Raw genomic sequence first — 134,043 nt, forward strand, 5'->3', positions numbered from 1 at the left:
AAGAAGAAAACTGATGCAAAAGGGTACCTTAAAACATCCCTCATTATACCTGACAATGAGTTTTAAAGAACTAATACAAGCTCAGGCATATCCACCTGTTCGAAGAGGAGGCAACAGAAGGGTTCCTTAAAACATACCTAATCATGAGTTATCAGGGGAAAACAGGACTCACAGGGGTGGGATCGTGACAAAGTTGTACCGTAAAAGCAAACCTAACTGCCTCTTTAAGAAGAAGGAAACTGAATTTAAATCAGAGGCTAACAGGATTCTTAAAGTAGATCTGACCACCTGTTTTAAAGGAAGAAAACAGACGCTTTAGGGTCATTTCAGCATAGTTAGTGCTGAACTAGGTTGATTTGTTTTGTTAGGCGGGAGGTTCAAGTTTGGGTTCCTGCATGTGACAATGTTGCACCTTGCTTTGAAGAAGTGTTTTTAGAAGTTTGGATGATTCGCTGGTGAGTAAACCGCTGAGCTGTTCAGAGGAAATCTTTTTGTAGTAACTTTATTTTGAATCTTTGGTAGCTGGAATGTTGTTAAACGCTACTCTGCTTACCAGAGGTGTTAAAGTAACCAAAACCTGTACTTGAGTCAAGGTATCAAGTAAACACATAGTCTAATAAACAGATTCATATGCAAAACATAATAAGAGAATCAATAGTGACAACACATCTGTATTACATTTAATTTGAAACATTTATTTACATTTATTATTATTATAAGGGAGGGGGTCTAATCAGAAACTACAGAAAACTACTGCATGCACTTCTGCCCCTCTATGTAGCAACACACACATAATATTTCATACATGAGTTAAAAGTGTCAACAATATTAACACAATATGAAAGTTTTTTTGCAGATTCATATGCCAATTATGCAACAAAGAGGTCTGCATGATAATCCCAGTTACCTGGTTCCAAATTCAAAGAGTCATGACATATAATATTTCTGCTCCATACAGTACGTATCTCTCCCACACACCACTTTCTCGAGTCCATCATACAAACAAATGTGGACAAGCACATATAACAACAACAACTTAAACAACAACCAGAGTTCACATAAAGTTCACCTTTCAGCGGTGCACACAGCTCGCTGAAGACAACCAAATGAGTGTCAGTGGGTGGGGCTTCCACTGGCACGTGAGTGCTGCAGAGGGAGGCACTGCAGGTGAAGAGTGATTGACACATTCCTCATCAGTTCATTGTGCCCTCAGAACCGTCCACTTAGCAGACCTGCATTTACTGCCTTTGATTACTCCACCAATCGTGCTCATTAACAGTTTGCCCTCATTTAGCTGCACGTGCCAGTGCAGTGGTGAACCCAACTTAAGCTTCAAAAGTTTCTTCAGAGAGCTATGGGTGATGTCACACAGGCAATGTTTTTCCACGGTCTGAGTGGCCCAACAGTTCATGCCCACTGAAAGTGAACTGACGTGGTTGAAAATTCTGGCTGCGTTACTTTATAACAGCTTTTCTCCTTCATTATGTCATAATTATGCATTTAAAGAAAACTGTTAAGTAATCAACCTTGTGGGGAGATGTGACCAGAGAGGCGCACTTGTTGGTGAGAGTTAAGGCAAATTGATCCCGTCAGTAGGTACACACCGTAACTTAATATTCTGAGCATGAGTTTGACCAAGCGCACTCGAGGCAATAATCTATCAGGGACCCCCATGTGTTTACAGTCCCTGCAGAATGTTGTCATTGACCAATGGGTCAATCTCCCAAAACATAGGTATGTGTCATTAACAGGCCAGACCACACCCAGAGAGAGCAGGAGGGAGAACATCTCATGGTGAAACATTCTGCTTAGAAAACTTTAGGCTTTGTAGTTTTCTATGCAGTGTACACACACACACACACACACACACACATACAAACACACACGTGTGATCAACACCCACAAGGATAAGCATCCGTTATGATCCTCAACATGCTGGTCAGGTGTGTAGGCCACCCAAGTCTCCTCTCCCCCTTGCTCTCTCTCTCTCTCTCTCTGTCTCTCTCTCTCTCTCTCTCTCTCTGTCTCTCTCTCTCTCTCTCTCTCTCTCTCTCCCTCTCTCTCTCTCTCTCTCTCTCCCTCTCTCTCTCTCTCTCTCTCTCTCTCTCTCTCAGGTTCAGGAACAGGTGTAATTTTATAACCAGTGAAGTGAAATCAGTAGGACTGGTCTTAAGTCTGCTGTAAGTCAAAGTGACTGACAGAAGTGATCAACCTGTGATTTCACATCAGAATGACACCCTGCACTCTTCCCTCTTTCCCTTATTCAGCCAGATGTGTATCATCACTCCCCTCCCCCTCTCTCTCTTTCTCTCCCTCATTACACACATATTTTCCATGTCTTTCCTTGGCTCATTGAGACTTCAACTACTCACCATGGCATTCTTCCTCTGTGGGCCAGGGGCCCTGCGTTCTTCCCTCTGCTCCCGAACTTGCATAATGCAGACTAAACACAAAAAGGATTTGAGTCGGTCTCACAGTCCATCACTTCTAGTTACAGTGACAAAAGGAAGATCTTTTGCAGTTCAGAGTCTGTGAGGCTTTTTTCAATAAAGATATTCATTTATTGCCCCGTGATATATGTGAGACTACAGACTGACTGCTTTTCACTGCATATTACATATTTCAATTTTATTAATTGAAATTTCAATATAACAAGTAGTGTGTTTGCCTGTTTGCAATTTTCTGCTACAGTCTATAATAGCATAACGCTCAGAAAAGGGTGGGTTATTTTATTTTGCATGTCAAAGTCTGTTTACAGCTCGTGAGGAGAAGGCTAAAACTGCGTCAGTGATAAAAGTAGCATAAAGCCTTGAGTGGCTCCTGAGGCAGCTGTAAGAGGCAAGTGGTGTTATTTGAGTCAGTAGGGGTTAATAAAATAAGGGGCTGAAGAATAAAAGTCTGTCGGTTGTGGCTCAGTGGTAGAGTCGGAAGGTTGGGGTCCCTGACTGCTACAGCCACATATTGAAGTGTCCTTGGGCAAGACACTGAACCCCAAATTGCTCCCGGTGGCCATCGGGTATGAATGGACATAGATCTGATTGGAGATTGGCACTTAGGTCTTAGCCATCAGTGTGTAAATGTGAGTGTGAATGGGTGAATGTGACATGTAGTGAAAAAGTGCTTTAAATGGTCGGAAGACTAGAAAAGCACTATACATGTACAGTCCATTTACCATTTACAAGTAATCAAGTGGTGAGTGCACAAAACCTGTGCAGCCCGCTCCTTGCTACTTTAGCCGAAGTTAGCAGAGCAAACCTAAATCTCTGAATGAAATCTCTGTTGTTGACTTAGCATCGCTGCTAAATGTAAAAACCGGGTTTTAACAAAGAAATAATAATGTGTCAAATGAATTCTGCTAAAGGAAAGTCCAAACCTAAATCGCTAGATTGTGATTTCAAGTGCAAAAATGTTACATGTACGGTGTAGGTGTACCAGAGTATTTTTGTAGGCTACTGTGTGCAGTTGGGCCTAGCCTACATCTTCTAATATTCTAATTACTCTATATGATCTACAAAAGCAAACCAGAGCATTACCAAAAAGATTGATGATTTCTATATGGTTATTTTTAATGCATGGAACTCCTGGTGGGGGGTAGGTGTCAGACAAAGCGATCAACTGCACGCTGCCTTTGTTAACATTTTTCAGGGCAAAATCTTAAAGTGAGTGATACATATGACTGTTAAAGAAAGCAAGAAAGGATTGGTCATTAAAACACACCACTTTAGCATGTACAGGACAAAATCAGCAAAGAGAGAAGAGGTACGGCTTTGTCCACAGGGGGCGCCAAAGTTGACACAAAGCGAAAGTTCCTCACAGGAGCTTTAAACGAATAGCATTTTGTATGTTAAGCATCATAACCCAAATAAACCAACAAATTAAAAAACATTTTTAAATGAGCTTTTATTTTTTTTCACCATGATGGGGATCACATTTATGTCACACCATTGCATCTAATAGGCACACCTACATCCCTGTTGTTTAGACTTGTAGAATAAAGACGCTGCAGATGTTGAGCCTCGCATGGCTCAGAATGGAGACGCCTGAGAAACTCTTGTAGAGAGCAGTGGAACTAATTCTCTCACTGTCCGCTCACAGACGCATTGACTGCCTGCTGCTGAATAGACCACTGACTTCACTCAGTTGAGCCTTTAGTTAGATGGCTTGGTCTGGTCCCACCCAAATGTGAACAGCTTTTGTCAGAAGTGAAAAAAAAACCTTTTCAGAACTTTTTTTTTCCATCCCCCCTTCTCTCTCTCTCTCTCTCTCTCTCTCTCCCTCCCCCTCTCTCTCTCTCTGTCTCTCCCTCCCTCCTCAGCATCAAGTGCAGCCTGCGCGTCCCGGCTGCGTCTCTCTCTCTCAGCCTCTTTGAAGAAGCGATGAGGAGAAGGAGCCGTCTCCCTGCTGATACCAGGACGTCTGGGATGCACTAACCCCCATTTGTTTTCCAGTGGGATCATATTTGTATATTTCTCCGGAAAACAAACAATACACTGCGGATTTGGCAAATCCATCAATCGGATGCGAGCAGGTAGGACGCCTTTGTCTTTTTCGAAGTTTTTATTAGGCTATCTCTTGATGCATCGATGGGAGAAACATTTATTTTTTTGTTTTGTTTTTTTACTAGTTTATTTAAAAATGTTTTGTTTCTTCTTTTTATTCAACTTATTTCGGTCGATAGTTGCTTCTTTTCGTTGTGGACGCACTATTTTGATTTTATTTTGGTGGGATTCAATCGAGTTTTCTTGCCAAAGATAAGCACAACATTTATTATTGATTATGGGCAGCCTTATTTAATCAATGCATCAGAAATAGCCTTTATTTGTTACAAACTGTTAGCACTGAATTAATGTACACATTGGTCCTTGTCTTTCCACATACAGTCGCTCTGCTGTAACACATGTGCACTTAAATATTACATTTTCATATTTCATGGATACATAATTACGTTTTCTGAATATTTGCATCGCAATGCATGGAAATATTTGGTCGTATGCAATTGTCTGGAGTTGTATTTAGATATTTTGTATTTTGTCTTTATTAGACAGATTCTCTTATTGTAAGATTATGACACTATGGAGCACTGGATGCTCCGTGCCTGAGATGCAGAAGTTATAAAATAAGGTTAAAAAAGAGTGAAATCACCCTTTTACCTTGGTTTTGAACTATACAGCCCTTAGTGACCCAGGCTCCCTGAGTTGTCCATTGACGGTTGCTCCATAGCGCCATCTTTTGGCCACTCTGTCTCCTGGGGGGGCTCTAACAGTCCCTGTGATCCCTCCACTGAGGGGTAGCGAGGGCACAGCTTCTGGTTCAGCTGACTGCAGTGGAAAAAGGTTCAGCTGAGCGCCTGCTATGACCAAAAGCCGTCATGGCAGCATATCAGTTTCCACTCTGCTCTCAATAATTACAGGCTTTCTTCTGGATGTGTGTTATGTCTCAGTCTTGCTGTGGTAGTGTGAATTTGAACAGAAACTTAAGGGTCATTTTTGTATTCTCATTTATTGAGCCTGTTTTACAGCTCTTGTGGGCTTGTACTTTATTACCGTCTGTTGGGAGCTGGTTAGATGTTGGCCACTGGGTATGTTTTATTGGACACAGTATGGTCTCCTTCTTATTTGGACACAGTTTGAGGACAATGCATTTGCTGGAACTTTTAGTTTCAACTTAAAAATGGATTTAAGCTCGACAGTGGATGATGAAGCATTTACATGGTCCACAGGTGATGTGTACATTCTCTCAGCTGAGTCTCCTGGGAGCTTTGCCCAACCAGGCACTGTCTCATTTTTATGCTGCACTAGCATTTAATTGAAAGAGAGTGAGGACCCCTAGGCCAATCTAGGCTGCCCCCTGTAATGTTTTGATCTGCAGATATGAGCCTGTCAGTCACACACCGTTTAAACCCCTCAAACAGCCAGAATAAAGCAGTCATTGTCTGTTCCCCTCTGCACTTCTGTCTGAAATGAACGGTTGGATTTGCACTTCTCCTGCAAAGCTCCCCAGTGAACAGCAAACCAAATGATTTTCTCTCCTTGTGTTTGGAACGGCCTCTGTGACTTCACCACCACAGACGTGCAGACAAAATGAAGCCCTGCTGCTCTGTAGTTGGTAATGGTCTGCTGAATCTATTAAAGTGCAACCCAATAGTAACTTTTTTTAAAGGGTTATCAGGATTATTGGCAGTGTCGAGCTCATACGGTGGAAGCATGAAGCAGCAGGCTGTGTGCAGCCCGCACAGTCTCTCTGCTTGATGACATTTGTATGCATGGACAAGGAGCGGAGTGGAGCTTAGGAAACCAGATATGGTCATTACTGGAAGAGAAGGTTAACCATTGTGGCAAACCTCCAAGCCACTGTCTCAGCCCATTCAGAGGACCAGGGTTCGTCCTCTCCTCCTCGCTGCCCGCAGCCTCCAGCAGCACTCACAGGACGTAGATCTCCTCTCAGCCACAGCTCATGTCTCCACTCTAGAGAAAAGCTTTAAGATCTCAGGAATATCTTATTCAAACTATGAAACTTATCTTTCTCTGCAAACTTGAGCATTTAGAAATTGACTTTTCTGAGTGTTGTGCTGCCACAGACTGCTGAGTTTACCCAGTGATAGTCTTGAGCAGTGGAGCTGTCACCAGTGTGGATGACTAATATCTTGGGTGCACTGCCTCCCTGTGGCTGTAAATGGAACTGTTTTTATTGAGACCTGCAGGCATCAATATTAGATAGAAGACCTTCTCAGTTCAGGGAAGTCTAAGTTGTTCCACATGTTGGTTGTGACTTAAGCTAATTTAGTTATAAATTAGTTATACTAGTTATACTAGTTATACTAAGGTGTAATGAAAAGTGGGGCAGTCTCACACTGATTTATTTAAATGTGGATGTGATGCTGTGTCCTAATATGCAGAGGGTACACATCCATAGTGGCTCTGTGACTCTGTTAGCAAGCTATGCTCACTGATGATGCTAGCATGCTGTTGTTTAGCAGGTGCAGGTGGTTTTACCAAGCTACATCTTAGTTGAGTGTGCTAGCATGTTGGTATTTGCTAATTAGCACTGTACACAAAGTAGCCTATATTTTAGGCTGAATGGAATGTCCCAAGTGTTGCAGGTATTTTGTCATAAATAACACAGAGTGAAGATGTTGCTAAGCTAATAGGTCAGATGTGTGTGACATCTAATAGTTGCTGAATTATTTCAACCTCAAATGTCAATGACATGGTGGTGGTTGAGGAAATGTCTTAGGATTGCCAAAGTAAACGTGTTATCTTCTGGTACCCATGCATGCTTGCAATCCATCCAGTGTGCACAGAGGTATTTGGCTGAGTAATTCAAATCTTTGACCTGCTGGTGGCCCCATTTGAGAAGTCAAGACTTCACTTATGTAATTTAGATTAAATTAGAATTCGTCTGGGCAAATTGGATATTTGTACCAAATGTTATATCAGGCCATTCAAATGGCCTCATTTAAAACATAAACCTCTGAAGTCAGGGGATAACGACACTTGGTAGGATTCGTCTACTGGGGAATATGAATATTGGTTAAATCTAAATTATACTTGTATATTAAAAATTCAAATATTCCAGGGCCTTCTGTTCAATGCTTGGTGAGATAGCTCATCCAAAACCATGCATCGCTGTATTACATTTTTTTCCTGAGTCTTCTCTCTCCTCTTTACGTTTCAGAGCCAGGCCCAACTTAACAATGGGCCCCATACCCCTGTGTGTCCTGCTCCCGCTGACCCTGCTGGCTGTGGTGGTGGCTGTCGCCGCTGAGGGGAATGCATTGGACGATGAGTACACCTGGCCACAGTGGAAGGTGCCGCTGGTTAGGAAAAGACGCACTGTGCCTCTCAGCAGCCCAAACTTCTCGGCTCGTCCTCAGCCTGAGCTGAGTGGGACCTGTGGGATTGAGTGTCAGCGTCGCCTCCCTGCCTCTTCTCTGGACGACCTGGAGCAGTTCCTGTCCTACGAGACGGTTTATGAGAATGGCACACGCACGTTTACCTCCGTTTCCGTGCAGGGCCTCAATGAGGTGACGGCCTGGACCGGAAATGTCTCAACCAGCTCCCGCCACAAACGAGAGGTGTACGGCACAGATACACGCTTCACCATCTCTGACAAGCTGTTCTCAACCAAATATCCCTTCTCCACCTCAGTGAAGATCTCCACAGGATGCTCTGGAGTTCTTGTGTCACCTAAGCATGTGCTGACCGCTGCCCACTGCATCCATGATGGAAAGGACTATCTAGATGGGGTGCAGAAGCTGCGCGTTGGTATTCTGAAGGAGAAGTCCAGACGAGGGAAAGGAGGCAAAGGGAGAGGAGGACGAGGAAAGGGCAAGAGGAGAAAGGGAGAGAAAGATAAAGAGGAAGTGCAGGAGAAGGAAGACAATGGCGAGAAAGAGGAACGTAGAGGAAAACAGAAAGGTGGAAAGAGACGGAGTCGCCGAAGTGCAGAATCTGAGAAACCTTCGTTTAGGTGGACCAGGGTCAAGAAGACCCAGGTGCCTAAGGGCTGGTTCAAAGGTGTGTCTGACGGCCTGGCTGCCGATTATGACTACGCTGTCCTGGAGTTGAAGAAAGCCCCAAAAGTCAAGCATATGGATCTGGGTGTTATCCCCTCGCTGAAGAAGCTCCCTGCAGGAAGGATCCACTTCTCCGGCTTTGATGACGACCGACCCGGGAACCTGGTGTACCGGTTCTGCTCCGTCTCTGAGGAGTCCAATGATTTGTTGTATCAGTACTGCGATGCCAAACCCGGCTCCAGCGGCTCTGGGGTCTACATCCGCCTCAAAGAGCCTGGCAAGAAGAAGTGGAAGAGGAAGATCATTGGGGTTTTCTCAGGTCACCAGTGGGTGGATGTAAACGGGGACGGGACGCAGCAGGATTACAATGTGGCGGTGAGGATAACGCCTCTCAAATATGCTCAGATCTGCTACTGGGTCCACGGGGACTCGAGCGAGTGCCAGGTAGCTTAACACAACACAGGATCCCCCTTTTACCGCCCCCCTCTTCCATCCCTCAGACCCTCCTTTATACAAGGGACACCCTGCCCACTCCCACCCTCCACCTGTCATCACCAGCCCGGGGCCCGACGACTGCCTCTCCTCTTCCTGCCTCCCTGTTACCTCCTGTGCCTCCCAGTGACTCCTGCTACACTGACCCACACACACACACACACACATGCACACATACAAGCAATCCACAAACAGCCATACAGACTCAAGAGAACTGTGGCTCTTCAGCTTTTCTAATTTATTTGCTAAGAAAACAATTGAGAAAAAAAAAAGTGTATTGTTTGTATTTTCAGATCATTCAGATCTGCAGCTTTGCTTCTATTTTGACTCTTTTTCTAAGATTTGAACTTTTTTGGATTCATAGTTGGAAAGCGTGTAAATTCAAATGTTTGAGAGCAAAGTCATGGTAGTTTATCTTATATTTCAACGAGGCTTTGTATTGAGAGACTTGCATTTTCAAGTGTTTATAGGCAGAGCACACCGGTTGGCTTTGACAAAAGACCCAGGATAAAGAAATGAAAGTTTTGTTCTGCAAATGAACTACATAGAGATACTAAGAAAACTGTTTTTTCCAGACCTTTTCATTGAACAAGCTGGTGTTTTGCATTGTGTATATCTAGAAATGTAATTTTGTTTTTTACAAATACCCTTGAAAAAAGTCTATTTTTCTGTCTAAATAGAAAAAGGGTCCTTTTGGATTCTAATTAGAAGATCTTTCTGATTTGTGAGTCTCACTTTATCTTTCCTCTGTTCTTGCAACGCAGTGAAATGTGGTTTCATTGTTGCGCACATAATTATATCGGTGCTTATCCAGAAGACGTGGTGCTAATTTATGGAATTGTAAACTTTTTGTTGGGGGGGCTTTTCAGAATATATTTTGATAGCCTAGTACTGTAACTATGTATTTAATGTAAGGCTACATCTGTGGGTTACATGGCCCATTCAACCATTTACTTGAGCTGTTGAGAATTTTAAGGGTTAAACGAGATAATTATTAAAAGCAATATTATTATATAATAAATTTAAATCTGGGATGTGATGTTTTTTTCACTTTTCATGTTGTTTAGGTTCCAACATTTCATACGAGTCCTTCTGAAGACCAAATACCTGAATTGAATGAGGCAGATTGAAGACTACAAACCATTAAACCAAGATTACAATTCATTCGTGTGTGTGTTTGTCTACTACTTGTTTGTGGATAACACTGTTATGACACCCCTGCAAATAACAGCTACTGTCATCTTTATTCAGCTTATTGACTGCTAATTTGCAACTCTACTGTTGGGCCTGTTTTAAAGCCTCCCTACACCCCGGACTGATCACCAGTCAGTCACAGGGATGACACACTGAGACAGACGGACAACCTTTCACGCTCACTCTCACACCTACGGGCAACTTAGAATCACCAATTAACCTGTCTTGAGCATAACTTAAGCATGTCTTTGGGCTGCAGGAAGAAGCTGGAGTACCCTGAGGGAAGAACATGCAAACTCCACACAGAAAGGCCTTCATCCGAACCGGGGATCGAACTAGGAACCTTCTAGCTGTGAGGCGACAGCACTAACCACTGCACCACTGTGCAGCCCCCTCAGTTTAATTTGTAATGTGAAAGAGGTCTGTCATAGTGATGTCACAGAAAACGATCACCAAACTTTCTAGTTCCCCTCAGCTTTCATAAAAGTGAATATCTGAAACAGATATGCCAGATAGAAATACAAAGTGTTGCATGGTGTCTTTTGCGTAAGTAAACTTTATAAGGTGATAGATAATATGTCAGTGACATGTTCACAGTTTGTTTCATCACCTCAGACAGGCATAAAAATGAATGGTACAGACCAACAACCGCAGAGTGTCCGAATACAGCCAGTGCCCCTGTGCTGGAATGAGACACTGCCTGGCTGCAGGTTTTCTGAGCATCACTGTGTTTATAGTCATTTAAGTGTATTAGGGGGCTTGTTTCAATGAATACAAGGTGAAAATTCCCTTACACATTTGCTTAAATAAAATGAAGAAATGACACACTATAAACTCAGGACCTTATGGATCCCTGAGAATCTGAGGCCTAGAGTTTGGTATGGTTTGGTAATCTGTCCTTGGTCAAAGGTCACACACATTCTGAAGATGTGGTGACACATTAGTAAATTAAATTGTCCTTCAGTGACATTTCTATCATCTTCATGTTACAGAAGAAAAGAGAAGCCTTCATGGGCAGTTCAATCCGTCATTGAATTTATTGCACCTCAAAGGGCTTACATGCACTGGGGAGGGTCATCAAAAAATAAAATGAATTTACAACTAAACAAAAATACAATTTTAATAATTCAGCCATGAAAAATGTTAATAATCTCCTGTTTTTTTCTCTGAATCACAACATATTCTCACAACCAATTGCTTATTCAGTCCATTGAAATGACAACACAGAGTAAACTTTACATTAGTCTGATTTACAGCACAGGACTGGGGACTCCATGTTATACAGCTGTCCAAATGCATATCAACATGTTGAAGTCATGGCAAGTGTGCAGGAACAGAGGAGCTTTCTGTTAGGATGCCTTTGGGATGACAAGATCATGGCTGGATGGACAGTGGGGGGTTTCCTGTTGATTTACACAATGTACACATCACTCCCATGTGGCCACTTACAAAATGTATACTGTTCAATTCACAACTGGCCAAAGGTCGGCGATAATCGAATGAACAACTTAAACAAAAAATATGTTCAGACAATCAAACATGAGTTGTTTACTCAAAACAAGCATCAGTGCAGATGCAAACACTGTCACTTGGCTCATTTTGTCCCACTGTGCTGGGTACAACAGGTGGGTAACATGGAATTTAAAGGTACCCTGAGGAGTTTTTGACAACAAGCAACGCTTTAAAGCAATGTTTTGATGAGCAGGCTCCTGTTTGTAAACAATTACATTAAAACGTTTTCAGAGTGAATTTGCTTTTAATGTTTATGAAATTCATTCAACACATTTGTTAGGCCTCAGTAATACACACAAATCTTACTTGGTGAAGAATAGTGTAAACAATTTTGTTTAGAAAAAAAACTTCGCAGGGTACCTTTAATGTGTATGTAGTTTTTGGGATTTTCTTGTTGAAAGGTTTGAAATCTGGATCATCATTTCAAACCACTTAAATACACGACTTAATTAGAGTTTTTGCTTGATCTGTGTGAACATAGAGTTTGTTACAGCAATAGAATATCTTACTCTAAATACAGAAACAACCATACTGACCTGGTCATAGTTACAATGAAAGCACAGGCAACAGACATATCCACATGGGTAGTGTCAAAACTGCAGGTAGGTATACACTTGTACAGTTATACTGAGGAGACAGTCTGAGTTTCCCTTTTGTGATGAATAACTAAAGCATTGGAAGCTGTGGAAGGTAAGTTGTAAGATATGTCCTTTAATAGCATTGCCAGCAAATATCAACAGTAGTCTGAGGGATTAGTTCAAGGGAAACAATACATATAAATAACATTAAAGACAAAAAGACACAAACGAAACATAGAAAATGGTTGTAAAAAACAAAAAGGATCACTTCCTGGTCTGGTACGATTCAGAAGTTAATATACAGAAAACTAATCATATAGCCGTATTCATTTTAGTTTCCAAACACTTTCAAAAGATGACGAGAAATAGAAGGATACTCACACAACTTCTTACAACTTCATGTCAGATTCACATTTATATTTCTCTTCAACAGACATACAGAATAGAGACGTAATCCTCGCCAGAGAAATTTATGTACATCAAAGAGGACCTCTCTGTAAACAACACGTGACATGTTTTGTCGAAAATCTACCAGGGCTTTGTTCACCACTCCCATCCGATCAGAGATGGACAGAGAAGAGCTCCTCCCCCTTTATAAGGAGGCGGAACCAATATAGGGCGTTGGGCGGAGCTTAGGACACCAAAGCACATCCATTCAACTCAACACTAAAAAAGAAATCTAAACACATACGCCTTCACTTTCGCTCACTTACTTTTGTGTATTTTTTCTGAGGATTTTGAGTGATTTTGTTTAGACAAAAGATTAGTACACCTACATAAGCACACGCTTGTATTTTTTTCCTCATATATATATTATCCGCTATGGTTCACTTTCACGGTTTGTGCTACAACATCATCACACAGGAGACGGGTGGGGTGTTGATGGGTGGGGTGGATAAAAGAGGCTCTTATAAGGTTGAGTAGCTGAACATTGCTGGTGTCCGGAGATGTTGACAGACACCAGGTAAAAAGTGAGAGGGCCCTGCTCCAGAGAAGCAAGCAGCTGGAAGAGAGGGAATAGAGAACATTTCAATATAAGAGTCCCGTGGATCTTTGATCATAATTTCTTAAGTACTATAGTTCAAAAGCTGCATCTGCTGGTATTCAACTTCAAAGCAGATCCAGCATTAACAGAGCTTATCAGCTTAACTTCTGCCAACACCTAAAAAAGCTAAATGTTCAAGCCAAAGTCATGAAGTCTGCAAACAAACAACTTTGAACTTGAAAAGAAGTCTGCATGTCTGTAATTTAATACATTGCTGTGAAATTGCCTGATTCTTGAAATGTTAAATCTCGATTATGAAAAATGTAGCAGGATTGTGCTGTTCACCAGATTTAATAGAAACTGTGCTCAGCCTGTTTAGGGGCATTATGATTGACAATCAAATTACAGCAACAACAAGAACCTGTATGTAGCCTGAGCTCCCACCTGGGGCGTTATAAGAAGTCCTTGAGGTCGAGTTCTGCCAAAGGGTCCTTGGGTTTCTTTGGACTCTGGTTTGCAGGTCCTGGAGAGAGCTGAGAGGAAAACAGGAAATGAAGATTTAAGTTAAAGATCTCGAAGATTTTTATTTTAATAAATGTCTGTTAAGTCACTAACTATCGCCGAATGAGGTAACACAATGGTGATTGAGCCTAAACAGTAATCTTCTATGGCTGAACCATCAAAGAAAAGATCGATGACTACAGATACAACTTCAAAAATAAGTGAAACTCCAAAGAAAAAGAAACAAATTCGACGCTCAGATGAAGGCAAACAGTCTGAAAAGGAAAGCGACCGTCAGCAAGGAAAATCAAGAGTTACAACGGGAGCCAACCGTGAATGTCTAGATGTCTGGGAAATGTGCACCTGCAATTATTGTTTATCACCATCAGGTGCTGCAAGAAGAGAATGAAACTGAAATCTTGGAGATTATTCCTTTAATGTGAATTACATATTTATGTTAGATTAAGTGGTTTAATGGCCTTGCTGGTAACTAAAGCTACAGTGGTGGTTACCGGTGCTCCTGGTGCAGCGGCTCCGGTGAAGGGAGGTCTCATCATGGGCTGTCCCATCAAAGGCTGCCCCATCATCGGCTGCATCATGGGAGCTCCAGGCACTCCTGCAGGAGGCTGTTGAGACAGGGATAGCTAAGCAGATTGGGATTTCTAAAAGCACTGCAGATGAATCTACATCTAAAACAATCTGCTAAAATGATATGATTGTAATGACAATAAAGTTGATAAAGGCTCACAGCAAAAATATGGGTACTTTTCAATGAATTAATCAAACCTCACCATGCCAAAGCCAGGTGCCGCTGCTACTGGGGCCCCAGGAGCTCCAGGAGCACCACCAGCCTGGAGACACAACAAGAGGAGGGTGCATCAGCAAAACTTGCATGTTCTTTAAACGTTTGCCCCAGAACCACAGCTCATGGCAGCACTAACTGTGGATGTTTATGGTCCCAATAATGAGCTATAGTAAATATAAGCCTTTGTCATGTTTAAGATATATGTTGATATCTACATTGTCTGTTTGTGGCTGTAGGCAGAGCTCTAACTCAGTGTGCAGCATTTTCCTATTTGATGACCTACGTTCTCAAGGTGGGGGTTGTTGTATCCATGCTGGTCTTACCATGGGGGCTCCTGGTGTTCCCCAGCTTGAAGGAGCTACCTGTGGCATCCAGTTTGCACCTCCTGTCAGCTTCTTCTCACTCATCGGGTCCCTAAAGAAGATCAAAGACACATCAGGCTCTACTGTGCATTGTGTCACATTATTAACAGATGGGACAAGGGGTCACCCCCAATTATCATATAATTTACATTCAACACAAATTCTTGGACTTTTACAGACATTTGTTGAAATTAGATTTACATTTTCTCCCAAAGAACCCTGATGAATTCAAACTGCTGTAACATCATTACTATCTATAAACGCTCACACTTACTTCTTCTTTACTCCAAGATCTAAAAAAGAAGAAGAAAGGAGTTAAGTTTCTATTTAAGTATTTATGATAGACAGACGAGACTGCACTCAAGACAAAAAAGGCTGCTGTCTACCTCCAATCAGGTTGGCCAGTGACGAGTCCAGGTCTCCTCCGATGGTTTTGGTAAGAGGTGGAGTCGCAGGGGGAGCGGCTGAAATGCCTCCGGCTGCGACAGGAGTTCCCATGCTTCCTGCTGTGCTTCCAGCAGTGCTTCCCCCTGTGCTCTGGGGGGTTACGGCGGGCATCAGCAGATCGCCTAATCCACCAAACACTTGAGGAGAGGGTGGAAATAGCGGGACATCAGAGAAACAACATGGATTAAAATTCTGCATATCCAAAATGTAGCTATAACACAGAGAGGAGACGTATAACAGGACTTTACAGTGAAGGAGAGACAGCATCAGTGGACAGCTGTGCATTGCATGCACAATGTAGGGCTGTAATGTGAGAGTATTTGAGCATTCAAAGGGACATAATTATAGCAACGGCAATCACTTGGACCGTTGCTTAGCCAGATTATATTATCACATGTCAGGAACTTTAACTGGCTGATTTTGGTCTAAGGCACTGGTTTCAGGCCAGCTGTCATCAGGGCCAAAGTGTTTAAAGGTTTTCATTCCAACCTGCCACTACAGAAGCAGTGTGTTGTTGAGAGTTGGGGAGAGCTGGTGATTTTCAGTTAAATAAATGTCACTATCTATTGCCGAATGACGAAACACAATGGCGATTGAGCGCCGGAAAAAATCACAAGCGCCGCCCAGTGAGTGACGCGTTATCCATCAGCCAGATGTGGTTTGTCTGCCAGAGAGAGTAGGCGGAGCTAAGCAGCTGCTTTTCCGGTCTCTGCAAGTGTTGCGAGTAAACAGTAATCTACTATGGCTGAACAAACAAAGAAAAGATCGATGACTACAGATACAGCTTCAACAATAAGAAACAAATTCAACGCTCAGATGAAGGCAAACAGTCTAAAAAGGAAAGCGACCAACAGCGAGGAAAATCAAGAGTTACACCCGGAGCCAAGCGTGCACGTCACACATGCAACACTGTCTGGATATCTGGGGTGTGTGTTTCCGCAATTACCGATTAACGCTATGGCTTTTAGCTAATTATTTGAAACAGTTATCAAAGACTTTAAGTAGCTATTTGGACATTCTTTTTATTAAATTCGTCACAACTATTACAACCTTCCAATCCAATAATGTCGACTTTTAATTTTACTCTACGATATTTCCACATGCCATTTGACGTCTGCAGCCTGGGGTACAAGCAGGGGCAGTTCAGAAAGAATGTTTGGCACAAGTTTCCGCTCGGTTGGGAATCACTGCACAAAGGAATAATGTACTAATTATAAATCTAACTGTTACTTGAGTGAGTTTAGCAAAACTTTAAGCCTCTAAGCTCTGTTAACACATTTAATTTAAATCTTCTATGTTACTGAGCTCTGCTAGGAGAAAAGAAAAGAATAGAGAGATGTAATTGAAAGGTGTTGTTATAGCACTCTAGGGTCGGAATGAAAACCAGCTAATTGTGATGCAGACGTGGGCTTTGACGACATGTGGTGACTATATGAGCCACTGCTCTACAAGAGCAAGGGCAAATAAAGATGCATTGTACATAAATAAAAAACAATAACGTTATTTCGTCTCGTGCAGGAGGCAATCAGGGGTCCTATAGCAACATGCAAAGACGCTGAAAGGGAGACTTGTCCAAACTGCTCATGCTGCAATTCACTGAGTGGTTGAACTCACCAATTACAGATTAGAAGAAGCAAGCAATGACCCAGCAGAGTGGAAGGGGTGTGGAGAGGACAATAAAAATGGAGCAGAAGAGAAAAAGTGTGTAGCATATAAAAGCAAAAAGAGAGATTCAAGAGAGAGGGGTGCAGTGAGGAGGTGGTGGAGAAGGCACAGCATTTTTGAAAGTGTGAGACGTTCAAGAGAAGAGAAAAAATCATTGCGAGAGGCAGCAGTGCTAAAGAGTTAAGCAGTCAGCAGAAATAAGGGGGACAGTGACAGCAGCATGTGTCAGTGTGTCATTCATGCAGCTGTATGCTCCTGACAGGGGGAGATAACTAAGGCATGGTTACAGTAGCTCAGTATGAACAAACCAGAGCAGATTAATATGCATCAAGCAGAAGACCTGTGCAAATATGAGCAAAATCCTTTTAGAAATTCTCCAATATTTTACATTCATGTGGCATGACTATGAGTCAGAGAACTAAAATGAAACAGAACATATTTTACAACAAATAATGGTCCACTTACTTGAAGCATCAAAGCCACCAGAGGGCGCCGCTGTGGTGGTTGCAGGTTGCAGTGCTGCTGCTGTAGCTGGTACAGGGGGAGTTGGAGAGGGAAGGGAGCCCAGAGCGTCAAAGCCCGACTCAAGCAGGTCGTTCTGCACCGGAGCAGAGGCGGGGGCTGGAGCCAAGGCTGGAGCCAGAGCTGGTGCAGCAGTGGGAGCCAGGGTGAGGGACATCAGGCCTGAGGGGGTCAACAGACAGATCTGTTACTGTGACCTCATATGTGGGACTGTTTTTAGAATAAGCCTAATTCTATTAGAAACACATTCAAATATGATTATCGATGAAACAGATGGAATGAGTCATCTTGTAAGAAAATTAAATTGTGGTCATTTATGTGGAGATAGTCGATCACAGAAAATGTAATACAGCGAGTTACTCAACCAATTACAATATAATCTGAATCAAAATAACATGTAAAATATATGAAACTTAAACAGCTTCTGAGCAGGAGATGAAACAGTAAAGTATGAACAGTGTTCTGCACATCAGGTTGAAATATAGAAAAGATATCTATATGATATGCCAAAGAGAAAAGAATAAAATATTATAGCATATCAAGCATACATTTTTAATATTTCTGTTCCTTTACTTGAGTATTTCCATTTTATGCTATTGAATAATTGAACTCTACTAAATATCAGAGGGGAATATTGTAGTTTTTATCCCAATACATTTATCTGACAGCGGCCAGTATGAGTTATTAGAATGAGATTTTATATAGACTCATCATTTCAGTATATTACATACATTACAGACTTTTAAAAAACTTGTAAAAGTAGTGTCTACTTGCTGCCTTTACTTAAGTAAAGCATGTGAATACTTCTTTCACAAGCAATAAGAAGTACAGAGAAAAGACATCAGGCCTACAAAGTGTCTGTGTGTTCTGATGTACACGATCAATGCAATAGCTAAGTCTATGTACAGCTGGATTCAGTTTAATGTCCAACTGCAAGTTTATACTGAAGACTGAACATAACCAACAGGTTATGTGCACATGTCCTACATTTACATTTTCTCTACTGACATTATACTCATACATGCTCCCATGTAAGCAGGATGCCTGCATGCATGTGTATGTTGGGTGTGTTCAAAATGTTCTTGAATGTAACCAAAAGGTAAGAGCTGCTTGACTCTAACCGCTAAATTAATATTATCAGTCTTCTCTATGTTATCATTATTAAGGTTCCTACTGGTAATTATAGACACATTGGCTTAAACTGTTATTATCAGTCTATTATCATTACTATGCCGTTCTTGCTAATATTAAGATTTTTACCATTTATATTGGCGTAACTGTAAGACTGTATTATCTGTTGTTGTTGTTGTTGTTGTTGTTGTTTTTGTTGCTCTCTTTGCCTGTCTCTATCCTGCATCTCCCTCTATCCCACTTTTCGGCCCATCCAGCCGAGGCAGACGGTGCTATAGAAATAAAAATGTGATTGATTGATTGATTAAAGAGCAAAGACACTTGAAACTTTGCGATAGTCTTACACATAACTATTGGCCAAACAACAGTGACAGGAATGATATCACTATGATGTCACTGGGGCAATAAATTTAACAGACATTTCCTAATGAGTCCAAAGACACTTTGGGAATGCAGTTCAATACATTTTAGCACTCATGCCAAGTCTGTGTCATTATTAATTTGACAGATGCATATCCATAATGACTTCTTAATCAGTATAAAACATTTCTGTCAGCCTATAGCCAGCATAAAAACTTTTTTACAAGACTGCAGCTATCTTGGCTAAGATTGGCAGTCATTTCAGTCTTTCTACTTAAACCTTCATTTCAGTAAAAATACAGCAGTGTAACCCGCAAATGGGGCCATTCAGAGGAGTCTCACCTCCCAGCAAGTCGTCTCCGGGTCCTCCTGGAGCAGAGCTCTGCGTTTCCTCTGTTGGACTGCCGAAGGAGTCTGTACAACCATGAAGTTATCCACAATGCAGCATGGAGGGCAGAAAGGGGTTAGAGGTCAGCCCTGGACCACACACTGGGACATAGTGGGGGGTTGGAGACAAGATTATCTTCATAAAGCAAAACCATAACTCAAACAATATAAAGTGAATCAAATATCAAATGAAAAAAAAGTTTGGAGTCGACAGAGATTCCTGGTCATGATGGAAAATGTTGAAGTCTTTCAGGGAGGAGTATTTACCTTAAACCATAGTGTTTAGTTACATTTCACATTTCCACAATAGTATGATTATTGCAAAAACCTGAAAACATTTCAAATCTACATGTTGCTTTATTAGTCCTAGAGTGGGACTTATGTATGTTTAAAATGTATTTTCATTGATTTTTCTGAGTAATAAATGCAATGCAAAAAAAGGGCCCGACCAGTGATGTCAGAAGCCCGTCCAACATGTTTCCTCTGTCTACATAACTCAATTTCTGTTGCTTCACTAAATTACTTATAATTTGGGGGCTGTGGCTCAGTGGTAGAGTCGGTCAACTCTCAATCAGAAGGTTGGGGGTTCGATCACATGTTGAAGTGTCCTTGAACAAGACACTGGAACCCAAATTGCTCCAAGTGGCATAGCCATCGGGTATGAATGTGCATAGATACTGATTGGAGATTGTGAATGTGAGTGTGAAAGTGTGAATGTGACATGTAGAGTTAAAGTGCTATGAGTGATCAGAAGACTAGAAAAACGCTATATACGTACAATCCATTTACCATAACTGAAACCAGTTATGTCAACCTCATAATGGATTCAAGGATTCATCCCCTGGGACGCAGAATTTTTGTTCCAATCCTGCCGGTGCATGTTGAGATAGATCGGTCTGAACCAAAGTTGCGGACTGATTTACAGACAGACAGTCAGATATTGCTGTTCTGAGAGCCATGCCATGCTTTAATCCTCAAGACAAGATTACTATCTGTCTTTACAACAGACTTGACTTGTAAAATGTAAACTACATTTTGTTGAAAAAAAACTTCAGGCCAACTACTGTCAGTTCTATGATCTATCCGCAGTCTAATCCAGACACTGCTGATACTAGTTTGCACCTACAGTCTCTCACTACATCTACACAATATCAAAACCATTGTTTCAATTATATAATACATGAGCTTACCGTGTGAGGAGGATTAAAAAAATATCCAGTAGAGAAATATAAAATTATAAACTGCACAGATTGTAGCTGAAATTCAACAAACTGAGAGGAGATGTGTATGTGTTTTCTGAGGAACAGTACCCAGCAGGTCAATGACAGGTGTCGGCTCTGCTTTGGGTGGAGAGGAGGCCTCTGGGACAGGAGCTGCAGCAGGAGCATCAACTGGGGCAGGAGCTGCAGGAGCTGCAGGAGCCGGAGATGTAAATGAGTCTGAGCAGAGAGGTGGGCAGAAACAGAAGCAGAAAGAGATTAGATTACACTCAAATCCCAATGACTACATTTATCAGTAACAGCTTTATATCCAAAGAGAGAATGCTTTTCTCATGCACTGTTATTACGCCTGCTCTAAAGGGCTAGCAGACATGCAGAAGGGAAGGAAGAGAAGAAAGCAGGCATCCTTGCATCTTAACTGTGAATCCACATCCTTGAAGCGTGCACCATTTGGAAGTACAGGACTGGTGTGCATGCACCAGCACCAATCAAATATCTTCATAGGTCGAGGATTGGTGCACTCTTCATAAATAAAGGAAGGGAAAACAGTGATGCAGTCGAGATAAGCAGCTTAACTCACCGGTCACGATGTCTCCAGCCAGAACCGGCTCGGGCAAAGGAGAGGGCCCGCGTGAAACAGCAGGAAGGTCTAATTTACCAACGCAAGCAAGAGGCAGAATACAAGAAAGAAGAAAACCGTGGAGGTCGGGGAGCAAAGAAAAGTATTAGCGTGGCAAGTAGAGAAACACAGCATAGATAGAAAGCAGCCACAAGGAAACTCCAAGACTCTACAGGTGGGTTACATGCACAATTCTCATAGCACTATGGGGCACAAACCAAGACATGTGGAGAGAAAAAAACAGTTGACAGAGGAGTGGACGTATGGAAACCAGAAGAGATGAGGAGGTTCCACACAAAGAGAAATGGATATCAGCTCCTGTACCTGCACCAAAAAGGTCTACGCTAGGAGTGGTAGCAGCTTTGGATTCTGTGGTAGGGCTTTGCTCAGGCTTAGTATCAAGCATATCTAAGAACAAGGACACACAATCATATGTACATTCAGATTCCAAGTCCAGTGCAAACAGAATGATGAGTTAAGAAGAGAGATGAGAGAAAGCAGAGAGAGCAGATATTTTGATATTTAACAGGTAAGCTATGTATCTGTTCAGTGCAATGCAAAATGAAACAAGGGTGCAAGAGTTAAAAGGGTTTATTGCCACATGTCTGATGACTTCCCTGTTTCTTTCTGTGAATTTAGATTATCTGACCAGAAATTATGAAACGGTTTGTTCTCTTCCAAATCAGTGAAGTGATCAGATTTAAGCCTGGGTCCTGTGCTTTCCGGTCTCCTTTTCGTGTTTCTGCAAGTGTTGTGAGTAAACAGTAATCTACTATGGCTGAACAAACAAAGAAAAGATCGATGACTACAGATACAATTTCAGAAAAAGAAACAAATTCGACGCTCAGATGAAGGCAAACAGTCTAAAAAGGAAAGTGACCGTCAGCGAGGAAAATGAAGAGTTACAACGGGAGCCAACTGCAGACGTCACACATGCAAAACTGTCTGGATATCTGAGAAGTGTGCGATTACCGTTTTTCGCCATAGGCGCGGCCAAAGAGAACGAAACAGAGATCTTCGAGATTACAACTTTAACTTGACCAAATGGTGGGCCTGACATTGGTTACCCTGGAGCTACCGCATTTGATTAAAAAAAAGATAATCCGGTTGTTTTCAGGTCAAACCAATAGCATATGTCTATCCATCCATCCATTCATCTATCCAATATCTATGCAAACATTCTGTGCAGGCTCAAGGGAGTCTGGATCCTGGATCTCAAACTGAGCAGCTTCACATGGAAAATTTGGAGATACCAATTTTCTGGATGGTTAGAGCTAACCAGGGCACTCAGTGGAAACCCATAGCATATGAATTCTGACATTAAGCAATATTTCCTTTTAACTCAAGTGCATAAGCTACTATAAAGCATTCACAGCAGTCATCTAAAACATTGTTCACAAGCAGGAGAAGAAAATACATTTCTTCCCTCTAAGTTTAGCTCATCTGTTAGTATAAGGTTAATAATGAAAGCAACTTGAGCCACCTTTGTTAATTAAAACAGATTAATCTCAATTGATGTCCCTTGAGATCTAATTAAGATGGGTAGGTTATCGCTTTAAATAGCGTAAACAATTGGCTTTATTGAGAAATTCAATTTGGTCAGGAGGTCAAGATGCTTGATTAAAGTGACTAAATGATCTCTGTCTGAAAGAAAGGCATCATGGAATATAGAAAAGCAAATCTGAAATGAAGGGACTGGGAACGTTATCATCACTGTCACTACTGTTATCATCATCATCACTAGCAAAAGCATGACATTCATCATCATTAACAAAAGCTACTTCATCGTCATCATCGTCATAATGCAGGGCAATGCAGTGAGAAGCATGATGAGAGCGAGAGGACTTTACCACCAAAGAGATCTAGAGTCGGGGCGGCTGCAGACTCTGTGGTGGTGGTGTCGGTGGTGGTTGTGGTGGTAGAGACGGTGGCGGAAGAAGGGGTGGGGGCAGCGGGGGGAGCGATGGGGGCGATGATGGTCGGCGCCTCACTAGTGGTGGGAGAAGTGACGGCTGCGGCCCCCGTGTCAGTGGGCTTCATAGCGAACAGGTCCAGCTCTGGAGCAATGTCCGAGTTCCCCTCCGTCGTAGCAAAAGGGTCTTCAGGAGGAGCAGCAGGGGGGTGGTGTTGAGGCGTTAGAAGGGGTATATGATTAGAGAAGAAGGGAAGGGGTTAGGGTGGAGGGGGAAGGGGGGATTGAGGGTTTGTTAAAGCAACAAACACTGTAAAAAGCATTTTTGTTAGGCAAGACACCCGTAAAGAAACCAAGCACACGGTCACTCATTAACTTCAGTACTGCATCCACAAGCTACAACAGACAGTGGGGAACAATTCTTCTATAGCTAATAACTGCCTACAGCTACTAGTGTGAAATATTTCTTACATTTTCTTAAATTGATTTAATTTATTTTTTTGTTCGTTGGCCAATAAGTCTTTTAACCTATGAGGTCACTGAAATCATATGAACTTGGTGCATTGTTGGCTAGGCGATGATATCACCACGCTAGCATACAAGAGATTTATATGAGGCTGCTAGCAAATGTGATTAGAGAAACTGCTCTCTTCCGCTCTATTCACTGACTGAAACCTACAGTGGCTCATCTTTCTTTGTAAGAGCCAGTCCCAAGGCTGAAGATTGAAAAACCTTATTCATGTAACCAAAAATAGCTAAATACAATGTTAGCAAGATATTATACTCAACAAAGCAACACTTGAAATTGTTTTGACTAAGAAATGTAGTTATTGTAGCCCTTTCTACTCTCTGTTACTACTTTAATTTTGTACCGAAATATGTGAATGTGTATAGCGCAGCACTGCAAGGATATATTTGGGCATAGCAGTGACATAATTGCTAAAGTCTGCTTGCTAACATGATCACAATTACAAAGCTAACAGGACAGCCTGTTAGCTAGCTTAACATGGCTAATTATCACAAAACATAAATGGCTGAGACTGGAGGGGCACATTTCTTCAGTTAAATGGCACACTGACAAAAACTTTTCTTCTCTTTTAGACTACTTAATATAGGAATTTAAGTGTGGGGGCAGAATAAAGTTAACGTCATAGCATATTAAATAAATTGTGTGTGACTGCTGTGGTTAGTATGCTAAACTAGATGTACTGTAAAGAATAACTTTTCAATCATCGGTATGTAAAAAAGCAAATCTGAAGAAAAACATGCATGGGCATTACAGGGATTATCAGAATTGTCCTGCTTAATGTACTTGGGAAAGAGAGAGACCCAACTGAGATAAAAACAAAAAGGCCTGTCAAATAGTATAACCATCATCATCACCAGGTAGTATAAGGGTTAGGGTATTTAAACCAATGGTCCTCAATGTGCTTTTTACTGTAGTATTGATTGAGTGAGTATTAGCAGGAAAAGAGTAGTCGAGATGAGGGAGAGGAGGGTCCATGACTGAGGCGTTAGAGCAGGATTTGGGGTGAGACAGTAGGCCCTTGGGGCACAGGTTTGTTCTACTGTCTCCTATGGAAGCAGAAGCAGCTTAAATAAAATAAGCAACAACAGCTTTCGCATTCACACATCCATACATTCACACACACACACACACACACTTTCACAAAAAAAAGCTGTGTTGTCACCCACCAGATCCACCAAATGCATCAGCGGCAGGACCCGCGGCCACGGCAGCAGGACCGTCTCCTGGGGAAGGTGCAAACGCATCTAGGGTATTGCAGACGAAAACAGCCGGAACGCAAACGCAAAACATAACACCCGGGGCCGACACACCGACAGACACATGGATGTAAAGAACAAAAGATGAGTAAACAGATGAAATGGACAGGAAACAAAAATGAAAGGTCAGAATCAGGAAAAAGCAGAGAATACAAGAAATATGCAGCCCGCTCACAGCAGTGAAGGTCTGATGTACCATCTTTCACATGATACGTTTGGAAGGGCTGCATAATGCTGCATTCAGTGAGTGCACTTCCTGTGCAGGATTGTCAAATGAGGCAAGTTGTCACAAGTAACTTGTACTCTGTGACAAGAGGGAAAATGTCAAGTTTAAGGGATGGACAAGGCAAAATCTCTCTTTGACTCAATATGGCTGTTTTCACCAGATACTTGGTGCTTTACCTCACTTAGAACTAGGTTAAATATTTAAAAAGCCAAAATAGCATTTAAAAAAATCAAGTTATTCATCATCTTGACACATTTATGAAACTGTTAGTAAGCCATTAGGGAAAACCATTAAGGAGTGAAAAACAAAAGAAGCAAAAAGCAGCAAATCCCCAAAATGCAAGTCACAATATTAGATTGATTTCACTTCAGTGGGTTTATTGAGGAACACAAGATTATGATGAAACACTCGGATGAATGTTTGAAACACGTTAATGATTGAACTCATCAGTTTATTTTTGCAATTATGCAGTTGAGTAAACCCAGAGAAAAGCAAAAGTAATCCACTACACTGGCTCACATTTTTGGGATTTGCCACAAATGATAAATGTTTTGCTCTGTGCTCAGTGCAAAACAAAGTGTGTGTGAACACTTGACTTCATGTCAGCATTCAGCACACTAAGGTACATGGTTTCAACGTACAAGGTGTAAAAAAAAACATTAGTAAAAGCAGATTATAGAAAACCAGCACATTTGAGTCACAGCACTATGCATCCAATTTTTTGGAGATGTATACACAGGACTGTCTTTTAAGGGCATTTAACAACACTTACTACTGTCCTGACGTTTCTTCTAAAATACTTTTCTCACCATCTAGATGCAAAAGTATTCTGCTGCATGAAAACATACTTATCACCTTTTTCCTAATTCAAAATAAGATGTTGTTCAGAAACTGTTCACCTTGCTAAATTTTTTATAACATGAACCGAAATAGCAAACTTTATTATAAATTAGATATGTATGGAATCAGGTTTTATTCTAATATTGTATATGTCTATATGGCCACAGGGAAATACTAGAAGAAAAAGAAAAGTTTGTATTAATGTGCAGTAGTAGAAATGTGTCCTCATCCTGATGTTAAGAAGAGTTTTTAAGGTTCCTATAAATATTATAAATACCTTCAGAATTAAAGAAAGTGCTGTTTAACAGCCCTCTGAGTTTTCTAACACTGCAGGGTCATTATTGGTTTGAAAGTCAGATGTGTAGCTCTGTGACTCAGATGTAATGGTAGTAAATGAGAGGTACAAACTAATGCTATAGTGCCATTTACCACGTCATAATGTACATTTATAAACTTGTTTCTGGATGTTGTTCTCTAGTTTTCTCTGAGGTTTTCTTGTTACAGTAACCTCAATGTCAGATTCTCCTCAGTGCCCACATAAATGTTGCATACATCACTTAAACGTTTAATCGGCTGGGATGAAAGCCTGTAGAGTTTTATAGATTTATATCGACTAGATGCTGAAAAGCAAAGTTCAGGGGTTGATTATAAAAACGTAATCCTCTTTATACCAACTTTATAACCTATCAGTAATTTTCTAAGGGGGCTTGTTGCTGACAAACACGCAGGCTGCAATGCTGTGTAGCCTGGTCTACATCCTATCATCGGACCAGACTGACCTCCGAAAAGGTCCATTTCTGCAGCCGAGGTGGTGGTGGGGGCTGAGATGGGCAGCGAGGTGGGCACTGGCACGGCTGTAGCGGCAGTGGAAGCGGCAGCGGCTGTAGGCGCGGGCACTGCAGGGGCAGCAGCGGGTGCAGCTGCAGCTGCAGCATCATCGGTAGCAGTCTCTCCCTCTGCCAGGAGAGCTTCAGAGGCCTCATCAGTGGCAGTCGGAGTTGCTATGCGCATAAACCCCATAATCCAAATACCAGGACCCAGTCACAACCCCCAAGAGAGAGATATATGGAAAAAGGTGAAGGTGAAAACAGCTTGACAAAGACGCAGTAAGAAGTTTAGGTAGAAAGCCAAGTTGGGCAGTGAAAAAAACAAGAGCCTTTGGGCCTCTCTCATGTTTAGTCTGTAGAAAAGTGCAACAGAATACTCACCCTCAGCCAAGAGATCTGTACAACAGGCAGACAGGGAGAGACACAGGTGAGAGAGAGTGAATGACAGCACAGAAGAGGATTCTTTGGCATGCTGAGGTCTGATTAAATCTGCCAACATTTAACACAACAAGCCAGGAAAACAAAGACCAACATTAAAGCCCAAAAGGGCCAGAAGTTATTTAATTTGGGCTTTGAATGACTACAGTTGAACTCTGGCCATCTTCAGGGAGTTTCAGTGGGGATGATCAGAGGGCATGCCAAAGAGCAATAGTAGCATGAAAATACTGAGTCATCTAAAGGCATAGCCCATATTAATTTGATGGAATTTAAGTGTTTTAAAACGCTTTATCATGTATTCAAAGTATTTTCTTCAGTAAATTTGGCTATTTGCTAAATCATCATCAATACTCAACATGCTGCTTGAATATAATGTGTTACAGTTGAATAACACAAAGTGAAACCACTAGCTTGTCCAGCTAACTAGCTCAGTACCTTCGGTAGTAATCAAGAGTTAGCCTACTTTTGAAACAAAACAACTTATCATTAATATGCAAGTGGAGAGATGATGTTGTGAAAAATGTCCCTGTTCACAGCTAGAAGATCCACTGTTAACTATGTTCTCACTATATGGGTCTGGGTGCCAACAGGATTTTCTCTTGTAGCATTACAAGTTTGTCAAAGAAACGTTACAAGGTAAGGTGGAGACCTTACCCTTTTCAGCCAGCTCATGGAGCTATTGCTGTTATAATCTGCAAGCATCCATAACTTTGTATATAACTTGTTATAAACTGCTTTTATCCACCCATTTCTGAAATTAAGGACCCATTTCAAGGGCTTAATCTTCCACTGTTCTCATTACAAACTGCATAATGTGTCCTCCCACAACAGAGAGATGGATAAACTAGGGGGGATGGCTTGGTAAAAAAACAAAGCTACTGACTGAGAAGAAAATTCCTACCTCCCCATCCAGAAGTTGCTGCAGCGCCCCCTGCTGATGAGGAGGACATTGGGTCTAGATCCAACAAGAATCCATCATCAAGAGCACTAAACAGACAGAGAGGGGGGGTGTTCAAAAAGGGAATCCATTTCTAATGTAATACTGCTGTTTGAATATGATGCAGCTCAGTTCAAACACTTCCTAATATTGTTGAGCGACTCTTACTTGCTTGCAGCGATGGTGGTGGTAGGGGCTGGTGCGGTGGGAGTAACAGAGGGTGGAGGAGGTTTGGCAGGCGGCCCAGGGCGTGCAGGGGGCCCGCCGGGGGCAGTACGAGGCGCTGGTCTTGCGGGTGGTACAGCAGCAGCAGGAGCAGCAGCAGCAGCAGCTGGCTGGCTGTTGTTGGCTGTCCCATCCTGCAGCAGAAAAAGGCACCAGATAACATTGTGACCAACACAGTTATGTAAGCTGATGTGATTCAACAGTTTAAATCATAAATCCACAATAAATCAACACTTCGTGCAGCGGTAACTGATAAGGGTGAAGTTTAAAGTAGAATTAAGCTTTCACAGTTTTTACTTGATCATATGCTGCAATGTTATGCTCTCAATAACTGTGCTTGTTCATTGAACAGTGTTTTATATAAAGCCTTCTATTATTACTGCCACACTATGATTATCATTAAACATAGCTCACCTTAGTGGGAGACCTGCAAGAACAATAAAAGCACACAAGTTAGAGAGTTAAATGATTTTTAATGGCTGTTAAATCAAAGTAACAGCTTAAGTATCACTTTTGTTTTCAGGCATGCAGCATTTTAAAGCAGTTTCATTTAGTAAACATTAACACATTAATGGCTTCATGCTGCACTGCTGAGAAATAACATCTTGGCCCCAGCTCCTGTTTAACAAAGCTTTGCTGTTCAACATCACAGACTGAACGAAAGAGCTGAAGTTTCTGAATGGCATGCGTCGAAAGCTTTGTTAAAGTCGGGGTCTGATTGAACAGTTATAGGGTAACACAAATGTGTTAGTAATGACATCAGCTAAATGGTAGGACGTGTCATTGTACAATCTGTCAATGACAACAATGGTGTAAATTCTGTTATAAACATGAACATAATGGTTACAGGAATGATAAACAGTATGTTTTCTATAGAGCTGCATCTTGAACAACATTATAGTACACATGTCAGCCACTTGTTCAGATGTCAGTTCTATTGAATTGCTGAAAACCTTAAAAGAACAAAACAGTTATCATGGGTTGACATGTACTTATACAAATGATGGTAACATAATATTGTCACTGACTACTTACTTATCCTCTCTGAGTGGAGTAAAGACAGAGGAAATGACTTGTTAGAGAAGTAACACATAGTAAAACTGGACACATAGAAAGAGCCAAACAAACCCATGTGCAAGTTGGACTGCCAGAAACCATTTAACTGAGTAACTACAGCTGTCCTGAAGCGTTGGCTCTGTGTTACTGCCGGTAAATTATTTAAAAAACAACTTGATACATTGAACTACTTACGGCTTCTTCCCTTCCAGCGTGTTAAGATGGGTCTCCAGGGACTCCAGAAGGCTCTCTGGGGCCTGTAGAACGATAAAGTCAAAACACATTTAAAGGTCGTACTTGTAGGTTTAACCCCACAATAGAACACAGACAACCACACAGTTAAATAAAGACACCGCAGTACTGTTGTACCTGTCGCATCTGAGTTGATCAACTGCTTCTAAGACTATGCCTGCTCTTGGAATGACAATTTTATGAGGTTTTTGTTTCTCTATTTTAACAACTTGACCAATCTTTAACAGACATCTCACGTGTAGGTTGGCGTCAAATTAATACATGTAAAATAAAAAAGAATGTCTTTTAACTTTAAAGATGATAGATGTTACTAAACGGAGATAGGTTCCATTATTTTGGCTGGGCTCGCACTGTGAGTACAGTGACAAATGCCAATTGAAGCATGCCAGGCTAGCGTGCTTTAATGCTACAGGGTGTGTCACTCTGCTCATAATCATCTCCCTTGTGCTGTTTTTCAGAATAATCCAATCATCATCGATTTATAAGCACTGACTCTGAGAGCAATACAGTCTGTTCTCAGATTACTTCTCCGAGCATCAGTCACTCACTGGGTTCATTGCAATTTTCAGTGTACATTTAACTCGTGATGAAAACAACTTGAACTACTGTATGATTTTAACTTCTGACCCAGTTCAGACAACATGTGGTGCACAGCCAGTACAAGCGTGAACACACCCAGGACAGATTGAGAATGGATTTTGGCTGCATTCATACTGCAGACAACTGAGGATGGTTGAGGATGGCTCTCAGGTGTTGGGACTTTGGATGTGCATAAACTTTAGTGCAAGTAAGCGACATTTCCATCAGAGACGGGCAAAACGAAAATATTTTCAAACACACTTCAGTTGCCTTATGAGCCTTCTAGTTTTGATTGGATAGAGGCATCTCCTCAAATAGCAATTAAATGCTGCGTGTCGGCTTCTATGATCAAGCGGAAAAAGGAAGTCTTCTTCTTCTTCCTCTTTAGAATCACTCCTGGAAATGTGCATATTACCAAGGCAATGCAGACCAATCCCGATTGGTTTTGGATTCTGATTTAGTACCACATATTCAAGTAGCCCGGTATCGAATTTAAACAATGCGACATCATGCGACTTTTTGCTGTTCATACTGATTTGAAAAAATCAGATCTGTGTCACATAAGGGGGGAAAAAAATCAGAATTGGGACACTTTTTGCTGCAATAAGAATGCAGCCTTTGATCGGATCTTTCAGGCCACATTGGGAGGTGGTCCGAGACGCATTTATCCACATTTGTCTGGCAGTGTGTGCGTACATGTGTCCTGGGCCACAGTAAGTACCGGCCACTCTCCCTGTATCCACGGCAACAATCAGGTGCATCTATCTGCTATCTATCTGTTGTGTGTTTATCTATCAATCCAGATGGTGCATAAAACTGCTTACAATTCCAAAATGTGTTGCATGACTCTTTAATAATAATAAAAAAATATATATATATTTCTGTGCCACTTTGATTTGGGTCTAAAATCCAAATGTAAAAGTCCTTTTATGTCCTTACCATCACAATATTGTACAATCATATCTGTCACTACATGTTCACTCCTGCATATGTTTCATTGAGCTGTTTTAAATCACTTGACAACATGTTTGGTCTTCAGTATCAGATGGGAACTTACTTTGAGTAGCAACCTAATGTGTCCATAGTTAAGTGTTCCCAAAATGATCAAGTGCTGAATGTTAGCACTGAAGGCTTTCTTATGCTTTCATTACTATACATACAATATTCTTTGATCCCATAATTCCCTTTCAAAGTCATTATTAAGGCAATTTGAAACCATTCTATTAACCATACAACAGTAAATAAGTAAAACATTTGTCAACTACTTTACTTTTATTGCACAGGAAATGGAACGCAAAGAGGGCGTTAAACAGAATACAAAATAATATCAATAAAACAGAAAAGAAAAGAGGAAAAAGTTTAATGTTAATAGTGAGAACAATTTGCCAGCCAGTCACAATGCAAAGCTGCATGCTCAACCAGGCTCCCAACATGCAGGAACAAGGATCATTAAATATCCAGTTGTCTTATTAAGCTTGTTCAAAACGTATTCAGCCAGTGAAATAGGTCAATTATTCAGTTTCCATAATTCACCGCTTTATTTCCTGAATCTATCTGTCTAAAGCTGTCCGGTCTGTTATCCCTAAAAGTTTGGGAGACCAAAAAAGCGGAGAGGTGAATCATTCTCTGTCTCGGCACTGAGAGGGATAGGTAGACGATTTATCATCCAGACACTTTAAAGTCCACCGAGACAAAGGCAGGTTTTCAGCCGACAAAGGTCAGTCAAAAAAGCTCTATTAATAAAATCCTTCAACAAATGAAGTAGTTGTTCTCATCTGAGGAGACCAATACTAAACCATCTCCCAGAAGGTGTGACAGCAACAGGCCTCATGCAAGTGTACATGAGTTCTCCCATTTACATAGAGATACAGACAGAATTGCTATTCTGTCTTGTTTGTGCTGATGTAATTCATCCTGGAAGGGATAGGACTGGGAATTGGCAGCTAAAACTGAGATTAATCCACTAAAGTTGGAGGGATCTGGGAGATTGATATAGTCTGCTCCGCTGGACACATTAATCAGATTTTATCACCCATGCAGTGTCTCATTTTTAAAGACAGCGACTAAGATATGCAGGTTGGGCTGCATTATCCTCATAATTTATGGCAGAGTAATACTTGAAACGCTGATGAATATCTGCTCATAACATTTTTTTTCCATCTTTCAAATAGGGTAACTGACCTGGGATGTATTCATTGGTTATGTTTCATTTTATTTGAAAATAGAAATGTTGTACCCTAACCCTTTAAACAGCTGTAAACCCTAAAAGCCACAAACAGAGTTTAGCTTCATGCTAATGTAAGAAGAAAAGGAAGAATTCCAACACTGCAGAGGCGGGGATTAAACATTTTTCCATAGGCAGTACATCAGAATGTAATTTACATGCAAGATTTATTCAAAATTGAGAAGCTTTTACGGGGGAAACCTCAATGAAGGTTGTAGCATTAGTTGTACGTATGCTTTAAAGTCTTTGAAGGCACACTGATGTAGAAGAACAAATGCTAGCTTAAAAAACTGTGGATTACGCTTAGACTACAGTTCAATGAAATTTAAAACCGAAGTTACTCTTTCAAACAATACTTATACTATATTTTGGAAAACTCGGGCTGCTAGCAGATGATTAGATTAGCTTTTAAGGGACTGGTGGACAAACTTTTTGCCTTCAGCCTTTGCCAAACCAGATATCTCCGCCAGTTTCCAGTTTCCATGGTAAGCTAAGCTAGCTGCCCGCTTGCTGTAGCTTTATATGTAGCTTAAAGACAAAACTGGGGTATAAATCTTCTCAGATAATTCTCAGCAAGAAAATAAATATCTTGAATCATGACAAAATCTTGTAACATGACACAGGTGGTAAGCTTTGACTAAAGCTAATTGTGCAGCTCTCCTAGCATGCCAGGAATCCATGAACTCCATTTCAACTACACTACAACGGAAGTGCCATACATCACAAATTATTTGATTCTGCATATTTTACCATTAGCTTTCTGTGGCCCAAGTTTAATCAGACAGCATTACAACATGCTACTTCATGCAAGTCATCCACACTGCCATGTCTGATAGTATAACCGGAGCTACAGAGTTTCCACAACAGAATGCATTTTACAAACCTGAGTCTAAATCAGGACACACCAGGAGAAATCAGATTTCTCATCCTGGGACTCACTTATTGGTCAGTGACCCAGAAAAAGGAAAGGCCACTCTATAACTGATACGGAAACTCTGCAGCACAATTCAAGGTTAAAGTTGTTCTGTGCCTTTAAACAGCTATTGAACTAAAACTATGTTTAGCTCAAAGTTTTAGCAGCAGAAAACAGCCGCCTAGTCAGCAGCATCGCTAAGCATATCACAGCCTAACCAATCGCCTCTTCAAGTCACATCATCCCACTTCATCACAGCCCTGATGTCTGTCTGCTGGGTGTGCACTCGCTGCTGTGCAGTGTGCTTCAGGACAGTGCACTCAAAGAGAGTTCAAATGTTGACCTTTCCTAAGCTCTTTGCACCCCAAAGCTAGCTCTGTGCACTACTCACTACTCACACTCTCAGCCTGAATGATCAATCTGCATCTCTGGAAGTGAAAAGACAAAGGGGGCCACAGGGGCCGTCAATCACCACAGAACCACAGCTCATTGGCTGCATGGAGAATGGATGTGCACAAGGGGTACAGTGGGATTCGGCTCCTTTTTACAGTATAGTTTGCTCATCTGTGAATGTCTGATTATAATCAAAGAGAAGGTGATCACAGCAAGAGAGAAGAAGACGTGGTAGCTTTAGACATTCACACTACATGCAGTACAGTTGACTGAAACACAATATACACATGCTCTGTTAGTATGAAGCCTAAAGAAACTTCAAAGATAAATTATAACAAATATTTAAAACATATTAAGAAAATAAACAGAGAAGAAAAAGCCTAAATCAGTCTTACCTGAGTGAGTTCAGGTATGTCATTTTTGTCTATTCCCACTTGCTGTAAAAGAAGACAGAGACATTTAGATGCAGCAGTAACCAAACGGAGCAACAATAAGATGCTCATCATGATGTAAAACACTACCTCAGCTATTTTGAAGAATTCTGAAACCCGAGTCATTCGTGTCAGGAATCTCTTGTAGATCTCCAGCCCGTCTTTACACTGGCTTCTCTTCATCTGGAAAAACTTCTCTGAAAAACAGAAACCATGAAGAGTGTATCTTAATCCCAGGCGCTTGAAATGTTCAGTTTATGTATTTTTCTAACCGAATCCGACGAAAGGAAACGGAAAGCAACACAGAATTTATTATATTGTCAATGTAGCCAAAGCCTGATATATTTTTTTCCTCTGGGCCTGGAGCTTAAAAACACATCAGCGAGCCAAACAATTGAACTGGCTGACATGTTTTTTCATAACCATGAAAACACACTCTGTTGTTTATTTTGAGTTGATCCGACATGCACTGTTTTGTTTCTGTAAATACTCGCTAAAGCGCCGAGTCTGCAGCTAGAAAATTGTCCCTGATAAAGCAAGCATTATTTTAAAATAGAACTATGGATTTGTGACCTAATTAAAAAGGTTTCTTTCATCAGTGCTGTAGTAACTAATGGCTCGGGGCTCAGAGGAATTCCAGAGCAGGTTGATGGTTCAGACTTATTTTATGGCATTTGGTAAAATTAAAATATGCTGTTTAGAAAATAAGCTCAGCTTTACCATTGAAATATATTTAGCTTTTGTTTAATGAACGTTTAATCAATCCAGTAATATCAGTTTCTTTACCTAGGAGGTTAATGATGCCGTCATTGTAGCAGGCGTATAGCTTGATCAGATCTTTGAAGAGCAGGAGAAAACAGGCATTTATCACTCCGTTGTTCAGCTCCGGTGGATGCACCTACGGACAGAAATGAATGCCAAGAGGAACAGTGTGGTTAATATTTCAGAGATTAACAGATGGGACTCAAAGTGACAAACTTTCAAGCATAATACATTAAAAAGAGAAGTATATTTCACCAAAGGTTTATTATATTGCAGGGTTACTTTGATGCAATGTAAAACAACAGTTAGAGAGCAACTTGCAGGATAATTTTTTTACTACATTAATTCTCAATCCTGTCTGAATAGTGGAAATTTTAATCCTTGATTTCATATTTTTTACAAGACATAAGGGCACAAATCTAGAGGAAAAAGTGGCCATTGGCAGAAAAGCTAATCATATTACATAACAAGAAGGACTCGCAGTGTCTGCTTTAGGTCAACATGCAGAAGTAGGTGGTAGTGAGTCTGAGCGGTTGTATTGTATTGTGTAGATATTATTTCGGTAGTCTAACATTGCATTTCACCAGTTTTTGTGATGGTTAAATATTTGCGTTTGTGCCGGTTGCACAAATTCCAACTTGATGGGACATCGAGCCCACCGTTTTCCTGACAGGAAGAGGAACGGAGCTAGCTTTCGTGCCTGGGTGTGTTTTGTGCAGGTGAAGAGACGGGACTTCAGTACGGGACACACAAGCACCTATCAAACAAAGTATCAGGAAACTGTCGTCGCTCTCTCTCCCTCTCTGTCTCTCTCTTTCACACAACGCTGTGGCACCGTGAAATGTAGTATGGATTAACCATTATAGACAGCAATACGAAATACAACTGATGCATGCTGACACTCGCCCATTAGTAACTGTAATGGGTTAGTAGTCATGCTCCCACTAGCTACTACTCATGCTGTTACAGCCGTTGGTATGTGATAAACTTTATGGTGTTGTGATGTGAGCGGTACATATCGCTAGCTTACACGAGTCACTCATCACGACACCTGCCCAGTTCTCCACTGGTCCTCGTCGCTCTACAACTCAATGTCTCTCCTTTGGCCGTTATTTCTCTGAATCCTGGCCTGTTCCTGGTCTCTCTGATGCCTAACAGGCTCATAGTTATAAGCCTGTGCCATCGTATTCTTCATCTTCAATGACAAGACTGGGATTTAGATCCATATTTATTCATGTTAAACCCTCATTACTCGGCGGGACTCCCTTATATTACATCACATCCGGTTGTCTGTTTTCATGCAGAAATATAAGAAAACGTACAAAAAATGACTCCAGACGCCACTGTAGTGTATTATTTCATATATTTCGTTAAAAATATCATTTTTAAATCATTTTCCTACACATTGATTCACTGGGGTTTCCAACCTGCAAGTTTCTCTTTAATCTTTAAGGTATCTCTGCTATTGAAATTGAACCCAAACAGAGAATTAAAGATGGAGGTTAAAATCTCCACCGTTGATATACTTGTCGTGTTTCTTCTATAGTAGACATCATTAAATAAACCCCCCTGAGAATGGTCGCACATGAGAAAGTGGCTGCAAGTGACATGTCTACAGAGACGCTATACAGTTCTAAGATTTGTTAAACCCTGTCAGAAGCTTTTTCACATCTCCGTTGTTCCCTTCAGTTCAGTTAACCTTGCAAAATCATTTTGCTCCTTATTATCGAGTGTCACTCACATCAAAATCCAGCAGCGCGTCAATCTGGCTCTGCAGGGTGGGCATTCCTTTCAACAGCTTCTCTACTGACATGGTCCTCATCGCTCCCTCAGCTCTGAGACAGAGGAAGAAACAGACAGTGAGAGTCCAACAGCAGCTCTGAGACAGAAAAAGTTAGAGCCACATGCTGTCTGTCAGCACAGAGAATACCTGTCTGTACCTGTCACATACATACTATACAGCAATGCGTCTGATGTCTATTCTGCACTCTGCATTTTTATATTTCTGTGCCAGCTTATGCAGTCAGAGGGACCTTGTGTCTGCCAGACAAACAGAGCTGTCCACTCTGTGAGCATGAGCAATAACCCCCTCTGAATACATCTCTGAACTTTGTACACCCAGTAAACCCCTGCACTTGGCCCAGCGCCAGGCTGGAGGTAGCTGAGTCCACAGGGACCCCTGTGGGCTGTGTGGTATTCTAAGGAAAATTGAATAACAAAACCTTTTCAACAGACTCAAAGTCAATAATGATGCTGAAATAGTCAAACAGTAGGGATATGAGAGAGAAATGAAGAGGCTGTACCCTTTCTTGACTCTGCCGAAGTCGAAAGACATCTGTCTGTAGGCGAAGGCCTTCTCGTTCAGATAGCGGCTGTAGCGTCTGATGAACGTGGACATGTCGTAGCCTGAGGAGCACACACATGGGTAAGCACATGTACAGTCCTTAAATGTCAGAAGAGTGCATAAAGACATAAAGGCAAAATATTACAATTCAAAATGTCTTCAATGCAACTGTAGGAAGTCTTGGCATCTCATATACGGGATGAATATATTGGCGGTAAAATACAACTGGTGGATATCATTCTTTCAATAATGGGGTACAACATTTGTGGAAATATGCTCATTGTTTTTTAATGTTTAGTTAGTTAGATGAGAAGATTTACACAACTCTCTTGTCTGTACAGAGCGGAAAACAGAGCTAGGAAACAATTAGCTTAGCATAGCATAGCAAGTCTAGAAGCACAAGGAAACAGCGTAACTGGCTGTAATAGGTCCAAAAATGTAACTTGTAGCATATCTTGGGCTCACTAATTTCTGAACGTTACGCTTGTTTACGCTGTACAAAACCCATGTGTAAAGATATGTTTTGGTGTTGAGAGCCAGGCTACCCGTTTTTTTCCATGCCTCCAGTCTCCATACAAGGCTTAGCTAATCCCTGTAGCTTTAGCTTTATGTTAATGTGCTTTCACTTTTCATGTCACTTGATTGTCAATACACTACACATAATAACTATAGAGCAAGAGGACCTGGAAGCGAGTGGTATTGATTTTGTCATCTAACTCTTTGCAAAAGGAATCAGCTGATAATCTGAAAGAAATATTACAAACAATGAGGAGGGTTTTTTATCATTGTGTAAAGACGACCTATCGAGAGCTGACGTTTAGATTACAAGTGTTAAATGTAATCCCGTTTTATTTAGTATTTAAAATGCCTTAAATAAGTAGATTTTGGTTTTCTAAACTCTACAGACAGTCCGGTCACCATGGCAGATAAAATGTCCATGACAACAGACAGTGAACCCAGTCTTTATCGCCATGGAAGACTGCTTTAATCTCCATGGAGATGGGTTTAATTGAGGGAAGCAGGGATTAGCGAAGCTCAAACTGAAGGATGGATAGAAGGAAGGTCAGGTTAGTCGTACCATTCAAGCTTAATGTGCTGTTGTGCTTAAAAACATCTGTTAAATGTGTTCCCAACAATAAAGGTGTGAAAAAACAGGCAATGGAAAGATCAGAGTATAGGGCTGAATCTGGGTTGAAACAAAGAAACAAAACCCACCATGGGAGCCAGTTTTGTCCAGGAAGTTGCTGAGGTTGAACAAAGTGTTTCTAGATGCCAGGAACTGCAGGAATCTCTGCAGGAGGAAGAAAATACAGAGTTTAGTTCTCTTCCAGGACCAAAATGTCAAAATATGATGAACAGCCTCTAATTTTCACTACTGCAAAAATAGCTTAGTAAGAGTTTTTGAAAAAAAAAAAAAAAAAAGTTTTGACTTTATTTGAAGTATTTTGGACATCTTGTTTTCTTAAGAAACATCCTAAGTGCAATTAAATTGATTATATCATACATATCCAGAAAACAAAATTAAGTGGCAAAAATAATAGATAAAAACATTATATTCCAGCAGCCATGCCTTATGATCATACTCAAACGGCTCCATTTTAACTATAAGAAAAGAAAGCTTGTTTGAAGTTGCAGCTTCTCTAAAGAGACTGTTCACCAAACCCGTGAAACTGCCTGAAGGTGTGATTCTATCCTTGTCTTTTTCCTTACTGTTATTTTAATAGAAATCCAGAATTAAAGGAGCGATGCTGTAGCAGTCGTGAGAGGAAGAGTGTGAATATTAATTAGACACAGGAAGAGGACCAGGAAGCAATGTGTAATACAGACATCAGGCTCCCTCTGCACTGAACGAGCTTACTCCAGTGACACACATGGACATAAAAACATCCCCCACACACAAACACACGCTGCTGATGCTTATTCAGTGGCTCCATTTACACAAAGTGGAGCACAATAACATGAGGGGAGGTTCAGAATGAAAACACCTCCCTGGAGAAATGGCAAGCTGCACATAACCTCCTCTCCTCCTTTCATCCTCTCTCTCTACAATCAGTGCTCTCTCTATCATCATCTGGGACTCTACATCAGCAAAGAGGTGGCTAAAAATAAACCAGTCCAAAGGTTCATACTGTAAACATACTGTATTTTGCCCTGTCATACATGACTTCAATTGCTAAAAAACATTTACAACATCCTCCCTTTAAATGCTGTGTCCTCACACAGATGACAGTACAAACATGAGAGCGATCTTGCTCCATCCTTTATATTTCAGACCACTTTCTCCTCCTTCTAGCATTGATGTTTGAATATCTCTACCTTTGTGTCATCTGCGGTTCAGTGGCAGCTTGGGCTCTTTGATAGGCTGTAAAACAGCATCTATTTATCTCTCAGAGTTTTCCCTTGTTGCCCATTCAGAGCCTTTGTCCTTCTTCAGCTGTCAGGACATAAATGGGGTCAGGGGGTCAGGGCAAGGCAGCAGAGGGTCAGTCCCTTTGCTTACTCCATGAGTGTTGCTGAGGCCAACTATGGAGTAAAAATTGAAAGGCTATCGTGCGGAGAAGACCATGGGGTACAGTAATACCACTTACTCATAAATTACCTACACATGGACATTCCTACGCTATTATTTTTTTCTATCAGCAGACATTCACTGACAAAAGCATTAAAATATAACATTCCCATTTTGTTCACTTTACAAAGCCTTACACCTGCAGTTAATGATGGCAACTTCAAGGCTACTCAAAAAGCTGTAAACACAACATTCATCTGCATCCTTAGCAGCTAATTTCTCCACAGCTAGCAGCAAACTGTCATCTGCTGTTTGGTGGTAGGCCAGTAGAGGGTGTATCAAAAATATAGCTACAAATAGCTGCCCGCTTTGTCTGGAGCAAAGTTGTGGCCTGTAAAACCAATATGTCACCCAATAGAGGCTACAATGCTCTTTAAAGCTCAAGGGATTTCAAAGTAATAATCTCAAAGATTCTCAGTTAAACATACAGTATGTCTATTAAGTCACACAATGGTGATTGAGCCTATGGCCCACTGATGAAAGCCTTTGCATTTGCAGTTTTATGGACTGGGTGTAGGTGGTGAAAATCACAAGCGGTGCTCAGTTAGTGACGCGTTTTCCATCACCCAGCAGTAGTTGGTGCTAATGCAATAAACACGCGTGTGTAAAGTGGCTGTTTATCCGGTCTCTGCAAGAGTTGCGAGTAAACAGTAATCTACTATAGCTGAACAAACAAAGAAAAGATGACTACAGATACAACTTCAACAAGAAGTGAAAATCCAAAGAAAAAGAAACAAATTCGACGCTCAGATGAAGCAAACAGTCTAAAAAGGAAAGCGACCGTCAGCCAGGAAAATCAAGAGTTACAACCGGAGCCAATCGTGGACGTCACACATGCAACACTGTCTGGATATCTGGGAAGTGTGCTCCCACAATTACCGTTTATCGCTATAGGTGCTGCCAAAGAGAACGAAACTGAGATCTATTACTAAGCTATTACTTTTACGGGCGGTAACACCTAATCACATGGAAACGTTCCTGGGAAAATTAGGCCCTACACCAAGTGAGCCAGCAGGTAGCTATCTTATGATGGTGGACAGCATCAAGTGTTGAACATCACATTATGTATAATTAGGGTAAAGAACACTGACCTGCTGTTTTCCTTAATTGCACTCATGTTTTAATCAGCAGCCACTAGTGACCCCTACAACCTTAACATCTTTGTTTCCCACTGTGCCCATTCAACTAACATCTTCAAAACATCTCCGGATGCCAATGGGGGGTAAAAGTAGGCCCGGGATCCACCAGGCTGGCAATAAACTGGTAGAAATCCTGCATTTTATTAACCTTTACCCAAAATCCAGCCTGACATATTTGGTCTACTTTAAAACTCTGTAAACTGTATGTTATATCTTTACCTCATTGCCATTCACCATGAGATGGTGTGTGGTGATCAGGGCTTTGAAAACCACCACCCAGCTGGCGTTGCCGGCCCTCTCCATCAGCGTGTCGGCCATTTGGGGGACGTTCACAGTGGTCTCCTGGGTGGCCTGGATCAGGTCTGAGAAACACAAGGGACAGGAGGAACAGGAGGAGAGATGATAGATATTAGCAGGGGAGAGACTCAGCACAGGTACAGCATGTACTTAATGCCTTTCATACAGGTAACAACAACTTGTACAAGTGCAGCGAATTTAAAAGACGAAGACAGATGGGCGAGAAATGACAAACAGGGGTGTGCTTTGCTGCATTACACAGCTGCACTCTCTCGCATCCTAATTTTCACTTGAATTCAATCCCCTGAACAGTGTGTGCTTAGATATGCAAATACAATGAGACAGTTTTATTGTAGTGTTAATGATCCTGTTTTTAAACTTTTGCAAAAGCAGTCATTGATGTTCAGTGTCATTAAAGGACGTGTGCAAATAGACTTCTCTTAGTAATAAACCATGTTGTCATTTTTGAATGCCACTTTATAGGATGCTGGTGTGAGTCAAAAGCACAGAGGTTATTTGTCAGTGTTAGACTAGAGTATTTGTGAGATGTGACCACATAAGGTTTTGCAGGGTCCAACCAATCAGATGCCTATTTAGTAAGTAGCAGATATATCTGTCCAAGCAAGAGGAGCTAGTTTTTATCAACAGAACTGCCTCTGGAGACTGCCATGTTCTATCTTAATGAAATGCATTTAGATGAGCGCTTCTCATTATGCAACCATTGCCCGATCTGAGTCATACTGGCTTTGTTCATTTCTGCAGTCATTAACACAAGCAAAGGCAGAGGGAAAGAGGAATACTCCTCAGCAGAGGGACAGAGAGAAACCAGAAAGAAGGACTTGCAATGTGAATGAGCCCTTCAGCCCTGCACAATCAGACAGAGAGAGCTGCAAGAACACAACAAGGTTTTAACAGACCGCCGATAGGTCATTGCAGTGGTACAGGGATAAGACCTTCTGTAATACAGCAAATGTATCATCTGTAGGTTATTAACTCAATCAATTGATTTTAAAAACAGAGATGAAAAAGGATCATTCTCCTTGGGAAATAAAGCTCATATTACTTATGAAACTGTCTGCATGGCTAAAGTCACCTTTTCCTGGTTGTCTTAATACGAGTGAACTGTAAAGTCATTTAAAAAACTTAATTAGGCAATATAACTATAATATACTTATAGGGAAAATACCAGCCAGCATGTGCTACCAGGGCCACGGTGTGAGCATTTCAAGTCATGACATTTATTTTAAAGCTCCATTATGTATGATATTCAATTATTGCCAATAAATCAAATAGAGTATTTATAATTTGGGTAAGTTTTAGCAACAATGCGACAACGATTAAACACCTAACTGTGCTGTTTACCTCAGCTCTATGAGGCTTGTTAGCATCTGTTAGCTCTTTGTTTTAATTTGACAGCTGAAACTTTACTTTTTTACTCTTTGTTTGACTGCTCTCTTCAGTGTCAATTCCAACAGCAGAAGGCAGCTGTTTTCAGTCAAATAACTCCGTAACCCACTGAGCGCTTCCTGTCAAGCACCAAACAACAGATAAAAGAGGTAGCTAGGCTAGCTGGTGAACATAGTGGAGCATTTACTAGCAAAAAACACACATATTTCCCTTTGGAGTTGCTAAAAACAAAAAAATAGGTAAAATAATGAATAAATATTGGGCTAGCATTTGTTGAAATACATAAAGAACAACTCTAAATCAATTTGTGCTCCAAATGATGTTGTTGCTAGCTAACTACGATATTGTACTGTTTATGCTAAAGTGTAAGCAAGAAGCACTCATGAAAATTCCTATGCAATACACTGACAGGTTTGGCGTCACTATGATAAATGTGTTTATAAAGCACTTAAAAATTCAACAGGTGAATTGACCAAGAGGACAATCTAGCAATAGCCTAGCATACCTTGCCAATACCCAAATAATGAGACCAGTCTGCTTCCTTCCTGCTGTTTATCAGTGTCCATCAACAGTTAAGCCTCGGTGTAAGATATCTATTCAGTGTCAGATAGGAGAGCTGTCGTTGGTAACAAACCTCAGGGCATCTCTTCAGAGACCGTGTGAGGAGTGAGATAAGTAAGCATGCACACAGATTGATGGACAGGAAGGGAGAGAAAACATGACCGGCATCATTTTAAAAGCATTGATTCAGCCGAGCAGGGCGGACGCAGAGCAGCGACTATTGAGTTCTTGTGATTCATTAATGTTGTCATATCCATTTCTGCACTTTTACTGCCTGCAGATTGGAAGGCAGATGAGAGGAGTCTATTGAATTTTTCTTCAGAGCTCAATACAGACTAAATGTTAGGACACCTTACACCTTGCACACTTCACACGTAGAGCATTCTGTCATTAGTTATAATGGCATGGGATAATGAGCAATTGGACTGAATAGCAAAATTTCAAAATATAAGCTGTCGAACAAATTGAATGTTTCTGTCTAAAGAGGGAGCAACTTAAAAGAATAAAAACTACGTTGATCTACCTTTGTAGCAGTTTTGCAATCATTTCAGTTATCAGCCTCAGTGTGTGTGTAAATGGATGAATTGGACATGTAGTGTAAAGTTCTTTGAGGTGTTGGAAGACTAGCGCTATATTAGTGCAATCCATTTACTTTATCCGTTTATATTTCGATTTTATAACCTCTGTTGGGGGCTGCACAGTGCAGTGGTTAGCGCTATTGCCTCACAGTCAGAAGGTCCCTGGTTCGGACATAGTGGGCCTTTCTGTGTGGAGTTTGCATGTTCTCCCCGTGCACAGTCCAAAGACATGCTCGTCAGGTTCATTGGTGACTCTAAAATGCCTGTTGGTGTGAATGTGAGCGTGAAAGGTTATCTGTCTCTATGTGTCAGCCCTGTAATTGACTGGCGACTAGTCCAGGGTGTACCCTGCCTCTCGCCAAATGACAGCTCTTCTCCAGCCCCCCTGCGACCCTGAACAGGATAAGCGATACAGATAATGGATGGATGGATGGAACCTCTGTTGGTTTTTACCAACCAACCATGTGTCTGTACCAACATCTTATAAGACTGGATTAGTTTAGATTCAGACCGCATGGAGATTCTAGAGAGTCAGTGAGCAGATGATTTTCATTTTAAATGAATGAATTCCAAACCTGACTGCATCTCTCTGCTATGCCTTGACATTCCAACGAGCAGCATAAGTGTTGCAGATAACTTCGTGATTCTGGTGGCGTATTCTGTGCCTAAGTGATACATCATTATTTCTGGTTCATACGTTTTCTATTTCCATGAATGAGTCAAATAGGGCCTACAGTAGGAGTAGTTGAAAGGTGAATGCATGAATAATCATGTGAAAATGTGTTCAAGGTCACTTTGCTTTGACAGTCATGCTAAAAGGCTGCTCACGCTCCTGCTTCCTCCATCATGCTTTCGTCATGCCGGAATGAACACTCTGCATGTCCTCTTCAGTAGTAATACAGCAGATACACACACATATAAACACACATAAACATGCACACACACAGTTAGAGGGAAGGATAATCCCTACAGGGCTGATGAGTCAGCAGCCTGCATCATCCTACGCTTTTCATCTCTTTCTCCGTCTGTCTCTATCCTCGTCTGTCGGTCTGTCTCGCTCTCTGCTTGTCTCCCACAGTGTCAGACAAACCAACTGCCATGTGTTAAGAGTACAGCAAGGAAATGTATGCACTGTGCTTGTCACTAAAACAGAGGATTCAGACAAAGATGTCTCTTTTCTTTGTCTATTCAGCTCTGGTTGCTATTGCTGCTCACTGTAAACATCATCAAGCAGGATGTTTTAAGTTTTATGAACTGTATTAACAAATTTTGCAAACTCACTATTCATCACTAATTTTCCTTCACTGAGCAGACAGCGTATTTGAAGGTGTGCTGCATGAAATCTGCATTGCAACATGCAGCAGAGTAGAATCCTAATCATTAGAAAGAGAGACAGAGGAATTGGCAGAGAGTCTCTGTTCTGATTGAAATGCTGAACAACAATTCAGCAGGAACTCCTGACTCACTGCCCCCCCCCACCTTCCTTCTCAATAATTCATTGGTGTGAGTGTGAGTAAGAAGGAGACACTGAGAGTGAAAGGCAGCTCGATATGTGGCCCTTGTCAGGCACTAGCACACACGCACACACACACAGTCACATGGACAATTCCTTTCATATTCCACATCCTGCATGTTACAACATCCAGCAAATCAAATCATATTTTTTTTCTAATTGCGAGTCTAATGCAAGTGTACACACTTTCCAAACTATGCAATTTTAAAGACCAAATAACAACATTTTTAGCCACTCAAGAAAGAGCATTTCAGCGATTTTGTATTGAATTTTCATAAAACTACATATCAGAGCCACGAAAGTGAGTTTAGATTGATTCTGTTTTGTTAATTATCATTGATTACTGTAAATTTATTATTGGCGTTGGGCGTGTTCACTGGAACTTGCGGTAATGTTACTTAACACACACTGCTGGGTTTTGGCATTGACGGAGAGGGGGTGAGCGCGGGAGTGGATATTTTCTGTTGACCGCACAAACTTTGATTTTACGAGCAGGTAACTGATACCTTTTGTGTCTTTTCGTGTTTTGTGTGGAAGAATAAAGCGTGGAATACATAGCGTTTTTTATGGATTGTTCTTACAGTGTGTCACAGGGTTAGTAAAATCTTTAGTCCCTCATGGTGCTTTTTTCTGTTTGTAGTGTCCGGCTCATACTGCGACATCAATGACTCACCATGGCTGTCATCTATTAGGACATTTATCAATCATATCCACAGACTGAGTAGTACTGTGTGTGAATAATAAAGTGATGATGTGTTACAGAGTTTTTATCGATCTAGCATGATGTATTAGTAGTGATAGTAGTGAACCCACAGAGACTAAACATTCCCCGAAGCTGTACAGATGTTTGTTTGTGTTTTTTTAGCTTTTCATCACCTGCAACTTATTTTGGTTCACTCTAAACTCTCTCATCATCATCATCATCATGTCCAGCTGGCAGATGTTTTAGCAAAATGGCTCTAAAATGCACTGTGCACTTCTTCAGTGGAAGACCTTAGCAAAGATGGTGCACATAGTGGAGCACTTAGCAGCTGCTATTTAACTCCGGAGTTTCCTCCAGCAGCTGGTGAAACACAGAGCTAAAAGACTGAATGTTTGCTCTCATTGGAAGGCCAGAGACACTACTGTAAATGAATACTAATGTTGAGCTCTGTCTGAAGGATGTGTAAATGCACTACTGCTTGCAAAAAGTTGGCATATCAACTTTAAAAGGTTAAAAATTCTTTGTTAACAACTTGTTGCAGTGATCCCAAGTCACCAAAAAACGTAGCTGTCTTTATGTGAGCAATCAATTAATCACCCAGTAACAGAAATCTGCTGTATGGTCTATGTTTCTTATTTACAATTTTGACCATCATCTCATCTCCCTTATCGAAGAGGGTCTTGTTCCTTTTTACCATGCATTTGAGTCAGACTGTGAAGAATCAAATAACAAATATCAGAAATGTTCAAATCGTTGCATTTAGAACTGTTGAAAATGGTGCAGAAAAACTTCTGGGCAAGCGATGGAAGAACAGCATGAGGCCTAGCTATGATGAAAGCCGGATGGGAAACAAGCTGGGCTGCTATGGAGAAGTGCTGGTTCCTGACCACTGAAAGTAATTGCACAGGGAGTCTGTCCTGCTGTAAGAGCTTTTAGCTATGCGCTGGTGGTTACTGCAAAAGTCACTTAAACACTTAAATATACAGAATTCCAGGTGTAGTACAAGAGCACTAATGTAAAGCCCCGGCTGCAACGCTGCTTGCAGTGCACACAGGCAGGCATTCAGAGCAGTATAGCCAAACCACCAACTTTTATTAAGATACCAAATTTTGTATCTTATGAACACATTTGCATGCATACTGTTAGTCTATCAAATTCAAAAGTTAAGACACAGATATAGAAAAAGGTTTGACAAAGGATTAAAAGCTTTTGAGTTTAGGGTTAGATATGAAGATATCATAATTAGAGCATGTAAGACTACTTACAAGACACTATATGTGATGTTACAAAATCTATTCAGACATGTTGCAGCAGTTGAACATGCTGCCAACAGTCCCCTGTTGTGTTCCTAGTGTAAAATTTCAGTCCCTCAGTGACATCATGCAGAACATGTCCTTCATTTAAAGCCTGGGGAGTTTCAGCTGTTCAACAAGGTTATTCCTAATATGAGGATTACAGGACCCTCTTCACACTATTCTACACATTTATTATATTATAGTACAGATACACACACTGTAGCATACATAGATTTGTGCATGAACACACATCCTGCCCTGCTCTTATTTTACATCCACAGCACCTGAGCTGTCACTGTGCAGCGTAGCGAGCGAAGAGAGGAAAGCGATTCCTCTGACATGTTCACATCCTCTGCAGAGTGCATGTGTGGCTGTGAAGTAAAAAAGGAGGATAGAAAAAACAAGACACCTGTCTGGATGTAAGGCAAGTAGAAAGATGTACACGACAAACGCCTAGCATACATGACTCAGCATTCTGTCTGAGAGAAACAAACATTTATGCATAATATGCAGCCTCATCTTTTATGCATGACATGCCTGGTTACATTTTCAAAAAGTGAAATTGTACCATGCTACAAGCTGACACTGGGGAGAAACACAGGAATGAAATTAATCCTGTTTTCTGTAGCCAGAAGTTTGTTTAGGTTTATTCTTTCACATGAAAGTGTTAGTCGAAAAGCACATTAAAAATACATAAAAGCGTTGCATTCAAGTGACACATTCATTCATAACAATAAACACATGGCCAGAGGGGTTTGTTCTGGAACAACTCAGCTGCTGTGATTTTGGTCCCTGGTGACCCATGTCGGCAGTTTTCACTGAGCATGCTCAGAACAATGGTGCTTTTTACAGTGCTTTCCTCTTCCTGAGCTGTGAGGAAAAACATACACTGATCATGCTTATTGTAATGAAGACATATGCTAATATGACTCTTTAATGTGTGTTTTAATTCATTTAAGTTTAGGTCTGGTGGAGAGGTGAAGCATGAGCAGTGTAACACTGCTGCCGCACAGACAGCACTTCTTAGTGAGACGGATTCTTCATTGGTTGTGCTGTTTGTGATTGATTTACACAACCAAGGAAAATAAAATAATATTGGCCTTATCATTTAACAAAACCTCAGACTTTCAGCTTGTGTGAGGAGTTTTTAGCTGGTTATGAAACGGACTGAAATTAATACTGATGCCTCTTTATGAGCTACAAAAGCAAACAGGACCATCAGTGATAAGATTGATTTTTATAATTATTTTTAATGCCTGTAACCACTGCCGGGGGGTAGGTGTCAGAAGAGGCATAACTTCGGGCTTCCAAGTCAGCCTTTATTCTATATTTTCCATGGCAAAGATCCACAGCGATTGATACATTTGAATGCTAAAAGAAACCAGGATGAGATTTTTGTTAAAAAAAACACTTCCAACATGTACCGGACGAGATCAGCAAAGAGATAAGAGGTACCACTTTGTCCACTAACTGAAATTTCCTCATAGGAGTTTTAAACAATGTGACCATGTCAGTCGTTGGACATCAATGCACGAATAAAGACTATAATATCCAGAAATGACAAATGTTTGGTAAGCCTTTGGAGTGGGTGCACTGTCCATGTAGCCAAATCCTGAAATAGCTTCTTCCATTGTTGTCAAAAACTATTAAGATTTTGCAGCCATGCTAACAGCTCTGCAGAGATGTATCTGGGTGGTTTCAGGATGTACAGTGGTGGTTTAAGCTAAACATTATCATGCTAACTTTCTACCAATATCATAACAAAAATGCTAATATAAAGATGCATGGTCGTAGAAGTTCACAATCTCAGTCCACTGTTATTATGCTAATACTACCTTATTAGCACTAACACAACCTAAAGCTAATGCTAACAGGAGAGTCTGTAGTTTAACGGGTATATAACAGAGTAGATGAAAGGTCAGTGAAGTCGTATAGAGGGGGAAATGAATGTCAGTGAAAAGGGCTCTCTCTATAGTCACGCTGCTAGCATGGCTAAAAACACATACTGGTGAATTGGCCATGATGTTGAACATGAGTAACAGTTGATGAATGTGGGAAATGTAGTTTATTTTAGGTCAATACGTACACCATCCTCACCAGCTATATTCTGTACCAGCTGAAAATTGTCCACAAAAAATGAACTTTTAATAGGAAGCAGTGAGCCTGGAGCTGAGTGCCAGGGTCAGGGCGCTGATCAACTAATGCATTTTTTTTGTTTTTGGCCCTTCTACAGGATCTTCTGACAACAAGAAAAATTTGAGAACAATGCCAGACTGATCCTGTAAAGGACCCGCTTTAGGAGGTGACCCAGGGGGCTTATTGATCCAGATCTTCTACTATCACTTTTTGGACCTGTGTGTTCTATTGACCCACATTGTGTCAGATAGCTGTCACTTAATATCACATCAGGATGCCCTGCAGCGTCTGCCACACCCAGCACACAACTCACAGGACTCCAATTTTTAAATGTATCGCCCTTTAGCATATAGATAACTATAAGTGATATCAAAGCTGCTGTGTGTGAGTGCAACTGAAGGTAAACTGTCAGGCATGCAGGCACGACCAACACAAAAGGTGTGCACAAGCCTACACGACACAACATCCTCCTCATTTTTTCCGGAGATAGATTTTTACAAATGTAGCAATAAGCACCACGAGGGACATGCCAAGGTGGTTTCCTAGGCAACAGGCTCTCATATTTGCAGGGGCATCAAGGATGCACTGAAATTCTTTTGAAATGTGACAGTTTCAAAGTCTCTGATGGGTTCATCTCCAAAGCCAGATATATGTGAGTCATACAGGCCTTAACACTGCAGAGAGATTCAACCAGCATTCATATGAAGACTTGGTAATACCTTTCAGATATCCTCTGAGCATTTCCATACTGCAAAATGTGCATCCATTATAATAATTCATACAGACCAGTACTGTTGAATAGATGACTCATAAACAAGAGGAGTCTGCAGCGTGCACTACAAGCCATGCTGCATGAGTGATGCCCCATTGAGCTACACATGAACGGACCATGAAAGCACAGTGTATTTATAGCTTCTCTAGGCCCCAAGCAACATACACGGGGAGAAAAAAATACCCAGAATGCACTCCGTCCTGCGTAGCATAGTACCAATGAAGTGTGGCAGCCACACAAAGAGGAAGACATTGGGATTCCAACACCGTGGAGGCTGGAAGTGACATCTGAGGGGAAAGCTGGCATGCCACACAATGCTGCTGCTGCTGGTGAGCACAGATAGCAGAGCTGTTGTCCTATAGGAGCTTTGGTTTTCAGTGACACTTCACTCAGCTATTGGTGGAATCTGCTGGTTTGTTTGCTGTGATGAAGCTCAAGAAAATCTCATTTTGTTGGTCATTCAGTTTGTATAAGATGTGGAAAATATGCTGTGTCCAGTGTGTAATAAATATAAAGGCTAAATAACATTTAAAGGAGATATCATGGTCTTTGTTTTTGTTTAATATTGCCAGAGTAACACATGAATAAATGTAACTGATATCAAAGCCACTGTGTGTGATTGCAACACCAGGCAAGTGCCAGGAATGTATGCACTGCAGATTTAAGTGTATACTCAAGCCTGCACGACATGCAATGTCTTCCTCTTTTTTAAGGTAGATTTGCAATAAGAACACCAATGGGGTCATGCCAAGATGTATTTTATTGGATTTTTTTCACCCTCTTAAAGTAAATTCTCACTAGTGTGTTTGCAAGTCGATTACTAGTTTGTTACCTATATAAATAATATAGGCTACTTCACATATGTGGTCACCATTTTTAATACTGGCGTTACATAATTATATATTATACATTTGTGAATGTAGCCTATTGTTCCTCTATGGCAGCCGTTTGTTCAATTAATTTCTGTAAGGTATGATAATACAGCAAATTCATTCAACTGGAAGAAGCAAGCAAAAACAAATGGAAGCCAACTGTGCACTACTTGAGTACATTATAATTTCTAAAACATAGTGTAAGAGATTAGTATTAGATTTGTATGCCAGTAAATGAGCTTGCTATCTCTCTTTAAGTAAGCTAAGTGTAGCTAGCTAACGTAAGGACAGGAACATTTTGCAAAGCCTTTTTTTGGGGCCTGACAGTAAGCTATTAACTAATGACCTATAAAAACTATTAAGGGGCTTTCACATGGACTACCTTTTAGTAGCTAACAACTACTATTAGCTTAGTCAGCTAACTGCTGTGTGTTAACTCTCTGGTACATGTATGGTTATGTGTGATGGACAAACATGTTCCATGCTAGCATTCAGTAGCCAAAATGTTAGCTTGTTGAGTAAGGCTGTGACATCTTTTTGTCTACAACTCTACGTGTTGGTGAAAGATGGGTTTCTGTATACAAATTGCCTTGTTTCATTATCATCATCATTAACATAAAACAAACAGAAATAACAACATTCATGCACACTGAGAAGCAAATTGGCTTTTGCTGATGTGCAGGTGAATCTCCTGCATATTTGCCCATCATTCAACAGAGCACCCAGACTGACATTGGATAAATATTTCCTTCCGGTGAACAGATGTCCGTTTCCCAGCTGTGTTGACTGATCAGTCTTTCTCGATATGCTCTAATTGCACTTGTTCTTGCCACAGCTCGGGTCCTCCAACAGCTAGTCCTCTCATTAAAAATACATATTTTTCCTGAGCATCACCAGCCTAACATCTCCCCCTGTGTGCATTTATTTTGTCCTCCCTAGCTCCCTTTGTCCCTTATTAGCTGTTCATCCCCCATGAGGCTCTGTGTCCTCTCAGTCTGAATAGAAAATTTCTAACTGGTAGCTTGTGTATTTCTGCAGCAATGGAGGAGGCAGAGACAGTTAAAGCGCACCCTGTATGCAGTCACAAATAATGCAGCCAAGAATATTTTTTTATGGATTGTTTGGGCTACTTTTTGTGACAAAGACAAATCTGTGTGTGGGTGTTACAACAGGTCTGTCCAGGGCCTAAGACGCACAGGGAGAAGAGGTGGGAAGTGCGAAAATGAGAATTGAATTAAGTTGTAAAATGGTCATATTGTACATTTCGGGTCAGCATGTAGGATCAGACAGTGTCAATGTAAAAAACTCCTGAGAGCTGTAAAATAAGGGTGTACAGATGGAGGATGAGCTGAGATATCCTCAGGGGTGTCTGGTGTTTGCATGAGTGAGTAATACGATAATCTAGAATAGAAAAATCACTTCACTGTGCTGCAGAGCAGCATGCAGGGGTCTGCAGCTATCTGCCTCCTTTACAACAGGCATTGTTAATAACTATCTTTGTCACTTTAAAACTGTGAGAAAGGGATCCCATAAACACATCAATAAGTAAATATCTGAAGGTTGTCAGGATGCACCTGTATTCTTCTTGAAATGTTCACATGCAGGACAATAAAGTTACATGAAACCCAGAAACGTTTGCTAAAACCCAAATTAATGTCTAACCAAACACTGATGGTCCAATCACAGCTTAGCAGCACAGCAAGCCTGTCTTTGGATTTTTCCATGTGTGCGTAAGGCTGTATTAAGATCAATACTCAAGGTAGGAGTTTTTTTGGCCTAGAATATCCAACTCAAATAACACAAGAACAAACGTGTATGAATAAAACATTATATTTATCTTCTTTAAAATAAGCTACTACACTCAGAATAGCTGGCTCAGTTGGAGCTGAGCGTTGCTTCCGATGTCCATGCACACATCAATAACTAACTACTTTATTTGTTTTGGTAAGAGGCTGTGTTAAGCAACAGCGTAGTTTTCATTGTAATATTTGCTGGGACGACAACTGCACTCTCCCTGACTTATGAATTCACAAACCATTCACTACTATCAGGTGATCATTGTTTCATCACTGCTTAAACCTGAAAAGAAGAAATTACTTCAGTATTGAACTCTGATCTCTGTTTCTTTCTCTGTTCCCTTAAAGCGACACGTCTCGCGGCAGGTTGTAACTTTTGATACCGCACGCTTTCATGATGAGGTGTTTCCATTTCAAATGTCACACTGTGACCAAAGACATAGGGCAGAGATATAAATTAATATTATTATTTATAATATTTAAACAAACTGCACTCACACAGGGAGAGCGAGGGAGAGAGAGAGAGGGGGGGGGGCGAGAGGGTGCATGCATGTCAACAGCACTGATGCGCCGCAAAAACTGGTCATTTGATTATGAGACATGTAGTTCATGTATCATTTTCAGTTCAGTGAAGTGTATGAACTGAACTGTAGACTGGAGTCCTTGTTAACAGTGACAGACAGAGTGACAGCTGTCTTATATAAACGACTCCTCTGCTGGTTGTAAGTGCAACAAGTGTTCTTGGACAGAATTATTGGTAGGGACATGTCAACAACTTCTGGATATTGGCAGGGACATGTCCCTACCCGATTCTACCCCTGTGGTGTTAGGACCTATTTGTGACACATTCAAGCCAAACCAACGATAACCAAGATAGAGTAAAGGTTGTCAGGATAGTCCTCATCCTAAAGGTTTGATATTGTATTGGTAATAGTAAAATGACACAGTTAAAAAATATAAACAAGTATACAGGTGCCACACAGAGTGAAATCACATTTAGATTTCACTATCACACTAATACCAAAGCTAACTTTTTGCATGGGAAATGCAGCTGAGGCTCTGTCTTTTAGCTAAATATACAATGTACAGTATGAAGTGCATGTTATAGGCACCTTTTAAAAGAGTATTGTGTTTCAGTGAGGCCGTCGCAAAGCTGTAGAAACAAATCTAAACTTTGTAAAACTATTTAGATGTCCCCACAGGGTCCCTTGTATTTAGCCATTCAGTCATGGAGGGGGGTGGGGGGACCTCCCCTGTGTCATGTTTTTATTCAACGTCGCACCCTGAAGTACAACTCAGTGGTCAGGAGGGTAATAAAACAGCATGAAACCCAAGCCTCCCTGCATTATTGATATACAGCCTGGGTACAGACACGGCCCTTTGCTGCTTTGAAGGCTGCTGCTGCTTACATGCATACAACAGACAGTTTATCTATACAGTATTCTGACTACACATGCTCCTGTGTGTACATTATATTTGTTGAAGTGCAATAAATCCCCCATGGATATAACTGTACTGTAATATTTATGTTTTTGTCCTTGACCAGCAGGCTCAAGGGCACTGCATCCTCTAAGGAACATGAAGGGAAGGGCTGGGAGGCTGAGCAGAAACAAATCAACTTGAATGGGCAGCTCAGATTGAGAGTAGATAATGGTCTGCTAGCAGCTATATGGGGGATCCTGGTCCCCGCTCATTAATCTGGACACACACTGTTGGCAGGACAGTCCACCTCCCACACAGTGCTTGACATTATTGAGCCAATCTGAGGCTTTCAAGGATACCCGCTGTGAGGGCAGCAATGCAGTAGACGCTGGGCCCTCACAATCCTCTGTGGACTGCAACTGGCCATTAGGCAGGCGCTGCACAGAATCATTACAGAGTGGTGAGAAAGATGAGAAACAGAGTGGGAGTGAAATAACTGAGTGGGAGACGATAGAGAGGGAAATATATGAGGAGCAATTGAAGGAACAGAAAGAAAAGAAGATGCTTTGAACACAGAAGCGTGTACAAACAACCTTTATAATGACTCATGCTTCAACTGTTGTTTTGCTCTTTTTCTCCAGAGCAGTTGCTGGTCCATCGCTGGTATGATCTTCTGATGTTTTTAAGAATACACAGCAGACACGTGGCTCTCATTCATGTTGTCATTCAGACTTTAAGCGCTAAATTTACTGGAATTATAACCAAAAAGCTGGAGTCACTTTATTTAATTTTACTGCCTCCTCTTAGGCGTACCATCCCTCTGCTGTTATTAAGAAAAGCATATTTTAACTTCAATATTTTGTTCATGCCAGGAGTGGAGACAGAATGTCTAAATCCTGTTGGAGCTTTTCTGCGACAGTATTTCCAGCCTGACAGCCCGTGGATACGCCTGCTTCAGTTGCCAGGAAACATGGCAGATTTGCACAAATCTGACTGTTAATGCCTGAAGCAAAAATATAATCTAAATGCAAATTAAAGAGAAAAGAGCTGCTTCACATCAAGCATATTTTTAATAAAACAGTGGTTTATATTTCCGACGGCAACAGTCACTGCAACTTGTGAGGTAATGATAATTGATAGGTTTTTCTTGAAAACAAGATGTGAAGTGTTATAACTGTGATTTAGAGACTGTGCTGGTAGGCAGATTCTCACCATGGACAGTGCCAGACTAGCTGTTTCCCTGTTTTCATTCTTTATGCAATGCTAAGCTAGGCTAATCTTCTGCTTTCTTCAACCTTTTATCTATCACACAAATGTGAGCCGTATCAATCCTCTCAGTCAGGTAAGTAAGTTTCTTACAGCAAAGCTACACAATCGTTTAGTATATTTTAATTTAACTCGCTTTACTTAATTTAAAGTTACAGTCTCAAAGTTCTCAGTTTTGTCCTATTTGGTGGCACCTTATACGTCCCAGATAACCAGGCGTCTACGGCTGGCTCCCTTTGTTGCGGTTGTAACTCTTGATTTTCCTCGCTGACGGTCGCTTTCCTTTTTAGACTGTTTGCTTCATCTGAGCGTCGAGTTTGTTTCTTTTTCTTTGGATTTTCACTTATTTTTGAACACGCCACATTTTTTAAATGACATTTATTTAAATGAAAATCTTTGAGATTATATCTTTAAATGTACTTGAAGTGCAAACTGCAGATATTTATATATCAATATTAATATTTATAAATATACACATACACAATAGATCGTAGTACAAAATTACTTACACAATTAACATACAGCCACACTGTCACACATGAAACTTCACAAACTGTCATGGCAGCCGCCCCCCCACCCCTTATCCTCACCTCCCCTCCCCCTGTATCAGAGACACAGTCTGCCTCTCAGATGTGGCAACACATTGATGGTGACTCATGTTGTGGTAACAGCACCTTAGCAGCCAAAGGGGACTCAGCACGCTGTTTATGTTTCTCACGGCTTACCATCCTGCCTTCTCCACCCCCACCTCAACAAAAACACGCACACTCTCTGACACTCACACTCCCAGCAGGTCATGTATCCTGCATTTGCTCTGAGCGGAGCTTAATCGCATCACTGTGTTAAAAATCCTGTTAATTGGAGTGACTATAGCAGTGCTGCAAGTGCTGGCGACAAGTGCTGCAGCATAATCTGACAAAATCTCAGCTGTGACGTCTAATAACAGACAAGGCCATTTCGATAAACATTTATTGAGTTTAAGTAAAGAGAGGGGAAATTATGGCATACACTTTGAAAAACATAACCCTCAGCCCACAGAGCTGCCTTGACTCTCCACACTGCAGGATCATTAAGAGGTCAGGGCAACATGAGTAGCAGCAGATAAAGATGGAGGCTATTATGAGCAGCAGGAGTGGAGGGGCCTGTCATCGGAAACAGAGCCATCTTCATTTGGCAGACATTCAAACCATGTTACACTAGTTCTCTAACTGTCTCTCTCTGTGCTGCAGATACCCTGCATGCCCTGCGATTTATGCTCTAGACATTCAGATTCACACTGAGAGGCAGCTCACTTTTTATTCTTACCAAACCAGGGAAATGCTGCCTTAAAGTGTTCCTTATTTGTGAGTCAGGAAACAGGGTGAAAAAATGTTCTTGCACATCCGATAGTTTCATGATGGGAGTAATAACAAAATGGGCCCTTGGATGAAAGTAATCATTTGGCAACAGCTGACTTAGGTTGCAAATCAAGCAGCCGAGTGCTCTGCTGAGGCAGTGTACGAAGACTGCCCTGGGCATTCAATTTACCAATTTAATTGATGCGTATGCCAGATGTCATGTAGTCCACCTCGTCCAATCACTCAAAATGGACAGAAACACGACAGTGTCTGGAACATGGCCCTGGTGGATGCGTGTCAGTAAATGGGCTAAATAGGCTACAAAAGGACATGATGCCACAATACAGCATCCGGAAGATGATGTCCTGTATTGGCTCGCTCAGTGATCACTTTGTAATAAAAATTGTATATTTGTCACTGCTGGCTGACTCACTCATATTATTCAGTCACAGTGAACATGGCTTGCGTGTGCCAATCCTCACTCCATCTTGAGCCCCTGTCGCGCGCCTGCTAGCTTGCCAGATGGTCACACGACTGCTAAGGACAGTATTCTTCCTGAAAAGCACACATTTAAAGGTGGGCCTTGTTTTCCTTTGTCACGCTAACAAAATGTCTTATAGTATAAGTGTCCCAATCAAGATTACAGTAACCAGTGCAGCGTATATAAGATATATAATGCATCCTTAGCCATCTGTTATAGATTAGAATTGCAGGTGACAATGTGTTGTAGAGAACTACAATTTCTACCTGCGAAAATCTTTACATTAAAGATGCCCTCTGGAGTTTTCTTGTAAACAAATTAAAGTTATTCTTACACACATGTTTCTTCCTCATTGAAACTGTTTCAAATCTGTTTGCTAGCTATGGGTCGTCTTCTTCACCGTTTTTGTTGGCATACTACCACCAACGGGCTGCCTGTGGAGCAGTGGTTAGCGAAGCGAAGTGGGCCTTTCTGTGTGGAGTTTGCATGTTTTCCTCGTGTATGTATGGCTTCCCTCCGGGTACTCCAGCTTCCTCCCACAGTCCAAAGACATGCTTGGTCATTGGTTCATTGATGACTCTGAATTGCTCATCGGTGTAGGTGTGAGCGTGAAAGGTTGTCTGTCTCTTATGTGTCAGCCCTGTGATTGCCTGGTGACCAGTCCAGGGTCTATGCCCAGTGGCAGCTGGGATTGGCTCCAGCCCCCTGCGACCCTGAACATTGTAAGTATAGAAAATGGATGGATGGATGGATCAGTACGTAGAGAAAAAGATGCGCAACGCATTTTTGATAAACTCAGTTGTTTGAATGTGTGTCGTCATGCAATCGTATCTGCGTTACAAACACTATGAGGACCCACTCATAAAAACTTTGCCTCTCTAGAAATTAAAAAAAACATAAAAGGTGACTTTAATTTTTAGCACAAAAAAAAAAGAGGGGGCTTATAAAATTAAGCTTTCAGATTTAGTAATGATCTTATTTGTTCACAGTAATTATCCTAATGCCTTTACTTCATCTCCATTCAGGCAGTTGACTCACAGCTGCACCTCCTCCTCTGCATCACCCTGCTATTATCCAAAAAAAGACTCTATTGAATCCCCTTTTTTACCATCTGCACGTGGCATACATGTGCACGAGTGTGTGTATGTGCAACTTCACATACACACAAACATACAGACACACATATACAGCTAGTTCCTCTCTAGGATATCAGAGGCTCTGAAAGACACGCTGAGGCCATGCGAAGTGTGAGGCAATCTGTGCTGCTGCCCGAGCTCTAATCCTTAAAGAGTCTAAAGGACTTCCAATCTGTATCGCCGTCTTCTGTCAGGCTCTTAAAAGAAATGCGTCTCCAAATTGTGCCAAACTTATTATACATAGATTTATATCTACTCTTGTGCCATTAGTGGGATTACCTTTTAGTTTAGCTTTTCCTTGTCGATAGAGTCAGCAGTTTGTGGTCTGAAGACAAAAACTATTTGGCCTCTGTCCACTGTATAAACAGGCTCCAACTGCGCAACAGTTATAGATTCACATTTTGGGGTGTAAAACAAACTAATCCAGCAAAATGGATATAAGCAAAACACTTGACTGTTTACACCAGCATCCCAGGTGTTTGTAAGATTATCTATTAATTAATTGATTCTCCAGGACACTGAAGGGCCTCATTTGGTCTAATTGCTCTCTGACTTTCTCAGTTTCTCCTCTTTCTCTGTCTGAGGCTCTGAGGTCACAGCATGAGGAGCTTACTGCCCTGCTGCTCTCTGAATGTCACTGAACCTGGATCAGCTGAGCAACAAACCAATACACATTTGTCTGAGAGATTTAGTGCATTTACACATATCACTCGAGACTCCCCTGGATTAAGGAAGACGATAATACAACAGATGAAATTGTTCTCAAATGCTGATCAGATTGGCCGACGAGGTTATTTGATGGACGTCTCAACCAATCAGTAGAGTTCACTGAGAGACTGACGAGAAAAGCCAAGTAAGCGATATCTTTCAGCGATCTTAATGAATCTCTTACTGTCACATGTCAGTCTGAATAAAGGAGCATCTCTGCTCAGATTATAGTCATTAACCCAGAAAATATAGAACAAAAATGTAACATGTAAAAGGCCAACCACTGATATCTTTCCAGCATCTTAATACAATTAAAATATGTAAATGACTCTAATGAGAGTCACAATGTCCAGGAGCCGAATACATGTGCGGCAGACTTACACGATGTGCAAACTGCAGAACCCATATTGAGATTGTATTTGAAGAGGCATTATGAAGGTTATGAAGGTATAATGCTCTGCAATACAGTTTTATCAATTTGGATACTGTATAACAAATCAAATTCAGAATTCAGGTTAGCATGACAGCTGTAATAACAAAATGGGTCAACTGTGGAGGATTCTGAGTGTGCTCTATGGCAACAGGTTTACAGATGGTGCAGATGAACGTTTCTGTTAGTGATCGGAGTAAAAGGATCGGGTAAATGTCAACTATGGAGGAAATTAGATATAATGTCAGACAATGTGCCCGAGGCAGCTCCCCCAGTGTGACGTTAATTCACCTTCCACATATCTCAGCAACTGCTGAACTTATGAAGCAGGCCGTTAAAGTACCCGATCAGATACACGGCAAAGGGCATCAAAGTAACCGTTAAACTAACCAAACAAACTATTCTTCTTAAACTGCAGGATTTACCATGAAAGGAATCTCACTGGGAATCTACACAAACACTGTAGCGTCAGACGAACCTGCACGACACGTAAGCGTCACGTCAGCATCACGTCAGCATCTATTTTGCAATCTACACTGACTGCGACTACAGCAAAGATGAGTCTCAAAGTTAGCCAATGGTAGTTGTGATTCATGGCCATAAATAGGGGTGGCTGTGACGCCAAAAAGCATGCAGTCTGTAGGAAACAGTAGAAGAAGACAACTTTGCTACCGACTGTCAAGTCATTTTATTAGTGGTTCAATCAGGATGCTTGGCACCATAATTTAAGAGAAACTTTTCTCAGTACAAAATTATGTACAAATTTATTTCTTAATTGTGCATTCGTTCTGTAGGATGTAGAAGTCAAATGAGAATGAATTAATAGGATTTGTTTACCCAGATGTTGAGGAAATGTACATATTCATTGCTCTTTCAAATTAATCTTGCCTGCTTATCGAGCCTATCAATAACTTTAATAGAAAACTCAAATCAAAGTTGGTCAAAATGAAGAGATCACATTGTTTAACATGGTTTCCTTGGTTGTGGGCATGCATTTACATAGTAGTCAATGGCTTTCTACACTTCACTGAGGTGCAGCAGTTGGGAAAAATAGATTTGTTGTGTAAAACGAAAGGAGCAGCAGAAAATTACTCGCGTATTACGCCCGCCTCTCGCGCAGCTAAAAGTCTAAAAGTCCAACATTTGACGCCATAAGGCTATTTAGATGCAATGATGGTAAAAATGTTAATTAATAAGCTCACCTGTCTTTTTTAATACAGGCTAACTTTAGCTAGCATTAGAAATTTCAAAGACCAGCTCCAGTCAAGTTTTAAGACATATAAAATGCTCTGCTTGAAAAAATAAATTGTGTCTGATATGTTTTTAAGTTTGCAAAAATCATGATGATGGTAACAGCTGGTTCGCGCATCGCTGAAGTGGTTGCCATAAGCTACACATAATAATATGCATAGCGTCATTGTCCATTAACGGGATTGACTCCTTAGGTTTGTGACGTCATCTGAAAACTCGTTGTTCAGCCTGTCCTTGGTACACTGCAGTTTAAAAGCAGACAGGCCCAGCCATGGAGAGACTGCTTATGTTGTCCCTGATATGTCTTGTAGCTCATGAAAAACACCACATGGAGATGTTTACAAGGTTAAGCACTTATTCACTGGAGGGGGGCCTTAAAGCGACTGTTCATACCAGACCAAGAAAGGCTGGAGCAGCAAAAGAGAGACTGAAAGTGATGTAATCAGTAGGGTGGGTTTTCTTTTTGCTCATGGATTTAACATTTCATTAGTAAGAGGAAAATAACAGTAGGTCTACTTTTGAAAGTTACACATTCTGGCTCTCACAGGGCAACAAAATGTGTGAAAGACTGTTTTTGAAAGGCATACAAATGTTTCTGAGTAAAGGCAGAAAGAATGAAAACATTACTAAATTGATAACATAGGATGATACCTTGTAAAGTGCAACATTGGTTCATTTTTGCTGTGGAATTTTCTATCATAAACACACATCATTTATTTGAGTCGCTCCTATTAAAGGATGGAAAGGGATACATGGAGGACGGGGCTTTCTGCACTCACCACAACAACAAAGAGCTGACTCAAACTTTGGCAAGTGGGCGAGCTTTTCACTTTGTTGTGCTCTGATTTAAAGCAGTCCATCATCCGTTTCATTTCTTAGTCTGGACACGAACAGACAGGGGGATGGATTTCTCCCACTTGGTTTGACTTTGCCAACTTGAACTCTCTGCCTTTTCTTCAGATTGTACACTGTAGACATGGTGGTGCAACAAATGGTCAACGGTAAACAGACTGTACTTATAGCGCTTTTCTTGTCTTCCAAACACTCAAAGTGCTTTTACTCTACATGTCACATTCACCCTTTCACACTCACATTCACACAGTGATGGTAGAGGCTACTATGCCGATCCGGATCTATAGACGTTCATACCCGATGGCTCTGCCTTCGTGACCAATTTGGGGTTCAGTGTGTTGCCCAAGGAAACTTCGACACGTGACTTTAGCAGTCAGGGATCAAACTGCCAACCTTCGCCACCGACTCTACCACTGAGTCACAGATGCTTCAAACCCAACAGTGGTTTCTAGTGTACAGTAACCTGTTCCTAATGAGTTCACAAAAAAGTAAAATTTTGTTATTAACATACTGGGAAGGCCTCAAAACTTAGTATATGTAGGCCTTGAAAGGCCTTAAAAGTTTCTTTGCCATAATTTCTTCTTCTGTGCTCTTGACCATAAGTTCCTTTTGCTCCCTTCACCGAGTGTCCATCGTCTTATTTCTCAGTTAACATTGAAATCCATCCTATTATTTTTCACTGTATGGTAAAAAAAAAACTGTGGTTGTTATGTTATTATTTGTCATTTTTAGGTCTCGTTTCTGTGTATATGAGTTTAAATTCTGTAATATTTATCTCTTTTCTGTGATATTTTTGAGCTAATGTGCAGTGAAATTGGAGCTTGAGTGGCCAGTTACAAATATACACAGATGTTCTGCTTTATTGTGACTGTCTGAATAAACAGAAATCAATGCTTATAAGGGTCATGTGATGGCAGTGGACTTTTAAACACTGAGGCCAATTCAGTGTCCTTTGGGCATTTTCCATTTTCACAGATAGATTACCAAAGGTGTTTGAAGGGATGTGTATCCTACAAAACCAACTTGAAATTTGGTGATAAGGGTTGGGTCTTAATGAGTGTAGGGGTTCAGTGTTTTTTCTGGAACTAAAAACATTCAAGGACATGTATCATATGAAATCATAGAATCATTGAAAATCATAAACTTAGATACCGGACAATTTTGTGAGATGCTTTACATAGGCAATGTGGAGGCCTCCTGTGCTTTTTACCTTCCTAAACATCACCTTCCTCCTGTCAGCTGCCTTATAATTGATGGGTTTGTACATCTTTCTTTTCACATTTGGGTTAACTTGATGTTTTATGCATAAATGCTGCATATCTTGGATTTACATTTGAATTAAGCCGTTTCCAAGTTCTTTATGGGCCTTTATGACATTTATTTTCAGTGGTAGAAATTGAATTGGCACCCTACCTCCGTCTTTTCCCTCTCTTGTTTGTCCTGAGATTTATGCCAACAAATCAAGAAATTGCACCAACGATAAAGTCAGTAATGCTATAAGCTGCCAATGCCAAACACCACTGGGCACTATGATAGGGCACAAGAGCCCAGGAAGAGGTATGTATGTTTAGAAGCAACATCTCTTTTTACCTTTTGAATTATGTATTAACCATCACTGGAGCATCATGGGAAAGACAGACAGTCTCCAGTCAGTATGGCTTAAGTATCTGGTGTAATGTTTTGTGGCTTTGCTCTGATTCTACATTGATGCTCTCTGTCCCTCCTTAGAAGCCCTGCTGTAATTAGCTAATAGGTTTGGTTTTTTCAATTAAAGTATTAATATAAGCAAGATGCCTCAAGCATGATGCATGTGTGTGCAAACATGTGAGCACATACTGTGGCTGAGGAACCCCTCCAAGCACATTAACGCACACTGGAGGAATGGATGCGGGAGGCAACCATCATGGCTGTGGTGCGTGGCCTAGTTGTGCATGAGGAGGATGGAAGGAGGGTCGAAAGGACACATTCACAGGATAGAAAAGAAAGATAACTCTAAAGGTAGATGGATGAATAGTTACTTACATTCCATGTGCTTTTTCTTCGGAGCTGTCTGTTCATGTGTGGTGGCTTTACACACAGCTCGGGACACCTCGGATCCCGTCAGGCTGTACTGCGCCGCGGCGATGCGGTCCGTCAGCGTCTGACCCGACATCTTCTCTCCGTGGAGCTCACCCTCGACTATCAAGCGTCCAATATGGTCCTACCCCCCCACACCGAAATGAAGGACCGACCTCAGTAATCCCAGTTGCCCTCGAAAGCACCACAGAAACACAGCACTAGAAGAGAAATAGTAGGACACTTTCTATACAATTGTTTTTAGTTGCATAACAATACTGGAGCTAACTGATTCCCACTCAGTAGTGTTGGCTCTGCATGCGTTTCTGGAACAATCATGAACTGACTTTCCTCCCTGAGGACCAGTATCCTTTGATTGAATTACTCTCTAAGCTAAAATATCCCACTGCGGAATCCTCTTTAAGGTTTGGATTTTGCGCTTTCGTTCAGTTTCTTACTGTTTCGCGTTATTCGTCCAGCCTTTCTGACAAAACGGTTCCCTCCGGATGATGCTCGCTGCTGCCTCCCCCCTCTCTGTCTTCCTTCCTCCTGGATAATCCTCAGCACCAGCAGCAGTCCGACTATCCCTGTGTATCAGCGGGGCGTGCAGGGGAACATCATCCCCCACCATCCAGTGCAGCGGTTCTTCCCTCCTCCTCCCCTGCTGGACGCCTTCTCTCTGCAGTGGCCCACCGTCAGCCTGCAAGCCCCGGCGATGTGCGCTTCAACCCCGGTCGTTGAATGGCGGTGTTCTCGGTGGAATTACATCCACTTGTTTATTTAATTATTAATATCTTTATATTACTCACATCGCCCCACCCCCTCCTATGAGTCAGGTGACGCAGTATTACCAACCCTGCTGCTTCCTCTTTTATCGCGAGAGCTGGGAGGAGACGAGGGCTCGGGTGGAGGTTGTAGATGGGTAAGGACATAAAGGGTTAATAAAGCTACTCTACAGCCAAGCTTGATTCATGTCATGCAGCTACCATACTATGAAGGTCATATGAAGCAAGCTTATTCTTTGACATGAATGCACATAAAATACTGTGAAACTGCAGCCAGTTAGGACGTGCCTTTGTCCCTGTCCATGGTGCTGATCTGCTCTCCTGTGGGGGGATTGTTTGACAGAAGCCAGTCAGTCACTGGTTTTCTTGAAGTGGAAATACTCAGATCACTCAACATGTATATTAAAGCATCAACTCCCCAGTGTTATAATACTGTATGACAAGATAAAGGCCTGCATTCAAATCCCTTTTTAAGAAAAGATACAGAACTATGGTCATCAAAATTAATCCTACATGAAATTTGCAGAAAAAAATGTAATAAATATATTGATTATTATTATTGTTATATAATATATGTTATATAAACATATATAATATATGTTATATACACACAGTAGCCAGTTTAAAGCCAGCTAAAATGAATGCTGTCCTTTACAACAGGCTTGTTATAGATCCCCTATCATGAGCGTTATACTGTTCAGTTTTTGTTGAAACTGTTTTATAGGTGTTGATTCAACTAAATGATCACTTTGGGGGCTGTACTTTTTGGTGCTGTTGAACTGCACTGCATTATACTCAGAGGTGATGTCGGACTGTGGAATTATAGTGCAGTTGTTTGAGGCATACCTGATGTTGCTAGATGTACCAAATAACTGAGCAACTTTACAGCTATACTTTAAAGAAAATAGAGCGTATAAGAGGATACAGCTATAAGAGAACTGTATCCTGATTTACTATGTGTTGGCTCACTGACACATCTTCAGTAACAAGTCAAAATGTCTGCTGTGAAAACAGCCCTCTGTGACTTACACTGTACTTGCCGGTCTGGTACTTCTGGTACGCTGTGGCTCTGTGGTAGATTCTGTCGTCTTTCAATCGGAAAGTTGGAGGTTCGATCCCCAGCTCCCTCAGTCTACATGTCGAAGTGTCTTAAGGCAAGGAAGTAAAACTCAAATTGCTCCTGGTGGCATAGCCAGCGGGTATGAATGTGGTGACTGACTGACAGTTGGGCTCGTAGCAGCCTCTGCCATCAGTGTGTGAATGTGTGTGTGAGTGTGACATGTAGTGTAAAAGCAGCTTTGAGTTGTCAAAAAGACTAGAAAAGCACTAGTACAGTCCATTTATATGTCCACACAATCATCTTAATCCCCAACATAAAAAAATAGTAATAAGTAAATTTGTGAATTTTTATGGGGTCCCAAATTAGGGCGGTAAGAATCTGATTTTGATTCACATAATTCAAACTGAAAGACAAAACGTAGATGCAGGTTAAATCAGAGGTCTGGCAATTGGTTTGGCTCAAGATATATTACACCAGGAACATATTGAAGTCTTAATGCATTTTAAATGTCATGACGAGGACGACAGAGCGCATGTAACCCTCCCATTAGAAATCTTTATTAAGTCACATCGATATGGAATGGCACAGCATCTTCACTTTGTCCAGAAGGACTCACATGAAATGTTAAAAGTCAGTCATCAAAGCTGCTCCATATATACAAATAATTAAAATTAAATACAATAGCTTTTGAAAAGTAAAACAATCATTATAAATACAAAAAATGTACAAACTATTTTCCCCGTTTGTGTTCCATTGTTTTTTAATGTAAAGTTGAGGTTTTTCACTAGTGTTGATCAGTTGTGTGTTAATCCCCCTCCCTCCCCCCGCTGTGTTCTCACGTCTTGATGAGGCCCTCTAGAAAGTCTTTTTCCACCATCTCCTCGATGTTCTGTCGAGCTCGACTCCAGAAGACCTTCTGGCTCTCCAGTTTGTGGCCCTCCTTGTGGCCGGGGAAGGAGGCGTCTGATGGGTTGTGGGCGTAGGTGGGACCTGAGCGGCTGCTGGCCTTGCTGTTGAACACCTGGCTGAGCAGGTTGAAGAAGGGCAGCAGCTGCTCCATGCTGCGGATCACGTAGAGGGTCAGCATCAGGTGACCTGGCTCCCAGGATAGGGTTCGAGTGGAGCAGTCCTCCTCTGGGTTTTTCTAAGGGAGGGTGGATAATTAGTTACTCAACCTGCAGGTTGGGGGTGATGCAGCAAGAATGAAATAGACCGAGCTTTTACACACCCTCTTGAACTTCAATATCCTCCATTATTTAAAAACCTTTAATAACCATCATTTAATAACCTTGTATAGACAGAGGTAGGAAAGGATACCTTGGCTCTTTTCCTTAGCAGCTTAGCCAGTCGGACTACATAGGGTTTAAACTCTCTCTGGTGAGTCCCCTGACGTCTCACTTCCAACCCTGAATCGTCTGAAGCTTCTGGGATGAAGGCCCAGCGGTACCTGTAACGAGGTAGGATTCAATCAGAAATGAAACATTTTGACTTTTTAAACTAGTCACCAGAGCTTTAAATTATGTATATTCAAATATCTCATCATATGGCATTGCAAATTCCTTTTTTTGTCTGTTATTGTTTTCCTGACCCAACACAATAATGTGCAAAGATGACTATCAATCAGGCTTGTCTCTACTGACATTTGGAACTGAGGCAGGCTCTCAGGAGGCAGGGCCAAAGCCAGGTCCAGGAGCTTGCAGGCAGACAGATAAAGGTTGAGCCAGCGCTGGCTGTTGTAAGAGGTTGAGAAGCCGTTTCCACCAGAATAGGTCGTCTCCAACCCAGCCACAGATGGTCCCGACGTCCTGGAGATGGAGAGGAAAGGATGAATCGTCATAGGAAGAAGTAATTTACAATGTTCACTCGCTGCTGCAATCAAGTTAGTAATATCAACAGATAATGTACCTTGATATGTCCTCATCTGCCGTTAGCTCCTGCTCCATCAGAAGAAACACCTGAACCTGCAGAGAAACAGATGTATAGAGTATGAATGAGTGTGAGTGAGTAGGTCAATATGTTTAGAAGACTAAGGGAAAGAAAATAAAGACACGTGAGGCTACAGTAAGTTAGAGAAAGAGACTATAGTCAGTGTGGTCGCGTTCTCACCAGTTCAGTGATCATGGTTGGCCACAGGGAGGTGAGGTGTTGAGGAGACATGCGGAGCAGCAGCACTCTGAAGAACAGGAACACCTGAGCATGGAGGATGGGCACCTGAGGCAGACGCAGGCTCTCGACCAGACGCTCTGAACACACAGATAAACTTTCAACTATTTGCTAAGTGAACATGTTATAAATCACACAGGTTGAAAATGTGGGTAACCTTATGTGTAGGTTAATAAACCTTCAGAGGCTTTAATGATATGAGGTCAGCCCCAAGTTCACCCTGATGTACTGTATATACTGCAGATGCAGTTTGTTTTTTTGTTTTGGGCTCTCGAGTGTTCAAGTTCACTTCTGTATTACCTATTATTATTTGGAAATCTGTAGGAGGCTCATTTAAAGACCCCCTCCAGTGAAAATCAAGTGTTTAACCTTGTAAACATCTCCATGTGGTGTTCTTCATGTGCTACAAGACATATCAGGGACAACATCAGCAGTCATCTCGAAGGCTGGGCCGGTCTGCTTTTAAACTGCAGTGTACCAAGGACAGGCTGAACAACACGTTTTCAGAGTGGATGGTTTGAGAGGTCACAAACCTAAGGAGCCAATCCTGTTAATGGACGGGGTAATGCTATGCAAACTCACTACTGACTACTAACATTAACGTTACTACAACTAATTACTAAATTTCAAGCTAGCTAAGTTTCAACAAGTTGCCACTAAACGATGGCAGAGACGTGTTTTGTTTTCGTGATGGAGGGGGCGGTTGGAAATTTGCATCGTGGGTGGGGGCTACGCATTTTTAACGTGGGAGAAGGAGGAGATGCTTTGGGAGGATTTTTACAAGGAGATTAAACGTATTTTGCAGAAACAACATATCAAACACAATTTATTATTTCAAGCAGAGCATTTTATATGCCTTAAAACATGACTGGAGCTGGTCTTTAAGGGAAATAAGTCAGAAAAAAAGTATTTCCTTTAAATTCCTTGAACACATCATTTAGCTTCAGCTTATGCTGTTTTGTGAAAAATGTCAGAATCAGAATCAGATTGTTCTCTCAAAGTGAGGGTGTTACTGCTGCAGCATGCAGGATCTGTATGACACCCTGGTACATGTACTGTATAGGTATGCATTGTTTACCTTGTATGTCTGGTAGGTATTTCTGGTACTGGTCCACTTCACTGCTGTAGATGGTAAAAGCCAGGCGTTTGAGCAGCATGGCTCTCTGCTCCAGCTCAGCGTCTCTGTTGGTGAACAGACTCAGAGAGCTGCTCTGAGCTACAGCCACCCGAGCTGAAGGGAAACAAATGCAGTCATCGTTAGTCGCTTCCTTATCTCAGTCTAGGGTAGAAGGTGTGACATTGGGCTACATGAATAAAATTGACATGACTTAAACAGTGTAATACCAACATATTTCTGCAGTTGAATGGGCTACAGACTTAATTCAAGTGGAAATGTAAGAGCGTATTTTAAAGAAGTGAAATTGCAGGATGCAGATTAAATACTACCTGAGACAAGATATGATAACAGTGCCCTGCAGAATATCACCAGGTAAATGGTCTGTAACCACACCCAGTGGTAACATCGACACTTATTCATTATTGAAAATTAATTGTAAGGCTTACTCATGAGGTCTCTAAATGTAGTCTTGTCATGAGTCATCAAGTGGTCAATGATGGCTCTCCAGCTGAAAAATGAGGAAAATGATGTTGAGGTCAGATTAATATTCAAGAAACATTCATACAGACGGGAAACAAATACCATTTCAAAATGATGCGTAGGAAACAGAGCTACATTTTACTTACACTTTGACCTTTGAATGCATCTGTGGTGTCTCTGAGTTCTTATTTTACCTTTATTAGAAATCCTTTTTTAACAGGACATACATGTATTTTACTGTATGTCCCTTAACACTGACCTTTTCTTTGATTACACTTGAAGATGCCACTGTTTACAGAATAGACATTAATCCTATGATTATCCTGGACTAATGAAGTTACTAGACTTTTTTAGTGTGATGCTCAAACTATTTGTAGAGATCTAATGGACATAATGCTTTTAAAGTTGAAAAAACATGGCCCATCTGTTTGGAAGAAAAAGATGCTCGGAGTTACACGACTCTGCATTTGGTGGTCCCAGCAAGTTTCAACAAAAATGCAGCAGGGATAATAGCTACATTATGGGTTGTTCCTTTAGGATTTCATTTTGACCTCCAGTTGTGAAACTGGTGGTGTAATTTGAGCATCTTAAAGTTATGGGTTTTTTCTCTCTCTCAGTGTAATGACTCAGACTACATGTTAAGACCAACTATATAGGTGGTTACCCACACCCTACGACTCCTACTCACTGGCTGACGCAGGAGGAGTCCATCTGGAAAAAGGTATGGTCCATGAAGAGGTCAAAGGCCTCCTTCTTCCAGGCACGCCGGGTGTACTGGTACCCGCTTAGGCTGCTCAGCAGTTGGATGCAGGCCCGGTAGCTGGGGGCGTTGTGAGCACTGCCAGGAGAGACAGGAAACATATTAAGCATGCATAGGATCAGCCACAACTCATTTTCACACTAAGTAGTTCACTGCACTTCATTTTTTCTCCTTAACATGAAAAGTTATTTATTTATCCACTTCACATTTCATGTGTTTTATCATTTTTTTGGAATAAGATGTGAATTTAAGATGTTTACTTCAAAGGGCATTTTAGAGACTATAAAGTTTGACGAAATTATAACTTATAAGGAAGAAGATCATCCCCACCTGTGGTTGCGGAGGTAGGGCACTACGTAGTGCATGATATTAACCAGCAGTGGGATCACCCTCTCCTTCTCATCACTGTAGAAGACCATGTCCAACAGATGAGCCAACACCTGAGAAATACATTTAGTATTTAATTATGTCAGTAGTACCCCACATGCTTTCAGCTGAGTGACATTCCTGTAAAACAACAGTAGAAAACAGGCATTCATCTCTAAATGCTGAGCTATGCTGGAAAATGACATAAGGGCAAAAACTGCGACAGCAGGCAATCTGCACTTCAGCATTGTGTTGATATATCGCCAGATAAAATCCGGTAATCTATAAGCTGCAAACTGCAGTGAAGCTGCAGAAAGTCTGCATAATTAGCTCAGCATTGAGCTCAAATAGCCTGGATGGTAAACGGTAGCTAGTGGTTTCAGTTGTCCAGCTCAGCTCATTCACATCACCACACTAAGTACAGCTGATTGATTTATTGGTTCACTAATAATAATTGAAGTAGAGGTGGGGAGGGAGTCGTAAATCAGCTCTGAGGAGCTCAGTGGGAGTGTGTTAGGGTATTGCAGGGCTGTCTGAGAGCAGCAAGCTTAAACATTGCTGGTAAATCTGAGCGAGAGCAGCCTGTGACATAATCATGATGAACAATAGAAATAACTGGCAGGGTCACTGACTGATGGCCTGAGACACAACGGTTGTGCGGGAAGGGTTGACCTGAATAACACAGACACGAGTGTTTTACCTCAGCCAGCAGCGTGAGGGCGTGAACGCTGTACACTGATGGAGTGAAGCTGGAGGCCTCCATCACTGTGAGCATTAAATCTACAAAACACACATAGCAAACATTAGTAGCAGCTACGCAGCGGCAAATATTATTATTGCCATGCTGAAACATGCAGAGTAGGTGTAAAACATTTTCACATTTCACTCACATGCTTTTTGCTTTGACGCCCCAGCTAGCAGGGAACGTTCCAATAACAATGTCTAACAGTACCTACAAGTTCTAATTCATTTTGATAGAAAACTTTTTAATCTAGAACGTGTTAAGGATGTTTATCATTCCAAATAAAGTTCTTGTAACATTAAAACTTAGAAGATATTTTCAGGATGTTGAGGCCTGGGATGTCAGAACGCCTTTTATAAAACATTCGCAAACATGCATCATTTCAGGATGTTACAATGGCCTGAACTATCAGAACGTTCCTGAAATGTGATTTGAACATTCTCACTGCAACTTTCTGAATATATCTTCAGAGAACGTTCTCCTACTATTAAAAGGAACATTCTGGGAACCAAATAAAAACTTCCCGCTCAAAACATTACCAGAACATCGCATGTAACATTCTCAGAACGTTCTTAGAACAAAAAATGTCTAGCTGGGCCCTTACGTGTAGTTTCAGTGACTTTTAATCAGGTTATTTTTAACGCTTAATTTAGCTGCATTAATTTAATACCTGTCTTTATAATGCAGACCAAATACAGACTGCCCTGAATACAAATACAACAAAGGTCAGTATCCAGGCTGTATTTCTAACTAATGATTTACAATCAACTGATATGGAAAGAGCCTTGAATTAATTAATCATATGTCAGGAGAGTCCTCACTTCAGCTCAACAATCAAACAGTGTCACAATCCCATTAGAAGCAATGCTTAAAGCTTTCATTTAGTTTTGATTAACTTTATGTGAAACAATCTGCTTTATACGTCTTCGTTTGCACTTATAAGCAGCACACCTTCTACATCAGCTTCCAGGTTTGCTCCATCCACAACTATCTGAGGAGACGCCTTCACCTCCAGGTTCCTCCTCAGCCACGTGGTTTGCTCCAGAGAGGAGCCTGCAATTGTCCCGATGGCCTCCACCACCTTATGGGTTACATCCTGAATACACAGATAATATTAAGTCACTTCAGTAAAACAGGTTCAATCTGATCATTTTACTGTGGTTTACTCTATAATCCTGCATTCTACCGCTCTGGAAATAAATTAAGAGACAACTCCAAATGTTCCTTAAATCAGCATCTCTCTCTACATGTTATAGCCAGCCTAATCCAGATGTGAACCCCATTGAAAACCTCCTGAATGTACTCAAGAGGAAGATGGATGGTCACAAGTCATTAAACAAAGCAGAGCTGCTTGAATTTTTGCACCATGAGGGGCCTAACGTCACCCAACAGTAATGTGAAAGACTGGTGGAGAGCATGCTAAGACGCATGAAAACTATTATTAAAACCAGGTTATTCCACCAAATATTTATTTCTGAACTCTTAAGTGAACATGAACTTGTTTTCTTTGCATTATTCGAGGTCGGAAAAATGAGAATATGTTATTTGGAAGTAGGTAAAAGGTTGTATACAATAAAACAAAAGTTCATTTGACACAAACACAAACCTATAAATAGTAGAACCAAAACATATTTTTGTAGTGGTCTCTTAAGTTCTTCCAGAACTGCATATGCATGATAAGTAGCATTAAACAAAAGTTAGTTTGTTATTGAAATATCAAGGTAGCAAAACAATCTAATTATGAAACATAATTGAAACAATTGAGAGCTCAAAAGGAGTCAAGGCAGCTACAGTATTTACCTGCAGCTCCCGTTGGTCCTTCTTGCTTTCCAGATTGGGATTCTTTAAAATGAACTCATTCAGTACGCTAGAGAAAATAAAGAGAGAGGGAGAGACTTGTTTAATAAGTTAAAGAATATAATGTGAAAGAAGAAGTCTCTACAGACGGATTAATGCAGATTAAAACTGTGACCATTAAACTGTGAGCAACACCCACAGAGTGATACATTTAAGAATAATTGTACATGTTATTCCCGAGATGATATGAGGATATAGTGACACCTGTGTGTCGGATTAAAGAAAAGGAGGAAGAGAAACCAACCCTAGAATAAGAAACTGTCCAGGGGCAGGCAGGCCTAACGGTACTGAGTCCTTCAGCAGTGCCAGCAGAGACGGCCAGCTATCAACCAAACTGGACACAGGGATCCTGAGACAGAGACGTGAATGAAAAGTTAAATGTTTTAGAGGTCAGAAGGCTCCACACATATAGGGCCTAAATATGAAGCAATAAGGGCATCCTTTGCATTCAATAGTGATAGATGTAATGTTTCAATGTAAACTGCTATGGGAAAGCAGTGGACTCACCTCTGAACATAGGCATAGAAGAACTGCAGCATGCAGACCTCCAAAGACAGGTGCTTCTGTGGGGATCAGTGAAGAAATTACATTAATGTAATGAATAGTATCGACAATGTGAAATTAAATGACAAAAGAGTCAAAGTCTTGTGAACAAAAGAAGCTCATTTAAAATTATATTGTGATTTTTTTTCAAATAAATTAAATTTCTGAGACATTTTATTATAAACAATAAAAATACACTAAATTTGTGACGATTTTATTCGCAGACAGATACTCTGCAGTGTCTGATATCCTTATACTGAGGAAAAAGAAGATGTGTGATACAAGTATGTCATCAATAGAGTTCATTTAGAAACACTTAAACACCAACCTTGTCCTTTGCTATTGCAGGCGGCTGCTTCAGGACCTCTTTGACTGTCTGCATGACCGTCTCAGTGCGCATGGCACTCACTGAGCGAACCAGCTCAACCAGCAACAGCTGTTCTTCACTGGCTGAAGGGATCACCTGAGAGACGTGATATAAATACAATGATTTAAATAGTGCTCTCAGAGACATACTGGAGTCTGCACATCTCTTTTAAGAACAAGGCTTGTAAGAGAGACAATAACAGAAATGTGCTGCTCTCATGTTTCACATTAAAAATTAACTTAACACCATCAGAGAATCAGAGGTACAATACATGATATGCAGCACCCACCTTATTTCTGACTGGAGTCTTGACCTGTTTCCTCTCATTCCAAACGTAAGCAATGGCTGCCATGAAGTGAGCACCATGGTTCATGGAAATTGGACCCAGCAGCTCCAAAATTTGTTGCCGGAGGTTCTGAAGAATAGTTGAAAGCAAGGAAGTAGGTTAGACTGCTGATACTCTCTATTTACAGATTCTACATAGAAATATAGAACCTGTAGGCAGTGATGTGGATTTTAGGGATGGCAAGTGTTCTGGTTTCTGTTCTAGATCACAAGAAAAAAAATTTTCTTTTTCTGTAAACAATGCAGCACGCTTAAAAGGAAGTCTTGACTGGAAGTCGTTAATAGCTAACCGCTGGCTACATGCCCGGTATGTTCACCATTGTCCGCAGAGGCTATAACGTTGTCAGACTATAGCCAATGGGATCCGAGATTGGACTGCTGATAACTAACAATGCAGTATCAGTTCATTTCTTCCTGTCCCCTATAACATCCTTAGAATATCTGTCAGTGTGTATCCTGCAGGACACAACTTCAATCGCATGTATGTCCACAGATATTTCATTTCAGATTGAAATCAAATGCTACCATCCAAATGTATGCTGTTAAACAGCACAAAAAAAATGTCAAACAATATTATCTGCATTAAAGCTGAGCTGCTAAGCTCTGCCAAATGCCAAACAATCAACCGGGCAAATCATGGGAGTAAATTAGGCCCTGTAATGATTTCAGACTCTGTTCTGTAGAGGATAAAAATGACTGTATTATCTCAGGTGAAATGGAAAAAATAATATCACCCTGACCATGATAATATCCAATTTTCTGTTTCAAATACAGAGCTATGATTGAGAAACGATAAGGCAGTAATGAGATTCTGATTTTACTGTTGGGACTAGTAATCTAGTATTATGTGTCAAGTTCCAATAATTTCTCTGTCCAACATTTTACAACAGACAATTCCGGATTTGCTCAGGGACTGATTTACAATTTGCTCCTGTTTTATACCCAGCCTCTGTTGAGTCCTGAATGTCTTTTAAATGATTCTACTTCGGCAAAATTTCAGACAATACAAGTGAAACAGTGAAATGTACTAGTGTGATTACCAGACGTTTACCAAACATTTGTCAAGGCGTGCATTTAACCGTGACAAGACTGAGACTTGTAATCAACTTGAGACCTTGATGAAATACTCTACATGCTAAGTGATGTACCTTTGTGGAGCCCAGGTTGATGTTGGACGTGGAGGCAGCAGAGGCAGTGGCTGGCTTGTCTGAGTTATCTGCCTGGTGGAGGACGCTCCACAGCAGGGTGACAGAAGACATGATGGTGTGGAGGATGGACAGGATGCCTGAACGAGCCTCAGCCAGGTGCTTCTGGTCAACACTCACTTGTAACTGAGATACATAATATGCAGCAAAAGAGTCAAAGCACTTCAATACTTTTATGTTTCCATTTGCATAGCCCAGCATTAAGAATTGTTTTATATAAAGCAGCAAATGAAAGAGCAATTTAATGCAACTCATGGGTGCTTGGCGCCCTCACCTGGTGGTACTGGGAAGTTGGATCGAGAAGGCAGTAATGGATGATGGCTGTCACCCCCTCCAGCACTGTCAGAATCAGGTCAGGAGGGATGCAGAGAGCCATCCACTGGGGTCTAAAAGATGGATCAAAGAGTGCAGATTTATCAATGCATATTTTCAATTTTTTGTATGTTACAAATTCTGAATGTCAAGCATCTTCATCACAACTGGGACATTAGTGTGATGGATGACGTGTGCAGTAACAGAGCCATGCTTTTTGTGGTGTGGAGTGCCATCTGGTGGCAAAACACTTACAAAGCCATTACATTACATTGTACTTCCTGCTCGTTGTACACAGACGTAGAGGGTTTCCTTTATAATACACTCATCTGTGAGACTCGTGCAGATCTTATTACCTGGTGTCAGTTATCCCAATCTCGTAGCGGTACTGTTGAAGAAGATTGTCCAGGTTCCTGCACAGCTGCAGGGTGACTGAGGCCACCACCCTCCGCAGCACCCTCCCCATGTATGGCAGGGTGGCTGTGATGAGTCCTATCCACTGAGGATGCATCTTACACGCATGGTGCTGATGCAGCGCCCTGATCACCGCACACAGGAACATACCCTGCGCTGTGATAGGCTGTCCGTGAAGGTACTGCAGGGACGTCATTGGCTGCTGGGGGTTGACATGCTCCACTTCCCCACCTAGGATCTCAAACCCAGCGCCAACACCTCCTCCTGTCCCTCCACCTCCTGCCCCTCCACCCACAGGTCCCCCTTCTCCACCTTCATCGGCGGGCACCAGGACTCTGTGCTCGAGTACAACGAGGCTCTGCAGCAGTCTGAGCAGTTGAGACTGGACGGCGCTGCAGCTGTCTATCTGGTCCTCTGAAAGGTTGATCACACTGTCCTCTGACAGACCCTCCTCCACTGTGGCCACGTTGACCCCTGACACCCGTTGCTCATGCCACTTCTGGGCACTGAATATGGAGGATAGCAAGCAATGCAGAACCACCTTCTGAACTTTGCACTTCGAGAGAACATCACTGATGAAACTAGCAAAGCCTTTAGCCGAGCCACCTGTGACTTTGCCTAGCTCGCTGAAAAGTAGAGTTAAGACCTCCACGCTGGTCAGCTGCATGGCCCGGTTCCCTGCCAAGTCCTGAGGACCGGCTGTCACGTGGGCAGAGTAATAACTTCTTAGGAAATAGAGACAGAGCGAGATGATGATCTCCAGGTACATGGCGCTGCGGAATGAGTGGGAGTGGGAGTCCTGGGGGATGGGGCAGTAGAAGTCTTTGCCCATGACGGAGACCCTGTGACGGGCTAGGAGGTTCTGGAGCAAAGACAGCTGAGGAGTGTAGGTGTTGTTGATGCTAGTGGTGGAGATGGCACTGACGAACCCTGAGGGAGCTGATCTTAGCATGGCTGCGATGGCTGACAGGGCATGTAGGGCCCGGGAGGAGTCGTACAGCTGGAGGTAGAGCAGGACATGCTGGTAGAGAGGATGGATGTTGAAACGAGGTGGGGCAGAGGACAATCTGCGTCCTGTGACACTGGCACCACCGACAGTCACACCAGAGCCCCCGCTTGGTGAGCCAGTGTCACTTTCAATCTCTGACACCTCACCCTCCCCACAGCTGTACCAGTTCTCCAGATCCAGGCTGTCCCCGAAGAAAATACTAGGAGGCCGCAGCTTTTCAGCTTGATTTGCCATCTTCCTCAGCCTCTCTTCCTCTTTCCTTTTAGCCTTCTTGATTTTGGGCTTTGCTCCTGGAGATTTGTCTGCCAGCCTCTCCATGATCTTCCCTTTAAGGCTGAGCTGGGTGCTGCTATGGCTACGTTTACGTGCCTGAGGGTCGTCCACACGCAGATTGTGTTCTGGGGTCACTGGGTCTGAGCAGTCTGGCAAAGTTACAATAGAAGGTGATGAACTATGACGGGTAATGCCCTCTCTGTGCTGCTCCTCCGCAGATATATCAGACGTTGTGACAGAGAGGAACTCCAGCGTTCCTCCAGCCAGCATCTCCGGCAGAGTCTGGTGATTGGAGATGGGAAGTGGGCCAGAGTCCAGGCGGAGGCCGGTTGAGGTATCTGAGGAGGTGCTGTCTGTGTCTGTTTGGGGCCAGTTTTCAGGAGGAGGTGAAACATCATTCGAACCCTCATCTGCTAAACTCAAAACTCTGTCTATCAGCTCTTTAATAACAGAGGATACAGCCTCCTCTACAGAGTCATCAAACATCTCATCTGAGAAACCAGGCTGCTGGTCTGAGCCATTGACTGTGCTGCCGACACCCTCTTGTTCCTCAAAGCTGCCATTTTCCACTGTGGATGAATGAGATCCAGTGGACTCAGAGCTCTGGGGCTCCCCCTGCTGGTCAGCAGGCTGATATTCACCAGCTAGTTGGAGGTTCTCACTGCTCAGGCTTAGTAGGGACAGACTGTCACTCAAGGGGTTGACAGTTAGACAAAACGGCTCCATGTCACCTATCGCCAGGCCTCGGAGCTCGTCCTGTGGCATCCTCTCCCCGTGGAGGTGACTGAAATCTAATGAGAGAAAGAGAGAAGAAAGAAGAACAGGCACATCAATATGTGTTTATCACAAGAAAACCAAGGGGACACAATAACATAGTAACTATAAATAAAGGAAGAAATAATGGACACTGCTTACTGTCTGAGAAGCCTGAGTCCCGCGTGTAGATGTGTTCTGATGCCTCCTGTTCACGTGGTTCAGGAAAAACTTGGGCCCAGTGGCGCTGGGACTGCACCCTCTGAATGGATACTCTGTGGGTCTTCGGGTGGAGCAAGATGAGGAGAAGAGGTTCTAATACCCGAGCAATGTCATGTCTCTGAAGGACCTGATTCAGCCAACCCCGACCAACAGCGCTTGTACACGGATCCCAATAACTCAGACTATCAAGCATGATGAAAAGAGACCTACAAGGTAAAATGATTTGAAAACAGGAACGGTGAATCACAAGAAAGGCACTTGACACAGAACTAGACTGTATTAATGGAAGGACCTTCAAATAAAAGAAGCAGCAGTATTTTGTGGCCCACCTACCTGTCAAATGTGCGATTAAAAGGAGAAGACTTGGTCATGTTTAGATCACGTGTCAAATGCCACAGCACAGAGAACTTCACGTGGGCCTCCAGGTGTATTCTCTGAAAAAAAAAGTTGTTATTTCATTGACAAGTTGTTACTGTCTGCAGACTCAGTGAAGCACTACTGTTTTGTGTGTGTTCTTTCTGGGCGTTGTCAGGGATGTAAAGTGTAAACAGTACAAACCTTGTCTCTGTGCATGAGCTGCTGACTGATGACGTCCTCACAGATGCTGGAGGAGGGCACCAAGTTGTGGAGCTGGTAGAAGAGCTCTACACTGCGTTGATGGTGCTGAGGTGTTCCTTCACTCAGCTGGTCCCAAAGGATCAGAGCCACACTCTGGGAGAAAGATTTGGGATTAAACAGGGTCAAATTTTAAGCCCACCCATAGCTCAACTTTACTCTAAAATGATGATTCTACCTTGAAAAAGTCCGTCTTATCAGCAATGTACTTTAGGATTCCCTGAGTTAGTGGTGGTCTGATGACAACAGCTACTCGACCCTGGCTAGGGCTCATGGGCTGGGTGGACTCAGAGCTGCCACCGGATGCCACGCTCTCAGCGGTTACCATGGCAACTGACTGCGTGAGTCCCACGAGGTCCATGAGCAGGGAGATGGCCACGCCCTGCATGCTGAAGTCACTGGCCAGGCAGCAGGCATCCATCAGGGTCTGCAGCCACACTGGCAGACGGACCTGCTCACTGTCTGCATTGAAGTAGAGGGTATTTTAAGTATTTTATATAGCAAGCATATGTTTTCAAAAAAGTTACATTTTATTAAAAACCATTACAGTTTACGTGTTCTGTCCCTTCCCACTGACAATTTTCAAAAATGCAAATCCTTCCTTCCTTGAAAGTCAAATTAAAACACAGCAACAGTTTGCATACTTAGGCTTAGTTTTTTACCAAACTGCTCTTCCTGTGCGGGTGAGGACTTGAGGTTGCCCTCTGCGATGTAGACAGGGAAACTGGAGCACTCTAGGAAGAGCTGGCAGGCAGCAGTGAAGGCAGCAACGCACTCCCTCTGGACCACCCCTGATTCTGAGCACGACTCCATATGATCGCTGTGCTGAGAGCCTTCTGACGCCAGGCGACCAGACGGCATGACCTCACCTCTTTCACCCTCAGCGTTGTGCCCCTGCCCAGGGGTAATATACAGGCTAATGAGTTTGGAGAGAAACTGCTGGAAGTGCTCCAGGCAGCACTGCATCACCGGTTTGTCCAGAGGCTTGGTCTGAGATGGGCCTGAGGAGCGACGGCCGGTTTTGACCGCTGGGTGGGAATGAGGGGCTCTCTCTGACTCCTCTGAGCCATCTCCCTGGTACTGCACAAAGTCTGTGAAGCCACTTTCTGAGGAGCGACCGCTCGTAGGGTTTTCCCCATCCTCAAAAACCTCCCCACTGCCAGACAGCTCCAGAGTAGAGGGCAAAGCCTGCAGAAGGACAGAGGATGGAATGGGTTATGAAGGAAGTTCCGCACTGGAGGTTTGCTTTGTTTTTTTTAAAGGGTGAAGGGAAAATGTGTGTGTTGTGTCCTAAAAATACAGAAAGCCAGTCATGTAATGACTGTGCCCTGATCTCTATGTTTCTTCATTCAAGTTTTATGTTAATTTTATATAAATCTTTCACCATTATTACTAAATCAATTGTCCGAGTTCTAATGAGTGAGCATGTACAATATTGTGAACCATGGAAGTTTTAAGCTTAATCCAAAAGGCAACTGGACTTGAACTGAAGATGTTTCACCTCTCATCTGAAAGGCTTCTTCAGTTCTAAACTGACTGGTGGATGGAGCTAGAAATACAAGCCTCTGTAGGTCATATGTATGCTAAAAGATGTTTTTTTCAGTGATACTAGGTCAACAGGTCAGGTTAACGACTCAGCCTTGATTACACATCTATTAGCATACTGCACAGGTCCTTTCACGGATAGACCACAACATGTATATCTAAGTTTTTCATGTTACCAGTGAAGTTAACATCACATCGGAAATGTTTGCTTATATGACAATATATGGGGTAGGCGGTAGCTCAGTCTGAAGGGACTTGGCTTTGGAACCGAAGGGTGGCCGATTCAAGTCCCGGTACAGACCAAACATGTAATTGGGGCTGGAAGCTAGAGAGCTGCCATGGCATTTCCTGGGCACTGTCGAGGTGCCCTTGAGCAAGGCACCAAATCCCCCACTACTCGGGGCGCATGTCCACCTGCAGCCCCCTCACTCTGACATCTCTCTATTAGTGCATGTCCACAGAGTATTGTTTGTGCATGTGTGTATTTCGGGCTTATGTGTGTAGCATGTTTGCAATGCTGTAATAACAGAGTGAAAACATTGAATTTCCCTTCCAGGATGAAAGAAGTATGTCTTCCTAGAATATCTGACATAAGATTCTTTAAATTTGTCTTCCACCATAGATAGTTTACAGCAACAGTTCTATCCTTTGATATCTCAGACTGTGTAGGATGCAATGGTGCAGGACAGACATCAAATATTGGGTTCACAGGATTTTGCATGCTCTTACTTTACAATGTGCTGAGGTAAATGGAATGGTAAATTGACTGTACTTATATAGCGCTTTTCTAGTCTTTGCGACCACTCAAAGCTGCTTTTACACTACATATGACATTCACCCATTCACACACACATTCACACACACATTCACACACTGATGGCAGAGGCTGCTACGTAAAGTGCCCAACTGTCAATCAGATAACACATTGAGGAGAGCAATTTGGGGTTCAGTGTCTTGCCCAAGGACACTTCGACATGTAGCCTGAGGGAGCTGGGGATCGAACCTCCGACCTTCCGATTGAAAGACGACCGACTTTACCACTGAGCCACAGCCGCCCCAATATTTGCCAGAAATTCAAATTCCTGTATACAATCTCATCTTTTTTCATTTAAATAAATAAAATAAACAATATATGACAACATATATTAATATTGCAATACAAAATTAAAGATACAGTGAGACTTTATCCATATCCCATACACCTCGACCACACCTGTAATGTATTCAGTCATATGATTTGATCTGTTCATTTAAACGTTCAGTAAATGTATACCTCACCATTATTTTGAATAGTGCAGTTCTTTAAACAGACCATTTTCCCTCATCACTTCACTGTTCTATGTTTTGGACACTTGTCATTATACAGTGAGGCTGTATACACAGCTGTTGGGTTTGCCCTGAGGGACGTGTGTACACTGAGCTGTACACCAGGCTCCTGCTGCAGACAGAGTGACAGATAGGATTCTTTGTCTCAGTCGGCCTTTGGGAGCCTGGGGGCTTCCCTGGATGCATTCAGATCGAAGCAGCAGGCACATTCTGGAGACTGGCCTCAGATGGCACGTTAGACAGCACGTTCTCTATATGCCCCTCAGGGTGGGGGTGGGGATATGAGGATGTGATAATATTAAGGGGATGTATGTGGAATGTTTTTCGCTCCACTGGACGTGGCTCACCCAGGAGGCATCACAGGCTACTCTACTTCTCTAATTCCTCAGAGAGAAAAGGCGAGCTGGGCTCAGCTGTTGGTTAACCATCTTCTGTCCCTCTACTCGTCCTCTCTTCTACTCCTCAAGGGCCTAACTCAGTCTATCAGGCCCCTATCCATCTCTGGGCATGAGACTGACTGACTGAACTTTAATCATACCTCACTGAGCTCGAAAAACAGTTAAACAACCAGGTTGCTGGACAGGGACCAGGAGGACCAGGACAGCCAAATGAAGCATTTGTTCTGAACAAGTCTTCAAATGCCTTCTGTCGTGGGAGAGTGGGACGGCGGGGCCGGTCATGGGACCGACCCGACAACTGAAGCACTGGGCAGGAGGCCGGCAGGAGCCAACAGGAGTCGGAAGGGCCCTGTTCAGGGACCAGGGCACACCATCAGGGCCTGAGCTGATGGAGTTTTGGGCACTAACTTGTAGGGGAACTGGGATTTGCTGTTACTGGGGCAGGAACAGCATCTATGCTTTAATAAAAACTCTTTCAAAGGATCAGAGACAGAGCAGAATTATCAGCTGGCTGTGTTTTTCAAAGTCAAAAGTTGGCCTATGATTTGCACTTTTTTTGGTGCAAGTGAACAATTTTTGTTTCTAACTGACAACTAAAGCGAGCAGATCATCTGATCTTATCATGATTAAAGTTAGAAAGTCACAAAGGACAGGAAAACGTGACACTTCAATACCTGAGAATCCCTCTTTCATCTTTATGGAACATTTATGAACAGTTTCCCTTACCCGCTTGTCCTCCTTCTCTCTGCTCTTATCCCTTGTTGAGTTTGAGGGGTTGCCAGCTGAAGTTGTTAGGCCCTGACCCCGGGGGCCCGACGGCAGGGCCAGAGGGGACACCAGCGGTGGCTGTACTTTGCTGAGGATCTTGGAGCAGAGACGAAGGCAGTGGGTGAGCTCTCCGAGGCCCAGGGCCTGCAGGTGACAGGTCAGAGCCGCCACCATGCGCAGAAGCAGTTGAGGGAGATGCTCTGTCTGGATCTCTATGTACGTCTCCTGGACAGGTTCGAAAAACAGAAGTCAAGTGGGGACTTGAATTACTGGATGACTGGAAGGAGGGGAACCTAATGTAATGGAATCAAGGCTTTCAGCTTTACTGATTCTGGTGATAAACTAGATTTATGTCTTCATAATGATCAGTGTTTTTTTAAGATTCAATTTTATTATTTACATCAACTTCTAGAATTATATTCTAATATCTTTATCTCGTGTGTTAGCAAAGGGAAAATCTTAACACCTGAACCAGTGCATTTATGTTACGGTTATTTATTACATATTAATCATATTTTCTACATTTCAAGAAGGATTTCTCTCGTCCAAATTTTGGTGCAGTTACAGGTTTTTCACCATACAAGAGATCAAACCTAGAGATGCGACATCATCAGGATAAAATGACATCTGCTACCATCAGTTTCAGTCTCAATAACAGTATTTCATAAGCTCAAGGATGTTGAGGTGCAAGATTTGCTCCTGTCAATACTATGTGAGACAATTATCACTGGCATCACCCTGATCCTCAATTTTGTGTTGTTGTTTTATTGTGGGTTTGTTTCATAAAATGTAGTTCCTACTTGAAAAAAGCAGGTGCTGCACACACTTAGACCCAGTTTAACTCTTTAATGCTGACTTTACCATTAAATGTTCTTGGTTTTGTTCTGCTTCCGTATGACACAACTAAAGTTAAGTAAGTAAATGGTTGCCAAACAGAATATGTTGTGTAAAAAGGGTAGGCATAATAAGCCCTCGCTTCAGACGACACCTTTTCAGTTTGTTTATTCCCACATGTATTTATTTGTAATGTTGACATCACTTCTGTGGTTCTTTTTTTAATAAAGGGGAGAGCTATTGTTAATGCGACGTTAATAAATACATAAAACAAATAAAATAAATAAATTGAACCTATTGACCTGAATGTACACCACCTTTTCTTTGTATTTGGTTAATGACCTCTTTCACCGTTAAGATGAGTTCTGAATATGGTGATTTTGTTTGTGTTTTGTGAAACATTTTGACTCCACAAAGTAAAACATTTCGATGAAACAAAAAAGAGCAAAAAGGAACAACCAGATCATTAAAAATGAGCATTATACCATGAAGTTAATAACAATAGTCATATTTCTTACAAATATGTGAGCAATGCAATAGCATGTAACTGCATGCATGCTTGACAGAAAACACACTGGGCAGAGATTTCATTTTCACAAGATCCACACCAAACAGCCAGGGTAAGTTTTCACCACATGTAATGACTGTTATAATCCCACTTCTTTCACCAGATCATTTTGGCATTAAAATATGTCAGTCAGTCATTCTGAAATGATCACTTAGAGCAGGGTGGGAACAAAGATGGCCTGGGAGACGTTGGCAGGACGTTGCAGAAATGTTATCGTAGCCTCAGTGAAGCAGGGTGAGGTGAAAAAGCAGGAAAGAGCAGTACTTTACCTGGCAGATTACCCTCATGCTTCTAGTAGGCTTCAAGGAGAAAGAGCAGATAGTTTGAACAGACAGGAGCAAGCAGAGCACAGGCCACACAACACTTGGTTTGCAGAAACATACACGCTACCCATACACTTTCCTCTTCTCTCTCACAAGCTCGAAGAACACAATGTGCTCTTTCTCTCGCTCTTCAACAAACACACAAACCAGCATTTAAACAGGGTAATAAAGGAGGGAGGGATTTCCAAACTGTTCAGATTGGAAATACTTTGTAGAAAAGCTTATTTCTAAGAGGATGCAAACAATATATTTGGCAGGAAAAGAAAAAATAGGCATTTTTGAACCTGTGAAGAGATTTCACTTAGTGTACAGACACAGGAGAGATGGGAGGTGCACACACACACCTCCTAAGTGTGGCATCTCAGAACTGGATTCAAAAATGGAGTCGAACAACAAATCTGACAACATGGAGGCCAAATTATATATGTTCATATGGGGGGGGGGGGGGGGGGGGTAAAAAGAAGGTGTGTGAGCCAAGAGGGAGTGAGAATCAAATGTGATGGAAGGTCGGGAGACAGGCGACGGTAAGAGATGGAAGACAAAGGATGTCGCAGTAAAAAACAAATACAATCAGAAAATCATTTTAAGAAGTCAGACATCTATCTATGGGAAGGGAAATGAAAGATGAAAGAGACAAGGGGAAAATACTGAACGATCAACCAAAAAAAGAAACACTGAAAAGCCAAAGAAATACAGATAGAACAGCATGAAAGACTGAAGGGAAAAAGAAATAGATAAAACAGTCTACAGGTAACACAGTTCTTACTGAAGGAAAAACAAATACAGAAAGTGGAGGAAAAAGAAAATGGGAGTTAGAAAGAAAAATAAAAACATACAAAGAGAGGACAGGGAGAAAAAAAAAATAGAACCAAAGAAACAAAGACAAAGAAACTAAGAGAGAAGAGTCTCACCAAGGAAACGATATCCAACAGGAAATCGACCAGCTGACAGAACTCCACCAATGAGAGCTCTGGAGGATCTAAGCTCCCAGCATGCCGTGCTGCACGTGTGCTGCTGTTGACTGTCCTCCTGCAACAGTTTTTAAGTAGAGTGTGAGGGCTAAAGGTAACCTTCAGTGCTGATGACATAAATCTTATTACCAGCTGAGAATTATTTCAGCACAGCAGCAAAGCAACACAAGTGGTAGGTAGCACACCAGCACCGTTCTTTGTACTCTTTCTAAAGATGAAACCTCCATCTCTATAATACAGCTTTTTTTTATTATTATTGTCTTCCGTAACAATAAAACAACTTTAATTTTTTAATCACCTACTGCTTTTTAAATGGTAACTGGACTGTACTTATATAGCGCTTTTCTAGTCATTGCAACCACTTAAAGCTGCTTTTACACTACATGTCACATTCACCCATTCATACACTGATGGCAAAGACCTAAGTGCCAATCTCCAATCAGATCTATGCCCATTCATAAACTGATGGCTATGCCATTGGGAGCAATTTGGGGTTCAGTGGACACTTCGACATGTGACTGTAGCAGTCAGGGATCAAACCTACCTACTCTACCACTGAGCCACAGCCGCCCCTAACAACTAAACCTTTACTTTACTTTACTCTTAGTGATTCTGCTACAGGCTAGGTGTCCCTCATGAAGCGTTGACTTGAGTGCACATGTACAAAGGAATTTTGACATACAAACCTGCAGCACTCCTCAAACCAGCGAGCGATGTAGTCCCACATGTAGTATGGCTCAAACGAGTTAAACAGCAGATTGGCTGTTTTTATCAGTTCTGCCGTTTTCTTGTTCTCGCGCAGTTTACTGAGAAAGAAGGCAAAGTTAACAAGATGCTAACATCCATTATAATGCAAGTGATTCATAAATTATTGAATTTATCCAAAAAGATATCAAATATTTTGCAATTTACTAAACTAAACTGAAACATTTGATTGTCACTCAATCGGTTTCGAATACCTTTTTTTCCAAAGTGCAAATACTTCCATATGTCTCTGTAGCACTTTTACTTATATCAGGCCTAGAACAGCTTTTCTTTGATGATACATCAACCAAACTTTGAGCTTGTGTATAAGTTAATCATATGTAATGCCGGTGGTGCGCTGCACTGGGCTGACCTGCTGAGGTGTGTGTGGTCTTTGCTGAATGGGCTCTGGTTTTGGAGGTCCAGCTCTGTTCTGCACTGCGTGTGTAGAGTCCGAAACACCTCGATCAAAACATCCTCTAGGATTGCTGGACCTGAAGAGAGAGATGATTTAAACTGTGGACATATTCCATTTACATGAATATAAATGATTATTAAACCATTTGCAACACTAACTAGACTGTTGGTGTCTACATATTGAAAGACTGCTTACCCAGCTCTGGTTTGTCCAGCAGACTGATGAGGATACGGAATGGCTTGAGGTCGTGCATGAGGACGCTTTCTTCTTCTCCACCTCGCGCCTTGCCCTGCAGGATCCCTACCATTGCCTAAACAAGCACAGAGAGAAACACACCTTGACTACAGTAGCGATCAGAACACATCTGAACTCCAGAGCCACTTGTGACACAGCGGAGGGCACATTTGTTTGTTTTTGATCTTTTTTAAAAATTTGGGATTGAGCCCCCTTTGATTTTTTTGTTTTTGTGTGTGCTTCACGCTTCGTCTGCTGCATAATGGGCTGAAGCCAGGAACAGACGGCCTCTGTAGTATAAACCTTCTCCCAAAGGAGGGAGCTCCAGTAACTACCTCAGAGCAGATGGCAGAACGGCAAGTAAATAACAAAACAAAAACAAAAAAACAAAACTTCCCCCCCTGGTCGCTCTATGTGCCCTGTGTTCCAACCCCTGGAGTACCAGAGATCACATGCCAGGAGGGTAAAGGCTGTTTGGAGCGTAAAAGTAGGGTGTGTGAAGTGTGTGTGTAAAAGTCTCGGAGCTGACTTCAAAAGCACAAGCCTCTGAGAATAAGAGAAGAGAGTAGGACATGTCTGTAAACCCCAGGGAAGGTGTGGGAGGTGTGGGAGGAGAGGGATTAAAGTGTTTGGATGAATTGTATAGCAGACAAAAGAGAGCCAGATCTGCCAAATTGAGGATGAACCTCAATAAACGCACACACTTCCAAACCCCACGAAGAAAACTCAGGGGACATCTGATTTTCAAATTATTTTAGAAGCTTATTTTACACATGAGAACTGTTTTTTTTTTTCATTGGTGACCAATTTCTATTTAGCTTGAAAGCTCACCTGGACAAGCATGTCTTTAGAGAAGGTGTTGAAGTAGTGGCTAGCGTGCTCCTCTGGGTTGCTCTGACGAGTGCTGCGGGGACCTGTCATCACCCCGTTGTTGTCAAAGCCTTCAAAAAAATAATGAATATAGTTATAATCATGAAAATATCTGACAGCTGTCTTGGGGTGCTTTAAACTGGAAGCCTTGCCAGATTCACAGTGGAAGGGCATGTTTGACGTCAATATTATTAAACCTTTTTAAAAAAGGCAACTAGAGCTTGCAGTCCTGAGCCCACTCACACCAAAAGATTATATCATCGCCCCTCTGACAGGTAACAGATTCACGCTGAACTGTATAAAACAAACTTGCAACCCTGACCTCAAATCCACTTTTTATTTGCTCCTTAGAATTTCTTGTGATGTTGAAACGTGACATGTGCTAATGTTGTATTCATTGCAAGCTGCTTTGGAGAAGAACTCGGTGTACCTCCTGAGCCATGCAGACACTTACCAGCATGTTCATCCGCAGTGAGTTGCAAACAAGAGGAAAATAAAGTAAGACAACAACCAGAGACACATGTCTACTATGTGATCAACAGAAGAGGGAAAAAAAAGCTAAATAGCAATAAAACAGACATTTTCTACTGCCTGTTAGATTCTGTTAGTGCTGTGAACAGTTACATTTCTACAACAGATAAATACATGTGTTAATCTTGACATGACAATATTTCTGGGTACATTCCTGTAAAGAGATGCCTGATATTCTCAAAATAAATAATTCCCTTACTTCCTCCTGTGAATATAATATATCTCTAAATTCAACAATATTCCAGGAATTCCATGATGTGTAGGAACCATGGTCCATCTACATCTCAGTACTGTGTCTGTGTGTGTGTGTGTGTGTGTGTGTGTGTGTGTGTGTGTGTGTGTTTCGCACCCAGCAGCCAGGCGTAGAGTCTGCGGTTGAGGGACATGTCTCTTCTCAAAACCACATGCAAAGCTGCGGACAGGATTCGGATCATGTCTGGGCGAGTTGCCTGCACACAAACAAAACAGACAAGAACATTTGTGACAGTTTTTCTCTCATGCTTTTAAACTCACACATACATACATGAACACAAACTCACACTGCACATGTCCAATAAGAGGTGGGTTCTGGCCCTGATGAGTCCAGAAATGTTATGAGGTGGTGGATTTAACAAGCAGCCAGTATGAGTCACCACCACCGCTGCTGTGTAAGTGTCCTCATTAGAGTTACACACATCAACTGGACACAAGCACACACCTGGAAGGCATGACAACGATGCCAATAAAAGCAGTGATACTAGCAAATTTAGAAAAAGCCTGATGCAACAATATAAGCCAGTTAGATACTTTGGTCTCATCCCAACTGTAAGCCTAAATACATGGGGCACTGAAGTGACACGACACGTCTGCCACAGTGTTCTCAATAAGAGCATGTCTATTATAATCAAATTAATCTGCCCAGCACGCCAATGTTGGCATCACTTTGCTCATCTCTACTGATACACGGCTGATTTTATTCATTACACAGCCCTCCAATAGTTAAAAACGTCATATAACTCTGTAAAGTACAGACAGGCAAAAATGTGTTACAGGAGCAATTTGCCCCTGAAAAAAGCCACTGTCAGTCAAAGCTGGTGTTCTCTGTAATCAATAGAAGGAATAATATTTGAAATTGGCACCATAGCTGTGGAGGAAGTTCACATCTCGTGGTTTCACCCATTCTCCATTCCTACAACACCCAGCGTGCATTGCGCCCCTCCCTCTGAAAGGAACAGCCCAGCGAGATACGCTGGAGTGGAAGACTACTTTTTCAGTCAAGGACATTGATCGCTGCAGGCAATGGCTCAGAGCGGTACAGAATCCGAAATACGACTAAAATATACCGGTGGATCGTCTAAAAAATCTTCGGGTCTGCAGTCTACATTTCAAACCTGACGATCACAAAAACAACGACAGGAAAACCAGGATATGGTTACTTCTGGAGGAAGTGTGAAAACTCCCTGGCTGATCACTTCCACATCTTTTGGGACTGTGATTTTTTCAACCCAACTGGCTGGTAGTAGAAGAAGAGATAAAATCTATAATTGGCCCAGAGATTAATCATGGCCAAATTCAACTTCCGGGACAAGTACGTTCTCTAAATACTGCTCGCAATTTACAATAGGGAAAAGTTGACTTTCTCCCTCAAACTTTGTACGGATAAATTTACTAGTTATTGGATGAAATGGTCGAAATATCTTATTACTGCAGGGGATTCATGGAATATGAGTTGTACCCTTCACCTGGACATCTGTATGGACTGACCTTCACTGGGTTATGGTAATGTCAATGTGTCATAATGTCACAAATGTATGTGACGTTGAACCAATCCCTTTGGACCTGTTATGTATTTTGTCTGTCTCTGTTTTTGTTCACTGCAAAACTCAATAAAAATAAAGTTACAAAGAAAAAAAACACAAAAAGGTCTGTAACTTCAGCCAGACCTCTGTCACACAGGTTTTCTTACCTGGCTCATATGAAAAGGGAAGCAGAAGAGGATCAGGTCCAGGGTGCTTCTCTGCACTAACACACTGGAGTCCTGGACTGAGGTACTGACCGCCTCCACCTGGTAAGAACAGAAGCACACTTTTATCTATCCTGCCTATGTTCAATAACAAATTAACAACATTAGACAACTAAACACTGTAAACCCATTTGAATCAACAGAGAGATTCAAGTTAAACCTGTGAGTGCAAACAATCTAAAAGGATCAACACAAGCCAGTCGACCTGGCTTTATGACCCTCCTGGTTAAACATGGATTTAATACCACCTGGCTTTGGTTACCATGAGTGCAATTTAATGATATTGACAATTAAATATTTTATCTATGATAATGTTAATAACATTAATGATGACAAGGGATGTTTGGATTGTCGTGTGCTGTCACGTACCATGAGCTCGATATCACTGCCCATGACGTAGAGCTGGTCCTCCATGGAGAGCTTGCGATTGAGGTGCAGCAGCACAAAGGACACCCCAGGGAGACGCACAGCAGGGCTGGTCAGGATGCTGCCCCACAAGGCACTATAGAAGGCCGACTGCTCGACTGCTGCTGCGACCTTCTCCAACAGGGTGTTGGTCCTATGGAAACACAGAGAGGACACAGTAGATGGTAAATGGACTGTACATATATAGCGCTTTTCTAGTCTTGTGACCACTCGAAGCGCTTTTACATGTCACATTCAGCCATTCACACTCACATTCACATTCACACACACACACTGATGGCAAAGGCCTAAGTGCCAATCTCCAATGAGTATCTATACCCATTCATACCCGATGGTGATGCCTTCAGGAGCAATTTTGGTTCAGTGTATTGCCCACACTTCAACATGTGACTGTAGCAGTCAGGGATCGAACCCCCAACCTTCCGATTTAGAGACGACCATCTCTACCACTGAGCCACAGCCAAGCATGCTCATTAAGCACTGACCTCTAACCACATTAGAACCCCATGGTAATGCACATGTTAAAGACATTATTGAACAGCACTCTCATCTAATTAGTGCATCAGGCAAAACATATCAAAAGCACCGGAGAGAAAGAGAGAGAGCGAGAGAGAGAGAGAGCTTTCTCCGAACAGATCACCTGCTTCTGTGTGAAACCATTTGGATCTCACTCTGAAGCTTTAATTTGCAGTTTCCATTAACTGAGCAGGATTTCTTGCCAGTGCCTATGCAAAATAATTAATATTGTCTCATCTCAGTCTCCGTTGGAACAGATGGGACATGATGGTGATCAAGGCTGATAAGACAGTAGATATTTTCAATCCTGGAGCAGCTTCAAGGTATGAATACACTAAAATGTCCTCTGTGTGGGAACTGAATTGTTGAAACAGCAGACAGGACACAGGAACAGGAGGTACTTTAAATAATGATTCGTCTTCTTGACCCAAATAATTTGACACAAGCTAAATAAACTCTAAGAAAAGATGTAAAATACTCAGAATACAAGCACTAAAACTATAGCTTAAAGAATATACAAGTAGGCCAGGTATTACTTGACTGACTGGGACACTAATACAGCCGTTAATGTCATCAGTCACATGTGTGCTTTTCTTACTTAAACAATTTAATAGTGGGCTTATGATGCCACTCCCTCAAGCCCCTCTCTGCAGATAATGCCACAATGGCCAAACCTGTACCTGTAGCGCCCTCTAGGGCTACTGAGAGAAATTATTGTAGAACTGATGAGACGACAATTTCCAAACCTGTTTGCCAACCAATACAGAGCTGTACATACAAATGATATGTGAATAGATTAAATGGATAAATCCTGTGCTCCCAGTTCGTATAAATTTCGGATAAGTTCGGCCTAGAATAGTACTATGCTCAAATAAACTAAAGACAATTTTGAACAGTGAAACTTACTCAGCTTTTCTTAGAGACAGAAGTCTAGGGTCTGTGTCTTCAGTTTGAAACATTAGTCTTGTAATGACTCATATATCTCATGTATCATTCATACAATCTAAAATCAATTCTCTTCCACATTATGCTATAAACTGATTCTCCTAATGGCTTGTTCCAGTATCCACGCGTGCTCATTAAAAACTCTTCCAACATGTTTTTCTGTTCATTCCTGCTCGGCTCACCTGTCATAATACTCAGAGCCCTCCTCCAGACCTGGTAGTACCCCAGTCAGGAGCCCCTGTAGGCCTGGTTTCAGAGTCTTTCCCAGGGGCAGGTAGTAGGTCTCATAGAGCCCCAACAGCACAGGCTTCACAGACATGGCAGCATTGGAGAGTAAAGGGAAGAGCCCGGAGCTGCAAGGATGAAAAAGATGTCAAGACTTGATACTAGATGATAATTCAAAGTCCAGCTAACTTTAGGCCACTGGAAGTGGTACACCAGTGTTACCTATATAGGAAGAGGTCTTTGGCCAGCCTCTTGGGTCCAATGATCTTGAAGATGATCTCGTAGGTCTCCAAGGCCTTACGATGGACCCCGCTGGGCAGGGCAGGGTGGAGGCATTGGGCCAGCCGCTTGCCTATCGTCAGCTTCTTGGGAACCACTTGGTATTTTGCATTGTTTTGCAAAACCTGAATAGGGATGTAAAGAAAAGTGGACATGAGGCATTATAGATGAACGATTAATAAAATGGTATCTTATATTATGATGTATTGCTTTTGACTCTTTTTGTCTTGTGTTAGAAATCCAGCACACCCCTTAACTTTACAGAGGCAAAACACATAGATTTAGGCAGATGGTAAACAGACAACTACTTTTCTACACCTTGAGAAAAATCAACCAGCAATCTGAAGGTGGCAATACAGCAAAGTAGTCTGAGTTGTCCAGATCACTCACGTTTTCTACCTCTGTGATACAGCTACCTGACATTCGATTGTAATTACTCACAAAAGGAAGGCAAGAAGATCAAATATTTTACTTTGGAAGGCAACACCATCTACCATTACTCTTTCCGTTATTCGGCCGGCCTCACCTATTGTTATCAACCACTAAAATGATATCCTGTTGGCCGATTACAGTCTGCTTGAATCCATAAGACTGAATTACTCACAACCAGGCTGTGTCATCTTTTTCCATGAGTATTCTTGGAGTTAAATAATTAGGGTCTCAACATTAAAGAAAACCATAAGCCTTTTACACTGCCAGTTCAAGGCAGGATTACTACGCCTCATTACACGTTTCATGTTAGAAGGCACAATGGTGGAATGGTGGGGCGACGTCGTCCCACCCTGTGAGTCAGCATGTGTCCAGCTGTGGTCTGTCTTACCTTGTTGAGTTTGCCCAGTGCAGAGATGAGGTCTGCCCACTCACTGGAGTACTCAAAGTTTTTGAGGGCTTTGTCCACTGCTGCCACATAGTTCCTGTACTTGGAGTCACTGAGCAGCTCCACTTCCTCTGCATTCATCCTCCTGGGTGGTTAGTATGCTAATGTAAAACACCAGGCACACATAAGTACATCACTCCTGCAATGAAGACAAAAAAAGAACAGCAGATGATGACAACAGGAACCAAAAATACACACACACACACACACACACACACACACACACACACACACACACACACACACGCACACACACACAATAGGTAAAGTATAGTTATATTCAGGCTTGGCCATGAAGGAACAAAGCATGAGCCTATCAGTATTTTATATAATATATTTCAGCGTACAGATGGAACGGTTATGATATGAGCAGCCATCACTGTAGCCAACTCGCAAAATCTTGTAAAAAAATGTTGTAAAAAACGTGCAAATTGTAGAGAATAAGGAGTTACTTCCACACAATGCATCTCCTGTCACCCCTACAATGCAGTCTTTCAGAAAAACCTCAAATTTAAAGGAATGGCAGCATTCAATCCAACAAATTACTCTTACTCAATATGGAATGCCATTTTGTTAATAAGTGGAAATGTTTAGTCCATGCAAAACAGCATCACCCAGGCTGACAATCTACCAGAATAAACTACTGTAGAACAAGCTGCAACTGCATGCAGGTTAACTTTCTAGCACATGAAAACATCAAACGCTTTCATGGGGGAAATTTTGACTCATCACAACAGGAAAGTGAAACTAATAAGATGAATGGTGACTCAGTACCATGTAATTGTTCCAGTAAGGGCTTACTTCACAGCAGACATTTTTACATCCAACAGAAGGAAAAGCACAGGCGTTAATAATAACTTAAACAATGGTTCTATTACATTCAGGTGTCTGAGAAAGCCATGACAGGCAGTCAGCATGCACACAGACAGGACCATGAAATTGAAGCCGCTAAATGGAATACAGCCATCATTAATGCTACTATAAACACCTGTGCTTTTCATCCTGTTGGACGTAAAAATGTTCGCTGTGAAAAAGGCCAAAAGCATCCAAGTGAGCTCACTACTGCTATTACTAATTAATGTAATGAATCACACCTGTGCATTTCCTGCTTTGACACTGTCGAAATGCCAGATAGTCAGAGAATTGAATTGAGTCTGACATGTTGTACAGCACGTTTGAGAACTGTTTTCTTAATACACAGTGACTGAGTCATTCGTGTTGTTGATAATGCAAATATATGTTTTGTGTGGGAGCTAGCTTGTGACAGCTGGCCGTTTTGCTCTCAGCTAAACACACCTGTTTGAGGCTGTAAAGGGTAAACAAAACAGTAACAGTAGAGCAGGAACGCCTTTTTATAACAAAAAATATAATAATAATAATATAATAATAAAATAATTTAATAACATTTTCTTCTTCTTTCTGTTAATTTGTTCTTTGTTGTGTGAGTTTGTTGTATTTGTGTTTACTTGTTTGCTGTAACTGTTTGTTATTGTCCTAAAACTCCATGTTTTGTATGTGTTGTATGTGTTCACTTGTATTGTCTCCACATTTTCTAACAATTAAAAAAAAAACATTTTCTTAATAACGTTTTCTTCTTCATTCTTTTTTTCTTCTTTCTGTTTAATTTTTGCTTTGCTGTGTCTGTCTGTTTTATATTTGTTTGCTTGTTTGCTCTGTTTGTTATTGTCCTAAAACTCCATGTTCTCCACATTTTCTCACAATAAAAAACAACAACATATAAATAGAATAATTATGAACTTGCTTTTAATTAAGGAATATACATATATATTAATAAACGTCTTACTGTCGTTATAATTAGTGTTGCTTCATTAACGCTAACGTTACAGCTAAAGCTACCTGACACGAGCTAGGTGAGGTGATTTCGCCTGTAACGTTAACTACATGGCACTTTACAACGTTTAAACTTAAAGCTGAAATAAAAGCTTACCGGTACAGGATATAGGCCACCTCTGTCATTCAATCATGAGCCGGTTCTCCAGGTAAAAACGGCTGACACCGTCAATAATGAGACTAGCAGGCTGCTAACGTTAGTAGGTTATTAAATGATGGAGACGCAGGGCCGGGCTCCGATGTCACCCGTTCAAGTAAGTCACGTCCCTTTACAAGAAGGCTCCGGAACCAGACAATAGATTACTATTTCCTACATATTATCATTTTTCTTAGTATTGTCCCGCAGAGTGTAAATAAACAGTGATGAGCACGTCAGTAGCTTCCAGTGCGAGAGATACAAAGCGAGACGATTGACAGCTCCCAGCCTGCACTGCAGATCAGCCGCACGTCCAACCACAGCGTCACACTGCTCAGAGCTTCCGCATGGACGTCTTCCGCCTCTCGGCGTTGTGAAGTCACCCTCACTTACAGCGAAAAACACTATGAATTATGTTTTGTCTTCAAAATAAAAACTAATCATTTTCACGTAAAAAAATAAAATAAAATAAACACTACTTTTGTAATTACAATGTCTGTGAAAGTCACTGAGCAAATGGTTCAACTGTTCAATCCCTCCAGTCACCACTGACATACATACTTGAACATTCAAACAACAAGTCAAAATTACAACAAATAATATAACAGACCCTGTGGTAATAGCAGTATTTCCCTTATTTGGTTTGAGTCACTTTGTGTAAGGCTGAGCATGGACATGTGCAAATTCTCTGGGATCCAGCTGTGTATGAAATATCAGTTTATGTGGGTCGATAGAAATTCTTGGCAATTTCCACAACTAAAGCACATTACCTGTATTATTGGCTAATCTGTTGAACTTTGTCAAAACCTATTAATGGGATCTTATTGTTGAATTTGTGCTCACATGGGGGATGTCTGTATAGGGTACAAAAAGAACATATTCAAGAGTGTTCTTACAGCAAACGAAAGAGAAACACAGTTATGAAATCTGAGTCAGCATTACAACTGTAAGTGAAAACAAAAAATGTAATACATTCAGGTAAATATTTGTCCATCCTATGCTCCAAAAACACAATGTCTCATAAAGGTGAACCTACTATAATTCAATAAGGTGGTCTGTGTTGGTCTGTTATACTCATATAATGAAAACTGAATGATTAAAAATACCTACTCGTAAAGACAACATAAGTATCATCAAAAACAACACACAAACTAATGTTTGCCATTAAAAAACATACCCAGCAGAAAGGGTATTGACTATGGAGGTCAAGTGCATTAAGACTATTTATTTATTATCTCTTCCCCTTTTCTTTAAATGGTGAACTCCGATGCCTTTACTTCACCAGTACAGGGAGATCGGTGTATGTTATCTTGTACTATAAGTTTGCTGTGCTCAGTCCATCCTCACTGTATTTGTATTTTATTTTGTTTATTTGATCTAATTTATTTCCTTTTTTGTTTTTTTGTTTGTTTTTGCCGGGGGTGGCATGAAAAAGACAAAATAAAATACCCAAAACATATAGTTGATCAGACCATTTCATCTGATCACGCTGTTAATGCTCTTTTATTTTGAAAACTCGGACCGGATGTGCTGCTCTTACCAAAGTGTGTTTGACACCGACGGTAACATCACGCTGCAGTCAAGCACCAGCCTCTGGAATCGACTAAATTAGATAGATGTGTTTTTACGTTTGTTATACTTTGGATGCAATTGTAATATCCAAAGTCATTAAGCAACACAGAGTACTGATAAGTGCATGATTTATTTTTTTTATCCTGTGTCAATACCTCGCAGCCTAAATGTCAGACTTGAAGATGCCAGGCAAAACGCATGGAGTTGGAGTCTTCTTGGAGCTCAGAAAAAGGCTTCAGAGTGGACTAATTATTGTCGGGTAATTATTTAAATTTATAGATAAGCAGTTATATTTAGGGAGCATTCTTCTATTGGGTTTCAGATTGTATGTATCAACAGGGTGACGTTAAAAGCTAGGTTAGCTAAGAGCGTTAGCAACTTAGCTTAATGAATGTGAACTGATGCTGTTTTCCAACTCGCTTTCCCCCCCCCCTCAAAACGTAATTTATAAATTGAAACTACAGTACATTTCAACACAGTACATTTCAACAGCAGATACGAAGTTGTCAGCTCGAGGTATAACATAAATACTCATATAAATTAAAATACATAAAAGCAAACAAAGTAAGGCAGATAATTGAATAAATTATAAATCCAATCCATCACAAAAAGCTTTGGTTTTCAGGGCTTTAGGATTTGTGCAACATTGTCGGGTTTCCAGGTAGGATTTAACATAGGATGTATAATCTATGTTAGGAATTTTGCTAATAAAATCAGCAGATTAATGACGTATTTCTTCTGGGGAGGCACCTCATCATCAAAAAAACAAACAATACAAGTTCTCCCTTCAGATTTAGTTTAATATCCAATTTTCTGTTCAAGATTCCAGAAAGTTTGACTAAAAGAGCAGTTCCAAAAGAAAGGTGAGTTAGCGTCTCATCTTCTCTCATCCATGTTACAAAATGAGCAAAGAGGATCAATGTTGAGCCTATATTTTACAATAACTGAATTGATTGGGCAACACCTGTGCAAAATCTTCATAGACACTATACAACTTATTCGATACAAAGTATTTCTTGGTCAATAACCAAGTCTTCTTTCAGTTAATATCAGTGTACAAATGATTCCAAACAAGAATAGATGCATGTTTACTACAGGTGTCCCTCTGAATTATTTCCCTTATACATTTGGTATTGGTTTTGGATTTCAGAAAAGGATCTGAATTTCCTATAAACAATTGTCCAGAGTATTTTTTTGATGCCCAATGTCTCTTGTAGCTGATGATTTTTATACCAGATGAAACGGCATAAAATACAATAGCATATTCCTTAGTTAAATCATTGACCAGTTATCAGACCATTTATGAAAAAATAATGATTTACGTTTAAAACAATATCCTTGTTATTCCAAATGTAGTATGTATGAGGGGAGCTGCGAACATAGTTAACCAAATTTACTACAGTTTGAATGACTCATTTTTGTTTCATCCCACTTTAGTTCAACACTTAACAAAGATGTCTTAGATAGTCAAGGTCCTGCAGTGGATAGTTCTCCCAAATTAACTCCTTCTCTAGTCTTACTAGAGACTCGTCCCCGTGCTGGTTAATGCTGTGGCTACATAAATGGACAGTTCACGGAGCGGACGTGCCGCAGAGTGTTAACTTTTAGCGGGTACACCCGCAGCACACACACAGCGTGTGCCGACAGGAAGTAGGAGACGTGAGTTTTCTTTTCATAGAGTTACTGTCACAGTGCAGATCACGCTGATTAAACATACATTTTAACACTGTTAGAAATGGTTGGAAACATGTCGCTCCACCTAAACTATCCTACTTTTGGAAAAGTAAAAGGAGGGGTTTGTTGTGTTAAAGGAAAATAGACTCAAAAGCCACAAATAATCAGAAATATGATTGTTAATTGTTTATATGGACATGAAAACACACTGCATTCATCTGGTATCATTTCCTACATTTTTTAATATCACAATAAAAAGCGCAGAACAAACAAAAAGATATCGCTATGTTTGTTTTTTTTCTAATATTGTGCCGCCCTAGTGGGTGAAATAAAATGCTGCGAGTACTCGACCAATCAGGAACGATCAGCACTGCAGGCCCTGCCCTTTGGAAAGTACTACCCCCCAAGCAAGGACTTTTTAGGGGGTAAGTCAATTACCCCGGAACTAAATTTAGACCCTGGTTCCTGCTGTCGAAACGCACAGAGTTCCTCAAAAGGTTCCTAGTTCCTGGGGAGAGTTCCTGCTGTCAAAAAGCACCTTTAGTATGCGGGAGCTAACTTTTTAGACCAATCTGTCACCAGGTTAGTAAAAGCATTCACCATGTTTTACATGCAAGTCCCTCATCCTCAAAGGCTCTTTCTATCTTAACTCACAGAAATACTCCCTTAGTTTTTTTTCTTTTTTCTTTTGGAAATATGCATTTACTTTCTCAGAGTGTAGATGGATTAAAAACTAAAACAGCAATAAAAAAAACAATCAGACACAGCACAAATGACATGCACTTAGGGCCTAATACAAAAATCAGAGAATAAAAGAGGAATAAACACAGAGAGGTGCTTACCCTGATCAAAAACACTTCCTCTGTCTTCATGTTAAACGTTTCTCCGGATGTAATGTGTCTGTGGTTCCATTTCTCTAAACCACAAATCATACATGGGTACAGAGTCCATTTTCCACACTCGGAAGATTAACTTTTTTACAATCTCCATTTCAAACAAAGCAGTAATTTTCCAGGCTTATTGGCAATAGATAAGAAGCTTGTTGCTCCCAAGACGGCTATGAGCTGATCAGGTTCACAACGATTTCTAAAAGCCTCAGAGAAACAGTGAAAGATTGAGCTTTTCCAACAAACAGGTTATTGCATGACTTAAAGGAGTGTTAGATTACTGATTAATAGGCTTAAATCGAATACAAACAGGTGGAACAACAGTTAAAAAGAGGCTCAATTTAATTTTTCAAGAAAATTCACAAATACATTTTCTTTATCTTTACATACTCAGTAATATAACTTACTCAACATAACAGTACACCTACATAATAATGATCCTAATTAAAAACACAACACTGACAGGGGCAATTTCACATTATATATACTTTTATATTTTATGTATGAAAGGCTACCTTTATTTGCTGTTACTCATCCACTATTTCTTAATTGTAGTTTGAATGCAGCACTTTTACTTGTAATTTAAGGGGTCTTTTGTGTCATATTGCTACTTGGTGGTGCAGTGATTAACGCTGTTGCCTCACAGCAACACGGTTCCTCGTTCGAGTCCCGCTTCAGACATAGGGGGTCTTTCTGTTTGGAGTTTGCATGTTCTCCCCGTGCATTTGTTGGTTCCCTCCAGGTACTCCGGCTTCCTCCCACAGTCTAAAGACATGCTGGTTAGGTTAATTGGTCACTCTGGATTGCCTGTTGGTGTGAATGTGAGCATGAAAGGTTGTCTGTCTCTGTGTGTCAGCCCTGTGATTGACTGGCGATCAGTCCAGGGTGTACCCCTCCTCTCACCCAATGACAGCTGGGATAGGCTCCAGCCCCCCTGCAACCCTGAACAGGATAAGCAGGATCAATAATGGATGGATGGATATTCTTACTTTAACTTGAGTAACTAATATAAATGCTTCTTCCTCAAGTGATGTATACATGCATACTGTTGTTGTGCTGTTTCATTGGGCATGGCGTCCTGTTGGACTGACTGATATACAGTAAATCCAGCAAAAACCTCTAAGTTATCTATAAATAAAGAATTTTAAATATTATATAATATTATTTAATATTTATTATTCACCAATAAATTAACTGTACGTGTATAATGTATAGTGACAAACATCTGAGCTAGACCGCCTTTGACAAGGGAGCCTGCGCTTGCTGAAAGTGGGTGTAGTTCACGTCCATCACCACTAGATGGAGACAGTGAGACGTGGCAGGTAGCCCTGCTCTTCTCTTCTTTCCCAGAGCAAACCTTGTCGTGGAGGTGAGTCTGTAACTGACTGCACAGAGGGAGAAATCTCACACTAACCTCGTGTAACTTTATATTATAGAATTTATTCATTATTAAGTTTTGGAGAAGATCAAATAAAAGCCACCACACTCAGATTACTACTGCGCACTGTCTCCACTGTATCTAATGCTTAAAGAAAAGAAGGAGAAACTGTGATTTAAAAAAGTGTAACCTGAAGAAGCGCTTAGCCTGCATCCAGGTTGTTTCAGTGAAAACTCTGCTTCTCTAAGCTACTCAGTCATTATTCAGTACTTCCTTTAGCTGAGACAGCAGCACTCAGGAGGCACAGGGGCTATTTATGAATGCTGTAGTATTATTTGTTCTTTGCTGTAGTAGAACCAGATCTGCAGACAACAATAGAACAGTCACAGGAATCTTATTCTTATAAAACGAGCTTGACAATTACAACAAATCGAGTTTGTTCTTCACCATAGTATGTCCAAAAATATATGATATAGTTTCTTATGTTCTGCACTACATGCTGGCTCATTCATTGTATTGACACCTTGACTAATTACATCTTTCTGAATCCATATTTGTGTGATTTGATTTTGGCATGTTTTTAGGATATTGGCTTGTTCTTCACTTATTACAAGTAAAGCAGCATGAACAGTAACTATACAAAGATCCAGCCTCCTCAGTTGATAGGTCATTATACTTTTTTTCTTTCTGAGAGTCCGATGAGAAGACCAATACTGCTCTCATGACAGTCTGTCCACCATAAGCTACAGGCAGAGGCCATTTAGTGTAGCTTAACATAAAATCTGGAAACGGGGAGAAACAACTAACTCTGCTCTGTTCAAAGACATCTTCCAGCCCCTCTTAGGCTCAGTCATTAACACAATATATCTTGTTTGTTGAAGTGTCAAGTTGGGCATTTTAAGGGGTGCAAGAATTTTTCTTGGCTGGGAGCAGTGACTTCCTGGAGTCTCCAATGATTACCCAACAACCTCATGGTGACTACAGTAAGCAGGACAGGTGTATCCTCGTATTTCCAGGATTTGAGCCAGGCTGAGCTAATTGTCTCCTAACTCTAGTTTGATATTAGAGGACAGGTATGAGAAGTAGCTTCACATCTAATTCTTGGCAAGAAAAAAATGTTTATTTTGGGTATTTTCAATTCAGGTGTTCTCTTCAACCTGTGTTATTAAAGCGTCTCTTTGCATCTGCTTTCCAGGAATGATGTAGCTAAAGCTCCTGCAGACGTGGTCGTGACGGGTGGAGAGTCTTCCCTCCACATCCAGACTCCCAGGGGCGAGCTGAGCTTGACATTGCCAGCAGGAGTCACCTTCGAGCAGGGATCCTGCATTCCGACACCAGCGGGAGAATCCTGCGGAGAGGAGCTGCATTTCAGACTGCGTATAAGTGTCGCAAGTAGCACAGATCAAGGTAATGTTGAGGACAACTACGGAAACACACCCAGGCACGTGCAACCTCCCTCTGCCTTGCTAGCTTCCTCTGTGCCAAGGCAAGAACAAAGTCTTTTGGTAGCTATTTAGAGCTCGCCGTCTATTTTGAATTAATTGGATTGAGTCACTTGGTCATCAGAGACGGTGAAGGTGTAAATTTTGCTCTTGGGATGCTAAGCGGCCCAAAAGCAACTGATCATCAGAGTCGTGAGAATACTCCCATTTGATTTGATCTCACATCATCAGAAGTGTGCCTGAGAGTCATTGCGTAATGTCCACAATCTCCATCTTTTGGCATTTCCTGAGTTTTTTTTATGTCCCTCCCAGCACAAGAGGAAGTTACAGCTAAGGACAGTCATCAGCAAATTCAGTCAGAATCAGATTGATCGCCGGCTCCCTAGCCAAGCCACCTTTGCCACCCAGTATTACATCGATTTCTTTTTTTTGCACTGTAGTACAAGGTTGCCACCCTTTTTACCAAATCTGGCTCATTTATGTGTTTGCCCTTGTCCTTCCACAGAGCCTGACAGCGTGATGGAGACACTCCGAGCAAAAGAGACTTATTGCTTCCACTGTCAGCGCTGCATGACCCGGCTGCTCGAGGACAGGTGAGGAGCAGACGGACGAAGAAGAGAATGTGTGGACATGGGTTTGTTTACGCGCTCCTCCTCGGGAAGAGGAGCGGGTGTTTATTGTATGTCTGACCCACCAGTACAAGCGATAGTCTGGGAAGCAAAATTGATGGACAGAGCTTGAGCAGAGTCCGCAGCTGTCAGCCTGACTGGGTTAGAGTTATAGAGTCAATGTGACGTAAAGGTCTGAGCTGCCCATTAAAAAACAATTCCTTCTTACCTTGAGGTGGTTCAACTGGACAGTGTTATTGTTCTTATTGCCTTCAGCTTGTAGCTTTCTCTGGTCAGCAAAGTGACATGCTGAAAATTGCAATAGCTGCATTAACCAGACCCTTGGCCTATGGCTATGTTTCCCAGCAATAACCGGCTGAGAGTTGCCAAAAACATTTTTTTTTATTCCAACGAGGGCTGAGGAAATTCAGTGTCAGGAGGAGTGCTTGGGGCGGGGTAGAAGATATAATTTCAACAATATTATGCCTCATTATGCTTCGTAACAATATGTTCCATTTTATGTCTGCTCAGAGATATTAATGCTACCATTGACTGCAACAACCAGAAAGTACCCTCTGACAGATTTCTCTGCGTAGCTTAACACATTTCATACAAGTGCTTAATGAATAAAGTGAGTGTTGTATTAAAGCTGCACTTACTAGTTTAAATATTTTACTAATTTGACAAATGGCTCCATGTGAGACAGGAGAGTTATACGAGCTGCAGTTCCCCTCTGTTCCATAGAGCATTGAGGGTCTTTCTGCTCATTGTTGTGGTTTTAGGGCCCAAAAAATGTTTTTATCAGCTCTCACCAACCTTGTTTCAGCAGCCTCATGTAGTTTAAAAACTCCAATAAACTCCAGTAAACCTTGGTCCGCACTGTATAGCAGACAAAGCAGCAAAGATAGAGACTAGCTGCTGGTATAATTGGTAAAGTAGCAGGAAATCTCGGATCCCATCGGCTATAGTCTAACAATGAAATAGACTCTGGACAGAGGTGAACATGCAGGACGTGAAGCCGGCGGTTAGCGATAAACCACTTCCAGTCAAGACTTCCTTTTCCGTGTGCTGCATCGTTTACAGAAAAGGAAACAGTTTTTCTTGTGATTTACTTTAATTAAAGTTGAGGTGAAGTGAAAAATGTGATTTTAATCCTTTTAGATCACATCCCCATTCATCTATTTGACAATATAGGCCAAAATAAATACAGAAAATCAATTTCTTCATATTCTTATATCAAAATCAGATCATTTTTTCTTCCGATAAAACTAAATTTTGCGTGTGCTAACATAAGTTAGCACCAATCAATCTGCAACATTTAGCCACAGAGCACCAACAACGCTCGGTCAGTTAGCTAGCTACTGCGCTGTGGAGAACGTCTGTCTACGCCCACTTCTCAACGATCAAATCAAATCCCTCTAATGATATGTCCCGCCTGCACGTCCTGTTTCACTCGGAAATACGTCACAATACAGAAGCTAGATACTCTCGGAATGCCGTTTGAGCTCGACTTTAACGGCTCTTACCTCTGCTGAAATTTCAACATCAATATGCAGATTTGTAAAAAAGTCAGAATGAAGCTTTGTCAGGTCTGTCCTCAAGAGGAGAAGAAAACTACCTAAAATGCTTCTTTGTTGAACGGAGGTCGGATCGATCATTTCTGATGCATTTGAGGAAGTCGGGAAATCTGAACACGGAACAGCTTTCGTGACACAGCGTCAGGGAATTTATCTCAAGTTGAATTTTTGATCGAGAACGGATTGTTAGCTGTTAGCATGCAGATGTCTGTTTATAGAGATTAAGAAGATAAATCATCGTCAGATGGGAACCGTGATGTCCTTACACATTAGGTTCCGCCTGCTTTTGCGCTTCACACGGACTGTTTTTCCTGCATACCCCGCAGCCTGCTAATACATGATTGGTCAATATTACTCGGACTACAAACAGAAACCAGAACACCTGCCGTCCCTAAAATCCACATCCCTGCCTACAGATTCTACTTAGAAGATTCTACATAGAAATGTAGAATCTGTAAATAGAGATTAAATAGCACATGAAGAGCAAGATATTCCCCAAAGGAGTAAGTTTAAACCAAAGCAAAACTTGTAGGTGAGAGTGTTTCATTGCCAATTGCGCACTTTCCTTGAGTCTGCACATCTGCAGACTTTGTTTCGAAGTTGGTGACATGAAGAACTTGAATCGCAAATATGTTCATCTATGAGTCACAGCATGTAGTTAATGATAAAGAGATGTTTGTGTTTTTCAGTCAAATATTTGCAAAGGATTAACACTAATGGTTTCTTACTTTTAATGGTATGCTGAAATATATAAACACTGTAATGTAACACACAATTACATACTGGGTGTCAGCTATTTTCTTAGGATTTAATGATGCATCTTGTTTCCAGATGTCATGAAGCTGTTTTCCATTCCTCATTTTTATACCATCTCGCACCCTCACAGACTCACGCACTGCACGCCTGATGTCAGTAAAGTGTGTGAGGGTTCAGTGCTCAGGCTTTAGAGTGGATGTCGGTACTGTCGGGATGAGCGATTGTTTACCAAAAATATACTGCTTTGACAGAAGGTTTGGGCCCGTATTCACCATTTTGGCAGAAGATGACATTTGCAAAAGCACGAGTAATAATGTTTTGTTACATTTTGTGAATATTTTCCCTGATTTTCTACAGCGGCAGTGTGAAAAAAACTTCCATCCAATAACTGTGAAATGTAAAACTCATTTTATAAAGGTCTCTTTAAAGGAAGAATGGAAAGAATGACTCAGACCTCTGTCTCTCTCTCTGTCCGGGGTCCATTGGATAGTTTTGTGTGATTATGCTCATTTGCATTCTGATCTTCTCCGGCCCTGAGAAACTCTGCTTGTCAAGGAATAATTTCTAAATATCACCGAACATGATTGAAAGATCTTCTTTCTTTCTTTTCTTCAGAGTGTTTAAGAGAGTTCTTCCTCTCCCTAATGGCAACTGGAACGCCATCGTGGATGACTGGTGCTGCCATCCAGATCCATTTGCTAACAAGAAGCTGCTTCCCCGAGCGGAGGATTGTTTACTGGGCGACACCTTCCTCCTCCTGGCCAGAGATGGAAGCTGTGAACAGACGCTCACCAAGGAAGTGAGTCCTGTCGGCACAGAGGACAGTCAGGATCCAAAGGTGAGAAACGTGCCAAGGAAAACAACCGGTCTTTACTTTTTTTCTTCTAAGCATGAAGATAAGACACGATAGTTACAGCAGCTCAATGTAAGGGACAAGGGTAAAACAAGTGATAGATTAAAAAATGCAAGGACAAAATACTGACAATAATAATAATTCATATATACACTATTTACACCTTTTACTAGATGGTTCAGTTTTTGCACAGAAAAATTGCACATAAAGTTACACGGTGTGTTAAATGTTAATTTAGTTGTGGAAGCGCAATGAAATACTGCAGATTAAAACAATTGCACATGAAAAAGCAATTGCCCAGACATAATTGAACAGTTTGGATGAGGTGATTAGTATAAGTACCAAAGTATGAATATATACTATAATAATATATTAGAGTAGATATGTATAAACATAATTATGATGATTATAAAAGCTTTGCAAATAATCGACTAAAAGTCTGATTGAAAGAATGATGACCTCTGTTGTCCATCAGATCATAAGAATTTGATCAGTAAAAAAAAGCTGCTGTAAGGAAGAAAGTGATGTAATCACTAAATGCTTATTACCATACTTTTTCAATAAAAGGCAAAAATTGCATTCATAGTCGTTTCATACGCTACACTCTCCCACACAGACACACACGGCTCAGACGGCTGAATCAGTAAAGTCCAACTCCAGCACTCTGCAGACGAGGATTGATCTCCATACTCTTGCATTACTCATTATCTGCACTAAAGGCACTCTTTGCATGACTGAAACTGAGAAAAATGGAAAGTGAGGCAGAAAGAGCAAAAGAACAAATGACAATCCGCCTGCTGTGTATCTCTCTCTGTCTCTCTCCTTCTGTCTTCTATCCTGGTTATAGTGGCTATTGATTGCACTTTTTCAAAACCCGTGTTAAAAGTGGCTGCACGCTGTGAATGATTTTCTGCTTTTTACCTTTGTTGCGTGCAGAAACCCTGCCGCCGCCTGGCACTCGTTTCCTGCAAGAGCTGTTCATCAGTGCTGGGAGAGGCTGTCGCACCAGGTATACATCACTCTAATAGATTTACATAAATAATCATAATTTCTAGCAGTGTAAATGAGCCTTCTTTTTATTCTATCTTACAGAGACCCTGAAACTGTACATCACACAGGTGGTGGTGGAGCTGGCTGTTGGAGACAGAATGCCAGAAGCTTCACTTAACAGGCAGGTTTTATACATACATATAGTGGTGACAATTTGCAGACTGCAGCTGTTATAAAAGTGTCCGTTATATCCCTTACAGTAAAATAAGTACAGGGTCTATAATCAATCAACCTTTATTTATACTCGAGAGATCATGGAGGGGCAACCCTCATTAACAATGATATCGAATTAATTACAGAAACAATTAAAAAGACAAACAACAAAGCATTTGAAGAACCAGACGACACACTGATAAAAAAAGGCCATTAAAATCACTGAACAGGGGATATATTGTGACGTTAAAGTTAAGACAATTAAAAGGTGAACTGAAATGTTATGTGTTGGATGAAGCCTACAATGTACTAAAATAGTTAAGTAAGTTCAGTGATTAAAACGGAAAATAAAAAAGATTAAATAAGGTTCACTTATGTAAAACAATTACAAATAGTTTGGGAAGTTTAAAATCAAGTTTCTAAAATGTCCAAAAGGTAAAAGTGCATTTAATTCAAGAACATGCTGTATCTTGTCCCGGGAGACAGGAGCATAATAACAAAAAGCAGTGTTTCCCAGTTCTGTCCGAACTCGAGGAACACGTAACAGTAACTGGTTTGAAGACCTTGTCTGATAAAACCCCTCCGAGAATTGAAGATCAGTTAGGTAGATGGCAAGAACTTTATAAATAAAAAGGTGCAAATGAATATCGCGTCTCTCCCGGAGAGAGAGGACTATCCCACCTTAGCATACAGGGCATACAGGACACAATGATGAGTATCATATGGATCACCAGTAATGAATCTTAATGCTGAATTATAGACAGAGTCCAGACGTTTGACGGTTGAGGAGGTTGCATGCCTGTATCATCACCATAATCCAATACTGACATAAAGACTGCCTCCACAACCCTTTTCCTACAAAACATTGGGAAAATAATCTGGTTTCTGTAGAAGAAGCCAATTTTTTTGCCTGAGTTGGCCTAAAAGATTATTGATATGAAAGTTAAAGGTCAGATTTCCATCGATCCATATGCCCAGATATTTATATTCTGTGACTCTCTCAATCCTGTCTCCTTTCCTCATAACTATATTTATGTCATTTTGTTCTATTGCTCTTGCTCTGGAGAATAGCATCAGTTTTGTTTTATCAGAATTAAGTACCAGTCTCAGGTCATACAGGGTATCTTGCAGATTGTTAAAAGAATGCTGTAAAATTTTCACTGGAAGATGTACAGTGTCAGCTTAACAATACAGCACTGTGTCATCAGCAAACAAATGGGCATGACAGTTTGTTAAAAAGGGGATAATGTTGTTTATATAAATAGTAAATAAGACCGGACCTATAATTGAGCCTTGTGGAACACCTTAAAAAATTAGAAAAGTTGCTCTCCAGTTTAACTGCTTGTTCTCTTTCTGATAGATAACTCTTGATCCACCTAAATGCATTATTATCAAAGCCAATGTTATGGAGCCTCTGCAGAAGCAGGGAATGATCCACAGTGTCGGATGCTTTTGATAAATCGACAATAAATGCCAGGCAGTTGTAAATCAGTTTTACTTCATTTGTATCAGTCAATATAAACCACACCATTGATTTGATTTTGCTGAAACTTTGTGGAATAACTCAGCGCTGTGTTCAGGCAAATTCAAGATAATTACAGTGTAAAAACTGTTGCCTGAATGAAACATTTTAATAACCCCCCACGAGGCAGGATCGAATAATTACAAGTTAAATTAAAAGTCTCACTGTGTTTGATAGTTTATTTTTTCACCACCTTTGAAATCTAATGCTGCAATATTGGACTTCTATTAACTATTCTTAAGTTAGCACTGGGCCTGCACTCAAACAAAAAGAGAAATATATTGTCTCTAAACTTTATTCTTGATGTTTGGTGATTAACATTAATAAACATTGTCTCTCTTTGATAGATCTCTCTTTGTGGAGAGGACGGTAGCAGCCAGGTTATTGGGCCTGTCCAATTCACTCAGCACCTTCCACTTCTCTGTCCAGACCCCTGATGGAAAAGCTTTCCTACTGGTAAGAACATGTTAATACAATCAGAGAAGTACATGAACCCTTAGTAAAAATAGACCACTCAATTATGTGATAAATGGGAAAGAGTGATGTGGCAGGTTCTTCAAGTGTTATGAAAAGCTGATCGCCTGTGATTTTAGCATTGTTGAGTGTACTGCCAGCCTTTCAGCTTAAAATCAGCTACAAGTAGATGATATTAAGTGGCTCCTTTACAAAACTGTCATATTTTACTGCAATAAAAAGACATTGCAATCTTTCTTTCATTCATTTATTTTGGGCTGCTGAGGACCGGAAAGGTCCTTTTCATAATGTAGTGTTTGATAGAATCAGTATTTTTGCATATTATACACAAGAGGTTCAAGTCTAAAAGCGTGTGCTTCAGTATTTCAGTAATATGTGTTTATATTCCAATATTAATATTATTGTAACTGGACCTGGCATATGATATTTAATACTGAAATGCTCGTCACACCATTTGCATAACATAAACTCTTCCAAGTGCTCCAGTTCTCCAAAATTTGTGTTCTTGGCAGAATTGAAATTGTAGGACATTAAAACTCCTCACTTAGAAAGGAAAGCACTAATAATAAAATTAATCTTCTGTGAAATTGGACCAAAAAGGACCAATTTCTCTCACTAATATAAAATCCTTACAGCCTTCCTCCCTCGTTGTCTTTCAGAAAAACTGTAATTGTAAAGTAAGCCACTTTGTTTTCCTTTTAAAGGGGCCAAATCTTTTGAATGGATATTCTCATATTTTGCATGGTTTTCTCATTTTCGTTTCATGTTTATTGTTCACGGTGAAAAAGTGAAAACTGCATAATTTTGTGTTTTTCCAGAATTACATTTTTAAAAAGGTAGCCTCTGAAATGGGCAGCTCAGAACAGCTCCAGGTTTCTACAAAGAACCTTACTTTTGCTGAAATCGACCAATCATCATTCACCGTCACTCACCTCAGGCTGCCTTCTTGCACTAGCTTACACCAGCTTACCATCCCAGTACCTCCTGGCGATTCTGGCTCGTACATATAAGGCCGAATAACCGATCCTAGAGCAGCCATATTTTCTACAACTTCGGAATGACAGTGCAGTGCGATCCCACGGGGGGGAGGGGCTACATGGACACTCCAAATCCTGTCAGCCAATCGGGACTAAGGTCTGACCTTTGAATGGCAAAACGTCTTGTTCGTTTCAGGAGGAAGGAGAGGCAAAGGGAATAAGTACATTCTCTATATGTTAACAGACAAAGACATGTACAGTATGTTAAACTACTAAGTAAAGTACACATATATAAATATAGAGCACATGTGGTAAGAAGGCTAATCCTTTTTTTATTTTTAGGAACTTATTTAAAAAAAACTTTGACAAGCTATTTAGAAAATATAATTTAAAAAAAAGTTTATTGAGCAATCAAAAAAAATCTGAGTGTCATTTAAAGCACATTATCATCCCCCTCTCAGTAACTTCCATAAGCCAGGCGTGCATGAGTACATTGCATACAGTTTATGTGTTGGAGTGCGATTCCTTCACCCATGTGACATCTGCCATGTGTTAAGTGACTGTCTGCTCTCCCTGTAGCTCTGGCTGCTGAACAGCGACTCCATCACAGCGTCGGTCTCGGAGTCATGTGTTGGGGGTGAGAGCTCTATCAGCTCCTCCGCTCTCCACAGTCCATCACCCAGAGCGACCAGAGCCCTGAAAGTGCTCTACACTGTCTGCTCTGACACAGGCATCGAACAGAGAGAGTAAGCAAGGACACTAACTGTCTAAACCCCCCTCCCCTTTGGATCTTTGTGTTCCTCTTCTTAATCTTATCCTTTCATCTCTCCGACGCACCCTCTCAATCACCACCTGTCTCTGCTCACCGAGAGGGATGAAAGAATTCTTTGTTGGTGAACAGATTTTAGGTCTTAGTAGACCACTTTGCAGTTCAAGTCCCTGCTCAGAAGTTTCTGTCTGTTATTTTGCTCTGTTTATCGCCTCTATATTTTCAGTTGCGTAAGCCGGGCTCGTGTTTGTTGCACATACAGGGGATGGTGTTCTGACTGGAGCGAGTCTCTGTGCACCTTGCTGTGATGCGTTAGAGAGGTGTAGGAGGATGTGCTGCATGTGGCTCTCCACATTCAGTACAGCAGCACCCCACTGGAGAAGCTTTCCACCCTCATTATTTTCATCTGAATCAGCACTCAGCGTTTTTCCCTCCTCCTCCTCCTCCTCCTCCTCCTCCTCCTCCTCCTCCCTCTCTTCCTCTCCCCTGCAGCCGTGGAGAGTGAAGGCAGAACAGGGAAGTTTAGTAGTTTCTACCGTTCTGACAAGCAGCTGACTGACAGAGGAGGGGTAATTAGAGGCAAAACTCACATGAAAGGAGAAAGGCTTGTCTTCTCAGTCAGAGCAGTAAGAGTGTATAAAAATGCCACGATTAACTGTAACAGCTGAGTGATTCACAGGAAGCTGTTTCACCACAGGTGCATTCTGGGTACTCGGAGAGAATTCATCCTGGTGAAACAAGTCATGACAGCAACTTTTGACTGGAGCACTGCTGTTTTTGTCAAGCCTGAATAAGAACTTACACCTCTGAATTTCAGCTTTTTACTTATTTTACAAACACTTTCTTACTGCCGAGGTAATTTTCCCTCGACAAGAGATTAAATAAAATCATATCCGGCCTTAGACCTGTTTAGTGTTGCAGCAAACCCATTTACTTTTAATTGAATATAACTAACGTCCAGTATTGTATCAGCCAGATTCATATTTTTACATGAACGCTTCACATATAGAGATATTCTGATTCTCATTTTTCCTTTTCAATAAAAAATCCCTACACTCTACCTAGACTTGAGAATTGACCCTTTGCTCAGTCCCGCCCCCCTTGGTTACTGTTTCGCACTGGCATAAATACTATAACTATAACAGTGAGAGATGTTCCAAGGGAAATAATAGTAAGTTTCTGGAAAAATAGTTCCCAAGAAGCAGACAGAAAGGATTACAAAACACATTTGAAAGCTACATCCATAATATAATTTTATGTGTTGAGAATTAAGAGGACATGAAATTCGAGGCTCACCGGTCCCAATGCAAGTGTCAGGCACCCCACATCTTGACAATTCAGGTTGAGGACAATCACATACAGGAACAACAATGTTCCTGCACAGCAGGGTTAGTCAATATATATTGTTTTATTTGAAGCTAATGTTTACTTATGACTCCCTATGACTTTCATTATCTAATATGTTTTAGCCCATCGCTAGCAAAACTTAATTATCCCACTTTTTCATTTTGTTTAAAGCCCGTCAGGATATTGCTCGCATATCGTGGAGTAAATAGTAAACCTTATTAAAGAAACGTCTCATGTTGCGTTATCCAAGCAAAACGAAGAGAAATTAAATTTTTGTTTTTTAATCCATGTCCGACATCGCTCCTCTTGAGTTTTTGGCTTCGGAAAAGTGAAAAATTTGACACCCACCTCTAAACCTTCAGGATACCTGCTGTTGGACTTGCAGACTCCACATGCACCCTGTTTCAGCATTTCTCCTTGTTCTGAAAGCTTTACAGGCCTCCTGCGCGTAGTTACGGTTGCTAACTTTGGATTGGACAGTGGCCGTTCAAGGGAGAGGCTTAGCGAAGGGTCAGTTGGCCGATGATGAGTACCCCTCCGTTCTGAGTGGCTTACTACTCACCCCAATTTAGACTGTATGGGAGGCATTTACAATATCGTGATAGAATACAATAGATGTTTATGGCCGTTTGCACAGGTACAGGACAGTACAGGTACATTGGAATTTGTGTGTTGCTCCTAAAGTTAGCTTCATAAAATATAAAATATGGAAGAGCAGCAAAATAAGTAAACATGTAAACACAAAAATACACAGGAAGTATACATCAGTGCTTCTGAGAGTGGGGTCCGAGGATCCCTGGGGGTCCGCTAAATAATTGTAATACATTTTTAGTAAATGATAAAATTGTGCCGTATCATTAAAAACTGCATATCTACAGATGAGGACGATTTGCGCCAATAAAACAAGAATATCCTTTCCATTACTCCCACCTAAATTAGCTTTGAACTCATATGATTGTGACACATCAAGTCAATCTGTCATGAATCACTCAGGTCGCAACAAACTGTTCCTGCGGCTGTCTTGCTGCTGTTAATTTTTCTGAAAGCTTTTAAGATGAATTACTTGAAAAGTATAAGTGGTGTCAGGTCTAGTCCACAAGCAATTTGAATAAAATGACTCTCGGTTTTAAAGTATATAAGTGGTATTCACATGATTCACATTAAAATGTTTTTCTGTTTATCGCTATGAAAAAGGTCTGAAATATTCAGGTTGATAAGTTTGACAATACAAACAGCTAATCTAGGAGCGCAAATGGTAGTAAGCATATGCTTAATCTGTGTTACGATTATGAGGGGGTCCTTTGGAAACGTTCTGTCCCTGGCCCCAAAAAGTTTGAGAGCCCCTGGTATACATTGTATCAAAAAATGCAAACTTTTCTAAAATCTAAATATGAGACACTTTATCAAATTAACCAGTTGCAAACATGTTTGATGAAGATGTTCCCAAAATGATCTCAAATACTTCTGACTTTCAGTACACTTTCTTCTTCTCATCAGATGACACTAATGCTGATATTGACTTAAGCTGATATCTGCCCATGTATCCACCTGACAAATGTATTGGTCCTCCTCGATATATTTTCTTTTCAACCTAAATTTACCCCAAACTCCCCGTCAGTCCTGCAGAAAGTCTCTGCTTTAAGGCGCTTCACGGTTGAAACACACATTTTGAATTTCACCGACTGTGACATTCTCTGAAGTCTTGCAAAGCTAAACGCTGGTGTTACTCACACTTCCATTTCCCCTACATAATTTACCATTCATCCTTCATCACTCATCTCTGACATTTTTAAATTAAATGTTATGCCTGGGGAGCCGAATTCCCTGGATGGTGGCCCTCTTATTCAGGATACAGTTGGTTACAGTCGAGTGCAGCTAGAGGTTGCAGTATGTGTTGTTAAAACTGCCAATAATTGGCTGGAGAATCAGTGAGCCAGTGCCTAAGTGGATTAGGCTTGTCACTAATGGCAGTCACTTGATTATAAGTTGAATGAAAGTCGCAGGCACCAGCACAGCCCAGTACAATGGGAGTAAGCTCTCATAGATATGGAAATTGAGTCTAATGGAAAATTTATAGGGGAGTCCTTTCCATAGAATTCATCCTGATATGAAAGTGATCAAAACTTAAAGTGATAATCTCAAAGAAAGTCACTACCTATCGCTGAATGAGGTAACACAATGGAGATAGAGTCTACGGCCCACTGATGAAAGCCTTTGCATTTGCTGTCTTACAGACTGGGTGTCTGGTGTGACCTTTCGTGGAAAAAATCACAAGCGGCGCCCAGTTTGTGATGCGTTTTCCATCAGCCAGCAGTGGTTGGTCTGTCAGAGAGGGTAGGCGGAGCTAAGCGGCTGCTTTTCCAGTCTCTGCAAGTGTTGCGTGTAAACAGTAATCTACTATGGCTGAACAAACAAAGAAAAGATCGATGACTACAGATACAACTTCAAAAATAAGTGAAAATCCAAAGAAAAAGAAACAAACTCGACGCTCAGATGAAGCAAACAGTCTAAAAAGGAAAGCGACCGTCAGCGAGGAAAATCAAGAGTTACAACCGGAGCCAACCGTGGACGTCACACACTGTCCGGATATCTGGGAAGTGTGCTCCCGCAATTATCGTTCATCACCATAGGTGCTGCCAAAGAGAACGAAACTGAGATCTTTACCACTTTAATGTAGATTACGTAAACTCCATTTCAATACACTTGAATCATGGTGTACAGCTGTGTGGTAAATTTAGAGACATCCTAACTTTATTACATTTGTTGTGTCAAAAGCGTAACTTTATTAAGACTGTAGAGGTTGAGTGCAGATTTCCCATTAATGTAAACATACATATAACAGTAGTGTGTATTCAGTGTGATGTCTTAAGTAGAACTGCAAACTTGGAGGAGACCTCACAGATACTGCACAGATGGCTAAATGTCACCCTAACAAACTGGATCAGCACCACACACTGACAGAGCATCAATCTTTCTTCTCTCAATCACTCCTCCTCTTCTCCGTTCAGCTCCCTCCTATTTTTGTCCCTCACACAGACAAATGTTAATGTCATAGAAACACACTCACCATCAATCCCCTTTTATGTATACCTGCTTAATCAGCTTAGTTTACAGTTACAATTACCTTAATTACAACTTCTGGGTGAATCTTTCCACATCAGATTTACAGCAGCTATTTTAGGGCTCTTGGTTGTATAATGCTGTGGCAGTCATTATAAATCACTTGTGCTCTGTGTGTTTTCAGCATCGTAAGTAGTTGGGAGGTCAACGCCATAGGACATCCTGTGGTGCTGCCGCTGAAGGTGTGTGAGGAGCTGCTGCAAGTGATCGAGGACAGTAACTCCACACTTCCTGCCTCGATGCGCTGCATGAGGTCTTATAAGGTGAGAGCGTTACTGTGAACTGTTATGTGCAACAGATGATGACGAAGGCAATCCTTGATGCTGAAAATCTAAAAAGCTGTATTAGCAGCCAAGCAGAGACTCTTTTAGCTGACAGCAATCACTTATGTCACTTACTCATACTTACAGCACCTTGTTGTTCCATTATTCAGTAGTGCTTGACAGTGTTTTTCCCGCCTTAATTAATTTCATGATTCAGAGCTTTCTGTTAACAGTTTCGCTTTAGGGATTATACGGGTCAACTAGAAGGTTTTACTTTGTCAGCCTTATTCCAGCTTCTATACCTGTTATTCTGAAAAATATGTATATTTAGCCGAGTTGCCAGGGGAAACCCTTTGACAAGAAAATAGAAGGTGTTAACTTTGCTGACAACTCTATTCTCCTGGCTGTTTTAAACACAGTTACAGGGCAATTAGCACCATTATCCTCCACTTCCTGCTCAGAAAGTTAGGAAGTGACTATTAACACTTAAACAAGTTTTCTATCTGCTAAAATAAAAAAAAGAAAGCTGGAATAATTTCAGGTGAGCACATCTTTGAAAGTTATATCCGCGGTTTTACTAATGTGAAGCTTCTTTTGTTGTACGCTGAGGCAGGGGGCTTCACTTTAAGTCTTAGAGTTTTTCTTATTTAAGGGGACTGGACTAATGCACTGAAGAAGGAATACTGTCTTGCAATGAAGAAATAATATATTGAAATATATTTTATGTATAAGATTGTGTAATGACGTCACAACTTATTCACTATTCAGTGTTGAAATAAAACAGACCTCCTGTAGCTGCTACAAGTAGAAATGTGACCCTTTGTTGTGAAAGAGAAAAAAAGAATTAAAGAAATGTTGACACCTTAAAGTTATAATCTTCTAATGTTAGCTGCAGTTGTTAGCATATCATGGCAACTTAGTCCAAGTCAAAGATTTAGGCTATGCTAAGGTTAGCTGCTTTGTCCTGTTCTTCTTTAGATTTGGGGAAATTTACATTCGCACAACCAAAGCTGCATATAGAGCTGGTAAGTCCTCATCCTAAAAGCTATTTATTCTTATGTAATTCTAAAACATATATAAAAATGATGAACAGGCTTGTAAGCTAATCAGCCAAATAGGTTATATAAGCACACAATTACAGCCAGATCTTACAGTTTTCTTTATCATAGTTAATGCAGTAATAATGGGACAGCTATCACAACTGTCTGGGAACAATGCATCCATCAACAACTAGTTAGGTTCAAGATATTTATTGCACAGCTTTAGGCTTCGTCTTTAAGCATGATGCGATCTACACAACATGTGCAAAACAGTACATTTATGATTGCTTTTTATAGGGTTATCATTTAAAGACCCCCTCCAGGGAAAATCAAGTGTTGTAAACATCTCCATGTGGTGTTTCTCATGTGTTACAAGACATATCAGGGACAACATCAGCAGTCATCTCCATGGCTGGGCCTGTCTGCTGTTAAACTGCAGTGTACCAAGGACAGGCTGAACAACACGTTTTCAGATTGGCAGGTTTGAGACGTCACAAACCTAAGGAGCCAGTCCCGTTAATGGACGGGGTGACGCTATGCATATCATTATGTGCAACCGATGGCAACCACTTCGGCGATGCGTGAGGCAGCTGTTACCATCATCGTGATTTTTGCAAAAGAGCGCTATATAAGTACAGTCCATTTACTACCACTTATTACTAGTGCTGTCAAAATTAATGCGTAAAACAAAAAATAATGCAATTAACGCTGCTGTGTTTACCTCGTGTGGCAATTCCTGAGTGTTGCCAATTTAGTGTTTTTCTCTCTCTCCCTCTTGGTGACTTTTTTCTAAAAAGCGACGTGTGACAGATTTAGTGTCTTTTTCAGACCAGTGAAATATATCATATTGTAGTTCATTCCCATGTATGCTGCTCAGAGTAATGGCAGTTCGCGTTTCCTCTGCCAACCGCTCGGAGTTGCTCTCTCCTCTCTCCTCTTGTCCCGTGCGCAGCAGCACTGCACAGGCAGTCAGGGACGCGCAGGGCGGGGCTGGCCTGGGGCAGCGGGCAGGAAGAGGAGGACAGCCAATTGGGCAGCTCGGCTTGCCACAGCAGGGCTGTGTCAACTGCCACACCGAACCATCCAGACTAAAGATGAATAAGGACAATGATGGGTTTGAAATTCTACTGGGACTTATGGGCCTGGGTTTGTTATTATTTCTTTTAGCACATAAGAAATGTGCCTTTCAAGCTGACAAATCACAATAGCTGGAAATCTGTGGCTCACAGGAGAGAATCTGTGTTTAAAGTTAAAAAGATGCTATTAAACAATAGTATTTTAACTTAAATATATTTGTTTTGGGTTGATTGTATGAATTTCCTGATTTTACATTCAAATATCTGTTATTACAAGCTTCAGTCTTAAGAAGAAAAAAAAGCGATGAAGCGATAGCAAATTGTGCGATTTCCAGTAGCCCTACTAATTACTAAATTTCAAGCTAGCTAAGTTTCAACAAGTTGCCTACAAACGGTGGCAGAGACTTGTTTTGTTTTTGCAACGGAGGGGGCGGTTGGAAATTTGTATAGTGGGCAGTGACTATGCAGATTCAGGAATGTTTAATGAGGGAGAAGGAGGAGAAGCCTCGGAGGATTTGCACACAGCACCTTGATCTTTACATATTGTAGCCCTAATGCATATGGACACAGTTCAGCATGCCTCTATGTAGCTACAGCATGCTACACAAGGCTCCTTCTGACTCCCACAGGGACGACATATAGGTTAGATACAAACTGATCTAATTTGCATTAGAGGGCTCACTTATTTCACAACAGGCTCCTGTCTTGTAATAGAGACACTATACCTCACACCTAAAAGTGCTTACTATGGCTCCTGTCTTTTTATAGACGTACTATTCCTCACACCTTGAAATGCTGACAAGGGTTTCGCTTTCACACTACGAGCCCTGAGGATGAAAATCCAGAGCCGTTTCTCCTCTGTCTCTTTCACACCGTGGGTCAAGGAGGAGCTGTACTGTTGTCGTTGGTGACAATTGACAGTGGTGGGTTGGCTGAGGAATTAGACTCTGCTGAAATGGAGAAGGCTACTACTGTATAGAGCGACCCAGACATAGGACATGGTATCCGTCTTGTGGTCAAAGTGGTTACAGTAGTATAGACAGTGTGATAAATTGGCACAGTTGAACACTTCCTGATAGAAGAAGCTTGTGCTATAGGCGGCAGGGAACAGGAGCGTAATGTGATCATAGGGCCGTCTCAAGTTACCAGAGATGGTCTGAGAGAGTCCCCTTCTACAATACCGTTTGAAATATATTCCGGCCCCTGAAAAATATCAGCAAGGCTGGACCAGCATGCAGTTGGAGGGTGGCCTGGAGGCTTATAATGATCCATTGAGTTGCAACGGATGTGAGAGAGACAGAGAAACAGAGAGAGCGGGTTTTGTGAGTGAGGATTTTCCTACTGGGGGCTCAAGGGGACTAAAAGAGATTGCTATCACAATTTTCAATTTTTCAATTTTCACAAGTTTGATTTCATTAAAATTTAACAAATTAAATCAAATCACTTATTTGAAAGAGAAATTATAAATGGATATTTAAGGCCCATCTCACACACAGAGGGGCTCTCACTTATTGTGGCTGATGAGACCTCTGGCTGAAGTGGAGCTCTGCTGAGAGATCACCAAATCCACAAGCTAATAGACCTTTTTCAAAGGCAGACATTTGTATATGTATATGGTACTGAAGCATGTGATAAGTAACACCTGTGCTTTTCAAGCTATGACAAGTGAATATGTCTGCTGTGAAAAAAGGCTTATTAGAAAAGCAGTTTCAGAGAGATGCCAATCAAGCACAATCTGGATTTTAAAAAAAAGGTCATATCATCAGGCAAATGTGAAATCGCCTGTGTGCGAGTACACATGGCTGTAAAGGTCTTGAAAATGAACTCTCAACTATCAGTTTTAAATCCATCTATCATCCATTACCGCTTATCCTGTTCAGGGTCGTGGGGGGCTGGAGCCTGTCCCAGCTGTCATTGGGCGAGATGCAGGGTACTCCCTCGACTGATCACCAGTCAATCACATGGCTGACACATAGAAACAGACAACCTTTCACCCTCACACTCACACCTACGGCCAATTTAGAGTCACCAATTAACCTAACGAGCGTGTCTTTGGACTGTGGGAGGAAGCCGGTGTACCCGGAGGGAGCCAGTGCGTGCACAGGGAGAACATGTAAACTCTATACAGAAAGGCCCCCTATATCCAAGCCAGGTTGAAGGAACCTTCTAGCTGTGAGGCGACGACGCAAACCACTGCACCAACGTGCAGCCCCTCAGTTATAAATGTAAAATTAAATTTCACAAAGCTTCTGGTTCAACTCTAAAAGCTGCAGTCTTAAATACAAAGAAAACTGAATGCATTGAGTACATTTACGAGTGACTTCCGTTTATGTGGCTTCATAATTAAGTTTCTGAACGTCTGCCTGCTCGTGTAGCAACAGGCCTTTTTCACAGCAGACATGTTGACTTTGTAGCAGGCAAAGCCCAGATGTTACTAATAACATCAAACAATGGCTCAGTTCAATGACGGTGTCCTCGCAGCCAGCATGCACAATAGTCCTTTTCCACAGAAGACATGTTGACATGTCACAGTAGGGAAATCACAGGTGTACATAATGAGATTAATGATGGCTGATTTCCATGAAGCTACTTCAATGTAAGAGTCCTGGTATTGTGAATGCTGGCTCACTGTCACACAGCCATGGCTTACTGGGACACCTAAGTAGAACAGAGCCATTGTTATTGTCATTAGTAAAGCGTGTACTTGTCATACTTTAATAAGTTAAAATGTCTGCTGCAAATAAAGCCTTTTACCACAGCTGTGGATGTGGCACACCTAAAATCGTTTCCACCAAGCAGAACAGTTCAGACAAGTTATTTACACAGTAAAAAAGGTGTTGTTTTTTTACTGAATCCACTGATACCAATAGAACCTTATGCTGTACAAGTTCTTTGTTACCCTTGTGTTGAGGTGCATCACACACTGACCAAGTGACTTAAAGGTTGAGCTAAAAACACATCAGGCTGTTGATTAGAGAAAGGAGTCGTCACTTCTTAAGCCATAAAGGACTCAATTCACAAACCATCCACTTTAAAATATCCCATTGATTGCAATAGAGAGGAAACACCACAAATTATTTCTATGTAGTTAAAAAAATGTAGGTGTGCAACTCTGTCCATGGCAACCTCGGATCCCATCGACTATAGTCTGACGACGATATAGCCTCTGGGAACAGCGGTGAACATGCCTGGCGTGTATTCAGTGGTTAGAGATAAACAACTTCCACTCAAGACTTCCTTTTCCGCGTGCTGCATTGTTTACAGAAGAAGAAACCATTTTAATTAACGGCTCTTACCTTTACCAATGACGCAGATTAGTAAAAAGTAAAAATGAAGCGCTTTCCTCAAGAGGAGAAAACTACTTTTAAAATGCTTGTTTGTTGAACAGAGGTCGGAGCAATCATTTCTGATGCATTCAAGAAAGTCCGGAAATCTGAACGCTGAACAGCTTTTGTGACACCGCATCAGGGAATTTATTTCAAGTTGAATTTTAGATCTAGAACAGATTGTTAGCATGCAGATGTCTGTTTATAGAGGTTAATAAGAAGGTAAATTGTTGTCAGCTGCTGAGGGGAGCCGGGATGTCCTTATGCATTATGTTCTGCCTGCTTTTGCTCCCCTGACGGACTGTTTTTCCTGCATATGCTGCAGCCTGCTGATACGTGATTGGTCAATATTACTCGGACTAAAAGCGTAGATGGAAACCACAGCACTTGCCAAACCTAAAATCCGAGTTCAGATTCTACCTTTCTATGTATGTATGTATTTCTCTCTATGGCCTTTTGCTCAATGACATCAGTCTGTCTGCTGTGAAGCAGGTGTTGAAAAACCTACTGCAGCTGTCTTAGCTGGGATTTACAGGCTGACAAGACAATGTCCCATTTTGGGATAAATAAAGTCTATTTAAAAAGTACCCCATACATATTCCATTCTACATTAAAAATGTAACCAAACTGGGCCATATCTTTTAGATTCAAGGTGAACCTTACTGTCTGCTCATTAAACTTTTTTAGAAGCATAATGCAGCAGCCTAACTCATCTATTACAGCACTAACACAGTGTGGCGGTAACTGTGCTGAACTTGGGTGTGTGCGCATATTTGTGTTTTAATTTACACCCTCTCAGTAGATCAAAGCCCGCACAGTAATGCAGCCTGTTATTATGCTGCATGTGGAATGTCTGATGTTGTCTGTGCTGCTGTGTTCCCCGCCCTCCGTCCCCGGGCCCGCCAGTGTAATGGGGTGGAAAGTGGCTCAAGCTCCCAGTGTTGCTCCTGAGCCCGGTAACAGACCACACCCCCTCCCCCCCCCCCCCCCCCACCTCATTAATCTCCTCATCACTCTCACAGAGACGACATGAAGGTTAGACAGACAGTGATCCAAAAAGTGATTCAATGTTTTACAATGAAAAGAGAAGTATCGATCATACATCACCTCAGTCTCTCTGCAGTCCACACAGCTTCCAACAAGGACCGACTGCACTTCCAAACAAATTACTTCCCCCTCACGTCTCGATTCATGGCACGTGGCCCAATGAGTAGGAAGCAGAATTTATCAATGGAGAGGGGGGTCTGTGATGCTGTTCTTGGTCTATGTTTATATCTACAGTTGACGCTGATAATTGTTCTTTTTGATTAGAAGGCTGTATTGGTAGCTAATGTTACCTCAAGTGTGGTAGAAACTGTGTAGTTTGTTGAATTAGACCCAAAGAGTATGATAGATTAACACTGCTTAATATTAATGTAAGCTTTATACTACACAAGTGTACTAATGTGTAATGCAGAGGTTAGCAACCTCTTTTTGTCCAGCATATCCAAACATCCGAGTGTGTCGAGATCAAGTGCTGTTTCATCACTACCACCTACGTCTTCCAAATGTGTTCAGTTCAACTGATTTTAAAGTGGATCTTAACTAACGCTACAAATACTGGAAATCATGACAGTCTTTTTTTTGCATACTTTTGAATTAGAAATGTTTTATGAATGTTTGGTCAAATTAGCATTCCCACAGGGCTATCTGGAGTGCCACAAGCTGAACCTCTAACCTAAACACTATGTGAATCAATGACTGTATATAGATGGAAGACGCATTTCTATCTGCTCTAATTGTACGAAACTGATGCCAAAATCGCCCCTGTGATATGGGTGCTGCCATCTTGCGATGGTGACATCATTCGGAGCCAGAGTTGCGCAGTAGAGATCTGCAGGAGGAGCTGCCGTAGCCACTTCCGCTAACCAAAACACACACTTAACTTGCGAGAAATAAAGCAGCAAAGATCCCACATGCCGGCGTATTTAAAAGCAGAACAGCTACTTTGTCTTCGCAGATATTGGAACTTCAATGACTGTAGTGATTGTTTGAGTTACATTTCCTCTCGCTGTTCCTCCTCCACTCTGCTAATCTGAAACAGATCGGCTGCAGGAGCCGTATTTGTCAACAGAGTTGTCCATCGTACTTTTTACAGCATCAAATAACTAATTAAAAATAAACTTGTCAAAAAAATGAACACTTTATACAAATGTATTTGGCGTGTATTTTGATTTTATAGATTGACTCATGTCCCATCTGTTAAGATGGAGGAGGCAGGCTTTATGACCTATACTGCAGCCAGTCAGCAGGGGGCGATAGAAAGGTTTTGGCTTCCCTTTTAGGGAGCTGTCATGTCGTCCATCTTTTTATACAGTCAATGATGTGAATATGAATAAAATAAATATGAAATAAAAACACGACCCTCCCTACTGTAAGTTTTAAGTACATGTTACTTGATCTCCTCACTGGAATACGACATAAACTTTCATGTGGATAAAAAGAAATTTCACTTTCTAACCTTAACGACTTCACACAAAAACTCACTTTTAAACTTTTTCAGACAGTCAACCAAACTTTTTTTCTTATTTCATGCTTGTTTTGCCTTGACTGTAACCTTTTGTCACCTGCTCACATTTCTCTATTCATTTTTTTAACATTACATCACAGGAGGGGATTTTTTTAAACTATACCTTTTGAATCAGAAAGAGGAAAGGCTTAGATGTCTCTGAGACATTGCATTTAGGCAGCAAAACAGGAAACTCCCACTGAAAAGACAGTTGATATAGAAATCTATAAATAAATGTGTGTAAATATGGACCCTGTATGTACCATTTTACCTCCATAATGTATAAAGCATCAAAGGCTATATGTTAACTTAACAGACTTTTCACTCTGGCCTCTTGTCATTGTCTCAGTACCTTTTAATGCCCATACATTAGCTGCTGTAAAGACCTGTCTCTAACTAAAGAGCCGTTGTACCGAGATGGGAAATAAAACAAAAGGTTTTTTCTCTTCAGCTTGATGTGTAACTCGTAAGGCTTTGCAGTTATGTTTTATGTTTCACTTTGCTGAGGCTCAAAAGAATATCAATGAGATCAGAGAACCGTAACCCCCTCAAGCATGTTATCATCAAGGGTTCAGGGCAGACTTACTGTCAGCAACGTTATCAGATTAAAAACCATGTTCATGTTATCTCGATACTGTTACATACAAACTATCTGGGAACCTTTTTTTTCTTTGTGACTTTTCATACTAGAAATAGCTGATTCCCAAAACATTAATTGTACCATGAGAGTAGTGAGTCTATTTGAGCCAGACTGTCAACCCTCTTCTACGCCTCTTGGACTTCACATTTCATGTGGTTGACACTCTGCCTTGGGTAGAGTGTTACTGTCCAACTGAGGGTATAGTATGTTTATTTTCCCCTCTTTTATACACAAACAAAAGACAGTAATTCTGGCAATCATTAAGCCAACATCTCTCACACCCTGCAAACCAATTAAAAAAACTAAACCAACCAAAGCACCCCTCAAACAGTATCTGTTGCAATAACAACAAACTTTAATATTATCATTTTACATTTCAGTTAACACAATATGTAAAGACTCCAAAACAAAACTGACAGAAAGAAAGATAGCATTTATGCGCTTTTGTCTCATAAAAGAAATAATAAAGTGGAATAATAATGCGGGTCTGTAATTTGAAGTAAGAAGAAAGTATTGTTCATAGTGAAATTAAGTACTTTTCCACCCGCGCACATTTTACGTATTTGTTTCATGTTTAATGACTCAACATGCGGTCTAAAAGCTACCTTTTCCAACTTAATCCTTTCTATCGCTTCAGTGATCCATTCTGTCAAAGTTGGTGCATTTAAAGCAATCTACTTTTTCACGATGACCTTTGTTTTAACCATCCATAGCTAGAGAAAGATGTTTTATATGCTGATGATACTCTGCTGACGTCATGCAAAGCTCCCTGTATGCACGACTTTGGTGTGAGTACAAAGTCTGTACTGGAGTGGATCTTCAGTGCCAAACCAAAGATCTTTAATTTTATAGCAGTCCCATAACAGATGGAGTTCTTTCAGCAGCACTAATACTTTTAAGGACACTTCTCATGCTCATAATATATAGCTGTAAAAGGATGTTAGGTAATCTGATGAGTATTTTTAGTCATTGTCTTTGTAGGTCAACATTTAGTTATTATTAACAGAGTAATTTGACTACGGTATATCCCTGCTGCTGTAAGAGACTTCATACTGTATCTCTTATTGACTAATTGGTCCCGAAATAGTACCTTTATTATCTTTATAGGTAGTAAGTAGACTTAAGACTCTGTTTAAGCCACTCTGGGGCTGCAGCAACAAACTGTGAACAGTGACAGATTATTGCCATTGCCAAAGTTATTATGACAAATTTGTAAGAAAAAAGTCGCCTATTTGTTCATTTAGCAGTACAGGAGAAACATGATCTCTCAAGTAGAGTCATGTTTCTGCCCACCATTCAAATGTCCAATATTCACTCTCCTTTTGGCTCTGATTTTGGTCTCCACCACCCCCTTTGGGAAATATGAGTCCTCATTATGAAAGCTCCACTGTTGATCAGCTCCATGTGGTTCCTAACTTTGCCTTCCTTTGGTGTGGTCCTGGGAAGGCAGGGAGTTTTTAGACCTTTTGTGTTAAAAACAGCTTCCTGTTTCACCAAAAACTGTGTCCACTGATAATGTAAAAAGGAAGATTAGGCCTACTTTAATGGCCATAAGGGATAATTATCAATCAGAGGTTTGGACTGCTCACTAGGGTTCTACAATAACATGTTATATTTGGCCACATTTTCTTCTTCCAGTCTGTTTTTTTATTTTGGTTCTCGTGTTTCTCCGTGATTAATTTGTCTTAAACTGTCAATTAATATCAACAGGGAATGTTTTCCTTTTTTTCCTTTAATCTTCTTGTTGGTGATGTGAGTATCATGAATATTTTATTCTGTTTGAGAAAATAAACTTAAAAACCAAAAGTTTCTGGGGCTTTGAACACAAACTCATTCAGTTTCCAGTAACTACCTCCTTGAAGTTTATACACCGATCAGCCATAAAATTATGACCACCTGACTAATATTGTGTACCACCAAAACAGCCCTGACCCGTCGAGACATAGACTCCACTAGACCTCTGAAGGTGTGCTGAGGTATCTGGCACCAAGACGTCAGCAGCAGATCCTTTAAGTCCTGTAAGTTGCGAGGTGTGGCCTCCATGGATCGTGCTTGTTTGTCTGGGGAATTTGGAAGCCAAGTCAACACCTTGAACTCGTCGTGTTCCTCAAACGAATCCTGAACCATTTATCAGCGTTATCCTGCTGAAAGAGACCACTGCCTTTAGGGCTTTCATGAAGGGGTGTACTTGGTCTGCAGCAATGTTTAGGTAGGTGGTACATGTCGACGTAACATCCACATGAATGGCAGGACCCAAGGTTTCCCAGCAGACCATTGCCCAAAGCATCACACTGCCTCTGCTGGCTAGCCTTCTTCCCATAGTGCATCCTGGCGCCATGTCTTAGCAGTACAGGCACCCGGCCATCCACATTATGTAAAAGCAGGCGCCATTGTAATGAGGTAATCAGTGGTTATAATATTATGGCTGATCGGTGTATATTGACACTTTGGTGTTTCTCAGTGCAGCCACAGTTCTTGTGTTAGCCACTGTACAGCTCCAAATAAGTAGTTTTTGTGCATTTTTCAATGGCAACTTCTCAAGGGACTGGAGCACAGTGTCCCTTTTTCCCAGCTCCAACCCAGCAAACCCTCCCAACACAAACCAGCTTCTCTCCTCTGTCTGTACTCTCATTCCTTACCACTCTTTTTTTTCCTTTTCTGAGACTTGTGTTCACAGCAGCTCACCTCTAGTTCCCGTTTGTTATCATTTGTATGAATTACCATTGATGCGCTTGAGTGGTGAGCAGACATTGGCATGGGGACGAGGAAGACAGGGCCTTGAGTGAGGCAAATGCCCTCATCCATCATCCCAATATAGAGCTCTCAGTGGAGCGCAACCAATGTCTGCAGCAGGCAAACTCCCAGGAATAGCAGATGGAGGAAGAGAGGAGGGATTGGGCTGAGCCGATTTGTTTTCTGTGCTTTGTTTTTCTGTATGTGTGTTTTTGAAGTTGATTAAATCTCGACCACCTGTGGTTCTTTTTGTTGTTTGATGACAGTAATTGCAGAAAATGTGTTTCTGCGCTGATCAGCAGACAGCAGAGATCCAATACATCTGTGCTTCTGGGAACAAAAATTATTGTTGCACAGTACAAAGAAAGTTTTGTAAAATGCTTAAGTGAATCTATTTTTAATTTATTCCCATATGTTTACATAGCCGTTAACATTTCCTTAACTTTTTCCTGTTTGTTAGATGGCCTACCTGAGACTGTGAGGTCAAAAGTCGGATGCCAGGAGATCAAGACTCCTTTGTCAATCTTGGAAGATACTCAAGAAGACCTGGGACAGCTGGCAGAGGAACTTCCCTGAGTGTGTCAATGTACTGGATGTGTTCCAACTTGCACAGACTTCCAGTAAGCATATGAATGGAAATAATTGCAGAGGGAAATTAAACAAGCAAAGGCGTGTTTTTTTTAAGTCAAGTTGTGGTTTCTGTTACTTCTGTCATCACTTGCAAAGAAGTTTTGTGCTGAATTCGGTAATTGCGAAACAGGAAGAGAATCACAACATCTAAACTGTCTCTCATGAAATAGGTAGTTCAATTCTGCTGTAGTTGTTTTAATCCTTATGTGTAATTCTATCAAAATGTATCCTAATTGAAAACATTATTTCTCCTTTCTGAACTTTATTTTATATTTTTTCTGGACAAACAGAATAAACTGTTGTATTTTTGGAAGTATCATTCTCATCCTGTCTTTTTTCTGTCTGCTGGAGAGCACTGCTGGTTGAAATGTGGGACATTGTTCTTGAGCTGGCTCTTGATGAAAGCTTATTATAGAGGCACTTCAGCCCCAGGGTACAGCAGTGCATCCTCCACTTGAGTGTACTGTAATTACAGCTTGTGGAGCGAGGTGATTTTTGTCTAGATGTGGGTCTATTTGAGAGTGTGTGTGTCAATGATTGATGGGTTTTACGTAACATGCGTGGTAGCAAGGATCATTTTGTAATGTATAGTTAAATTCAAAAGTCCTCTCTTCACCTTCTAAAGTGTATCATGATATGTGCTGGTCAAGTAGTTCTTCCAGTGTGTCAAAGTCCTTTTAAAACACATTAACTGTGTGGGTCTAGGGTTGGTAATGTTGGTGCACTACATGAGTTCAGACTGAAATATCTCAACCATATACTCTATATACTGCCATGATTGTTTATCATGAGGGTGAATCCCAGTGACTTTGGGGATCCTTTTACTTTTTCTGTAATGTCACCATGACTTAGTCATTTGTGGAGTAAATGGTTAAATAACTATCATACATTATATTATTTTTTACTAAATAGCTTCGAAACTTAAATGGTGTATGTTGTGTTTATTGCCTGCAAATCTTGATGCTAACATGCTAAATATGATGAACATGGTTAAAATACCTGCGAAACATCGAGCAATCAAGATTTATCATTGTAATAGTGAGCATGTTAGCATGCCGCCATTAGCATTTAGCTGCAAAGCACAGATGTGCAGTGCAACTGATAGATCTGATAGCACAGTATATTTTCTTATATACATGTTTGAGAGATTAAGAGATTGTATGATGTGTGGATCAGTGTGACATCTGCATGCTTTGGCTTTGACAGTAAATCAGCATGAGACCATTTTGACTGTGTTAACCAGCAAAACTGCCTGCAGTGCTCAGTGAGTTGAGCAAAGCAAAATGATCTGTAACTGATTACCGCTGGAGCCTATGATGCCCATACCTCTACTTCACGGTTTGTGAACAAGGCATCCAGCTCCATAGGTTATCTCTTACCGACAGTGCAGCACAATATCTGCCTGCATGTCTATTTTTACAAGCTCTTAGAAGAGAAGGAGGGACAATCCGTTTTTTTCAGATTCTGACTGCATGCCTGGATTGCCTGAATGCTGATGCGGCAAGTGACAATTACTTTTAAAAATACAAAGAAGTATTGTGCCCACTGAGGCGGCAAAGCAGAGAGTGAATTGGCTAATTAAATACATCCAATGCTGAACCGTCAAGGGGTTCTCATTTCCGTCCTGCCCTTTTTCCTCAAGTGCAAATGAAGAAGGCTCTAAATAACCCATTTGTTTCAAGCCCGCTGAGCCGAAGGAGCTTCTCCGCGTTGCTGACTGTTTCTGCGGTTTGAACACACCGATAGGCACAGTCACCCACAAGCCTTGAGGAGTTTCAGGCGCTCTTTGTCTTTCTCCCCTTGATGATAGACAATGCATGTGTCAAATTCAAGATGTTTTTGGCCACCACACGGCGTGTGTTGACACAGTGCAGCTCATTAGCCTTTTCAGAAGTTATCTCATGAAAAATATCAGTCTGAACAAAGGTCCTCTCCAAAGTCAGCCTGAGTAATTACTTGTCCATGGGGGAAAGGCAGTTTTTGCTTGTTCCTCTTTTTCATGTGTACAGTAGGTATGAGGAAAAATGCAAATAGCATAGTGTTGCATCTTTAGACAGTACACGATTAAAAGTATAACCTTATATTGGTGAATTTCATTTTTATTCACAAAATAATCCCAAACAGTATATTCCAAATATTAATTAAATAATTGAAATCCAACATCGGTGATTAAACCTGAAGGCTCATGAAAATATTTCATGGCCTGTGTGATAACCCTCACAAGACTATTGAAACCCTACCCCCATGCTAGTGGCTCTGAGGCTGTAATAAGACATGGCGGTGCTTTGAGTGAAACTGTAATGTATGCTGTCATGCTAACAATGACAATTATAACCTACTAATACTTAGCAGGTAATTTTTACCATGATTTGCATCTTAGCTTAGAGTGTTAGCATGCTAATTTGCTAATCTGAACTGAAAAAAGTACACCACGGGATGGTAAGAATGTCATTAGTTTTGCAGGTATTTGGTGGTATTTTCACTAAAAAACACCAATGGAAATGCTAGGGGAAAAAGGGAGATGAACAACAGAACCACAAGGTTTCATTCTCTGGGCACTAAGAATATGTGTACCAAATCTCATGTCAATCCATCAAATAGTTGTTGAGATATTTCAATCTGGAAGACAGTGGATCTGCCAACATTTCAGTACCTGGAGCCATGCAGCTGCCAAGGCAAGAAATCTTACAACAAACAGTAAACCATGTACATCTGTCAAGAACAAGTATTTAAAGTCTTGAGTTGTCATTTTGGAGAGTTGAGATTTCCACTTGCCAGAAAATATATGTTATGATGTTATACTTTGAGTTATATTGTCCTTGACATCGCAGGAGTTAAAGCTGAGATACAACTATTCTATCCACCAGTGAGAATGGTTCTGAACTGTGCTACACGAAGGATCTCTTCACCACAAACTCCCTGCTTCCTCTTACATTGGAGATAAATATCCATTAAAACCATATATGACATCACACATATGGAGTGATCAAGTCTACGAGTCAAGTCTACCAGCACCACAGTATGAATTTCAGATTGAATTTTCCAGGCCTTTGCCTCCTCTAATGTGTTTGATATTATTTTCGGATTAAGCGAGACAGTGATGTGTGAGATTACAACATGGCCACTGTAGAAAGAAAGAGATCTTTTTGGGAGAGGTCAAGCCATAAAGCTTGTCTCATCTCTGAGAGGAAATGAGGCATTAGATTGAGTTCCTGTTTTAGTCACCCAAGCCTAATGGGTCATCTATCCTGAGAATCTTAGGAGTCATGCTGAGAAAGACGGATCACAGGAACTATCCTGTTTTCATCTTTTCCTGAGACACTAAGTGAAAATAAAACACAACATGAAAGTCCACTTTGTTATGTGCACATATTTATGTCAAGAAAGGTATACCTTCAAGTATTTTTAAAGAATACTTGACTATGACCATACTTTGACCTCTAGATCATCCAATTTGTCCATCTACTGTTTTTCATTTAATTTCAACAAACACTCCCCACAAAGAGAGAACCGTATGTCCTTGTATGACTTTGGTGTACAAAGGAAAGTATGCTTAGAATGCTAATATTAGCATTTAGCTCCAATAACCTCTGTGTCCATGTAAGTGCATGATTAAAAGGCTGCTAGCATGGCTGTTGAGACTTGTTTTACTGTTATCTTAATCAGAAGTAGTACTGTCTTCCCCTCTAGCTTTGCCCCCCTAAGTTTAATAACCACCCTACACCCGTACTTCAGCCTTTCTTTCCCTCAGCAACTCCCCCATCTTGGCTTTCTAACAAGGCCATTGGGCATTTGAGTGGGGCCTTCAGGGGCTCATTAGTTTGTCCATTGGTTTCTACAAGCCCTCGGTGGCAACCTTGGAGCAAACCTATGCCAGGCCTTCAAGCAGGCGCAGGCCACAGAGTCAACCTGCTCCTGGGGAAGAATGACACAGCAGCCTCAGCGGGAAGGAGGCAAAAAACAACTTAACACAGAAGTCCAGACTGCATTTTTGGAACTTATATTGCTTGTGACAGTGCGATGACTGACAGAAACCTGCTTACTGTTATGACTGACTGGCCCAAAGTGAGAATATAGTATGTGAGATTGAAACTTGTCAAATGTATCAGCAATATTTCTGTTGTTCAGGTTGCAGAGTACACAACAGCTTCTAAATTCCAAACTTGACATTTCTACCTTATTTCTAACTTTAGAAAGAAAGTGTGCAGACAGGCACGGACTGAAGCTCAGGTCTGACAGGCAGGAGACATTTTGAGCTGACAGCTGACAGAGGAGATGGAAGCCCCGCTGGAAGTGGGGTGTTAGGATGCTGTTTCTGCCGCTGCTGCTGCTTGATACTGCTACAGCCCGGGGGAAGATGAATCGGCTGCTGCGTCTCTGTCTGAAGACGGGGGAGCTTTTGCCTCACTGTTGGGGGCAAAATGCTTATCAGCAGTTATGTTCAGCTTGTATTATGGAAAAAATAAGCAGTTCAGTTTCCTGTAGCTGCTAATCTGTATTCCAGGTTGAGTTGCTTAATGTGGGCTTACACTGACGAAAAGTTTGATTTCAAATGAATAAATTGCTTTTCACAGGTGGAATCTGGGCATGAAATGAAAAACAGATTAAACAATTAAATATGCCTTTTTAAGCCATAGCCATGGCTGCTTTGCAATAGACATATGGCAGATTATAGACTTTTGTTCCAATATTGAGATCCTTAACTTTTTAGCAAAGATAGATCATTCAGCTGTGTCCCATGAATGAGATGACAGATATGTGGATTGCTGTACTGCTGCTTCAGGGAGGACCTAAATGAGGGATGGATAGAACTGGGAACAGGAAGAGACGGCGAGGGGGATGTTAAAGACAGGGCGATCTGTCAGCACTCACAGCCAAGACAAATGGTCCAATCTACACAGATTCATGTCTCCTCTGCATGCCTCATGGGTGTGTTTCTGCAGTTTTCATGTGGCTATATTGCTGTGCTGCGCCTTCAAATAAAGTATATAAACAGGCACTGGTCTTTTTATCCTGGTTTCATTAGGCAACACATTAACTGTATATATACATAGATCTTGAGGAAGGTACACTGTCAGAAATCTCTGGCCAGAAGTTCAAAATAACAACCTCTAGGGAATTTGAGGAAGGGTGCCAGGGGATAGAGAGCAGAAAATTATCTCCATTGGTTGACAAACATAACTGATGAAAAGACAACAGACAAAGAACTGCGTATACTGCACAGAAAGAGGACATCCTCATTAGACTAATGACTTCAGGAAACACTGGAAAACACCAGTGGCAGTAACTTCATAATTGCAGAGTAAGCATTAAAGTTCCACTGAAATGCTGCATTTTTCATATACTCCAACATTCCAACATTTCTGTCAGGAATTATTGTTAATGTGACAGTGGTCTAACAATAAATAACATAAGTTATGATCAGTCTGGCCTGGTTT

General features: G+C 41.2%; 4 protein-coding genes across 4 annotated transcripts; 2 read left to right on the forward strand and 2 right to left on the reverse strand.

Annotated features, from left to right (window-relative positions):
* Nucleotides 1–4,370: 4,370 nt before the first annotated feature.
* prss35 (serine protease 35) lies at nt 4,371–10,171 on the forward strand. Its single transcript, XM_069656084.1, has 2 exons — nt 4,371–4,528; nt 7,675–10,171. The coding sequence occupies exon 2, from the start codon at nt 7,694–7,696 to the stop codon at nt 8,966–8,968; it is 1,275 nt and encodes a 424-aa protein (XP_069512185.1). The 5' UTR covers nt 4,371–4,528; nt 7,675–7,693; the 3' UTR covers nt 8,969–10,171.
* Nucleotides 10,172–11,214: 1,043 nt separating this feature from the next.
* On the reverse strand, nt 11,215–64,776 carry LOC138583898 (clathrin coat assembly protein AP180-like). Its single transcript, XM_069655952.1, has 29 exons — nt 64,474–64,776; nt 63,983–64,236; nt 41,367–41,509; nt 38,655–38,730; nt 37,399–37,501; nt 36,837–36,930; nt 35,120–35,231; nt 34,424–34,530; nt 34,298–34,339; nt 29,737–29,798; nt 28,900–28,912; nt 28,429–28,619; nt 28,225–28,310; nt 27,267–27,281; nt 26,838–27,059; nt 24,903–24,980; nt 23,146–23,394; nt 21,620–21,703; nt 21,257–21,325; nt 20,767–20,895; nt 19,412–19,483; nt 17,522–17,740; nt 15,331–15,528; nt 15,219–15,237; nt 14,906–14,996; nt 14,569–14,628; nt 14,290–14,403; nt 13,721–13,809; nt 11,215–13,294 (listed from the first exon to the last, which is right to left on the reverse strand). Exons 2-28 carry the CDS (start codon nt 64,110–64,112, stop codon nt 13,729–13,731), a joined length of 2,859 nt encoding a protein of 952 aa, XP_069512053.1. The 5' UTR covers nt 64,113–64,236; nt 64,474–64,776; the 3' UTR covers nt 11,215–13,294; nt 13,721–13,728.
* A 1,619-nt stretch (nt 64,777–66,395) lies between these two features.
* Nucleotides 66,396–96,434, reverse strand: dop1a (DOP1 leucine zipper like protein A). Its single transcript, XM_069655865.1, has 38 exons — nt 96,152–96,434; nt 94,147–94,342; nt 93,270–93,451; nt 93,005–93,175; nt 91,305–91,494; nt 90,879–90,977; nt 89,283–89,382; nt 88,364–88,473; nt 87,494–87,608; nt 87,254–87,374; nt 86,823–86,942; nt 86,077–86,194; nt 85,112–85,141; nt 83,399–83,665; nt 80,066–80,591; nt 79,582–79,865; nt 79,347–79,499; nt 79,122–79,222; nt 78,729–78,994; nt 76,474–78,604; nt 76,080–76,191; nt 75,749–75,931; nt 74,545–74,670; nt 74,217–74,351; nt 73,853–73,908; nt 73,590–73,694; nt 73,289–73,355; nt 72,440–72,584; nt 71,447–71,526; nt 70,711–70,820; nt 70,309–70,458; nt 69,587–69,648; nt 69,102–69,254; nt 67,967–68,103; nt 67,766–67,821; nt 67,501–67,665; nt 67,178–67,307; nt 66,396–67,004 (listed from the first exon to the last, which is right to left on the reverse strand). Exons 2-38 carry the CDS (start codon nt 94,282–94,284, stop codon nt 66,696–66,698), a joined length of 7,503 nt encoding a protein of 2,500 aa, XP_069511966.1. The 5' UTR covers nt 94,285–94,342; nt 96,152–96,434; the 3' UTR covers nt 66,396–66,695.
* A 1,369-nt stretch (nt 96,435–97,803) lies between these two features.
* ube3d (ubiquitin protein ligase E3D) lies at nt 97,804–128,883 on the forward strand. Its single transcript, XM_069656935.1, has 10 exons — nt 97,804–98,021; nt 102,897–103,108; nt 103,649–103,736; nt 106,700–106,922; nt 107,874–107,946; nt 108,030–108,108; nt 110,010–110,118; nt 111,693–111,859; nt 116,474–116,612; nt 128,436–128,883. The coding sequence occupies exons 1-10, from the start codon at nt 97,930–97,932 to the stop codon at nt 128,454–128,456; spliced, it is 1,203 nt and encodes a 400-aa protein (XP_069513036.1). The 5' UTR covers nt 97,804–97,929; the 3' UTR covers nt 128,457–128,883.
* Nucleotides 128,884–134,043: the final 5,160 nt, after the last annotated feature.

Source organism: Semicossyphus pulcher, unplaced genomic scaffold (genome assembly GCF_022749685.1).
Source record: "Semicossyphus pulcher isolate SPU_LCO1_2020_fin unplaced genomic scaffold, fSemPul1.0.p SCAF_9, whole genome shotgun sequence".
Classification (NCBI taxonomy): Eukaryota; Metazoa; Chordata; class Actinopteri; order Labriformes; family Labridae; genus Semicossyphus; species Semicossyphus pulcher.

Coding starts and splice junctions, on each gene's coding strand:
- LOC138583898 (XM_069655952.1), bottom strand. CDS start 64,112: ATGTCGGGTCAGACGCTGACGGACCGCATCGCCGCGGCGCAGTACAGC. Junction 41,510..63,982: donor GAAGAAAAAGCACATGGAAT/GTAAGTAACTAT, acceptor TGTGTTTCTCAG/ACCTGATCCAGGCCACCCAG. Junction 23,395..24,902: donor TGATGCATTTGGTGGATCTG/GTGGGTGACAAC, acceptor CTCCTCCTGAAG/ACCCTTTTGCTACGACGGAG.
- dop1a (XM_069655865.1), bottom strand. CDS start 94,284: ATGAATGCAGAGGAAGTGGAGCTGCTCAGTGACTCCAAGTACAGGAAC. Junction 80,592..83,398: donor GAGAGAAGGAGGACAAGCGG/GTAAGGGAAACT, acceptor GTCCTTCTGCAG/GCTTTGCCCTCTACTCTGGA. Junction 75,932..76,079: donor CAACTTCCCAGTACCACCAG/GTGAGGGCGCCA, acceptor TATGTATCTCAG/TTACAAGTGAGTGTTGACCA.
- ube3d (XM_069656935.1), top strand. CDS start 97,930: ATGTCAGACTTGAAGATGCCAGGCAAAACGCATGGAGTTGGAGTCTTC. Junction 106,923..107,873: donor AGGACAGTCAGGATCCAAAG/GTGAGAAACGTG, acceptor TGTTGCGTGCAG/AAACCCTGCCGCCGCCTGGC. Junction 116,613..128,435: donor GCTGCATGAGGTCTTATAAG/GTGAGAGCGTTA, acceptor CCTGTTTGTTAG/ATGGCCTACCTGAGACTGTG.
- prss35 (XM_069656084.1), top strand. CDS start 7,694: ATGGGCCCCATACCCCTGTGTGTCCTGCTCCCGCTGACCCTGCTGGCT.